General features: G+C 38.4%; 1 protein-coding gene across 1 annotated transcript; it reads left to right on the plus strand.

The window, feature by feature from the left end:
• Window positions 1-1,221: 1,221 nt before the first annotated feature.
• Window positions 1,222-63,426, plus strand: LOC149206723 (transcription regulator). Its single transcript, XM_089395537.1, has 51 exons — window positions 1,222-1,576; window positions 8,005-8,305; window positions 8,478-8,706; window positions 8,877-9,216; window positions 9,319-9,432; window positions 9,584-9,712; window positions 10,059-10,250; window positions 10,357-10,554; window positions 11,124-11,261; window positions 11,447-11,572; window positions 11,657-11,910; window positions 12,381-12,484; window positions 18,768-18,862; window positions 18,962-19,201; window positions 19,325-19,483; window positions 32,344-32,446; window positions 32,677-32,762; window positions 32,985-33,130; window positions 33,373-33,481; window positions 33,570-33,716; window positions 34,092-34,139; window positions 34,220-34,348; window positions 34,460-34,699; window positions 34,795-34,935; window positions 35,049-35,134; window positions 35,273-35,378; window positions 35,533-35,628; window positions 35,780-35,932; window positions 36,141-36,323; window positions 36,429-36,676; window positions 36,770-36,902; window positions 36,992-37,117; window positions 37,850-37,894; window positions 38,009-38,086; window positions 38,169-38,285; window positions 41,591-41,717; window positions 41,797-41,900; window positions 42,009-42,146; window positions 42,242-42,334; window positions 54,597-54,743; window positions 54,885-55,022; window positions 55,178-55,225; window positions 55,308-55,454; window positions 55,541-55,602; window positions 55,800-55,953; window positions 56,223-56,414; window positions 56,507-56,611; window positions 62,264-62,398; window positions 62,495-62,722; window positions 62,831-62,932; window positions 63,024-63,426. Exons 1-51 carry the CDS (start codon window positions 1,469-1,471, stop codon window positions 63,177-63,179), a joined length of 7,323 nt encoding a protein of 2,440 aa, XP_089251663.1. The 5' UTR covers window positions 1,222-1,468; the 3' UTR covers window positions 63,180-63,426.
• The last annotated feature ends 80,753 nt before the right edge of the window (window positions 63,427-144,179 follow it).

Below are 144,179 nucleotides of genomic sequence, written 5' to 3' on the forward strand. Positions count from 1 at the left end.
TGTATATATTTATGATCTGAAGTATATAAAAGGCCCTGCGTGGCAAATAGGTACATAAAACAGAAAATACTTGTTCTTGAACATCCTGCATGATGATTCTGGTAAATATGTTGACATATTTTTGACCGCTTGCTAAGCCCTCAGGCTGACAGACTTACAGCATATGCATTCGTGCATCTACAATATGTAATTTTTCAAAGTATAATGAAAGATTACGATTTTCCCAGAGGAAAAAAGACATATATTTAAAAATATATTAATAAATAAAAACCGTTTTGACTTGTGTGATAAAATGTCATGTACATGTGATGTAAAATATTTTAATGTAAATTAAGTATATATTATATATTATTCTAAAAAAGTTATGTATATATCATAAAAAAAGCAAGTTTTTATGGTTAAAATGTTTATTTGGTTCTATGTATACTCATTTAGCATTTAAAATACAATTTAAAAAATGAAAATAACACATTGTATTTTACACTCTAAAAAAATTTGCACATGAAGAAATTTGATTTTCTCCACTCATGTTACATGCATACTTAAAATAGCCGTAATCTAACGAGATTGCTTTTTTGCCTTCAAAATCATGGAAAGCCACATTTTGATAAAATTTGGCAAGAATTTTTCTAAATCATGTTACATGCATACTTAAAATAGCCGTAATCTAAAGAGATTGCTTTTTTGCCTTCAAAATCATGGAAGACCACATTTTGATAAAATTTGGCAAGAATTTTTCTAAATCCAAGTTATAGGTGTCGAGCTTCAATATTTTGGGTGTTTAAGAGGTTGTTGATGGTGTTGAATCCATTTCCACCGTCAAAAACATGATTCAAACACTGCTACGCAAGACTTTTTTGATTTTTTTTTTACTCAGATTCCAACTACTTTTGGGTGTTTAAGAGGTTGTTGATGGTGCTGAATCTATTTTTGGGTGTTTAAGAGGTTGTTGATGGCGCTGAATCCATTTCCACCATCGAAACATGATTCAAACACTGCTACGCAAGACTTTTTTTGAATTTTTTTTACCCAAACTCCAACTACTTTTGACCCAACAATTCTTCCACCTCCATAAACGACTCCCTTAAAATAAATCCATACTCATCTTATCATACTCCCTTGTTAAATTAAAATAAATCTATGCTCGTCCTCGAAGGGTCCCCGTTGATCTACACACCCGAGCCCTTATATAATTTTTTCAATGCATGAAGCATTCTTGCTCCTAGTCCCACACATCTATATAACGAGGGTGAATGTGAAAGTGTCCAAATGATGTATGTTCGTGATTTGCTATCTCAAGTCTGCTGGCTTAAATAAATTATTCAGCTCCATGCACTGAAGGCCGGAGAAGAGAATCGATCTGGTTTCGTATTAGAAGGACCACAGAGGTGTGATCGCTCTCTTCGTAAAGCAAGAGAGAAGGTTAGGGTCTGCAGGAAGGAAGGAAGGGTTTCCATTTAGATCTGTGATGACGACCACGATGACGATACTTCCGTCTCTGGCCAGCCAAATTGGCTTCTTGCTCAACAGCTTGAACGAGGCCAACTATCTCTCTGTCGCATACGAGCTTACCCACGTATGTGTCTAATTCTGCCCTATACTCTTCTCCAATTTAATTTCCTTTATTTCCATTGAATTCGACAGAGGGTTTTCACAAATTGGTTCAGCCTCCTACACCATAGCCCTGATCTACCTTCACAAGGCTGCCTTGCTTCCGTTGCCATTCTACATTGCAACTGACTGTTTTTTTGTTTTGGCTTGTTCTATTTATTGCGAGTTTGTCTTGATTTGCATTCAATTTAAAATATGGAGTATTTGGGGTCGATACTTATTCTCTGTCCCCATTGCTGGGGATGCATTATAAGAATGAAGAACTTGTGAAGGGATATGGCAAAATTTTTAAAACTGGTTGTGAATAAAAATCATTCTTAAAAGAACTACAATCTGAAAAGATGCTTGCCTTAAAGAAGATTTCCCAGCATCCGCAGTTCCATTTAATATGAAATTTAGCTCTTCCAAAATAGCCACATTCTAGAACTAGAATCCGGTTCATTTTTTTCTATATAACAGAAACGAAAGTTTGCATTACTTTCAATGCGGGATGGGACCCGAAGCTCATTAAGTGAATAGAAAATAATCCTAACAGTACAATTTTTCTGAGGACCACAGAGGTGTAATCACTTTTTTTAGGGTTAGAAAGAAACTTCTGTTTAGATCTACTACGACGACCACGATGACAACTTCCAAGCCAAATGGGCTTCAATATCTTGAATGAGGATAACTATCTATCCTTTGCCTACGAGCTTACTCACGTATGTGTATAATTCTGCCCTATTACTTCTCCAATTTAATTCTTTAATTCCATTGATTTCGACATAGGAATTTCACAAATTGGTTCAGCCCTTTACACCATAGCCCTGATCTACTATCCCATGGCTGCCTCGCTTCCATTATCATTCGACATTGCATCTGACTGAATTTTTTGCTTTGTTCTATTGGTTGCGGGTTTGATTTGATTTGCATTCAATTTAGTCGCGGTCTCGTGGAGGATTTAGGGTGGATACTTATGCTCTGCCCATATTGCTGAGGATGCGTTATAAGATAATAAAGAACTTAGTGAAGGAATATGCAAATATGTTGAAACTGGTTGTGATAAACCATTCTCAATAGAACCACAATCTGAAAAGCTTCTGCTTTAAAAGAAAATTTCCAAGCAGCTATTTGTAGTTCCATTTAGTCTGAAAAGTAGCTTTTCCAAACTAACCACATTCTAAAATTAGAATTCAGTTCATTATTTTTAATAACAGAAGCAACAGATAATATTATTTTTAAATCCGATAGCAGACCAGCCATATCTGTAGACTGCACTACAATTACATAGTGCCAAGTTGTCAACAGAGCCATATCTCATAATTCATCAGCAAAATCCATACATCAATATCAGCACGGTGACATGAGACATATCAGACAAAGAGACAAACTGACCATCCCGAGAATTGGCCACTTTTAGAGTTTTTTTTTTTCTCAGTAAATGCTAAATCTATTAAAGGTAACAGTAAAATTACAAGGAGGACTGAGCCTCGACAGAGAGGACCTGCATGCTTTCAAAACTGACAGAACTATCCCATATTTGGGGAGACCATTTACAGTGAACATACATCCAAGTTGGAGTAAGATCTTCCAACTTCCAGACCATAAGTACATAAACAAAACCAGAGTGAAAAACTCCTGACCGCGCTGACAACACCATATAATCGTTGGACCCAAAAACAAACAAAAAGAGTGCTAAGAAGGCAAACAGGAGTCATCATATGAGCTTATCTTGGTCCAGCTGCACTTCCTCCACCAGACATTCGTTGCCATACCATATATCTTCACCGTGCTTCGCCTCGCCCTCCCCGCTGCCACCTGGGGGATTCAGAGCCTGAGGAGAGCTGCTTGAACTTCCGTCATCTTCCAACGATGCCGACGCGCCATGGATGCTACCGCCTGGCTGCATATCCAGAGGATCACTGCTCGAACTGCCTTATCCGCTTCCTGCAATCCACCTTGCTTGCTTGTCTGACCAATATTGCCCTGCTGTTGCTCTGCGCCATGGCCACCCACGATTCTGAGACCTTCCTAAGAAGATTCCGCCATGTCGCTTGCAGAGATGGGGATAGAAGACTGGAAATGTTAGCAGAAATGATTGGCCGATTTAAACTGCTCTGGAACCTGAAATGGAAGTTCTGAAAAGCATGATACGGGAGTGGTCTGCGGGAGGGACTGGACGGGGGCGTCATGGCTTGAGGGGCGGGCTGAGAAGTCTGAGATCGCCTGCGACCTCCTCCTCGGCTCCCACCACGATGACTCAGCAATCTCTGCCGGACCATGACTATTCTGCAGAACCAGAGAATATTGGACCAGGTAGGAACACCGGGATAAAACAAACAGCAGAGAATAGAGCTCGCATGCCCAGAGCAGGGCCAGCCGGATGGGGAATAGCAATGGAAGTCAGGCACCTGAATATGCTTGAGCTTATCACTAATAGCAGAGGTGTATCCTCGGCGAGGATGCTTCAGAAGGGATGGACCACAGCAAAAAGCCGGATAGCAAACCGTAAATGGAGGGGCTGCGAACTGCCTGATTAGAACCATCTGGACTATGTAACTATCAAGGAGGAGCATTAAATCAACCTGCATGATGATTTGAATACACATAATGTGAACCTGCTTGGGCCTTGCGCTAACCTGGAGATGAGCGCTCCACTTCAGACTGCAGGACACTATGCCGGCGTTCATAAATGAACTCATTAACTATGAAATGAATCACCCGCATCCGGGTTGGCCACTTTTAGAGTTATTCCTTCTTATATGGTTGTATTTGCTCTCTTTCCATTCTTTTTTTTTTCCTTCTGCTTGTAACCTTTTTGAAATCTGGCATATCTGTATCCTCCAAACAAGTCTGTTCAGTATTGCTTTTCCTGATTGTGAGAAGGTCATCCTTAATCTATGCCATTGTGCCAGCATTCTTTTGCCTTGGGATTTGACTCATTTTCCAACCTTTGCATTATGACTGGAATCTCCTTGTGTAGCCTATTACCATCAATCACTGCCCCATCCACAAGGCGTTCTTGCAAATCACTTGGCAAACAAGAGATGAAATCCACAGCCTCCTCAGACCCTAAGGGAGGCTTAACCTCGAGCTTTATGAACTTGGTATGATTGGAGGAAGCTTATTACCATCAATCACTGCGCCATCCACAAGGCGTTCTTGCAAATCGCTTGGCAAACAAGAGATGAAATCCACAGCCTCCTCAGACCCTAAGGGAGGCTTAACCTCGAGCTTTATGAACTTGGTACAATTGGAGGAGCTTCATAAACATCCAACATGCAATAAGCCTGTTGCACACCAATACTGCCCACTTCAGGCGTTGCAAAATCATAAGATTCTTAAAGGGTAAATCCTGGCAATGATATCCTGTTTCTGGCAAAATTAGGCATTTGAATGTAATCTTCATATAGTCCAAATGTTGTCTCTGCTTTTTTCCCAACAACTGTAGTAAAATGGTTCTTATATCTACTAATGCAACGTTATGTATAATGAGCAGTTTCAGAAAAAGAGCAGGTTGCAGAAGTGGCCACCACCATGGGGGCCAAAAAGAGGAATAAATAATTGTCCCCTCAAAAATACAAAAACTCAAAACTGACTAGGGACACTAAACATGCAAAATCCCATCAAAATCTATCCATTACAATAATCATTGGCATATGGCCATGTCTTGAGTTTTTGAGTCCCATTAGGTTTGTTGAATTTCATAGCCGAACCTCAAGTTGAATTTGAACTTGGTGGTTGAACCGGAAGTCAAATTGGCATATGGTCATGTCTTGAGTTTTTTAGTCCCATTAGGTTTGTTGAAGCTCATAGCCGAACCTCAAGTTGAATTTGAACTTGGTGGTTGAACTGGAAGTCAAATTTGAACCTCAAGGCAAACCTGAAGGCAAATTTGGGGGGTTGTTTTGTTAATTTTTATGAATTTAAAAAAAATATATGCTAGCCCATGAGCTGTTGACTTAGAATCCCCTCTGCACTATTTTGTTCACTTCTTACTGAGCTGACTTGCCTCAATTTCTCACATTGTTGATCTTCTATGCATTGTTTCTGATTCTTGGCATTGCTAAATGGAACCTTTGGTCCTGTGAGCGCTCGACACTAACCATAGCCCTGACTCTTTGCTCAGTGCGAAATTGACCCTCCACCACTGCTAGACGAGCTGTATACCTGCTGGGTTGATGGACCACGACCCATGAAGATTTCTTTTGTTTGAGCCTTTTAGCCTGCCACCATTTTTGTGGCCAGCCTCCAGGGGATTTTCCACAGTCCATAGCTCAAGCTGCAGCCTATAGCCTATGCCATAACCCACAACTCAAGTTGTAGACTATAGACTGTGACACAGTCCACAGGATCTGTATCCACTGAGTAGTCATGACTGTAATCTGACTCTGTGTATGAACTCATCATGTCACATGCAATATTTGAACCCCGGTGGGGATGATAACAACATTTCTCCCATCCACCTGAGCTAAACTGAATTGACAGATAATAATAATAATAATCTAATTTTAAGGTCATAGCCAAGCCAGACACGAAATTGGTGTAAGAGAACCCCTTGTTTGTGGGACAAGGGACCTGCCTTTGCACAGCGATTTGACTGCTAAAGTCTACAGAGGTGTACATACTCTGCCCCCCTCTGGATTTGAACCTGTGACTTTGTATGAGGAAACACATGTTCTTAGTCATTGGGTCCACGCAATTGGGTGTATATGGTCCACTCAATTGGATATATATATATATATATATATATGAACCTCATGGTGAACCTTATCCATACCTCATTGTATATTGAAAATGTATATAGATGAACCTCATGGTGAACCTTATCCATACCTCATTGTATATTGAAAATGTATATAGATGAACCTCATGGTGAACCTTATCCATACCTCATTGTATATGAAAAATGTATATAGATGAACCTCATAGTGAACCTTATCCATACCTCATTGTATATGAAAAATGTATATAGATGAACCACATGGTGAACCTTGTCCAAACCGCATCAAAAAATTTGAATTTGATTTGAACCTAGTTGTTACCGAATCTGAACCATGTGACTTTCAATCATGAGTAAATATGATTAGAACTAGACTTGTGCCCTGCCCTATGTACAAGCTAGAGACTAGGGGTACACTTTTATTTTCTCCTGGGAAAAAAGGCTGCATTTTTATTTACAAGATAAACAAAATTAGAATCTATATATGCCCTGTGGCATTCCGACGGCTATTTAGCCGCTGCAAACAATTATGGAAAGAATGGCACAAATAATGCTTTTTTCTGATAACGTTTATGGGATGTATGGGATAACAGTATACCATACGAGCTCAACATCAATGAAGTTGTTTAGACTTCCAGAAGCACTAGCAGCAACTGTGAGAAGGAATTGCTCACAAATGGTAGATACTAGACAATTGCTGAGAATTGCAGCTTCTCTTCCTTTTGGTGTGGACAAGTTTGGGATTATTTTAGGGGTCACTCCTATTGTGTAGAGGTTTGAGGTTTGTTCTCCTTGGAGGTCCAGTACTGCTACAAGTAAACATGATCTTTGGAGTCTGGACCTAGAAAGAATACTATGCATTCCAGTAGGTAAACGCCAAACCTTGTTTGACCTTCTGATAACTGGTTGATTGAACTCCAATATAGAATGAAAGATTATTATTAGTGTCTACAGGTAGTCAACAGCATCTAATAAGGCTGAAAGCACATCATAATATTTAATTCACATGGGCACTGAAGGGACAGTACCTTCTGCCCAATCCAAAGGTTTGAATCCCTTTAATACTATGAGAAACCTGCAATCAAGTAATCATTCCCACAGGACTCTCAAACACAAGTGCCTTGTGTAAAGAATCAGGCAAACGATCGGGAGACAAACTGCATAGAAGGCAAAGAAAAGTGAAAAGACTGAAGGCCCTAAGTGAGTGTAGTGAAAAGTCACATTGGTGTTGAAGAGTGCATGAATTGTACATATTGAGAACATCCTGTCCTCCACACAGAGCTTCCACGAGGGGCCATTAGCCACCTCTGATGCCAAAGACATAGCTGTAAGCTAATCTTTATCCATTTATGGACTAGAAGCTTTCAATATTTTGAAGATCTTCATTCGTGTATCTTCCCTTGTTGCAGTGAAACTTCCAGCACATTTGGCCTTTATTTCTCTCTATTATTGTTCATGGATAGGATGATTTCTAGTTAGAGGGCAGATAATGAGAATCTTTATGGAGGAGAAGTGCTTTCATCTTATATGCTCAGTGTTAATGCTAGATCTCATCAATTAACAGATAAATGGTCTCCATCTGTGTTTGCCTTTTTTATTGCATCTTTGAAGTTTGAACTGGACATCTGAGTGTACAGATTGTTATCAAACGAAAATGAATTTGTTAATTCCATCAATGTTCTTGTGAGCAGCTTACAGGATATGGATTGGATAGTAGCATTGTGTTGCTCCAGAGCTGCTTGGATCAGGTGAATTTGTGCGAAGGAGATGTGCAGACCATGCAGTTGAAGTTAGAACTTCTTTCTATTGTAGTGAAATATCTGCTGCGTCAACCGAATTTCGGTACAGTATTTTGTGAAGCTGTGAAGAATACTCATACGGGTGAAAGTATCCTTGGGGATTTGTCAAAGACCTTGCATTTGTCATTACCTGAACAGATTGGATTGGGACTGGCCCTGGCATACTCAGATGATACAAGTCAAAGCCAAGAAGGTAGGCATAGTTGTGTCTGTTTATTTAATATTACGAACATCTCACTAATCGTTCTTTGAAACAGGAGGTTCTGAAAAGTATACTTGTCATCTTTTTCCTTTAGTCTTCCTTACAGTTCTAAACTTTTCCTTTTGTGAGATGGAACAACTTACACAGGTATTTCTGTTTTTAGGTCAAAATTTTTGCGAGTCTAAAATAATGGAACTGTACCAGAACCCAACAGTCAGTGTTTCTGAAGATCTCATTGAGCAGATTTCATTATTTCTTCATCAGAGTGAAGGATTATCAAAGCATGTGCCTGCTTTCCTTGAGGCATTGTCTTTGTTGCAACCCAAAGCGCAAAACTCACTGTTACTGACTCCGTTATTTACAAATGAAGTAAATGTTGTTAATTCCTTGAGGTATGCAGTTTCTTTAAATAGTTGATCATCTGGTGCTGTGTTAATAGTTATGACTTAGTAATTTATCAGAAAGGTAGGATCATGGCCTCGACAGGAACAAAAGCACCTTCTTTGTTTTTATCAGCATTGTATGCATGTTTCTTCATTTCCATGCAAATTTCTTGCTGCAGGATTTTTGAATCTCACTGTACAAGCACTGGGCAAGTCTCAGATGATATTTTGACCCAGTTAGAAGAGGCAACTGATGTTGCAAGCGTAATGGAGGAGCTTGGATATGGATGTACAATTGATGTTTCACACTGCAAAGATATTTTGTCATTGTTTTCTCCACTGAAGGAGGAGACTGTGTCCAAGATAATAAGCATGGTTGTGCGCACTCATACAGGCCTTGAGGATGCCCATGGCACACATGCAACATTTTATACATCAATTTTTAACAGTTCCATAACTGATTCTTCATGGTTATCCTCTTGGAATATTGATGTTCTTTTGGATTCTATCAAACAACTGGTGAGAGTTCTGCCATTCACCTGATCTTAAGTTAGTTGCATCAGTTGAAATCTGAAGTTAATTTCTAGTGTGAAATGCTTAATAGTGTTGGTTGCTAAGCAGGCTCCAGAAATCAATTGGGTGTCTGTGATGGAGTCTCTGGATCAGGAAGGCTTTTATTTGCCAGATCAAAAAGCCTTCTCTATTTTGATGTCAATTTATGAAAAAACTTGCCAGGTAGACAGAGTTCTAAAGCAATTGTTGCTATCTGTTGGATTTTTGACATGATGAATTGCATATGTTTTGACTTTTTTCTTTACATGGAAATTGGTTTTATCTTGCCACAAATGGCCATAATATATCATTTGTTGGTACTATTTGTTTGTAGGATCCTTTTCCCATTCAAACAGTATGTGGGAGTGTCTGGAATAATGATGAAGGTCAACTGTCCTTCTTGAGATTTGTTGTATCTGCCTCTCCTGAAGTTTTCACATTTGCACATTCAAGGAGGCAACTGGTGATGATGATGTGACTTATCAGTTTGTCTCTGTTTTTGTTTTCTGGAGAAATGTAGTCTTTTGCTTGTGTATTAAGTTCTAAGTGAGGATGCTGGTACCTTGCTTTACCCCAGTGAATTTCCCCCATCTTCCCCGGATTTTCGGATGGAGGATTGTAGTAACCACCAACTGAAATACAAGCTGGTAACCCGAAGGTACTCAATGGGATTTAATCTTGAGACCTTTATGATCTCACACAAGAGAATCTACCAATAGGTCTAACCTCTGGGTGATCAGTTTGTCTCTCTTTTCTATTAGTATATCTCTCCATTTCTTTTTGTAACCAAAGATTTCCTCTTTTTGCAGGCACCCCTCGAAGGTCCACACGGAAGTTTATTTCCATGTGGTTCTGCTAATCAGGCATGGCTGTCAGTTGATCTGGTAGAGGTATTGTGCCATTTGGCAGAGATTGGGCATGAGAGTGCTGTGCATGCATTACTTGATTATCCTATAAAGCACTGTCCAGAGATTTTGTTAATTGTAGTCGCCCAAGTCAAGGTAAAATGCATGGTCTTGACTTCTTTTCTCTTCAAAGTTTGTTTTATGTTTGTTGAGCACTTTATTGCTTTGTGGTCACTGAAACTGGTGTAACGCTGTTGTCCAGACTCCATTCAATCAGCTTCAGCATGAAATCTTCACTGCCCTTTTCCCGTCATATCTTGGTACCAATCCTAATTGTAGCATTCTCTTACATCAGCTATGGCATGTCAATCCTGATATAGTTCTTTGGGGTATGATGGATATCCATGCAAAGGATCCTAGCTCTATCTCAAAGATTTTAGATGCATGCCAAGAGATAAAGGTAAGAGCTTGTAGTTGTACTCAATATAGGAAAAAGATAGAAGATCTAAATGTGGCATAAATAGCATCCAACTTGTGTATCTTTTTGAACAGTATTTAGAAAAATTTTGTATTGATTATAAATATTTTGTATTTAGAAATATTTTGTATTGACTACAAATAATTTGTCTGCTGTTCATTTTTAAGTAGAAATTGTAATTTAAAATCGCACTGTCAAAATTTATGATATTGGGAAACCAATAGAAGTTAAAGGCGAGTCAAGTCAATGTTTTTAACCTACCACATTAGGATTTGAAACTACTCTAGTGTATTAGATTTAGGCCTTTCAAAAAAGCTTGTGTTGTAAGATTGTATTCTTGATTTCTAATGTTATTTAGGATGTTTGTGCCTTAAATTTAAGATTATAGTCAGTGAAAATTTCAAGCTGGAAGAGTTTTTGCTTGCTTTGAGAACTTCATATCCAATATTTTTTTGGGCAGGGACAACTCTGCCTTAAAGTGTCTTTTCAAGAAGAATATATCTTTTCTGTGGATAGCTTGTAATTCTGATGACAAAAACTTTTATCTGCAGGCCTTAACTATGGTATTGGACCTGACTCCATTTTCCTTTGCAATTGAACTTGCTGCTCTTGCATCAAAAAGAGAGTTTTTGAATTTGGAGAAGTGGCTAAATGATAATCTTAGCAGTCAACGGGATACTTTATTCGAGGTAAGCTGCTCTATGCCTATTATTTCATGCAATCAGTCTTGATTACTGAATGTTGCATACTTGGGTACTTGGTGGATTCCCAATTCAATTTGAGGTAAATTGGAAGGCTGCTTTATTGGTTATCTTTTTACTGAAGTTGTTGATGACTGAATTTTGTATCTTTTCATTAGTGGACACTTTTGTAGGCATGTCTAAAATTTATGAGGGAAAGAACTTTATTTGAAGCATCAAATGACTCATTAGGAAATCCAGTCCAACGTTCTGGACCTATTGTCAATCTTTCTTTGGAGACAACTGCAATATTCTTCAAAGTGAGTTATTTTTTGTGATTTATGGACTTGTTTCAGCATGAATTATGGTATCTTGTTTCACTATATAACTATCGGGTTATTCAGGTTCTTCAAGCTAATGTGGGCCAATTAGCATCACAAGATCTTGCAGAGGAAATGAAACGATTACATTCTGCAACTGTCCATGTTAATCCCCGCTTATTGAGTGTTGGTGCTTCAGAACAGTCATCATCTGAGGTCTTTGCAGCTGATATCGAGGAAGAGGCAAACTCTTATTTTCAACAGACATATATTGGACAGTTGACAATTGATGATGTAATGCAAAAGCTTGCACATTTCAAGGAGTCATCTGAGAAGAGGTATCTTGCTTTCTAACCAGTAAGTTAAGCTAATAATGTTCTCGGCTATAAAAGCATATATTGAATAATTTGTCTCTGGACATTGGAGGTTTTCTAGTGTGAGCTGTTTCTATTTGATCCCTTTCTAACAGTGACTGCCACATCCTTGACAATTCAATAAACATGCAGGCTGCACTTGAGCAAAATTTTTATTCTGTCATTGATACCGAGCGAAGCAAGGTCTCAGAAAAATAACACTGGAGTTCAATAATATTAGCTTAGTTTATTATCATTTCCAATTTTAACTGCTTGAAAACAAGTCCATTTCTGGTTTGATTTGTTCTCCGGTCATAAACCCTGTTTCTCTGTTCATTTCCTACTTCTAAGTCTTGTCTACTAGAACTGTCTTGTATCTGGTTGATTTATGGCCTATTTGAACGTGTGTATCTACTTGAAGACTAATATTGGGTTTGGCTTGGTTAATTTTACAGGGAAAAAGAAATCTTTGCTTGCATGATACAAAGCCTATTTGATGAATACCGTTTTTTCCCAAGGTATCCAGAGAGAGAATTGGAGATTACTGCGATTCTCTTTGGTAAGTATTGTTTGTTAAGCATTTTCATACCTCACTTTCTAGCTTTTGGACTTATGTTTTATATAAATATTATCTGCATAAATATTTATTTTTTGAGTAAAATGCTTTACTGTATATTAATATGTACAATAAACATTACATGCATTCTATGCCAAAAAGTGTCATACAGATATCCCACTGCATGCATAGAGCTGATACTGAGTCCGGTCATGAATTCAATAATGAAGTCACTCAGTGCCAAGAAGTAAATATGCCTAAGGCTGAACAAGCTAACAATTCAAAGAACATAAAATGAAATCGTGACATTATTTGAATAGCAATCATTTATTCAAATATCCCTCTGTACTTCCCATGCGATATTGCAAGCACATTTTATTACGCAGGTCTATAACAATTGGTCTTTGAACATTTTGAGAATGTTGTTTCTCTTTCTCCCCACTCCCTATGGCTAAGTTCCAGCATGTAGAATGCAGAGTGTGAATATCAGTCATTTCTTTTCATGGTCGAGTTCTCGCATTCCTACTTCTTATTCAGTGCGGAGCGTGGAGTTGAGAGTTGTTTTTCCCTTATTTGCATCCCCACATTTTTGCATTCCCTTCCCTTATTTACATTTCCACATTTTTATATTCCAGATGTGGAATGTATCCTATTGCTCCCTTTTCTTGTTGCTCTTTCTCTTTCTTTGCATCATCGCACCATGGTCAAAATTGTTGTTTGCTCCCCTAACATTGGATATTATGCGGGTAATTGGTCTTAGAGCTTCATGTGAGTGATATTGCTTTATTTAGTTGTGTACAAGAAACTTAGTTCTTCACCCATCCAAGATGAATCATTGTGCTTCTGTAATCAAGGAGGCGGGTTGCAAACAAGCAATGGAATGAATTACCAAGGATGAGAAGGATGATAGTATGCCAACATGCCACTCTTATGAACTTTGTTGAGTCCCCATGTACCCAAGCGAATGTTTAATTTTTTAAATGATGTTTTAAGGCCATCTTCTTGACATCATAAAATAAAAAAATTGACATGATGAAATTTGATGGACAAGATACTTCAAATTTTACCCGACATAAAATGATTAAAAGATTGAAATAACATCAATTCATAAGGACTTGCATACAGTTAGTTCACTTGGTGGACAACCCAGATGACTCATATACGCCTAGGTTGGGACACGTTCTGTTGGCTTTAATAGCCAATCATTGAAGCAAGAAACACATGGAATTTACACAAGAAAATTCAAAAGAGGCAATTATATCAAAACAACAATCTCGTGTGTGTTTGTATTGTACAAAATAGTCACTATATATAATGATGGCGACCATAACAAATACATTATATTTGATAAATTTGTTCAAACCACCTTTATTGGCAATATCATTTGTAGCAGAATTGTTCATTCTCAAGTTTTAACACATGAAAGAAACTAATATTAGAGAAGGCTAGTTGAAGAGTCTTGATTCGATCAATAATGTTTTGCAACTTGCAATCCTTAGGCAAAGATCCATGAACAAGGTGACGGATAACCAACTGCGAATTTCCCAACACCACCAAACCTTCGATGCTTGTGTCTTTGGCTAGAAGATCAAGACAACTAGTAAGAATTTTGATGAAGGTTGTGTAGTTTGGATATAGAACAATAAACTACAAAAGTGAAAAAAGGATATTCCTAGGCTTCCACTAGTAGTGTTGAAAATAATTTTACGATGTCCCTAAAATATTAAGGTCTTTATATATCCTATCCAAGGCCAGTTATGGTTATAGATGACCAAGAGATCACAGGGACATGGTAGTTTCCTAAAGTATTTATGCAAATACCGAATTTTAAACTCTGAATGAGACTTAATGTTTTACAACTTGGTGGAAAGCAGTCGCTGGACATATAGTCCTAGGTGTCAAAATGGTTGATGCAATGAGGTACATGCACCATAAATCTTCGAAAGCAATTTGTGAAATTTATATTGGAAGGGTAAACATGAAACTAGATGGATTTGAACCCCTTTACTAATGAAACATCTAGTGCATGATAGGAGAAGAAGAATCATTGCAAAGGAACATTGCATTTTCCTCCCGTACCAGACAAAAGCCGTGCTCGGTAAACCAATTGTAGCTGCTGACCAACAATATTAAATGAGTAGACCAAATCTCTTTGAGAAAATTATCTTTAGCAACTTGGGAGGAATTCTAGATTCACTTGATTATCTCTCTCTCTCTCTCTCACACACACACACATATATAGTAATAAATATTTAAATAGTGAATAACAAATAATCACACTATTCTAAATCATGTGCTATTGTAAATCATCACACTATTCAAATATCAATTATTTACTCAAATATATCTCTATACATCATGTGCAAATGAGTTTCGTAGTTCATAATAGGTTTCATATGCAAACAATCCATGTGAATTTAAGAAGTGTATTTTCCTTCTACAGAGTGAGGAAAGAGTCATCAACAAAGTGGTCGTTAATTTGTTGATCACCATTAGGGCTTGGTAAGAGGATGCCTTTGATACCATCTCTTAGGCTATTCTATTCTAAAGAAGATATGCCGACATAGTTGTGGCTTTCTCACATAAAGAATATGTGCCAAGGGGTAACCTTGTCTAATCAACCTTAAGAGGCCAATTCCTTTAGATTTTGCTTGGTTAATAAAGAAACACATCACAAACTTGACTAACATAATTTCAACAACTTTGATAAAGAAGGGCCAAAACGAAGGGCTTTCAACCTAGCAATGATGAATGACTACAACACTTTGTCACATGCCTTAAATATATTTTGCTAAAATTGTTTTAGGTTTGATAATCTTTGAGAGAATATGTTTTAGTTGCAACATTAGGGTTTTGGTCAAGTTCTTGTATGGAACAGTAAGTAGTGTGATTGGTTGACTGCTAGTAATAAGCTTAAGGCCTCTAGGTTACAGAATGAACTTAACAAACCCCTTGTTAATGCAACTCCCTCGTCATTTGTTTGTAAGTTCTTCCTATACACCTGAAGCAAGTTAGACTTTATGAAATCCCAAGTGGTCTTGTAAAATTCACAAGTAACTCCTAGACTTGGGGACTTGTTGTAAACTAGATCCTCCAAGGATGTTGCCAATTGGTGCAATATCAACTCTTTATCAAAAGCTTTTTGGTGTTCTGGTGACAAACAATGTGAGACTACATGGTCCTCATTCTACAATTTCTTCTTGATCTATCACATGTCCCTCGTGTTTTGGGAAATTTCATTTGTTTTGTTGACTTTTTGGTCACCAAGGCTTTGAAGAAGCCCGTAGTTAGCTTATCATTCAACATAACCAGTGTAATGTGGTTCAAGTTTCCACCCCCTAGCCTTTGTTTGTTTATTCGACCTTTAGGAAATATCTCAGCGTGGTTGCTTTGGGTTGGGTTTGCTTGTTAGAAGTGTTACCTTGTAGTTGTCTAGATAGTTGCTCGGATTCTAAAATGGCATCCCTATGCTTCATTTTTCTTGAAGGTGGTGAATTCTTACTTGTAGCTCCACAAGAGGTAGTGACTTGACCAATAACACCATCCCACGAAGATATCCATACCTTAAAACCCTTCGGTTTATTCCTTCAAGTTCCAAATGCACTTGATAACTTCATTACAAATTGGTTGCTTGAGATGATAAAGGTTAAGCATAAAAGTAGATGATTAGATTGGGTAGGTTCTCCAACAACTAGAACATGCCTTTTCCATTGTAGTTAAAGAATAAGGTTCCAAATGCACTTGATAACTTCATTACAAATTGGTTGCGTCAGATGATTAGATAGTGTAAGCTTTCCAACAACTAGAACATGCCTTCTTCCATTGTAGTCGAAGAAAAAGGTGCTATCAAGCAGCCTCAATGCTCTTATATTGCTTTTTTTGTACCCTTGATGACATTTGGGCAGGTGACAATCCCTCCATGTTATAAATGATCTCCAGACAACCACCTTGTGGCTTTTTGGATCTCATTGCCCAACTAATCCCACATGAATGCTTTCACATTTGTGTCATTGTAATCATATATATTGCCTTGCCCTAAGGCTTGGCCATCTAAATGATTTGATGTCCAAACTAGGTGTTATTTGGAACTAGTGCCATAACCAATGACAACAATGGCTAACTTAATGGAGACCAACATCATGGCTTATCTACCTTCCATATGGTTGGAAAGAAAACAACATTCGATCAAATAACTGGAAGGGTTGTTTACAACATTAAACCAATTATTTCAATTTCTTGCAAACACAAAATATAGTTTAGAGACAAGTTCACGTACTCTTTGCACTATGGATCTATGGTAGTGGTCCGTTAGACCTTGAAATTTCCATGATACTACATTCATTGGGAACTTTAAACATGAAAATCCATTGCCCCATCATCCTAGGTCCTCAAGGGAGTCAAATGCATTTTGAAAGTTCACACTATTCATTTGGGTGGGAACCAATCATTTAGGGTTTTTATTGTTAGTTTCTTTTGAGAATATTCCATATTAGGAGCCTGCCTGATTGAGAGTTATTATTCTCTTTGCCCATAGTAGCAAGGTTCTTTGTAATGAGGTTAGGGTTAGGCTTCGAGGATGCTTGAGCTTCTTGGATTTGTGAAGCTTTTCCCTTTTCTACAACCTTTACCCGCACTTCATTGGCGGTGGAGGGTGAGGGCCATGGAGTCTGCGTTGTACATTCTAAGTGGCGTGAGCTTCTACGTTTTCCACCTTGTTCTCTAGAAGGTTCTGCTTAATTCTGTGATCTGGGCTTGACCCCTAAAGCAAGGGTTTGCGGGGTTGATATACTACATTATTTGATGAATAAATTTGCCCCCTTGGATTTACACAAATTCCTTTAGGTCTTCAGATATGTTCATTATGAGACAAACTCTCTTTTGGTATTTCAGATTAATAAATCTCATGTCTTGTGGCATATAAATTTCCAATTTGTGCAAAAATGCGTTATAGGAAATTTGAGAATTGCATGGGTAACCTTGGGAATTCTACCCATATTGGGCAGTATGGTTAGGTGGCTTTGTCCAGTGAAATTTTTTCATGCCAATCAACAATGACAACTAGGGTCTCATGATAATCTATGGGCCATGAGTAACCACTTGATGGCAATGACTTTCTTACACTGTGTGCATGGTTATGCATATTCAGCCATTGATTTTCTAGGCTTCCTTAATCTATGTCATAATCATGGACTTGGGCATGGTACAACTAACAAAATAACTGAAAAGGGTACATTGTGCATGGTTATGCATATGCAGCCATGGGTTTCCTAGGCTTCCTTAATCTATGTCTTATTCATGGACTTGGGCATGATACAACTAATAAAATAGCTGAACAGGGTACTTTGTTTTAAATTATCATAGAAATAACATATTTATAATCTGCAATGTTACATCATGCATAGCTATTTCTTGAGTGATAATTGAAATGACAACATTAGATGGTGGGGTGTTCATTATAATGCTCCCTTTTGCTCCTCATGGTTGGCTCGGAGTGCCACTATTTCTACAACTGTGACACTGTCCAAAACCAGTAAATGTGAAGAGACAACTAGTAATTTTGTCTTTAACGGGAGTCAGGCTGCATTGAAACATTATGACATCAGAAATACAAACCCTTAGCAAAGCCAGACTTACATTAAGATACATCTTTTGGACATAAACAAACTATGCGAGATATAAATTTTGTTGCAAGGCAAACAATTGCATTGCTATCAGTGTATTTCCTCATTGGGTTGAGAATCCATGTTTGACTGTAAATGTATTTTGTTGTGAATTTAATTTGCTGGGCTGGCATACATCTCAGCTCCATGAGACCTCAGTTCTGGACTTGTCCCACAGATAGTACTACTACTTCCTTTTTGTGTTCCATTACCATATTCTTTCTGATGATCTTGAGTGTCCATCTATAATGCTGATATTGAGCTGGGGCCTTGCTGTTATATCTAGTACCTGTTTTTTTTTCTTTCTTCTCACATTATGCAAGGATGCTTTTTCATGTATTACTCATGTATCTGTCAGTTTAGCATACTGTATGCTTTGATGGTAACCTGAGGTGCTTCTGGAGATGCTTATTGTTGATTTACCTTTTCTCTTCCATCCTATTTGATCTACCATTTTGGTCATTTGTTGGACATAAATACATTCATCTCATTTTACCTAGCATTAGGTGCAAACAATGTGCTCTTTTGCTGTTTTATTATGGTGCTGAATTATTTGTCACTTATCATGTGAAATATAATTCTATCATATTATATTGAAGCATTAACATTTTGATCATGTGTTTTAGGTTCACTGATAAAGCACCAGCTTGTCTCTTCTCTCACCCTTGGTATGGCACTACGAGTTGTCCTTGATGCTCTACGTAAACCATTGGATTCTAAGGTTGGCCCTTATATTTGTTATACCATTTTTTAACGTTTTTCAGTGTCAATCAATCTTAGCTTAGAGTATTGATGATTGGCTATTTACTTCTGTTTGCAGATGTTCTCCTTTGGCTTGACAGCTCTTGAACAATTTAGGGATCGACTAGTAGAATGGCCACAATACTGCAATCATATCATGCAGATATCGCATGTGCGGGATGCTCATCCAGATTTAGTTGAGTTTATTGATAGGGCCCTTGCCCGTGTTTCATCTAGCCAGCCGGAACAAAGTGGAGGGAATCCTGCCTCTACAGATCAAAACCAGAATTCCATGTCTTTGCCTTCTGATACCAATGAGGTAAGTAAATGTGCATAAGAGAGTATAGCTGTTTTTATTGACATATTTAGTAGACATGGGCATTAGAATCTTGCCCAAATCAGTTTCACAGCCTTTTGGATCATATCTTGTTCTTGCTTTTAGAGTTCTGAGGCATCATGGCAGTCAATTGTGGGTCCCACAACTACACAGTCTGTATTGGCACAGAGACAGCAAGCAGTTAGTGCAGCAAATTTTGGGAAGCAGTCTTCGCTTCCTCCATCAGGGCAGTCAATATCAGTTGATTCCAATTCTGGGCTGAAGGTATTATGATATGTGCTTTTCCCGCCCCGTTCTTTGCCCTTTTTCTTAATTTTGTTTAGTCACGAGTTATATTTGTTCATGTTGTAGTGCATATTTTTAAAACAGTCCTTGGTCTGAATAATTAGATAATTTATGCTACTTCTTACTTAAGTTCAAGCTCTAATAATAAATCCTAATGCTACTAACCCTTGATATTAGTGATGCCTCTCTACTGCTTAGCATTTGTAAGTGTTGCAGAAGTTGCTGATTAATTGCTGAGGTTTGCCTGAAACACTTAATTTGATTTTTTGCCATCTTTTACAATTTTTTGTCGAGTTTTCTCTGAGTCAATGATTTTGAATCCTTACCAAATTTATTTTCAACTCTGAGATCTGTGGCACTACTATTTGCAATGGTGACATTGTTTAAATGTGTCCTTAAATCTATAAAGGGGTTGTTTCTGTTTATGGAGGTCAGTCTTATAATTTCCAAAGCTTCAAAGATGGATCAGTTGTACTGCCACCAACTTCCAATTGTTATTGATCACAGCCTTCCTGTTAAAATAGTGTTTGTAGTCTGTGTTCTCTTCAAAAGGTAGAGGATGAGAAGCATTTCATTTAGGTGCTGCATTTTTTTGGAGCAGGAAAGTAGGGTTAACAAGGACTGTTAGAAGCCCTAACCAGGCTGGGTCCTACAGCAGTACACACAAGCCCAGAACTGAGTAAAAAACTTATATACAGGAGGGAAGTCTGTTAGGAGCTGTCATAAGTAGCCCAAGTTCAGTTCTTGTGAAGGACTACAAGACTGATAGGAGAGGCAGAATTATTTGAGCCCTAAGTACAGCCTCTTGTGAAGGACTACAAGACTGTTAGTGGGCAAGTGTTGGTGAGTTCTCTAAGTAGCCAGAGTGACACACGCTGGAGTAGGATTGAGAGAGCTAGATAGACGTGATGGTGTGGCAAATTTTGGTGTTTGGAAAGTCCGGATAATGTTCTTGTTCGTCAAGTTTGGGCTGAAGGATTTCGCTGAGAAGGGTGTTGCAGAACCTTTAGATCCAGACGAGTTAAGACTTTTCCAAAGGCCAATGGCCAAGACCAAGAGGATGATCCTAGATGTACTTTGGGATCATGTAGTCCCTCGTGTTGCAGGTAAAGATATAGCTAAGGAGATGTAGGATGCCTTAGTCAAGCTCTATCAAGACCCTTCCAAGAACTGAAAGATGATTCTCAAAGAGAAGTTGAAGACAATCAAGATGTTGAAGGGTGAGACTATAACTTCCTATCTCACCATCATTCAATGAGCCTGAGATGAGCTAACAACTGTAAGAGAGAAGCTGGTGGATGGAGAGCTAGTACGAGTTGCTATAAATGGGTTTACCAAGTAGTGGGTTACTTTAGTTCAAGGGATTACTAGACGAGATAAGTTTCCGGATTGGGAGCGCCTGTGGAGTGACTTCACTCGAGAGGAGCTAAGGCTCAGTGTAGTTGAGCCTTCTAGTAGCGGTGGCAAGGGTGCCAAGGATGAGAAGGACAAGGAGAACGTTGCCTTGGCAGACAAGAGTAGCAAGGCCAAGGGCAAGCAAGGCCAAGAAGAAGCCAGGTCCAGTTAGAAGGGCAAGAAGAAGGATCTAAGCAAGATCAAGTGCTTCCATTGTCATGAGTTTGGACACTATGCTAGTAAGTGTCCCAATCAGAAGGAGTCCAGTAAGAATCATGTTGTTGCATCAATGAAGGTAGATGCATTTTTTGCCCAGTTCGAGAAATATTTCTCATTGATTGCCTGCATGGCAAGCTCAACAGATAGTAATATATGGTATATTGATTAAGGAACATCCTTCCACATAAACAGGAACAAGAAGAGTTTCAGCCACCTGAAGGAAAAGGACATGCAGTTTCAGATTGAGCTGATGATGGTCAATATGCAGCTAGAGGAGTTGGTACTATCAACTTTCAAAGGGAGTCAGGTAATCCTCTTCATCTCAAAGATGTTCTCTATGTTCTAGGGTTGAGGCAAAATCTTGTTTCGGTAGCTACCCTTGAGGACAAGGGATATGATATCATCTTCAATAGAGGTAAGGCGTACCTCCAACACTTAGCTTCTGGATGTAAGAAGCAGATAACTGCGAGGGTGAAGAATCTCTACAAGTTGCAGGTAGAGATAGGTGCAACCTTGAGGTAGGGAGTGCACAAAGTAGTGAAGTGGTGGGTTGAGGGAGAAAGTAGTGAAGTGGTGGCTGAGCGAGAGCAGGATAGAGCTCTCAAGATGGAGTCTCAGTCAGTGTCTCAGTTTCAGGTTAAGCTAGTTGGCAGTTGGGTTGACTAGCGGGATGATGATGATAATCATAGCCCAAGGCGAGTGGAGGCAGCAAGACTTCCAGTATAAGGAAAGTTCGAGCCAAGTGGGCAGAGGATTTGGTTAAGAGAGATAAAAGAGAGTTGGGTCTATCAGCATCAAGAAGCAACCACATAGGTATACAGGGTACATGGTACTTATGATTAAATAAGTGGACTCGCAGAGAATGGTGGGAAAGAACAATTCAAAGCAGGGTCTGCAGAAGAAAGCAGGGAAGTCTTCTAGTTTAGAAGGAGCAGCTACAATAGCGGCGAACTTGGTAGTGTTGAGGACAAATCCAGGTGGACAAGGTTCTTCTAGGAATCCCATCCTCGCTAAGAGGTAGTGTTGAAAATAGTAGTGAGAAATTGGTTCCTTGATTTGTGCCTTTCAAGGAATCAAATTCAAGTTCCTTCTTGTGCATGCTCGAGTTCCTAAAATCTAGGAGTGTCTCTAAAACTTAGAACGCGTTAGGATGTAGTTCACTGATGTGATGAAATTGAAAGACGAGTTATTGATTTTTAGTGTGAGTTGATTGAGGAAAAACACAAGTGATTGAGGTTGGAGTGGTTGACTTGAAATAGGACGAGTTGCATGAGCAGTTAACTCATGCTAACTTATTCAATCACAAAATCATTCCTTAATTAGAAATTCACTAATTTTAGCCATCCAAATTGCTATAAAGAAGGAGTGAAGACACAATTGTATTCATTCTTGTATGCACCAGTTTTGTGCGTAAGCTTGTGAGCGTGACAAGGAGGCTTGTGCGAATTGGTAGAAGGCAGTTTTCCCTTGGATCATGCGCTAGAATTTAGGAGCTAAACATCAACTCTTGTGCAAGGAATTAGGGACTTGGTTCCTTGGGTTTGTGCTAGGAATTCAGAGCAGAAGAGGAGCAAGTGAAGAGGGCAGCTTGATCTACATTCTTGGGTTTCATGCGTAGAATAAGTAGGGAGAAGGCTTATTCTCCAAGTGAAACAGTTGTATTTGTAAGAAGCTAAGTTGCACGAAACGGGGAAACGGAAACGAGTTTCCGAAACGGGAAGCGAAACGAAACGCGACCTCCCCAAATTTTGGAAACGGTGAAACGCGATATATATATATATATATATATATATATATATATATATATATATAAAAATATTTAAAAATTATTATTATATATATGTGCAATCATAAAGCATGAATGATGTGATGAGAGAATGAGCCAAGCTGCTCTTTTATAACTTTAGAATAGGTTTCTAGAACTACCTGGAAACCCTAAAAAAATTTAAAAACAAATTAAAAAAAAAAAATTTAAAAAACAAGTGTTTTTTTTGGGGAAACGTGGCACGTACGGCCTGGAAACGCGTTTCCGGCCGTACGGCCAGGTTTCCGTTTCGGGAAACGTGGCCGTACGGCCGGAAACGCGTTTCCAGGCCGTACGGTACGGGGAAACGAGTTTCATTTCGTTTCCCCTGGGGAAACGGACCCCCTGCCCACGTTTCCTGCAACTTAGGTAAGAAGTCAATTGCCCAGTTTCTATCGATAAACAAGTAGAGAGTTTTCCCAATTGGGTTTCCTATAAAAATTATGTGTATTCAATTGTGTTTATTTCTGTTCCTATTCCTCTGCTAATTTGAACTAGAGAAATTCTGTTTTTTAATGAAAAGAAACTAGTTTTCCATTTTTAGATTGTTCACTATAGCAGATCAGAATTTCGTGGATATTCTACAGTATCCCTCTTGACCATCTTTTGATATCCTAATTGGAAATTGTTTCTTTGTTTCTTAGAGAGTGTTGTTCTTTCATGATGGATTTTATGTTGCTTTAAACTTGCTAGATTGATCATGTCCTTTCCATCCCTTTCAGATACTGGAATATAAAGCATTTGGCTAACATCAGGAGTTTTGAAATGGACGAATATAGATTTGTTGGACAATGACCCCTTTCTCAGTCTGGCCTAAGGATGTTTTTTCATGCTAATTCTAGCTCTCGGTGTAGAAAAGTAGTGACTCTCATTTCTGATTTGAATGTTGTCGAGAAGAGCATATTACCAAACTGCACCCCCCGTGTGGAGGTTCATAAATTTTGTTAAGCTTAGGATAACTTCTAAGCTTATCTCTCAGTTGATGTTTAGGATAGCCTTGCCAACTTCTCTTAGGACATTTCTCCAAGATTCTAAAGCCATTTTTAATTTCATTATTGGCAACTGCACAAGGATAGATGGATCTACAATGTCCTTGTTCAAAGACTAAGGACAGTGCATGCTATTTGATTTCCGTTAGTGATATGGTATAAAATAATAAATTGAATTGCCAAATGGTTATGCTGATTTAATTCACATATCTTTTATAACAAAATTCTATGGTAATAAGTTTATATTGATATAAAAAATATATGTAATAAATCTTATATTATATATAGTTATATAGAAGTTTATGTTCATGTAGATAATTTAGGTCATAAATTTTACATTTACATAATATGGTATAGATGTAATTATTACCAAAGACGACTGTTTAACGTACCTATTAACAAAATAAGGATGGCCACTTGGTGGTTTAGTTAAGTGGCTTGGTGTTTGGGTAGTAGGTTGTTGAGCAGGCTCCATGAAAAGCTAGTTCCTTAAATGAGAATTTGAGATTAGCTAATTTGTAGATGCTTTGGACCCCACGAGACAAGAATCATTGTAGAGACCTCACAAAACAATCTTATAGACGGCTTGGCTAACCTATCTTCCATCTGATCACTGCAATGATACTCCTATATGTAGGATGGGTCACGAAGGCACATTTGATGACCACCTCTGCAATGATACTCATATATGCAGGATGGGTAAAGAAGGCACATTTGATGACTTCAGGAAGGCCTGAGGTCGAATCTGAGCCAAACCATAGCTGGGCATGACTGTGTCATTAAACATAGGACATTGTGTTAATACCAATGTTGATAATATCGGTATCGGGAAAATATCGGTGAGGGTCCAGAAAATATCTTATTGGCAATATCGGCGAAAATATCGGCAAATATCGGCAAGCATAAAAAATGCATAATATATTCATTTTTTTTCTTCAGATTTCTAAACATATAAAGCAATAACAACATGAACTAAACACATTGGCACATAAATATGAAGAAGGCATTGATCTATATGATGTCAAATAGAAATGATACATCAAACTTCCCTGATAATTGTCCAATCAAGGACTCAAACAAAATAACATCACATATCCTGCTGATCCCTGATAGTGATAATTGTCCAATCAAGGACTCAAACAAAATAACATCACATATCCTGCTGATCCCTGATAGTGATAATTGTCCAATCAAGGACTCAAACAAAACATCATCACATATATAAAACTTTAAAAGTATTTCATCATCATGAGTTATAAACTTATATGTAGCAAAAGTTGCAAAACAAATAAAACTAGCAGCTATCTATCTAAGACCATTGGCCTCTCACTAGCAGCTTTCTTTCTGTCTTGTTCAACAATTGCTTCACGAGCTTTTTGTATAACCTCTACACTAGAAACCATACAAGGCATCACATCTGCATCATATGCAGAGAGTTTAGCCAAATGGTATTTCAATCGTGTAATCCCTCCTGACATCTTTGTTCCACACAAGTTGCATGATATATATCCCTGATTGGCCCCACCAACAGCCTCCCCATACTCCCAAAATAGGTCCAAGGCTTTTGGCATATTTGACATTTGTAGTGAACTAATTCAAACCTAGGGCACAAAAAAAAACAAAAAATTGGCATTAAACCCCCCAACACAAAATGAAAAAATAATAAGTGATAACAACCTCATTAAAAAAAAATTACTACATTATTTGCATTTTGCAATGTGAATGAAAAATGGCAATAAGAGGGTGCATAAGAAAGTTGAAAAAAAATGAAGCTTGCTGTCCAAATATGGAGAAAACCCTTGCATTGGTTCATGGGCATGAAAATCATAGCAAATGGAAAAAAACAAAGAAACAAAATGTTGGTAGGCGAAGAGGCAAGCAAGCATAACCCTAAATCTATGAAAGAATCATTAACATAGGGGTTTTTAAGAACATACCTGTTAATGGAAGAAATGAAGTTTGTAACTTTGTCTCACTATTCTTCAATCTTTGATCCACAAAAAAATCTTAATTGGTGGTGATAATCGTTGTTTGATCTTCAAACCCTCCTTGACAAACACCACAAAACTCTTTCCCTTCCTTCTCCAACACTCAGAAATAGAAATGAAGAAAAAAAACCAATTTTCCTTTTTTGTAGCCGCGGAAAAACACGCTCGGTGATTTTGCCGAAGATTTTCTAAACAATGTTATGGATCACAGAAGTCTAAACTCCTTGATATTTTATATCGTCGCGCGATATTTTCGGAAATATCGCCGATATTTCGGAAATATCGCCGATATTTCGGAAATATCGCGATATTTTTAGGAGCCTCGCGATATTTTCTCGGCGATATTTCGGCTCGCCGAAAATATCGCGATATTTCTGATATTTGGCGATATATCGTCGATATTATCAACACTGGTTAATACAACCTTGATCACCATGCTGGTTGCTACTAGACCACACTCCCGTGTGTGACATTATGCGTTTATTTACATTATATCTTCTCTTGGGAGGAGATGCCTTAACTCCTTATTCCACTATTTTTGTTTGTTGAATTTTAGAGTCACATCAACCTATTTTGGTCATTCATTGAAGTTCATAAATGTTAGATTTCTTTTTGTTATATATAAAAGGGCCACACTATTTTTATTTGTTGAATTTTAGAGCCCCATCAACCAATTTTTGTGATTTGTGGAGATTCATAAATTTTTGCTCTCTTTATTTGTCTATAAAAATGAAATTTCTTTAAATGAAAATCACAATCATGATTGTGAAATCTCAATGCTTCAAATTTGAATCTTCCATTTTTGTTGATCAACTTTCATGTGCTTCATTTGGTTTTCAAGTGCCTACCCATCTATCTATTGAGTTTTTTGCTTCATTTCTTAATGACATGCTATTAGTCTTGTAATATGATGCATAGTTGCGAAGAGCACCACTGTTCAAAAGCCAAGATAGTATAAGCCCAACAAATTTAAAGCAATGTTTGATGGTGCTTTGAAACAAAATGACCAGCCAAAAAGAGTCTTAAGCATCTATCTCATCCCTTATGTACACATAACTACTTGGTAAAGAGCATTGTGAGTTTGATAAGTGTCGTTGGGGATAGGTGGAGAGAAAAAACTCGTTTAGACATCCATAGGTTTTAGTGGATGAATGTAGGGAGGTCCTTACATTGAATTCCTTTGTCGACTAGTGGTATTGAAAGTGAGCAATCACACATCTCGTGCTAGATCACCTAACCCCCAAGTCACATGACACTAGGACACAAAAATATGAGTATCTAACATGTGATAGGATGATCCCCTTGAACATGACATGGAGGACATGTTATATAATATATATTAAAAAATATAATATTTATTAAAAGTATAATATATAAAAAATATAATAAATTAGTGAATCACACATACAATATTAAATATATAAAACATTTACATGATGATGATACAAACTCAATCATACAACTAATGCATATAACCAAAATAACACTGAGCGCAATCCATCTCTGAGCCAAAAATACATCAACAAAGAGGCAAATGGCTACTAGAGTTCCAAAAAAATCATGCTACAACAAATAACTAGTACTACATATCATCAAAACCATTTCCTATATTTGGAGCCTCATCATCAATATCACCCTCTAAGCATTAAAATAAGATAGAAGAAGCATAACGTGTCAAATCAAGATTCTGATTGAGTGATGGGTACAATTTTACTAGGGTCATGATAGAGGAGTTATAAAGGAGTTCAACAATCAATGCCATGAACATTGAGGTACATAGAGGGCTTGATCCTCTTATTTAAATGCTAGCTCCATACCCTCATATGTGACAAAATCAATGGAAATGTTGCAATCCCCGCAATTTAGAAATCTTGAAAACAATTTGTTGGATTGAGTGGGATCTAAAATTATGCTTTCTCGATATGAAATTTGATAAGGTCGGAACCATTCTTATACATCTTGAGTCGATTAATGGTTATGTTAAAAATTCAATTAAAAGGATGAAAATGAAAGATAAAGGAGAATTTAACATTACCATTAATTGCGTAACATTAGTAGGGCTTGGATAAATCCACTTCCCAACACTTGGAATCCCTTGTAACAATGCTTAATCGCCTTGAGCTGCATTCCAAAACCTTTGAGAGCTCCAAACTCATGATTGAATTGTGTGAGAATGAGGCAATAAATAAATTCGAAGATGCTTTTTTCATTGGACACGTGTCCAAATTTTGGGACACTAGTAGGGTTTGTGTTTGGCATCAGTCAAACTTGTATTGTGTGAACATTCGTGTCGAACACGTGTTACGTGAAATAAGTGACATGGGGGGGTGGAGGATGTGTCATGTTACTTATCTAAACCCCTATTATCCATCCATATGCATTGATTTGTGCTTTCTAGTTCGGCCCCATTAAGAAAGCTTGTTACATGAGATTGTGTGTTATAATGCATGGGTTGTGAGATTAGCATATGATGCAAGGGGCTACCAGTTAAATGGCCTTATAAGAGATCACTCTTTGTTGAGATCTAAATAAGTGTGTAGGAGGGTGCTTGCTATGAACAAAAGGCTCTCTTGGATGTGTGCCCTACATTGTCGCAAGGGTCTCATGGGTGGAGGTCGGGGCCCTCCTTCAAATCTCACAGATATGGTAATTTATGTGGTGGAATTTCTCTCCGCCTATTTCTTGGTGCTTTTGTGTGTGAGCACCAAGAACGAGGTGGTCATCCTTGGTAGTGTTTGGTGAAGTGGGTGGTTTGAGCATTAGACAATTGAGACTTGAAAGACTTTCTCATGTATAATGCCAAACATTGTTGGTCAAGGTGTTTGACGAAGATGGAGAGGGAGTTCTGGGTCTCTCTGAAAGAGAAGTGTAATCGTCCTTGCACCTCATAATATATGGGGCGACGAAAAATGAAGTGTTGCACGGTCTTGGTCTCTTATAGGCTGTAGAGGCAAAAAACCTTATTTGCTTGTGAAGTGTGGTGATCAAATTGCATCGAAAGTCAATGAGAACCATCTCATATTTTGTTAAGAGGAATCCCAAGGCTGTGCAACTAGTGGTGAAGTGTATAGGTTGGTTTGATAACGAGGCAATCTTCCTTTCCATGAATTGCTCTGCGTAAAAGGTCATCTTGGTCTCAAGTTCGTGGTGTGGATCTGCCTAGGTGACCTAGATATGTTGTTTGTAGATGCCTCTCTAAATGATTTTGTTAAAATCCTACTTGTTTGGTAGGAGATGGCTAGGGGCATCCAAGGAATATCTAATTGGGGAATGTCCATTGAGATGCCTACTAGCTGTAGTAGTCATGTTGCCTCAACAAACCAATACTGGACTTGTCGAGACAACTTGGTAGAGGCAATGGCCATAGTCTTTGAGGAGTGGCATTTAAGGTAAGGATAATATCCTCTACCAATGGTTGAATCGAAGAAGCCTTGTAGTTGGTGAAGTAGGAAAACCTGTGAAAGATGGCCTAAATCTGGAAAAAGGGTGGGATGCAAACTTGTCTTGGAGAGAATTTGCAGGTTGTGTCACGTGCCAAAGATTGATCCAAAGACTTTTCATCCTTTAGGAGGTTTCATTGCTTCTATGGAGACATAGGGCCTCCCTCACATTTTTTTTAACATCATCTAGAGTCTAGACTAGAGATGCCTAGATCCTTTTAAGAGGTATTTGTCAAGACACCTGAAATAACTCTTATCAAGACCTCCATAGGCAAGGCCCATTAGGTGGATTACTTCTTTCATGCCCTCTATGGGCTTTGCTGGTGTCAACAAGTGGTGGGCAGAGACTGAACACACTTCTAACACTCGATTAGTGGGACCATGAACCTCCTCTTGACCTTCGACCAGTTGACACACTCACAACTCCGTTGAGGGGTTCTCATTCATGTTTTCAGCATAATTGCTCTCCCTCACACACGGCCTTCAGTAGACCATTATATCATCGTTAGGTTCTTTTCGGTAGCCTTGAGTGTTAGGACAATGTATGTTGATCATTTTTGACTCCCTCCCATGGTTTTATGGGCATGTCCTGTAAGCCTCCACTGAGGAGATTGTTAGACGGTGTCATGGTTTCTTTAGTGTGTTTGATGCTACAACAGGGATGTATTTTCCACCTTGTTTGCTTCCATCATTAATTTTGATGTGGTTGTTGGGGCTTCCTTTCCCCCTCTCTTTTTGCACATACCTTTTATGATGTGTAGCTGTTTAAACAAGATTTATGTAGACTTAATCTTTTGGCTACTTTTCTTGTTTGGTGTTATTTTCTCTTTACCTTAGAGCTTCTAAGAGTTACCCTTGCATTCACATAGTTTGTAACTATTGGATTGCACTTTTCTGCTAAAAAATGTTTCATATTTCTGTTAATGTATATATGCATATATTTTATGAAAAAAGGGCTGTAAAACAGCCATCAAATCTATCCTATCAAAATCGGCCATGGAGGGCCATCAAATTCAGAGAGCTTTAAATTTTAAAGTGCTGCAATGCAAGGAGAGAATAAACACAATAACAAGTCCATACAACTAGAGAGAGAGAGTTAATTGATCAACATATTGTAAAGATAAAATCATGTTAGGAAGGACTTTGGCAATGGGAGGAGGCCCTCATCCTTTGATGGTGGGTTTATGATCTGCCACGATGGGCTTCCATCTGACGTTGCCTTGCTTGGGTTCTGTTGGACACACTACCTCAAAAATGGTGAGAGGAATAGTAGGGAACTTGTCAAACTGTGTGGCCTCTAGGGTCTTGCGGGGGGCCAACTACTTTGCCTCTCTCGACATTTTCTTACAACTTGGCTTTCTCCATGCCAGTTTCATCGGTCACTTGGTTTTTCTCCATCTTGATTTTTATCAGCTGGCCAAGGATACCCATGACTCCTGCAAAATCCCTTGAGCTATTAATTAAACAACACATCTGCTCAAGATCTTTGGGAGAACTGTTCCACAGTTGCCGTAGATTAATTGACATCTTGCAGGAAGCAAACAGCTGGCCTTATCATACACATTTTTTCTTTTCTTTTTATATATATGATTACATTGTGCATTCAGTCCCCAAATATTCCTCGAAATAATTTTCATTTTACTTTATGTTGGGAGTTTCGGAGAAAGGCCTTCTTAAGAGACTGGGTTTTACCTAAGTAGTTACAGATGTGATCCTCCTATTAGCTTTCCTCTAGCTGATTTGCACCCTTTTTTATTATTATTTTTTTTTTTTCCAAAGGGAAAAACCTGTAATTTCATTGTGGTAATGGTAAAATTACATTCTGCAGATGCATGCTCTGGGTGCATTCATAATAAGGATAGCTGATTTGGGACTAGTAGCCCACTTAAAAGAACGAACAAAAAATCTTCCCTTTTTATTGTTATTTGAATCTGATTTTGAGGTTTTTTGAGGGGGTTTTCTTTGATACTCAAGGCTTCGAGGGGATTTGTGTAGTTTTGTGGAGCACTGTTTCTCTATCCTCTTCTTGTGATCATATTACTGGTCCTTTTTTGCAATCATAAACTGAAGAGAGGAATTCCATATCAACATCTTTCATTTCCTTTTCCCTCCTGAGTTCTGAGCCTGTTTCATCTTCCATACTACTTTTGGTTCTCTGTCATCTTCTCCCTTTATCCACCGGCCCCTTTGAGTTATGATTTTACTCTCCTTTGTTCTCAGCATTACTTCTATTCTTGTGTTCCTGCTTTTCCCAGTATTTGTTTGATTGGTTTGAACTTTAAATTGCTGCAAGCATTCAAGATCAATTTTTCCCTGCAGAATAGGTTTCTGATTCATTGGGAATTCCTTCCACAGATTCCCATGCTTATGGCATGTCTTGCACCAAAAGGGTATCTGCTAATAATTTATGCTTATATCCACTAACATTTCATTGCTTCAGAATTCCTGTGGAAGTGAGCACAATTGAATCTGCACTTCTTCCTGTGTTGTCGGTAACCCTAGTTCTCACCCTGTTTGCTTTATAGAAAATTGTACCATCTAAAACAGTATTACTCAATCTCCATTTTTATTTTGATATGGTTTCCACCGGACTCCAGCCCATCAATTTGATATTATTATGTTGAAACTTCTTCTGCTACTGAACCATTTCATATAACATTTCATGAGAAAATCTTATAAAGTGGTTTTGTTTTCACCTTGTTTTCTCATCACCTGTCAATTTATTTCATGATTGTTGGTCAAGGATACAGAAGTTATACCGAGGATTTTTCTAGTCAAGCCTGCTTTTTCTCCACATCTCTGTGCTTTTATGTGAACATATTTGTCATAACATCTGATATCTCTGTATCTGCAATTATAATAACTAGCATTTAAGGATAAATATACATGATATTACTGCATTAATTTGACAATAATGTCGTTGAATAATGATAATAATATTGCATATACTGTAAAATTATTGATTTTGTTGCTGATTTGCCTGTTTAATATTGAGCATGCACAGACTTCTCAAGCAGCACCTTCTCAGCAATCTGGCATTGTGACAACAACATCTATGACACCAAGCCAGGGATTTTTGTGCAGTTCTCGTGGTTCAACTGTCCCAGGTATATTTGTCAAACACTTCATGTCCCTTCTAAATTTAGACAATGTGATGTATTGGCTACACGAGAATAGCTGCTAATGCAGATGAGAATGATAGCTCAAGGACGTGTTTATTAATCAAATCTATTAACTGATGATCGATAAGATTTGAAGGGGTTGTATCCTGTTAAGGCTTGCCAGAATGCTTTTTTTCTTCGTTGTTATGTCTCAAAAATGTGTTTGTGTGTAACAGGTGCAAGAACTATGAACAGCTTTGGACATGCTCTCAATATTGAAACGTTAGTTGCTGCAGCTGAAAGACGGGATACTCCAATTGAGGTGTGTCATGTACCCAAACCATTAAGAAGGGTTTCATGTGGAAATAAGAGATCCTAACCTTGGGTGCTTGCATTCTCCAAATGACAATTCAATAGCTGAAGAAAATAACTTGAGATAATTTAATATGTTTTCATTTTTGGTTTTTTCCATTGTGAGATTTATGATAGTGTTGATGTGATTGGTACTGACAGTGAACTATTGTCTGTACATGTGGAAATGCAGGCACCTAACTCAGATGTTCAGGATAAGACAGCTTTCTTGATCAATAACATTTCAACCTCCAATCTGGAGGCTAAATCCAAAGAGTTTTTAGAGGTTTTGAAAGAGCCACACTATGCATGGTTTTCTCAGTATATGGTGATGAAAAGGTCAATATGATGTTATGTATTTGACTATTATTGGTCAAATATTTTTAGTTTGAAGCTGTGCTTGATAAAAGAGATGAAAGAGCCTTGGCACTTCTTGGCCATTGATATTTCCTTTTGAAACTGTGTGCTTGATAAAAGAGATGAAAGAGCCTTGGCGCTTTTTGGTCATTTATACTTCCTTTTGAAACTGTGCTTAATTGCTGATGTCTTTTCTCTTTTACTAATCCACATTTATTCTGCAGGGCTAGCATTGAACCCAATTTCCATGATTTGTACTTGAAGTTCTTAGACAAAATTAATTCAAAAGCATTGCACAAGGAGGTCATCAAAGCTACCTATGAGAACTGCAAGGTTGTAGTTTAGCTTGTTTGTGTCATTGACTGTTTGGTGTTTTGGCAAATTGGTTTACTTTTCATACTAATCTATATCTTATTGGCAGGTTCTCTTAAGGTCAGAGCTCATTAAATCTAGTTCAGAAGAACGATCTCTACTGAAAAATTTGGGGAGTTGGCTTGGGAAACTTACCATTGGTAGAAATCAAGCATTAAGAGCTCGAGAAATTGATCCAAAATTGTTAATTATTGAGGTTGTTTTGACTTGCTCTTGGTGTTTTTTAATTCCCTAGAAACTAAGGAGGTACTTTGAAAGTTCTTATTTCATGAGAGTTCTATGGTCTTCCTCTTTACTGGGCAATTTGTTGGAGTTGTATGTTCCTGCTTTTCTTGGCAAAAAATAAGGCAGTGAGTTGTCAGCCATCATTTGGAATCACTCAAATATGCTGTAGTTGTTTATTAGCATGGTTGATTTGTATTGACCATTCAGGATTTATTCCCCAGAATGTATTATTTTATATTTGAAAATGGAGAAACATTCAATTGCACTTTTTTGCGATCTCTAGAATATCGGTTGTATTTGTTACTTTATTATGGTTACTAATTCTTGCTATGTACATTTGGAGCAGGCTTATGAAAAGGGCCTGATGATTGCTGTAATTCCATTTACTTCAAAGGTATGTTAAGTTTTCCCACTATTCATTGAGTCTTATATGCCAATTTTAAAGGATGTTTAATTCATTTTCTACTTCTGCAGATTTTGGAACCCTGTCAATCAAGTCTTGCTTATCAACCTCCCAATCCTTGGACAATGGGCATCCTTAGTTTACTATCTGAGATCTATGCATTGCCAAATTTGAAGATGAATCTGAGGTTTGATATTGAGGTAAACAAGTCCCTTGGTATCCTAAAATATTTTGGATAAGGTATGACTCAGATTTTTCTAGTTTTCTTTTACTTCATATAGTGGCCAAGCTTATGCAGTTTATTTTTTTAGGTATTATTTAAAAATCTGGGTGTCGATACAAAAGATGTGAAGCGTACTCAACTTCTCAAGGGTCGTGCTAGAGAGGTTGAAGGAAACCCTGATTTTTCCAATAAAGATTTAGGAACTGCTCAACAGCAAGTCATAACTGAGCATACCACTGGAGCGATAGTTCCAATTAGCCAGGTGGAACTGCAGCCTGAAGTGTCTACTTCTCATGCCAGTACTCCTCATCCACCTGTATTAAATCAGGTTTGTTGAAGATTGTTTCCTGTCTTTTTTTTCCATTTTCCTTGCTTTTAAGTATATATTCATTAACCTTGGACATGGTAAATTGGTTGTTTCAGTTTACAGGTGCCCTGCATCTTTCATCAAGTACAATAGGAGAGGAAGAAAAAGTTAGCACGTTGGCCATGCCTGAGCGTGTGCCAACTGGTATGGGATTGCCGCATGCTACTCCAAATCAATCTGGGTTCTCTATTAGTCAGGTTGGGTCCAGCAATCAATACTCTTTTGTCGATGGAGTTATTTTGAATCCAGATCAGGTTGGCCTCTATATTGATCTTTTGACTCAATGGAACTCTTTCTGTTGGTTTTGCAGATTTCCATGTCATTCCCTAACATTGGTTCCTATGTTGTTGTTAATCCAAAGCTTACTGCTCTTGGCCAACAATTACCATTCCAAAGGTATGGAAACAAACCTCTATTAGTGAGTCATGCCATGATCTCTCATTGCTCATTACAAAGTACAAAATCAAAGCATTATCATTGACATATTTAACGATTTCTGATATTGGTAACTTATATTGAGAGTTGTTGTTCCAGAATTGTTCATATGGGCATGGACAGAGCTATTCGAGAGATCATAACTCCTGTCGTAGAACGTAGTGTAAGCATTGCATGCATGACAACTCGTGAACTTGTAACAAAGGTAATTTTTTGTTTTTTTTGGCCCACAAATTTTATTTGACTTGCACATATTTCATGCTAGGTTTTGTTTAGAGAGTTGCAGAACTGGAAAGTGTTTACGGGGTTACACAATTGGAGAGACCTTTCTTGCATCTAATGTAATTTTTCAAATACAGGACTATGCTATGGAGTCTGAAGAAAGCCGTATACGCCATTCTTCAAATTTAATGGTAGCAAGCCTTGCTGGGAGTTTGGCACATGTAACTTGCAAGGTGATTTTCACATTCTACTTCTGTCAGGAAATGTTATTTATTTTAAATAATTTTAGTTCAATTTTAGTATTGGGTTCTCGAGTCAGTTAACTTGGTTAACTTTCTTTTAAGTTTGTGTTTTCCTTAACATATGATGACTGTTGGTGTGTAGGAACCTCTTCGTGTTGCAATGGTCACTCACTTGAAAACTTTGCTCCAAGCCTTCAGTGTTACCGGCGATGTTCTTGATCAAACTGTTTCGGTTATGACAAATGACAATCTAGATCTGGGGTGTGCAGTAATAGAGCAAGCTGCAACAGAAAAAGTATGGTGTTCCTTTCTGTCTATTATGTCATACTCTTTTTTGCTGAAGTGTGCATTAAACCTTGTGGTAACGTAATAATATTCATTTTGTGCTATTTTATTGGTTTAATAAATTTTATTTGCATGTGCAACAGAGCTAACAGCATAACTCCTTATTTTTTGATGTCTATTATATGCTTTTTGATGTATGGTTCTGTTTCTCATGTCAGGCACTACGTGCCCTTGAAGATGTAATTGGACCACCCCTTGCAATGCGTAGAAAGCAAAGGGAAACAATTGGACCTGCATATTATGATGCTACGGTGTATGCTCAAGGCAACCTAGCTCGCTTGCCAGAGGCACTTAGGCCAAAGCCTGGTCGACTCTCTCCAGCACAGCAGCGGGTTTATGAGGTATTTGTGTTTATTGATCTTGCATTTTTGAACATGCTTAGTGCAATCACCAATGTCATAAAGTAATTTGATTTTATTGAATGCTTAATTCCTGTGGTATTGTAGGATTTTGCTAGACTTCCATGGCAGAACCAATCTACGCAGAATATTCCTGTGGCACCAGTTGTTCCATCAAGCTCTAGTGCTGGTTCAATTGGTTCTGGTTTCTCTCGTGTTGTTTATGGTTCTGGTTCAGCACAGACAAGCTCAAGTGGCTATAGTGCAACACAAGCTACAACGGGGCTGAGTGGCATTGCACAATCACTGGAACAGTCTGTGGAAGAAATGGATTCTCGTTCTACATCACCTCATAGGTTGTTCCAGATTGAATATCATTTAGTCTTCCTGTTTATTGATTAGAGATGTGGAATACTGATTTCATTCCAACTCAATTTTATATGTTACAGTGCATCTGCTAGTCAAGGTGCCATGGGAGATGTAGGCATGCGCCATGTTGCAGATGCCTTATCAATGACACCTTCCTTTGCTACAAGTGCTATTGTTGAAGGACATGTTCCAGATGGTTCTAATTCTATCAAGGTGAGCCATTTTGTTGAGAGTAATATACTGTAGTCTGTGGCAAGTATGTTGTTTTCTGCAATAAAGTTTGCATTTTGTGGCTCATGAAGGAATCTGCATCAATGGGACGACCTTCAACCCCTTCCTCAACTATAGAGCGACTTAGTTCTAGTGGATTGGAGCCCTCTCTAAACACAGGGGAAGCATTGGACAAGTATCAGGTTGTGTCTCAAAAGGTAATTTGATTGGATGAGGATGATTGTTTTGCTTAAAAGGAATTTTGATCAACTGTTCTTTTCTTTCTTATGCTAGAAAAAAGAGGGTAAAATTACAATATAGATGTCTGTTTCTAATTTTCTTGTGAGTGTAAATTATTTAAAAATAGACATAATATGTTAGATGCACAAGTTGATTGGTATATCTGTGGATGTGATGGAAAATTGTTGTTGATTTTTACTTAGTGGTTTTCACATCAACGAAATAATGGCAATGCATGTGTTGGTAAATCTTTCGATGGTCTCAAGGCAGATCTGCCCATAGGTTGATGAATGCAGAAGGTCATTTTTAAATGTGATATTAATGCCTTCACAAAATTGTTTGAACAGATATGCAAAAGCTCTATTCTGTAGTAGGTTTAAGAGTGAAAACTCAGATGGTTAGGTTAATTACTTTAATCAATTACAACAGTTGTGGTCTTTGATGCAACTCCTGGGTATGTCTGCTCTGTATGAGGCTACTCTTGAATTTTGTCACTTCGTTTGGTCCATGTGATGTCCATTTGTTTCTCAATGATGAAGGCCGATTAAATCCTATTATAAAGAGGTGACTAAAGTTTGTATTAGTCTCCCATAGATGGAATTATGGAGTTTACTGTCACCAGCTGAAATTTGATGTTTATTATATTATTTTCTTCGGTAGAATGTTTGTTTTGTCATGTTCTGTCTAAGCAAATGGTTAATTTCTTGCAGTTGGAGGCTGCAATCTCGAAGGGTGCTAGCGATCATGAAATTCAGGCACGGTTCCTTTCATTGAAATAATTATTATTATTGTTGTCAAATTTTCATTATATCAGTTAATTTTAACTTCTAATTGAGCAATGCCATTTAACAAAAAATGGCGTTTTTCAGGGACTTGTCTCAGAGATTCCAGAGATTATTTTGCAATGTGTTAGTAGAGATGAGGCAGCTCTGGCAATAGCACAAAAGGTTTGACAATTATTTTAGAAACCACTACGTCTCTGTCAGATATATTAGTATATCTGATATCTGTTCAAATTTGTGAATGCAGGTTTTTAAGAGATTGTATGAGAATCCATCAAGCAGCTTACATGTTTCAACCCATATTGCTGTATTGGTGACCATCCGTGATGTTTGCAAACGGGTTTTGAAGGAACTGACAAGCTGGGTATGGTTTTGTTATGATTTATCTGCTATCAAATCTTTGTTCTTAGGAGCCTATAAATGAGAGTTTTCTTGGAGGGAACCATGCTACTAGAACTAAATAAATATATCATAAAATGAATGCTAACATGAAGTCTGAAAAATAAATGTCATAACATGATACAATCCAAATAACATATCATGATAATAAGCCTCTCTCCTGTGAACATCTTTGGGATATGCTATATGAAATTCAATCCCTGATGCATAACTTAAATCTGGTATGATTATATTAGGTTACATTGGAACTTCCTAGTGGCTGCCTAGACAATGCTGCATTGATTGGTTTTTAATCAATGCCAGATGATAACTACATTCCTGTTTTATCAGAGTTGAGGCTGTCAACCATATTAAAGCTTTTCAGTAGCTCTTCTGCAAACTTAGTCTAGGGCAGAGAGATGCTGCCATCCATTTGTCTTGCTACCCGCTCTTATATAATAATGAATTCTGTCATTTCAAAAGTTTTATGCGAATCAGTATTTGGTTCCAGAATCATCTTCCTATTTTTGCTATAATCACGAGCCCATTAAATTTTGCTCTCCTTTGATTTATGTACAGATTTGGAATTGACCCTAAACAATGATGTAGGCTACCTCTGTTGGTTAAAGTTCTTTGCAACTCAACTTTTAGTTTTTGAATCATCTGTGTTGCTGGCAATAATAAAGATATCATCAACATGTAATACTGTGATCACAATATCATGATGATGTTGATTATATGGACAGTTTTGGATTTGATGGGGTTCTTTCAAATACATTCCCTTAAAAGCTATGTTACCAGATCCTTGGGGTCATGGGGCTGTATCTCTGTGATCCCCAGATCAGAGTTGGATTCAACTCCAGGTCTGCTGGGATACACCTAGGTTATGCTCTGTTGCACAGTACTCTGGTGCATTTGAATTTAAATGTCAGCACCAATTATTAAATTCCCACTGTTTCATAAATGCTAAAACTTGTTAAATTCCAATGGTTTATGTTATTAACTGTGGTACTTGTGAATTTAATGCCAGTGCCGATTATTAAATTCCTGTTGTTTATTAACTGTTAAATGGTATTAAATTAACTGTTGTTTATTGTTTTTTTCCATGTAACCAAGCACCCTACCCTCCAGCCCATAGGCAAGGGTAAGGTATTCTTCCGGGCAGAAGGCTGCTCAACAACAAGGCTTGAAATCTATTTTTCGAGATGAAATCAGAGTATAAATTTAACTGCCCTCCGAGGCCTAAAAAGAGACAGTCCTGTGACTAACTAGTAAATATCAGCCTCTGTTTATTCATATATCAACATAATACAGACAGAATAAATTCTCCTTATAGACAGCCTCCAAAAGGACAATCACACCTTGCAGTAATAAGGCTTAGACAACACATAGCAATAAGACCAGGAAAAAGACAACATCAGGTAAATATAACCCATTTTCAAAATACGTACATTTCTGCAGCCACAAACTGTGTTCTCTGATTTCACAGTCAGACAGGAGCTTCATCTACAGCAACACAACATCTTTGCAACCACAAACTGGGTTCTCTGATTTCACACTCAGACATGATCTTCTTCTGCAGCAACATAACATCTTTGGATAACATATTGGCTACTTTGTTGGATTTTCTATAAACATGTGAAAAAGACATATCATCAAAGCTTCCCTTCAGCTCCATTACTTGTTTCATAAGTGGTTCTAGCACCAGATTTTCTATGCTGCAGCTGTTGTTTGCCCAATCCTCCATAATTTTGAGTCTCCATATATTTGTAGAGTTCGCAGCGTGTCTTGTAGTCGACAAAACTCCAGCCCAGGGGCATCTAAGCCATCAAAATCACCTGGGGATCACATCTGGCGTGGGCCACACCAACCCCTTACATGGCCGGATATTTTTGGTGGAACCTTGGCTGCCTTATAGAACAAAAACCTTGAAATCCAATCATGCTAGTGAGGTTTGACCATGAACAATACATGTTGGCATGAACTGAAATTCTGCTTAATAAACTCATAAATCGTAAATTTTAGTTGAAAATATTGTCCAAGGAAACCCTTATTTAAAACACCCATTTTAAATTTTTAAACACAAGTTAACAAGAGGGGCTCAAGTGTACATCCAGTATCAGTAGCCAAAGATGGAATCCGTAGGCATCCACATTTCCTTTAGAAATGACCAAAATAATACAGAAATGACCTTAGTTTAGTGTCTGCATTGAAGCAGTGGTATTCATTAATCACCTTAGTATGAAATGCCCAATAATGAGATAATGTCTTTGTGGAATGGCTTGGAGCAAAGGGAGTTTGCTATGTACAGGAGGGGACAAAAGCCCCCTATCCTGAGAATTTGTGATTAGTTTGCGGCATTGTAGCCCAAGTGAGCAGGGATTGTTTGATTGGTCTATTATCGTCTATGTCAGCATCCCCAGGATCCCGAGTTGCTTAACATTTCCACTGTCTGAGATGGGTACAAAGAAGGATGGAATTAGCCTGGTGGATTTGGAAGAGGTAGGGATTGCTACCGAAAGGTATTCATCACTTGGAGGAGCAGAGCGATGCATCTCTGGTCAGTCTATTGAGGAAAGATGACAACTCTTGGCCAACTCTCTACAGAGAATAAAATCTATTTTGGATAACACAGTAGAAGGGTCACCAGAAGATCAAGTGGCCCCCATTATCAATGTCCTGAGAACAGAGCCAACAGATCCCATGAGATAGGGTGGTATAACACTATACAAATCTGGTAAGAGCATGCTCTCCAATTGGTATAGAGGAAACTTAGGACCATGAAGCCAATGCAGTTATAAAATTATAAATGACCTGGCCCATAATAAGGTCATTTACAGGACAATGTTTTTTCTCTTTTTCTTTTCAAATTTGTCAACCAAAGATATTACAGTTAGATCTTTAGCCAAAAGTAGATCAACCGGCAATAGACAAGCGATATTTCAAAAGATCTCTCATCATAATCTGACACTTAATTTTAGCAAACCTAGGAGTAGGAACACATCTAAAATAAGTATCACATTTTCTAACATCTTGGTTGCAATTGCAGTTGTCTCACTGTAGTAGCTGACTGCATTTTTGTTTTTCAATCAGTAAATTAAATTTCTATTTTAGCCAAAGTATATACAATTATAGCTTGTTTAAATTGATGTGCGTTTTAATTTCCTTGTTTAGTGAGGGCCCTTTAGGAGACTCCCTGGCAAGTATTATTTCTATGGTCATATCTTATTGAGTTGAGAATCCATTATAGGATTCATAAGGTGTTCTAATGATGATTTTTTGGTTTCACAGGTTGTTTATTCAGATGAGGAACGCAAATTCAACAAGGATATAACTGTTGCACTTATTCGTTCTGAACTAATTAACCTTACAGAATATAACATGCATCTTGCTAAACTTGTGGATGGAGGACGTAATGGTATGTGTTGTAACTTATATTTTCCTTCCCTAAAGAGAAGAGTTTACAGGTTTCTTACCTTCATTTGGGCTTGATACAGCTGCGGCAACCGAATTTGCTATCTTTCTTGTTCAAACCTGTGTTATTCAAGAACCGGGGGTTAGTGCATCTGAGCTCTACAATCTTATTGAAGCTCTCGGAAAGGTAATTTACTATGCACATTGGATAACGAAGGCAAATAATAAATCTAAAAAGATGCTATTGATTATTGTCTCATAATGAATGTCTTGATATAATGTTTTGATTGTACAGGTGGCACAAAGGCCAGGCTCTCCTGAGTCCTTGCAACAATTAATTGAAGATGTAAGGAATGTTTCTTCAAATGCAGCTGGTCAAAATGCATCTTCAATTGGGAAAGAGGAGAAGGCTAGACAATCTAGAGATAAAAAGGTTGTTATAAACGTGTGATTCAATTGTAATTCGCTACTTACATTCAGTGAGTTTAATTCTTCTAATATGGTAGCTGACAGATGTTTTCAACACAGGCTATTCCTGGTCGACTTGGGGCAAATAGGGACGACAACAAACTAACGAGCCGAGATGGTGGATCAGCTGATCCTGCTGGTTTTCGTGAACAGGTTGGGTCATTTGGACTTACTTTTGTCTAATAGTGCTGAAAGGTACTTTTGTTGCATAGGTTGGAAAAATATAAAAATGAAAAGAAAAGACTTAAAAAGAAAATTATATGAAGTTGGTTCTCTATATACATGTGTGTGTATATATCTACGTACACAAACACGTGAAAACAATGATGTGATTGAAATGGAATAAGACCAATACAGATCCATCTTAACTACAAATCTACCAAGGGCTGAAGGGCATGAAATCCTGTGTAAACATTTTTTCAAAATTTTCACTCTAAATAAGGGTTTGGACTTCCCAATATTTGATCACTCTTAGTGCTTCATAGGATTTTGTAACATCTAGGGCCTTTTTATATTTGTTGTGCATTTCCTTCCAATTAACTCGAGAAGGATTATTTTACCCAAAATCATTCTCTACAAGGGTCTTATATTTTGAACTGTTTTGTTTTATCGAGTTCTATCTAAACTACAAATCTACCTTTTTGCTGCAAAATATGACAGGCCTTGGAGAGGGAAACCCTACAAGGCATAAACTAGACCAAGAACAACAATGGGGTAGTGGCCCATTGTCACCACAGTGAAAAACCCCTGCTCTTTAGGGATTTTCATTGATGGGAGGAGTCTTAGTTGTTGAAATTTGGTACCGGAGGACAGGTGGTTCCCTAAGGCTTTGATCTTTGGCTGAGGGAAAAGTGTCCAAAAAGAATTTAATTTTTCTCCTAAAGTGATTTTATAATTTTTATAAAGTCAAATCTAATTTAAGAGTGACTTTAAGTGATAAAGTTACTAAAGTCTAATTTTAAAGTGACTTTATTAAAGTCAATGAAAAATTAGAAAGGAAAAGTGACTTTGGAAATTGTTGGACACCTAATCCTAAAGGGTTAGTGTGGAATTCGAATGGACAAAAGCAGTCCAAGAGACCTTGGGATCTGAATCCCAAGAGTCACATATGTGTACTATAAATGTGTATCTTATGTTAATAAAAAATGAACTCACTGATTTATCTTTCCTATTGTTTTCCTATCCATGTGTGTTTAACATGGTATCAGAGCCACTTGTTTTTCTGTGGCCTGTTATGTGCATGTCAGTCCTGGCCCTCTGCCATATTCTTTTCCAGCGCTCCTGACATGCTGCCACTGCCTCTGCCATATAACGCATCTGTCCAAGCCGTTATGAGACCTGCGTTCTCTGTCCATATAAGCACCATTTAAAAGCGCTGCACCACCTGGGATTTATCATTATTCCTTGACAAAACTGTGTTTAATGATGCGCTGCTCATTTCTGCCATATGACTGCATTTGTTAGAACTGTGTTTAATGCGTTTTTATGTCGGTTTCATATTCTTCTCTGACGCCCCAAAATTTGTAACGCTTGTCCGTTGATGGTATATACGTTACCTCGGTCCCTCGGTCTTGAGTAACAACTTTACTGCCATAATATGCTCTTCCTCTGACAATTCTCTGCGCATCCGTTTTTGGTATAATCTGCCAACCGTTACACCTCCGACGTGACTCCATACGCGGCTGAATTGGTGAACGCTCCCTGACAAAGAATTGTTGCGGTGTTTTATGTCTGCCACGGGTTGCCATGAAAACAAAATTTAATCCATTCTGCTGAGTATTGTTGCGGATTTCTAGTCTCCTGGTGCAACCTTCTTGGATTCTCCTTGCAGTTTACCAGACAGCGCTGACCATGTTGTCGTTGCGCCAACTTCTTTCCTGCTCTGCGCTTGTTCCCATCAAAATTATTGACGTTCAATGACTTTTGGCTGGTCCTTTCTGATAATTTCTCACCAGAAGTTAAATTAGTTCGGTTCTTTAAAGCAAACGTTAAGATAGAAGACTTCTGTGTAAAGTTGTCCTGTCCATGACTTTTATAGAGCAGCATACAATTATATAATGCCACTCTTGTACCCGAGGTCACCAAGGTTTAACTGAGCTGCTGAAAAGTACTTCTTTGATTATCTTGTAGAGGGTTCAAATCTCATGGAGAACATGCTAACCTAAGCATCCAGGTTAGTTTCTGCAATGAAAATTGGCTGCTATAGTAACTATTCGGCATATATCTAGCGTAAATCAGTCAATGAGTCAGTGGACAGCACCGAAAACTTCATGGGCGCTACAAGCATGCAAGTTATGCAACAAAAAAAGTGAACAAGGCCATAGAACACATACTCCTGCTGTTCCCTGTACAAGCTTGCAGCTTACTTTCAACAAATAATATCAGCAGATAAAAAAAAAAAACAGTGTTCGCTGATTAGAAGCAGAGTTTATTATGTGGATCTGGTGAAGCAGAGTCAAAACGTATGCTGCAGTACGAAGCATTCCCATGGTAACTACAGCTGTGCCAAAAAGGCCGCCTGTTGGAGTTCCATCGAGCTCAACTAGACCTGTAGTCCGCCCAAGTCAGAAAGCAGAAATAGTTGTCCCAGTGATCGCAAGAATTGGAAGAGCAGTTGATTCAAACTCCACCGTGGACGCGTATGTATACAATGGATACATACAGGCTGTGTAGGTAAGTCCAGTAATTATATGTTTATTTAAAGGATTCATGGGAGCGCCAATAATAAAGAATTGCCGCGGAGGTGTGTAAATTAGATATATAGATGTGTTGTGCGCATAGGCTCTAATGGAGTATCGATTTAGAAGGTTTGAGGAGCAGAGATCTATATGTCCAATCCCGGTGCGCTCACATATATACGCCTGCAAGCCATAGTAAAATTGTGTAGCAGCTGCATAGTCGTGTGACGAGCTTTTCAATTTCCGAGGCGTGGAATTTATAGGTGACTGCTTCTTCTCCAACTGACTAGTCAGTGATCTGCGTGTCAACAACTTTCTTCCAAGGTTGCTGTCATTGATTCAATATATATATATGTTGGTAATTGAGACAAGATGCGGCCACAATTCCTCTAATGGTTTAGGCATCACGGATATGGTGATTCCTGTGCACAAAGCCCTTTCCGTTTGACTTGTAGAGGCGCAACGAATCAATCCCGCAGCGGAGAAAGACCTCTTATAGCCGAGGGAATGTGATTGAGAAAATGTGATGTGGATTTGTTAAAATCGTGACATGGTATATGCTCACTGTCGCTGTGATATACACGAAACAAAACGCTGTGTTGTGTGTTTTGCATCTCGGACTATTGCTTCGCATGTTTCATCAACAATTCAGTCGGCTTTCAGTGTTGTTTGATATTTACATAACAGATCAGTGAAGAGGATTTTTTTTCTGTAAAGCAAATCCAAATGTTTATCATAATGATTTGCGAGTTTTTTTATCTCTTCGGTGCAGCATTCTGGATTCTTTGATATTGAAGTGTCCTATAGTCTTCCTGGGAAATCGTAATTGTGGCTATATTCTTTTGCACTGTTCTGGTGTATTACATTGGTGTATTACAGTGTCTTCAATATCACTGCATCATACACTTCATGCTCAGCGATTGAACTTCTTGTTCTATTTTTATAAAGTCTACCTTCTCAGCTCTCAGTGGGAATTTATTTGTCAAACGTTTTTCACTGTATACGGAAAACATCTCTTTCTTTCTTGTAATAAACTGTTGGACTTTATGCATTGTTGCTCACTGTGAGACTGTGCATAAGCTGGTCTGTGCGTTGATCTCCGTGCAGAAGACCGAATGACTTTGACTCTGTAAACCGACTCTGCTACAGGTTGAGCTCACTAAATTTCCAGCCATTCCAGCCAATAGATTGGACCAGCGAGAAGCAGAAATCTGGTATCTCCAATGCTGAAGCAAACTAGTGGCAAGATCAGAGAATATTAATTGGTACCCCTGTCAAAGCATATGAGTATTCAAGTCCTGTCCATGACAGTGTTATAATTATTGGAGTTTTGTTAACCATCATTTCTGAAGGAGTACTTGAAGGTTCCAAGCAAGTTTGCAATTGCTGCTGCCCCAGTTGTGAAACTGTATTTAAAACTCATTATAGTTTCTGTTCCTTGATTCATTTGCTGCACATTTACAAAGGATTTTTCTGTGAATGGTGTTACTTTTACTCATTGAGTCATAATATTTTGACAATGAAGAATATGCCTCGAATCACTGAAATATTAGAGTTCTTAAAAACTCTCATACATTCCTCAGATCATGATACAGTGAGAATAAGCAAAGCTTCTCTGGTTGATATTAGAACCTGTTTGTATAATGTACAAGAGAATATTGATTTTTTGCAGCTTGAAACACAGCTACAGCAAGAAGAATTAAAAATAAGGAGTCATTCTGAACCTGTTTCTGTTCAGAACAATGAAGCAGACTCCCATAAACAGCAAGTCAATATTGTTCAAGTTCATTCAGATCCAGTACCCGATAAAGCAGCAGTTGAACATGCAGATGCAGAAACTCAATCTGCACTTCCCAAGCCCATCATCAGACCTTGGGAACAGCTTGTCCACAACAAGCACAGAACCGGTCTTGGTTATGACAAGGACTTGTCCTTTCATATTCCAGACTACTCAAAGCCCATTCAGTTTCAGAGTGCTGGATTCATTGATGACAGTTCACCTGCTTCTCATGACAGTTCAGCTTCGGCTGTTCCAGAATCTGCCCCTCTTCCACAACAACAGCAACAACAACAGATCGTGAAATGCCAACACTGTGACCGAGTTGGCCATCTGAAAGATCACTGTTTTGATCTTCATCCATGTAAGCACTGTCATAAAACCACTCATTCTTCAAACAGATGCTTCAAAAACAAACGTCCTGCAAGAACAAAGATTCATCTTGGATGGATCGCTTCTTGGCAATGGGCATCAACAGCCAAGAAAATATTCCAAACACATGTCAGAACTTGTTCCAGAATATTGAACAGTCTTGCAGTTGAGTTTTCTCCATCTTCTCACCTTGTACCTGACAGGGGGGGAAATGATGATCATCTACAAGCTTCAAAGTCACATCAAGCGAGCCTGAGCCACAACCTGCCACACCAGTTTCAGAGTTGTAGCCAGAGACAAAGATGCCCGTGAACAGATTGAGAACACTTCCTCTAGCAGAAGACACCAGCTTCTTGCCAGTTTTGGAAGAGTTCAGGAATTGCATTAAGCATTCCAGAGTTGTTGGTTATCCTTAAACCATCACAGGTTGAGACTTCCCTTTTCAGGTTGAAGTTTTACCTTTTATGCGGGGTGAGACCTCCCTTTTATGGTTGAAGGTTTCCCTCTTTAAAACAATAGGATCACTTCCTCTAGCAGAAAACTTCAGTTTCTTGCCAGTTTTGGAAGAGTTCCGGGAACTGCACTAAGCGTTCTAGTGTTGGTGGTCATCCTTAAACCACCGCCCTTTTTACCAACATTTCATAGAGCACATTCAGCCTAGTGCTGCCATGCATTTTTTGCCCATGTTGTATTACAGCTCTCTTCTTGGACTCATACATAACCCTTCGGATTAAGGGGGGGAATGTTGGACACCTAATCCTAAAGGGTTAGTGTGGAATTCGAATGGACAAAAGCAGTCCAAGAGACCTTGGGATCTGAATTCCAAGAGTCACATATGTGTACTATAAATGTGTATCTTATGTTAATAAAAAATGAACTCACTGATTTATCTTTCCTATTGTTTTCCTATCCATGTGTGTTTAACAGAAATAAATGACTAAGTGGGTCTTTATTAAAGTGGGGTGAATTAAAAAATAGAAAGTGAGATTTAAATGAGCATTTAATCTCAACCCTAGATCTCAATCTATTTCAGCCATTGGATTTAGGGATCACCCAAAAGTCACTTAGGGTTGGATTAAGGGAGGAAAAGGAGGAAAAGGTCATTCATTCTTTCATGAGCAGATTGAGAGAAGGAGAGCAAGAGAGCAAGGGAGATTTCTGGACAGGGAGGAGAAGGAGACAACAGCTTGGCACACATTCCAAGGCAAAAGTTTAGCAAATCCGTACAATTGAGTTAGCACACAGTGAAAGGCAGATTTTGGCACAATTTTCTAGAAATCCGTACAGTTGTTTGCACAGAAATCGAGAAGTTTGCACAGAAATCAAGGAGTAGTTTGTTGGCACATTTTCCAAGGAAATCCGTATAGCGTATTGCTGTTTTCGGCACGCAAATTGAGGTCCGTACAGCGTATTTATTGTAGGTCGTACAACAACATTTAACGCTAAAAGTGGGCACGAAAATCAAGGAGGCTGTACAACATTTATTGCTGTCTGTTTTGCTGTTTGCTAGTATTTTCCAGTTGGCTGTGAGGCACGGAAAACTAGATAAGTTGTAAAATTTGTTCGCTGATTTTTGTTGAATATTTCTCACTGTAAAATCATTTTTCAGAAATAAGAAAGAGCTCTTGAACTGGTTTTCCCCAAGAGTTGTAGGGGGTTTTTCCAGGGTCACTTTGACAAAAAATCACTGTGTTTCAATGTGTTAAATGGCTGTTTGTGCCTGTTGATTTTTTATTTCTGCATTTTCCAGCATTCTGTAAAATTTCCAGAATTTGTGTTTTCAGCAAAATTTATTTTCCAGTTGTTGAATGTATGGATATGGGAAAGGGCATTTAACTATTTTGGAGAAATAAGGTGAAACTGAAAACCGGGGTGGGAAATGAGAAATTTTTACACTAGTGGGTGAGACGCCACTTATGACAGACATTCTAGGATTAATTTATAAGATGACCTTACTAGGAGCTCTCTAAGAAAGACACACTTGGGGTTCAAGGCTCCACAAAGTGACAATTCACTTTCTACGATGAGACCTAGAAAAGAAGGCACAAGACCTAGGGTTCGATAAATTTGACGAGTGTTGGAGTATCGACTATGCCAAGGCTCATGAAACCTTCAATTTGACGAGTGTTGGAGTATCGAATGGTCAAGGCAAAGAGAAAAGGTTTCTTACAATGTATATCGACTATGCCAAGGCTCATGAAACCTTCAAGAAATACCTTATGTTGAAGCAAGGAAAACTCGGGTTTCCCTAAGGCAAGAAAGTTTATGGATAAAATTGCGGCGGATGCCCACTAAAAGGATAAATTTTGTGGCAAATACTGTCATCTTAATGTTTAGGCTCTGCAACCAATAAAACTCTACTTTCCTAGGGATTCACACGAGGCCCTAGTTCCCTAACATCGCCTTGAAAGGGCCGAATTGGGAGAAATAAAATATGAATAAAAGTAGAATGTGATCACCAACTAACCAGACCAATCCCTTGTCCCTTGGGAATATGGAGTTTAGGATGAGATAGATTAGCCAAAAATGTTTCCAAGGAGGCCAAAATTTGATGCCCTAGCAACAAATATTTCAAACATTTACCTTTTAATGGAAAAATGGATATTCATGGGAGAGCTACTAGGAGTTCACCACTAGGGCAATTCAACACATGTTATGTATGAGTAATGCTTGCGACATTCATCTAGATAGCATTTAGTTTATCTTGAACAAGTTAGGGCACAATTTAGCATAAGCTAGATTTAATTATTCCATACATTAGACAAATATAAACAAATATTCAACAATTAGGTGCACCTACAAGATAACATGCAAGATTTCCATCCATTAGACCAAAGAATAGCTACAAAGAATATCCAATATTAGCTCCAAATATTAGAATGCATCCAAGACCTCTAATTTATCCACAAGAGAACATGTTCGAATTCCTCTAATGAGGCTGAAAATCTGAGAAGTGACAATTGTTCTAATTTATTTAGCCTATAAGCCCCTTTAGCAATTAAAATGATGTGCAAATATTAGTCTAGGTGACAAGTTGACCTAGTAGCCTTTGTGAAATAGCTAGCGAATGCCTCCTTAGGGCTTGTGTTAAGGATCTTGAGTCTCTTGACTTGTGTAGAGGCCTCTAAATTCACCTTCTAGGGGTTGGCCCCTAGATCTTTGTCATAATCATCTTGTGGAGCCTAGTTTTGGCTTTTGGGGCACAAAATGGCTCTCATGTGTCTCCAAGTGGTGTGAATCCTTGATTCTACTCCAGCATTGAGGACTCTAAAGATGATACTAGCCCTCCCATGTTACCTCCCTATGTAGGAGTGGCTAATAGATGACCCTATTAGGTTTTTCCAGCTCTTAAGGGGAAATATATGTCCTTGGTCCACCCTTTAATCAATAGGTTCCATGTGAATGATGATGGAATAGAGGGGAGAAGACTTCGTGGCCAAGTCATGTCCCAACCCATGGTGGGAGATGGGGATGAACTGCCCCACCACTAAGGGGGTAATAACTTTTATACAGCGTACAAAGCATGCTCTCATTCCTTAGAGTTTTGAGCAGTAATACAAAGAAAAATCAACAAAAAACAAGGCAATTAGAGGGGTGGAAAAACGAAGGTCGGGGTAACTTATGCATCCACGATTGCACCCTCCTCACATCTACACACCTAGGATGTGGTGCTTCCTCCATGCTGGTCCCTCAACTTGATGAAAGAAAGGGGTCCCTAAAAATGTCTTTCAACCAAGCTTATGCTTATAGGTAAATTAAGGTAAGATGCAACTATACTAAAATGCCCAATATGATATGCAAGGAAGTTTTCCAAATAGAGATTTGCAATGCTTTCAATATAATAGAAATAGTGATCAAAGTAAATTGCAAAATGTGAACTCAATTGGAAAAGGAAATTAGCTTGCACATGAATTAAATAAGATTATTAAATGCTTTGCTTTAAGTAAATGGAAATATGCCCAAAGAAAGATAACTTGGATATTGCTCAAGATAATGTAAGATACATAAGCTTCATGAACATATAAGACTTGTAAGTTGCTTAAAATAATTGCTTTGACAAATGATAAACCAATAATCATCTAAAGCAATGAAGCTTATAATTTATATACTTGCAAAAGGAGCAAATAACATAAAATAAATGAGCATGTAAACAATGACCCTATTGTGAGGCCAACATGAAGCAAATGGTTAAACTAACCAAACTAACTTTGCTACTTGAAATGAGATACCCATCATAAAATAAATTGATCCCAAAAGTAAGATTTAGAATTGTACTCGAAAGCTATACTTGGAATGGCAAAATATGAAAATAAGTAGCAAAAGCAAATTCAGAAAATTAGCTTGTGAAAGTGATGTTGTGTTAATTTTAAGACATGCAAGAGGAAAAACTAAGAACACTAGCTCAAAATCATACCACCCACATGTTCTTCCTTTTGCAAAAGGGGAAAATGATGCCTTGGGTGAAAACCCAAGCTCCCACAAAAAAAACTAAACTTTTATTAGATGTTACAAAATGAGGAACCTTTAAGAGGTCTCTAAGTAAATCTTCAAGAGGAGTCTAGATCTCTTTCTTGAAAGTCAAGTTCATCAAATGAAGTAAGTACAATGAGAAAGGCTTTCAAGATTGAAGAAGTTAAATGTCCCTTGATGCGTCAAGGCTTGGCCTTTAAAGGTAAATAAATGTTGCCCAAAACAAGGAGCCAATCCTCTTCAAATGGCCACGGCCTCCCCAAAAAATCAACCTTGGAAAGAGTTGAGAGGTCCTACAAGGAAAAGTGTTAGAATTTGTGTGATCATTCCTTGATGCTCTTATCACCAACACTCTACCTATGGGACGCAAGATCAATAAACAAATTAGTATAGAGAGAATATGAAAACGATTAAATAAAATACAAATGATATACAAAAAACCAAATTAAGTGATGAGAGTGAATCCCATCACTTGGTTTAGTTAAGAAAAGCTCTCAAATAGTTAATATGAATCAATGAAACACTATTTCAAAGATTTAATTTTTTAAAATAATTGCTTGTATACAAGCTATACGCAAACGAATATGTGCAAGAGACTTTTTGTAAGATAAATTAAGTGAATCCAAATGTCTAATGAAAGTTCCTTTGAAGGTGCTACAAAAGTAGGTTGGTCTCCCAAAGACTTCCCCTCACGCTTAATCCAACAAAAAATCTTCTACAATACTCAAATCAAGCATTAGTTCATATAGATTTAGATAAACAAACAATGAATTGATTTTTTAGAAAATTATTTGAAAATAAACTAGAACTTTCAAACTCTAGAACTTACTTTCAAATCAAATGCTAATGCAAGATAGTTTTGCACTAGCAAGTTTACAAGAATATATGGAAAATGAAATAATTCAAAGCATAGAAAGATTATACCAATAGCTTACATTGCACCATGCTCCAAAGGAAGTACACCCATGAATGGACCCCCAAAGTCTTTTTATTGCTATTCTTGAAAAATGTACAAAGTAGCAGTGCTTTTGTAAGCACAATAGCTAGTAAACAATGGATCTAAGAATGAGAGCACAAAACTCTTATTATATAAAAGTTTGGGAGACAATCCCAAGGCAAACGGTGGCAATCCCAAAGCAAATGAGTGACAATCCCAAAACACCGTCATGCAAATTCGAATTTCTCAAGTGGCATCAATATGATGAAATGACAAGTGTATATGGGTGGGAACCAATGTGGAGACAATTTCTCAAAAAAGTCTTTGCCAAATATTCTCTCAAATCCTGCCAAATGTGCGTTAGCTCCACAAATTCGAATTTCATATTCAAAAGTTGCTGCATTTATGTCAAGAAATTCGATTTCCTTGAGTGGGCCATGCATTTATGATGCAAGGTGCCAAATCATCCTCCAACTTGTCCTTTGACTCACTCCTTCGACTTGAGATAATTTCCAAATCATCTCCATGTCATTTTGTCACATGGATCAATTTATTTCTCTCCATTTAATTTATTTTTGGTTTAATTTATTGCCAAATTTCCCACTAAATTTAGGAAAAGTGGGTTTTGAGGGTCTAGAACACATTTTTAACCACTCAAAGTGTGTCATAGTAGAAAGTTGAGGGTTACTCATACCCCATACAACTTCTCTAGACATTACTTATTACATTTAATGTACAAATTTTATTCCAATTTCCGCACTGCGGGAAATTTTAAAAGTTAAAAAATGACCCCTTATACCTAATCAAATTCCACAAATTTTTTTGTGTGATCTAGTGTGGTCATATACAATGACCCTAGACACTAGGACCCACCCAAGACCTTGCCATCAAGCTGTACTCCGGCTTTGGGGGTATGCTTGGAGGAAAAAGCTCAATTAATTATTAAGTACTTGTAAGGAGATGATAATTAACCAATTGAAAAAAACCTCCCAGAGTAATACTCACTTGATGACAAGGTCCTAGGACACCCATCCCTGTTACATGACTCAAATCCTCATACTAGCATCACTTTTTACATTGTCCCTGTAGGGATTGTGGAATTTGAGTACCACAAAAAATGATAAGAAGAAGTAGAGTTGAAAAACTCTGGTAATATGATGATCTCTAATGGTACAAGCAGCATTTGGTACATCCTTGGGCATGGAGTCTTCGAAAAATATTTAGGTGCCACTTCAGTGGTCAACAAGGCCATTAGGGGAGGTCCCATTGGACTAGGGTTGAAAATTAACCCCCCATTTAAGGTGAGGGAACAAGACTACGGTCAAAACTGTTCCTTCTTCTGGTTACCCCATAAATAGAGTACCTTTTGGGTTGGATGTTCACCTTTGAACATGTCCTCTTGGAAAATGGGCGGGAAACATATGACTGATGCATGTGGCGGAGATATGAATTGTGCGTCACATCAGCTCCTTGGTGGCTATTAGGGGCTGCTGGCTGCCTACTGGAAGAGATGAACAAGAGAATTTCTCCTAGGGGTAAGCCACTTTTGGTGGGTAACACTACCAAGGACCAAGAGTTATCAAATCCTATGAAAACCATTCTTTAAAATTTTGCACCCTCATAACGGGTTTACATTTGCAGATATTTTATCCATTTGGGTGATTCATAGGCTATTTTGGCATCTAGGATTGACTTTTGTATTATTTTGTTCATTTTCTTGCAATTAACTTGAGAAGGATTATTGTACCCAAAATTATTCTGCATAAATTTTATAGTTTTTAAAATTTCTTTGTTTTCAGTTAACGTAGATTGCTTTCTGTAAGACCAATGCAAACCTGTAACCTGGTTTTTCTCTTTGATATGAAATTATGGTTGGTATGTACTATAAGCCATTTTTCAGTAGAAGTTTTGAAACAGAAATGATCCAAGTAAGGATCTTTTAGTGTGTATATTGTTATATACCCCATCTATATTCTCTATTTTGATTGGTACATCCAAATTGAGTTTCTGTTTCACATGCTGCTTTAATCAAGACAGTAATGAAATTATTTGTTCAAACTTTCTTGGATCTTGGAGGGTACACACTCTCACTTTCAGCACTGGTAAAAAGAAGAACAAACAGTTTGTTTTAGATTGTTTTGTATTTCTGCACTCTTGTGTCCTAACTGTAACCATGTGCAGGTTGGAAGTCTTTTTGAAGACTGGGCTCGTATTTGTGATTCTCCTGGAGTGAATGATAAAGCATATGCGGTTTACATATCACAGTTACAGCAATCTGGGATGTTAAAAGGAGATGATATTTCTGACCGGTTCTTCCGTGTCTTAACGGTAATTAGTCTTCAGATTGAGTGTATGATTTGGCATGTTTTTTCCTACTAGAAGGAAGATAGTTGGATACATTTGATCTCTACCTGTAGAGGAAGATTTGACCTTCAATATCAGTTGCTGACTTTATTGGTTTTATTGAAGGAACTGTCTGTCCAACACTGTTTAGCCTCTGAAATCTCAGTGCCGGTTTCTCTTCCACTCCCATCCCAACAAATGACACAAGGCCTTTCCTTTACATTAATTGATATGTATTCGAAACTCGTGGTTTTGTTGGTTAAGGTGATTCTCTTACAGTTATCTGCATTTATGCTTTTATAGTTAAAGCACTTGCAATCTCATAATTGTCAATAATCAAATAAGCAATTATTTTTTTGTTAAATTAAATAATAATCTAATATTGGAAGGATAATTGATTGGTATCATGGGTTTTGCAGTATTGTGCAGTGGACCCAGGAATGAGTAAAGTCAATCTCTTAAACAAGGTTGGTATCACTATTTTCCTTTTTGATGTCGTATTTGTATTAATTTATATTTGAGCCTTTCTCATAATATGATAGTATGCAGGTGCTTGCAGTAACTGTGCGTGTCATTCAAAGGGATGCAGAAGACAAAAAAAGTGCATTCCATCCTAGGCCTTATTTCAGGCTATTTGTGAACTGGCTCATGGATTTTAACTCCCCTGATCCTGCTCTTGATGCCAGCAATTTTCAAGTATGTTTCGGTTTCATATATTTGACCATATGCAGTCGTTGTATCTGAACCATGTTTACATTAAATCACTTTTCAATTTTTTTCAGGTACTCACTGCATTTGCAAATGCTTTCCATTCTTTACAACCTTTGAGAGTACCTGGTTGGAGGTGAGTGATTAACTGAGTCTATATACATGCATTTATTTGTCTGTATCATAATCCATGTTCTCCATGAAGTTAAATACTGCAGACAAGGTTTCGGAGTCGATATTAGTTACTGTGAGCATATGGTTTCTGCTTTTTAATTACAATGCATATTCTCCATGGAGGAAAGTGACGACAGACAATATTTCTTGGGTTTGTAGTTTTGCTTGGCTGGAATTGATAAGTCATCGCAGTTTCATGCCCAAGTTACTTCTGAGTAACAACCAAAAGGGTTGGCCACTGGTTCAGCGTCTTCTTGTGGATTTATTCAAGTTTATGGAGCCTTACTTGAGAAATGCTGAACTCAGTGATCCGGTTCGTTAAATATATACTCCAATATACCCCTCCTTTATTTTTATTCGTGTTGAATATTAAATTTGTTCACATCAGTTTTGGAGATTTTCACACCTTAATCTGACAGAAGAATTTACTGTATCTTAAAATAGCATTTTGAATTCTCTCCAGTATTATTCTATATACTGTACATGCTGGCAAATAAAAACTTTTATGCTTCTGTTTCAGTGGTTGTCTTTAGTTTGATAAGATTAACTTTTGTTTTTGACTGTGGCTTTCTGTGCTTACAGGTTCGGTTGTTATACAAAGGCACACTTCGGGTGTTGTTGGTTCTGCTTCATGATTTTCCAGAGTTTCTATGTGATTACCATTTCAGCTTTTGTGATGTTATTCCTCCTAGCTGCATACAGATGCGAAATCTCATCCTCAGTGCCTTTCCGCGGAACATGAGGCTCCCAGACCCATTCACCCCCAACTTAAAAGTAAGAGAGATTTGAGTACACTCATAAGTATAAAAGGTATAGAAGTTAATTGTCTTGTCTGGAATCTCAATAATTTTATTCATTCCTTTCAGGTTGACCTTCTTCCTGAAATCAGCCAGTCACCAAGAATATTATCCGAGGTAGATGCAGCGTTGAAGACTAAACAGCTAAAATCAGAGGTTGATGAATATCTGAAGGTATACTGTTAACTAGATGATCTTTGCTTTTTGGTCTTTTCATTTGCTTGTGATTCTGTGGATGTTTCACATGGTTGAAAAAGTGGACTCATGTCCCCCCATGTAGGAATCAACATAGCAATATATGAGCTCTCGATTCTGTTAAAGGTCTCTTCAATGCACAATTGCAATCCTAATGATACATATTTAGGAGGAAAATAACAATCTTTATTGTATTTCTAGCCACGACCTATATATACTCAGGAGTTCAGTTCTCAGGGCCTGGGTTCAGGTTGAGGCATCCTTTTGTGCCCTTGATTCCCGACTTAACAAGGTATATAGTTACCTTGTGCCACTCAAGGGATGGTGCTTTCAGCTCCCCTTACAGGATAGACATGGGTATCCCCACTCCCAATCTAGACGACTAGGATGACATGGTACCTATTGTTCTATGGGCATACTAGACTGCTTACAAGAGCTCGATTAGCCAAAGACCATGTTATATGGGGAATAAGCTATAGTCCCATGGCATTTCAGAGACAATGTAGAAATAATGGCTTCTGTATTTAATATCACTTAACTAAAGCCAAAGAATATTGACTATGTCAATTAAATAAGCTTGAGAAAGAATACACGACTGCACTCTTCATCAGGAAGTTCATAAACGACATAAAAAGAGATAAATATTGGTGACTTTGTACTTTTCTATGACATTAGAGTCAAAGGATAACCAATAAAATTGGAGACAACTTGGCTGGGCCCATACATAGTGGAGGATATAAGGTTGACTAGAGTAGTACCCTTCATATTGTAAAACCAAAGGAAAAAGAAAAGCCCAATGGTGAAATTGATTCGGACCACCAGTGGGCAAGAATCTGTATGAAAACTAGTTAGGAGGTATCTAAATTTTTGAAATAAATAATAAAGAAGTCTAATAGTGAAAACTGTTATGGGCACCATTATACGAGAGTTTACTTGAGAATCATATAGTCTGGGAGGTGACCCCTGAAAAAAATCCCATTAAAATGGTTAGTTAGGACAGATTCTGGTTAAAAAATTGTCTAAGGATGAGGATTTATACCATGGTTGAAGCCATCCAAAACAGATGTACGTCCTAGTGAAGCGTTGGCATTTTTGGGAAAGGCGGAGAAACATTAATTCCTCGATTGTTAGAAAGCTGAAGGAGAAAGGATTGACAGAGTTAGACAACGTGAACTTGGTTGCGGATGCATCTCATTGAGATTAAGTTTTCCTTGTTAGGAGGCTCATTGAGCCGGGGGGGGGGGGGCAGAAATGAGGGTGGGGTTGACATCTATCATATTTGCTACCATCTTGATATCAAGCTCAAGGGGCAATTCCAAAGTAGAAGGGATGGAAGGAGCAGGGGAAATCACAATTGAGAGCTTGTGTCCTAAGAAATAGGAGATCACAAGTGTGCAAATATTTACGAGATTATGTGTGCGCAGATTTGAAGAAACTTGTGTCCTAAGATATAGGAGACCACGAGTGTGCAAGAGCATAGGAGGATTTGCGCCAGGATTTAGGAATCTTCTAGTGCGCATAGATCAAGGAGCAGGGATAAGGGGTTGCCAGGGCAAGTCAAGGTATTCAGCAGGGGAACAATTGCGTGCAAGAGGGCTGAGATCAAGCAGTGATATAGGCAGGCCGAGATCAATTGTATCCGCTGAGATTAGTGAGAAGCAGAGTGCTTTCAGAGAGACAGATTGCTTTGTAATAGATCCAATTGTTCGAGAAAAATCAATAAAATACTACAACAAAGATAGTAGGTTTTCCCTTTTGGGTTTCTTGGGTAAACAAGCGTGTGAATTGTGGTTTTATCTCTCGATTGTTTTACACTGCTTATAGTTTGTTAAGAAACTCTGTATCTTGGTGAAAGTAAATCTGGTTTCAGTTTTCAATTGCTTGGTTTTCAGTTATTCATCTAAGTAGTTACAGAGTTTCAAGGAAAATTAACATTGAGAGCCCTTAACAAATTTGGAGATGAAATACATTGCTAAATGCCTTGGTATGTGGCTGGCAACAGGCAATTTACTTGCTAATCACTAATCAAAAGATGCCCCCGAGAAACCTTTGGAAGAATATTCACAATGTCTCAATAATGAGGAAAGCTGTAGTATTAACTAACCCATTGATTGGGGGTTTTTTTGTATAGGATGTAGGTCTTGGGAAAAGAATCAGAGTGGAAGAGAATCCATGGAGATGATTATGGGATTCATGTATGGTGGTGCAGGAAGTCGTGGAAATATAGATGTCCCTCAAAGGCTAATATTTTCATGTGTTCGCTGCTTAATAACAATATTTTAATATGCGACATTCTCCAGAAAAGAAATACTCATGGTCCTTGGGGTTGTTCTTTGTCTTGTACCAATGAAGAAACAAATATTCATCTTATTATGACCTTTCCATATACTAAACAGGTGAAGCATAACAGTCTTAGACATGTCTAGAGTGAAGGTTCTCTTGATGAAGGATTAAGGTTTGGTGTGAAAATTTGACTTGGGATAGCTACAGAGTTTTATCTATGATCCTAGTTTGGGGATTATGGGTTAGCTAGGAATGCTAAATTCTTCAAGAACAATCTTGTCCCTCCGTTTCAGTGTGCTACTCGATCAAAACTCTCAATTTTTATTTTTATTTTATAAATTTATATTAAATATTTGTAACAAAAAACAATAGTAATACTGTCTCTGTTTTTTTTCCAAGAAAAAATGTATTTTATTTGAGATAAACATCCATAATGTATTTTATTTGAAATAAACATCCAAAAATGATTATCTGGAGAGTTATCTCCTCAGAATCTTCCACTATAATAGTATATTCAAAAAGAACTGCAGCCTTCATAATATCAAGTATACTATCAATCAAGTAATTGAAAACAAACAGTAGACTCGACAGTCCCATGTACTAGCATATTACAAGTTCAAAAATAGTTCAGAAATCATTAAATAAAAACTGTTATAACAGCATTGTATGGTTACCTTATACTTATTCCTTCCAAGGAACCATAAAGCTGAGGTAGTTGTGGTCCTTCAGAGCTGCAAACTTCTTGTGCTTTATATCAATGTGTATAGTTCGCCTGAAGAAACTTATTAGATATTTCCTATACATGCTGTGTTAGTGGAAGGAGATAATTATTTTGTATTCTCCTTGGATATTTGTTGCTCTTAGTATATTACTTTTGACCTGAAATATGTGTGTCTGAAAAATATAGAATGAAGCCAATCCCACTGATAGAATCTCGGCCTTGACAAGCCCCATTGAAATATCCCCAAGCAACATATTTGTCAACTGACATCTCTAATAAAATTCTCTGTGGTTTAATCTTCTGAGTAACTTTATAGTATGCAATTAAAATTTAAAACATAAACCTGCAAAACTACCTGAAAAGTGGTCATCATCTTCTCTTCAAACACAATAGAGTATCTATCTATTCATATTCGCCACAATAGCAGAAATGGGATTGCCCCAAAATACTTTAGCTCTTGCTATGGGTTCCATGGATTCACATTTCTAAGGGTTTTGGATACCCAAAAGACCCCCAACCTCAACCCATATTTTGGGGCCTTGAGAAGCCCCATTGAAATACCCTCATGCAACATACTTGTCAACCGGCATCTCTAATAGAATTCTCTATGGTTCTTACCTTTTGAGTAACTTTATAATTTGCAATTAAAACATAAACCTGCAAAACTACCTGAAAAGTGGGCATCATCTTCTCTTCAAATACAATAGAGTATCTAGCTATTTATATTCGCCACAAGACCAGAAATGGGATTGCCCCGAAATACTTTAGCTTTTGCTATGGATTCCATGGATTCACATTTCTAAGGGTTTTGGATACCCAAAAGACCCCCAACTTCAACCCAGATTTTGAGAAAAATTACTTGGCTCTGTCTTTCTTTTTTGAAGGGCTTCCCATCTAAATTTTTTATTGCTTAATATAAGCCACATAAACAGTTTGCACTGGGGAGGGGCTTTAACTTTCCAAATCTTCTTTCACCGACATCATTTGCCATCAGTTGGCCCTGGTCTAAAAAGATCCAAGTATTAAGTGTGCATCTGCCAATTACTTGTAGGCGTTGTATGCTTTTGTGATCCATCTCCCACTCCCTATGCCAGATAACGGCTTATGCATGGGGAGACAAGTGTCATTGCCTTGCAGTATTTGGGTGTATTTACCAAACTCTTCTTTTCCTATTCAATCCAGTCAAAGAGAGTTCCTGGAGCAATGCATTTCTGTATAAGAATGCTTTTCCATGGGCTCTCCTTTGTGATGACATTCCATACTGGTCTTGCTTCTAGAGCTTTGCCAAACAAATGTATGTTTTTCGTCCTCCATCCCTCCAGAGATTTTGGAGCTGCAATCCTCTGCCACATAACCGGGTGATTCCCTCTGCATTCCCTGCTCCCTTTCTACAGAAAATGAAAACAATTTGTAAATTTTCTCAAGAATACCTTGGGGTATAGGCTCTGTGTTAATATACCGGAATAACTTCCAACACCGAGTTTAACTGAACCAATCTACCTCCCCCTGATGGCCACCTATTGCACCAAAAAGAGATTTTTCAATTTCATACAGCGGCCAGGGCCCAGTACCAATCTGCCTTCCCATATCAATTAGGGTTAAAGAGAAAAGCCCATGTATTTAACTCCTTTTGACATGTCTAAGTGTTTAAAAAGAATCAATCCTCTAACACCCAAGTCCTGGCTACCTTTCAAACCGATCTCTCTATATATGAAACAGAGAGATTTGATATGCATACCAAATACAAAACCTGCTGTATATACTATAGACAGCTAAAAAGAGAGAAACCAGATTTTGACATAAAAAGAAATACTATAGATACAATATCTACTTAGAGAAATGTTACAATGCAAATGTATATATCTTTACAATAATCAACACTGTTTTTACATATTCATATCTGCCTAAATTTTGACTTTTGAGTTCCACTGAGTTGATTGAGAGTACAACCAGCTCAGATCTATCTAAAATGATTACAAAATTTACTTTTCAAATGATTTGATTCCTTTCTGTGCTTTAATAATAATAATTTAATTTTAAGGGCATGACCAAACTAGACACCAATATAGTGTATGAGACCCCCTTGTTTGTGGGACAAGGGACCTGCGTTCGTGCAGCAATTTGACTGTTAAAGTCTATGGAGGGGTACCTATGAACTCTGGCTTTGTAAATATGACCTCTTACTAGGTAGCACATGTTCTTTGTCATTAAGCCTATTCAAGTTATATCATAGATCTATGCTGGTGTAATACATGGAATTTTGTTTTATCCAAATTTGATGCATCTGGATTTCTGAAACTGTTTCTCTTCATGAATTCCCAGCAGTTGCCTTTTTTGTGGTTGAATATTCATTGACTTGATAATTTCTTGTTCAATTCTATCATTACTTAGCATGACATATAAAAAGCTAGCAGGATATGCTATTATAAAATAGCATAGTAGTTGACTGAAATTTGATGTTTTTGCCAATTAGCTCTTAAGGTTTGATCTGGAAACTAGGTTCATGTTTTATTTGATGATAATTTTAAAATTAGACTGAAAAGTACATTTATCAAGCAAATATGTTATGACAGCTGACATTTCCAGTTTTGCTAATGGTTTGCTGTGTATTTGTTCTTTTTAAACAGACACGACAGCCAATGTCTATATTTATAATTGATTTGAAGCAGAGGGTATTGCTTCCTCCACATGAATCTGTATCTGCTGGAACCCGATATAATGTTCCTTTAATTAATTCTCTGGTGCTTTATGTAGGAATGCAGGTACTGAACTTCACGGATTATGGCATTCATTCTGATTTATTTTGTATTACAGTGAGTAGATAAGTTTTAATGCTTATTTCTTTGTAACATTTTCAGGCAATACAACAGTTGCAGAGCAAAACCACACCTCAACAGCTTGCAGTCCCAACAGCACCTATAACTCATAGTGCCCCGATGGACATATTCCAGAGACTGATATTAGATCTGGACACAGAAGGCCGATACTTGTTTCTTAACGCGGTTGCCAATCAATTGCGTTATCCAAATAACCATACCCATTACTTTTCGTGTGTGTTGCTGTATCTTTTTGCAGAAGCAAATCAGGTATTCTCATATTTTGAAGTGTGTCATGTATAAGGTGTACTATAATGCTGATGCTTTTTCAGGATTATTTGTTCAAATTTGTTAAGCTACAATGGTTTTTTTTTGCAGGAGATTATCCAAGAACAGATAACAAGAGTACTGTTAGAACGCTTGATAGTAAATAGACCTCATCCATGGGGACTACTCATTACTTTCATTGAACTTATAAAGGTTTGTGCATAAATGTGGTATTTTTTCTTGCCAATATTCTATGACTTTTCAATGCCCATTAATCTTGCTACGTTTATTTTGATCTTGACAGAATCCACGCTATAATTTCTGGAATCGTGGATTCACGCACTGTGCTCCTGAGATAGAGAAATTATTTGAGTCAGTTGCTCGCTCTTGTATGGGACAATCAATGAAGCCTGTGGAAGATGACATTGCCTCTAGTATATCGACAGAAAGCAACCATTGATAATCACAATGATTTGTATCGTATAACTGTGCAGTTTTTGCTATCCAATTTCTCTGATTGGCAACGTGAATCATTTCTTCTTATATTCTGCCAAGTATTATTTGTGATTTATGAGTTCTGTATTATTACAGCACTGAATCTGATGGCAGAAAAGGAGCTGAATACAAATAGGTGATAATTTTGATGTATAAATCCTTTGGGTAGCATATTTAAATCTGAATGAAAGTGATGTATATGTTCCTTTTCATCTGGTTGTTTGGTACAAGTTTATGAATTCCAGGTCCTGATTAAAATTTAGAATTTGTTGAAATGCATTCATGTATTATTTTAGATCGAAAGTGTTGTATTGATTTCTACGCTACATATTCTTTTGTCCCATGCTCTTCCAACTATCGTTGTAGATTTTGAAACTGTTATTCAGGGGTTTGGCGTTGCTCTTGGACAGCCTTTTTGGTTGACCATGGCTATGACTTGATGATGAATCATTTTGGCAATGGAACATCGTAACTCAATAACTTCCCACGTAGTGACGTTGGCGAGGACAAGGCAATCCAGTTTTTGTTGGACGCTCCAATTCATTCTTATCTTGTCTAATGAATGCCCTAAATGATGATCTAGTGGTAATGGTGGGGCTGCATATTCATTTTTGGTTCCAGCCCTGACTGCCCTCTGGCTGCCGTTTGGAACCCTGGGATAAAGCCCTAGCGAATTCAGGTTCACATGGAGCCTTTTTCTTTTGTGTCTCTCATTCTCTTAAGCCTGGTCAATTCTCCCAATAGAATTTCTTTCCCAACCCAACACCTTGTCCCTGCTTGGATCTTCTTGTTGTGACAAGTGTGGTTGGGGAACACATGGGAGTAGTTTTCAGTATAGCTAGTCTTCTCGTTTGACCTCCTTGGATAGCTCTCTTGCCCTCTAGTTTTATTATGTTTGCAGACATTTATCTTGGGTCAACATTGATGGATCATTGAGACCTGCTTGAACTTTGCCCTTTTTATAGACTCTAGAAGCTAGCTTTGAGTCATCAACCTCTTTTTGATCAAGGATTTCTATGGAAAATAGGAAATTAGCTCCAATTTCAAGCATGAAATCACAATAAGAAATTTAATGTGGCACAAGAAGAGGCTAGATGTGCTGGAGGCCGCAGACTCGAAATTATCGCGATGACGAGGCTTAGCTACAACATGACAACATGACAACGAGGAGAATGACTCATAGCTTCATGCGAACCAGGAATGGGAGTAGGAATAGGCTTCAATTACAATTCGTCTCCTTTTTTCACAACAGAGAATAGGAATAGAACCTTCCTGGTTCACCTGGCATAAAAAAGAAGCGCGATTGAGGTACATCAACACTGGACGCAACATCACCCACAAAATTGTAATGTATTGTTTAATTAATGAGCCTGGTAGGATTTGGTTGATCTCAGTTCACTCCCTGGATACAATATCTATTTTTTATGTCTTGGCCAATGGCAATATCTGAGAATCATAAGGGGCCCCTTGAATCTCCTTAATATGCCGGGCATCCTTTTGTACTATTTTTCAGCCTCGATTTATGCATTATTTTTTCTATCTAATATATAGTTTTCCAGTGTTTGTGAGAAAAAAATATTTCAAGAGATAATTAATAGGGTGAATCTTAAAAAAGCTCAATTGAGGTATGTTTGTGTTGGATCCAACATCACTCAAAATTATAATGTTTTGCATAGTTCATGAATATTGTAGCAGCCATCTTTGGTCCCGCTTTCAGTTCACTTACTTTTGGGGCACAATATCTATTTTTGTATTTCCTAGCCAATGCCACTATTTGAGAATCAAAACGGGCCCCTTGAACATCCTTTATGGTAGGGAGCCTCTTTGTACTGTTCTCTGTAAGCATCTGGCCTATGCATTTTTTCAATCTAATATAATTTTCCAGCGTTTCTGAAAAAAAGTATATTAAGAGATGACTAATAGGGTGAATCAAAAAATTATTACAAAAAATCCAGTACGAGTTGTTTACAAAGCCTATTGCGTTAGTGATTTTAGTAGAAAACAGTACTTGGAAGACGTCAATATGATAAATGATTAAGTGTGGTGGTTTACAAAGCCTATTGTGTTAATGATTTTAGTGGAAAGCAATACTCGCAAGGGGTTATGAGAAATGATTTACTGTTCAAGTGGTTTACAAAGCCTATTGTGTTAATGATTTTATTAGAAAGCAATACTTGCAAAGGGTCAATATGAGAAATGATTCAGTGTTGCATTAAAAACAATACACCACTCATTTAAAGTTGGATTTTGTATGGTACAAGCATTTATGTTAAATATATCAAATTGTGTTGAAGAGCCCAATTTTAAATAGACATGTAGTCTTTAGGCTACTTGCAAATCAATTATTGCTTTAGTTCAGATATATGTGATTACTGTGCAAATCATTGTTTCATACTCAAGGTTATGTTAATATGCAAGAATTACTAGTAGCTTACAGAGTTCGGTCATTAAAAGACGCGGATAAACAGAAAAAACAGAAAAAAAACAGAAAAGATTGTTTGTTAGTTTGGGCATTAGCACTATATGCACATTGCTTTGGTATCCTTGGTTCTGAAGTAGTTTCCAATATTTGTTCCAAGGAATTAAATTATTCAAGTCAAGTATTCATCTTTATGAATATTTGATAGTGCAGGTTGCTTCCTAGTTTGGTTTTGAAGGCCATTTATTCTTTTGGTTTCTGGATAGCAATTTATGGCATCTTAGCACAGATAGAAGCAACATATATTGGGTTAGGGTGTTTCCTTCAACAAACTTTGTAGGAATTTGAACTTGACAAGTAGTTGGTGCACATGCTTGAAAAGGGAAAATTTCAACCAAACATTTGTGATTCCTCCAATTATTTAGGTCTCACACTAGGTTGAACATTCATGAAGGAAGATTTTCCATTGATAATACAATTTTAGAGGAAATTCTTGTACAAAAGAGGTATCTTATTTCCAAAATTTATACAGCCACCAATCAAGAGAAGAAATATCCCTCATAAAGATTTAATCTAGCCTTATACAACGTCTAGTCCACATGTATTTTGTAAATGCTTAGAAATCATCTATCAAAACCAAATTCATGCTGTCGGATTGTGTTGTTTTCCACAAAAAAATATTTCCATTATAAATCTATGTTGGTAGGCACACCATTACATTTAAAAGACAATTTTGTTAGTACAAGCTTATCCGTTTGCCATCCTCCTCCCATATGATATGTAAAGCTAAATTGAAGAGTGTATATATATTCCTAGTGGCAGAAAAGATTTACATTCCATACGAATTAGATTTAGATTTTACAATATTCTTTCTTGGGCTAGGACACTGGATCTTGGGAGGGTTTGTAATAATTCCTAGGGGAAATATTAAGTGATAACAACCATGAAATTTTACACATGCAACCAAAAATTTAAACACATGCAGAAATATTAACACATCAGAGATTCACACTATGAACCACTCAACCATATTATTAATCTGTTCAAATGGAGTACAACGAGTTGGAACAGGTAAACTTGGGCTTGCTACAACAAGCTAGACAAGTCCCAAGTGACAAGAGTGTTGCCCAAGTGCTAGTAAAATGACTCCAAGCCCTTGCAGTGGCCCAGTAAATTCTGCTACTTCTGGCTGCAATGGAACTCATGTTTGACCCCTTGGGTGTAGAGAAAATTTTGCAATTTCGGCTATAGACTCTTCACAATAGACCCACAAAAACCAGAAAGGGTTTGAGCTCACTCCAACCACCTTCGGGACCCCTCTTCTAGATTGAATTCTCTCTCAATCAGGGAATTTGCACTCCCTGGAAATTTTCCCTGATAGGGTGCCAAAACCTCAAGAAATTCTTCCCTAAATTTCCCTTGATGACTCCTTGCAAAATTAACTGAGTTTTCTCGCCCCCTTCACGACTTCTAATAAGCTCTCCTGATTGCCTGTGTAGGCCTTACCAGATAGCTTCTGCGCACTAGCCAGAAATGTAAATTTCGACCTATGTTATACCTTCAAGCTCTGCCTTGCAAACCACTGAAAATATTCAACGATAACATGTAGAATGATGCGCCAAAAGCCCGAAACTTGAATTGCTCTATCGCTGCTCCTCCAAGCAATGTGAATTTCTCCCTCTGCACCTAGTCTGCTCAGAAAACCAATTCGAACCACCTCGGAAATGCTCCGGACAACTCGAAATTGGAAATGAATCTCTTCCTAGGGTGACACTCTAGGTTCATCGAAGGTAGAGCTGGAAATCTCCGCCTGGAAACTCCCTAGTGCTAGCAATACCTTTGTTGACTTGGCTCAATAGCTCAAGCAAACAGTGATATAATTTTCAGATTCACAAAAAGCCCCAAAATGAGGTAGCTCTCTCCTATTTATCTTGGCTGCCTCCTTTCCCTTGTGGGCCCCATCAATTCAACCCCTTTTGCCTTCTTTCTCCCTCCAATTTGACTTGCCTCCAAGGGAGTTTAAATTTCTCTCTCTAGGGGTGGCCCCCACACTCCACTAATTTCTAAATTTTCTCCCATCCTCTAATGTTTGCTCAAAATTTGCCTAGCTCTCAAATTGCAAAATTGTGTGGCTGCCTTGATAAAATTTAATTGGAGGGAACATTACAGGGTTACATTATGTTCAACTCAGGTTTGTATCTAGAAGTCGTCCACAAAATTATCAAAATCTTTAGATGATTGAGCAGTTGAATCCCTCCCTTGTTGGGATTCTTCAACTTGTAAGATTGGAGGTTATCTGATTATGCCTGAGTTGTAGTTATAGAAGATCTCCTTGTGTGGATTGAAATTTCTGCTCCATCTTGTCAATGTATGCTTGCTTGAACATTGTCTTCTTGAAAAATTAAGATAAACCAAGGATGCCCACAAACCAGATAGCTGTACCTCTATCAAAATTAGGTTCCACACAAATTAGAGTTTCTCTTGTTGTGTGATAAGAACTCCCTTGTAGCTATTTCTCACCCTATTCCCTTATTTGCCATAAGCTATTACTACTACCCCACATTACTAGCTTATAATTCTACGCACATCCAAAAAAATCACTTATTTATTAGCATTACAAAACATAAGGGTTCTAAATTTTCCTTTTGCAATGTGTAAATCAATTGCAATGTGGGTCTATCTCTCCAAGTCTCCTTGGATGTCTTTCTCCTACGCTTGGTCATTATTTCAACGGACCTCCATATATTTTCACAATATAAAGAATATAGAAGTTCATGGTACCTCCATATATTTTCACAATATAAAAATTTAGAAGTTCATGGTGGCTATCAATTTGTCACAAGGGATATAAATTTCTGTAAAGTCACCAACATAATTCTTGTGCTTTGTCCTACATCTTCATCATGAGAAAGGTCAAACATGCAAAATCAATGTAACCAATTTGGAACAGGTGAAAATTCACTATGTGCCAGTCTACTAGCCCCTCATTGATGGAAAAAGCTATCAAATTCATCCCTATCCCCTGTACTCTCATATAATCTCTTGCATAGGAAACCCTCCACCAATGCAATTGATGAAGAAGAGGCTAGATGCATTGCATGAGATTGTGATGTGGCTTATCATGGCTAAAGCCTTGATGAATCCCTCATTTTTCCTGATATCTATAAACATCTGGTTGTTTAAGCACATGGAAAACCAACGAAAACAATATCAATTTGGAGAGGGAGTAAATCCTTTTGAAAATATTCCCAAGTTTGAGATCTGATGGAAAAGTGTCTAAAAGAAGATGACATATAATTACTTTTGAGTCTCCAATAATTATTAATTTATGCATATTAAGGGCAGAGGCTTGAATCATTCCTTGAAGGAGGGCATATGCCTCATTTTGGTTGTTCAAAATTTGGCAAAAACCCAAAAAATATGAATGTTCAACTTATCCTTGGGGGTGAATAATCACACCATACTCTTACTACCCCTGGGAATGTGTTGTTTTTACAAACATAATCATGATTTATGCCCTTTTATTATTATTTGTTTTTTAATTTTATTTGTCCCTAATTTCTTGAACTCGTTCAAAAAAGTGCTTCGTCTAACTATTATCCTAATCAATATGTACTGAATGGATAGTTTTACAAAAGAAAGTTATTGTGTAGCAACAACCACAAACTAAGATAGGTTGGCGAAAAAATCCCCTAAATCCAAAGCATCAAAAAGTATATTATTTAACAAAAAGCTATTTGCAAACACAATAAAGAAAACATCATTCTTAGAAAGCCACATGGTGAAAACAAAGATAAAAACAACATTTATTGTACAAAAGTTAGTGTTCACATATTTGCATGAGAAAACACTTTAGCAACTATTGAGATTAACTTTCATTTAGAGGTGGATCATCATTGTCCTTGGGGTGGGTTTCTAACCATCATTAACAAGCTTATATTGTAGCATTTTAGGTCTCAATCATCAATATCTAGTTCTTCATCTTCAAGCAACTTCTTCTCCAAGATAAGGGTGAGCATAAGAATATTATCATTGGGGGCCTTGTAGGAGGGTTGCATGACTAGATGTCGCTATGATTTTATGTTTCTTGAGCAACCTTGATGAACATGATGCCTTGGCCTTGGAGCATCGACATTCTCTATATTGAGTGAACTTTCAACTAAAGTCCGCTTGCTATAACTCCATCTACACATGGATTACAATTTGCACATAGAGATTAAAACAAATTGAATTTGTTACACCTAATTAATCCTTTTCTTGCAAGTAAAAATTTAAGATTTCAACTTTGAAGAGTTTCCAATCTACCTGAAAGTTGATGGCATAAGGTTGCTTGGAAACAAACAATGGTGACCTTCCATATGATGGGAGTGAGGGGTTGGCCACAATTTGGAGCACTATATCTAGCATTTGATGATGGAACCAATGAAAAAATATTCCTTGGCTTCGATGAATGGCTTCCATATATTGCAAAGTCATAGGAGTCAAACTTATCTATTTAGGTTTGAACCTTGAAATTTTGTTTAGCTAAACATCCAACACATGTTAAGGGTCTAACCACTTGTAGGCAATCAAGTTGGATTATACTTCTCAAAGGCCTTGTACTTGTTCTAGTTTAATATTTTTGCTATGGTGTTTGGGATGTCAGGGCTAGCTTCATGAGAAGTGTATCAAGGATAACCTCTGTGATTTTGTCTAGGCAATTATGTGTGGTTTGTCGAGTCTTGTCAGGAGGTCATTTTAAAATTCTTAAGGCAGGAAAATTTCATAGAGGGCAGGAGAGATACATCCAGGGTCAGTGGTAGGCTAGATACGCAGTTCAGAGAGAGATCCAGGGGGTGTGAAAATGTGCCTACGCAAAAGGTGACATAGGGCAATTCACAAAGGGGTTTTTGAGGCCAGTTTCAGTCTCGAATTGCTCGTGGGGTGAGGAAAATTTCCTCACAGTGTTTTTGCCAATATTTCTCTTAGATTGGATAACTAGTTGGGCATCCAAAATTATTGCACTCTGAATTTCACTGCTGCAAAATAATAAAACCCTCATCTAATGCACTAGTTTTTCCACATTGGGTTTTTCCGGGGACAATTTTCCAAAAATAATGGTGTCATATTTTATCTGTGTGCTAGTATTTTCTTAGTTTTCAACATTTTTATTTCTGAAGCATAATTTTATTTGTGAACAAAATTGTAGTGTGAATAATTCATTATTTTGTTGTGAATTATTTCCAGTTGCTGCATTTCAAGGAATTTGCACATGGTATCAAATCATAGTTGATAGACACGATCTCAAAGGTGGAAGAGAGAAAATTTCACTGTTTAGAGGGAGCAACGAGCCGAAATTTTCTGGGTTGCACAGTGCCTAGCCATGCAGTGTGAATTGTTGGATAGGGTTCGATTTTCCAGTCGCAGAAGGCAAGAAAGTTTGATTTGTTCGAGGAAGCGATTTCAACAAAAAGAGGGAGCAACAAATCAATGCTTCACACAACATATATCTTGTTTGCGCAAAAGGGATTGCAGCGATTTGCTAGAGAACAAGCAGTGCTGGGTGGAAGAGCAAGTGGATACACAGGGATTTCTCTCAAAGGGTTTCTAGCTTCAGAAATCTGAATTTCCAGTTACAGCTGGTAGTAGGAACATATAATTTTTCTCACTCCAGAAGGGAGTGTGAATAACAGAGATAGCAACCAAGCAGGAGAAAGAGGGACATTTCCGTCCCAGTTCGAGTTTTTGTAGAGATGGACACAATTGGGCTTAGAGATCAGGACAAGTTGGAGGAAGCTTCCAACTATATCATTTAGAAGGCCAAAATGTCCTTCCTGCTAGATGAGCATGGTCTGAAGACCCATGTGGACAACATTGTGGCAAAACCTACTTATGAAAATCAGCTAAACGAATTCAAGAAGGAGATGGCCAAGGTGAAGCGAATGATTCTCGATGGAGTCTGAAACCATATTGTCTCACATATATCGACCAAGAACATGACTAAGGAGATGTGGGATGCTCTCCCAAGGCTATATCAGAATCCTTCCGAGCAACGTAAGGTGTTCTTGAAGGAAAAGCTGCGGAATGCTAGGATGTAGAAGGGTGAAGGAATTGATCCCTTTCTCACCAGAGTTCAAGATATTAGGGACGAGCTTGCGGCTGTAGGAGAGACGCCTCCACCTACAAAGATGGTAAAGTTAGCACTCAACATTGTCAACAAGGATTGGGAGAATTTCGTCTAAGGCATTATGGGCCGAGATATGTTGCCTGGGTGGGACCAAATGTGGGTTGATCTCTCATAGGAGGAGATGAGGCAAGCTCTAGTAAATATTTCCATCAATGGCAATAGAAACAAGAGATCGAAAGGTGTGAAGGAGGAAGACAATGTGGCCCTTGCATCAAAAGGGAATGCAAAAGGCCCTATTCAGGGACAAGGCTTGCAGGGAGAGAAGAAGATCAAGTGCTTCAAGTGTGGTTGGTTTGACCACTATAGTACTCAATGTTCTCAAAGGAAGGACAAGAAGGAGAAGTAGGATCATGTGACAACATCCGTAGAGATTGATAAACTTTCCTCTAGACTAGAGGAAGATTTCACTATGTTTGCAGCTATACCTCCAGGAGTGAGGTAGAGCGATGTGGAGCTTTAGTGCCAGAGTTGCACAAATATTTGAGCAGTGTCCATTGAGGTGAGCATTGAATGACATTTCCTCATGGATCATTACCTTTGCTACAGGGGCCCATAATATTCAGTAGCAGGAGGATTATTGTCAGTTGACACAATAAGATTCCAGAGTGACAATTGTAGACTAGTGGCAGAAAAATGTCGAGGAGTGCAAATAACTAGTGATAGCAGAGTAGGAAACTTAGTAGTAGAGTAAAAAATAGTGCAAATTTATCAGTGGACAATGTAGAGGCTAGTAGCAATTAGAGACTTAGGAGATAGTTGCAACTCAAAGACACAATTGGTTTAGTGTTTTGGATGCTTCTCAGTTGCAGTAGTAGCAACAACAATTGAAATGAAGGGTTAGTTAGTTTGTAGTGCAGATGCAAAGTTGGCAACAATATAGGTTGTATAATGCAGTGTTAGTAGAAACACAAATGAAACATGGTCATGTTAGGAATTTTGAGGTCTAAAATGGGCCTCCTAAGGAAATTGTAAAATAATAGTGGAAATAATAAAATAAGATTAGATTACATCATCAAATTTTAGAGGGAAAAAAGAAAAACTACTTTTTCAACTTGTATTTTCTACTTATCTCCCTACGGGTTTACTCAAATTTCGAGCGGGAATACTCATTTTTCTCATTTTTTGTGTAGGAGGGTCCATTGAAAGTATGAAACATGGGTACTCTTTGGGCGAGGAAATAAATTTTGCATCCAACGAGTACTCTTGCTTGAAATTTGAGTAAAACACTAGGGAGTTAAGTTGAAAATACGAGTTGAAAAAGTAGTTTTTATTATTTTATTATTATTTTTAATCTTTTTACTTATTTACTCCAAAAATGGTGAATAATCCCCCATGGTTGACATCATCATATTGAATCATATTGGTTCTTTTAAAGTTTATTTTGGTTGTACATTTTTCTTAGGAGGCCCATTTTAGACCTCAAAATTTCTCTAATGTCAGCTACAATGCATGGCAGATGAATTAGAGTTAGCGCAGTGGTTGGTGGTAGACAACTACAGTTGTCAGGCATCAACAATGTGTATGGTAGGATGATGCAGAGATAGGGCATTGTGGCAATTGTGCAACACTATAGAGAACACCATCCTTGCTAAGAGGGAGTGTTATTTTTTCTAGCATCAAATGGTGTTCTAGTCTCAAAACTTTGAGGAGAGGATAAAACACACGAGTTCTCCAAAACCCAGAAATTGTTTATGGAAATTCCACCTAAAGACAAATCAATTAAATTAATTGACCATCATTTAATTTTTTCCTAAGTTTAACTTAGGAAAATTGGTTAATTAATAGTAATTAATTGAGAAAGGTGAGAATTCTCTTGAAACTCACATAAATCAACTTGGAGATGATCTCAACTATCGATTAAGTTTTAATCTTGTCCATTGAAGTCCCAACTGGAGATTATAAGAAGAGGTCAATTGGTAGATGGAGAACATACCAGTGCATATACTTAGTTGCCCTAGGTAGTTCGAATTTTGAGTAGTAGGAGTGATTCAATAGTGGAGAACGAGCCAACAGGTGAGTTGCAGGTAGCAAAAGAGGTCATCAGTATCTGGAGGAAGGATTTCTAGTTATGGAGAATCACTTGCAAGGTGGAAGATATAACCATAGAGAGGCTGCGCAGTAGCCTCTAAGAGGTAGTTCAATTTGCAAATCCAAGAGGTCGTTTTAGAATTTCGGAGGCAGGAAAAATCCACAGACACTGAGAGAGACACTTCTAGAGTTAGTGGTAGGCTGGATAGGGAGTTCATAAAAAGATTCAGGCAGTGTGAAATTGTGCTTGCATAGAGAGTGACGCAAGGCAATTCACAGAGGTGTTTCTGAGGCCAATTTCAGTCCCGAATTGCTCATGGGGTGAGGAGAATTTCCTCACAATATTTTTGCTAGTATTTCTCTTAGATTGGATAGCCTATTGGGCATCCAAAATTATTGTATTCATAATTTCATTGCTGCATAATAATAAAACCCTTAGCTGTTGTACCATTTTTCCCACATTGGTTTTTTCTGGGAATAATTGTCCAAAAATAATGGTGTCATATTTTATGTGTGTGCTAACATTATCTTAGTTTCCAACATTTTTATTTCCATAGCAAAATTTTATTTGTGAAGAAATTGTAGTGTCAATAATTCGTTATTTTTCTGTAAACAAAATAAATTGCATAATTAATTTATCAATTAGAAGAATAATTTCTAGTTGCTTCGTTTCAAGGAATTTTCACAAATCTCTCTCTGGTCATAAGTTTAGGGTCCACATGATTAGGTGCTCAGTGTTTAAAAGTTCTCAGAATGACTTGAAACCTGAACGACCATGTCTGTCTCAGAAAAACGATCCTTAGACAACTTGTTTCGACGAAAATCAAGTTCGTATGAGAAAGTTATTGTGTTCTGATCGCTTTGCTAAAAGGCGAAATTTGTAAAAAAATGCCCAGTCACTGCACAATCAACATTTCGTACTACTGATGTGGCAGGTGACTAGGCATGGTCAACATTGGTCAATGATGAATCAGGGATGGACAAGTGGCATTGTTTGGTTGGGTTGTACAATGGTGTGTTGGCACGTTTCTATTCGTTTTATTTAGGACCAACGGAAGAATACCACGTGGCAAGCCCGAAGGCCGCCATGTGGCACCTCCCAAAGGTCGGGTTGGAGGTATATGCAGTGGAGCAAAATATATTGGCGGAAGTCGGGGTTGAACCCATGACCTCTCGCACACAATCCTTACGCCTTAACCGCTTGCTCTACAAGATGGTTCTTACCATATACGTTCGCGGTTTATATTTGAAATGTAACAAAAATGGGGTTGGCGGTTAGGGGAGGGCCAGCTTGCAGGCCATCCCTCCCCCCATGTGAACGCAATGTCATAAACCGCAACGGTTACAGGTTGTTTCGACGGCTATCCACCAAACACCAAATGGTTACCATGTGAATGCTATCACCGCAACAATTTTGTTAACCCCGATGGCTCCGACATACATTACTCCGTGACGGTTTGTGTTCGCATGTGAAAACGATGGATGTAACCTCAACGGTCAACTTCGACGGCTCTGCTCCAATGGTTAATGTGACGTTGACATCGCATGTGACAACCCATTAAAAAACCGCCAGACATAATGGTTGCAATTAGCACTAATCACGAGATTATGCGCTAATCCAGGTTTTAATATTAATTAAGCATAGTTAACAAAAAATTAACCCTCCATTTAATCTGGCGGCGGATTTGGAAGTTCCCCCAAATTCGGGGCTGCCACCAAATTTAGCGCGCTAACTAGAGTCATTCCAGATTTAGCGGAGCTTTTCAAGGAAAAAAATTGACTAAGCCATTAAGAAGTCAATTTTCGACCAAATTGAGCTAAGAAAGAGGTGTTCTTGACTAATTTGGACATTCTGAACACATTGGTGCAGGTATCAAGAGCCATAGAGCTTTGTAAAATAGAATTTTGCCACATTGAGTTAATACAGAGGCCTAAGCCATGGAAGCTGGACCAAGGAGATGTAGCTTAGGAGGGTTGAACTCCATCAAAACACTGTGTTAAAGTGTCTATTTGATGGTTTGCTATACTTTGAATGTCTGCTGTTCATTATTCGTGTTTGAAGCTATTTTGCTCATGAATGCCATTTTAAACTCAAGGAAATTTCCCTGTTTACATGCACAAACAACTAAGGAAACCTCAACACAAGAAGCAATAAGCAAGCATGTGTTTATAAATATGTAATTGTTATTAGCACAACAAAACTAATCATACAAAAATAGATCACCACAACTTGGGGATAAATTAGGTAATTAGTTTGTTTATATTTCTCTCTAATGAATGATTTCTATCATCGTTTTTACACTCTTGTGATAAGCATGACTTGATGAAATCCCATGTTGTCATACCAAAATTGATGCAAAAAACTTATTAATCCACATTATTTATCCTTGGCCATCTCTATTGAGGAAACTATTGGCTCATGTAAGGTTAGTGATTGATCTCATAACTTTATCCTATTGGAAATTGAAGGGTTTTGTACACTAATTTAGATTTCCTTGATAATTACTTGTGATAATTGTTGGCATTATTACTATTATGCTTTCTTTCTTCATCAAGCAATTACCATAAAACATGAAGATCACAAAAGACAATAGAACACAAGATATAGGCTCCAAGCCAAGGAGAAACCCCTCCAAGAAGAAAACCCAAAAAATATCTTCTTATATAATAAGATCAAATGAGAAATCCAAGACCCTAAGACCAAAAGAAGTATCCCATCCGAGCACTAGGTCTACCCTCCAATCTGTCCACTAGTTGTCACAAAACCACAATCTCCTCTTTTCCAGAAATTCACATCATCCTATAGAATAATATCTTTAAGAAGGTTCACATATCTTTCCATGGAGACTTCACATTCTCTATTATGCTACCTTGCATACCTGTCGTGCAATTTCGCACAACTGCCTTAGATGATCAACAAAAAATTGTTTTACAAATGGAGGAACACGTTGGGATATTTATAGTGATTCGTGTGTCCAATAGGTCACGTCCTTTGGGCAAGAAAACATGATCATATTGGAGGGATGACCTGGTCTTGGGGATAAATTTATTTCTTTTAATACAAATAAAATCATTTTTCTTCTGTCTTTTACAATAGGTCCAAAAATTGGACTTTGACTCTTTGATTCAAAACCTAGAAGCATGAAGAACATGCTTGTCTGGAAAAATAATAATAATTCTTTTTCTTTTCCTTTTACATCAAATACATAAGGGTACAGATTGTGAAGACTGAAACTAGTTACATTCTCCAACACTCCCTCTTAACTAGGGAGGTGTTCATAATTGTACACTAGATACAAGGATACTCTTAAACTAAAATATTCTCATAAGAAGAGTTAAATTCATAAGCCATGTTTAAGCATCAACATCATGACCAACATTGTCAACATAGTAAGGCCTTAAATTGATAAGATCGTTCTTATACAAGACCATAATGCTGGGAGGATTTATGTGAGATACCACACTACCTCTTCAAGGCACATACCCTATCTAGATTTTCACAAGGTATGTCCTTTCATAACTATTCTTATCTTGGATTATAATCCTCAAAGAATATCGATCCTCTTCGTCCACTCTTGTCTTGGATACTTGTATAATCCTCAAAGAGTGTCAGTCCATTTCTTATCTTGAATTTTTCTATCCTCAAGGAAATTGTAGATGCTTATCCAATCCTCCATTCTCCATTCTCCCACCATGGAATTCACTTAGACTTACAACTGTTAGTCTTGTTCAAGTGCATGGCATGAATACGAGAATACAAATGTGATGTCTATCATCACTCTTTTCGACCAAAGAGGATATACCTATTTCCTCTTGTTTAGGAAATAGATCCTTACTCCTTAAGAATTTAAGGTGACTTCTTTACTCCCTCTCAAATATAAAGGAGATTCTTGACTTAGTAGCTAGACTTTCCTTTCAATTAGGAAGTCTAGCTTGTTTCCATAAATGTATCAACTACTAGTTCTTGATGGAGATAATTGCATGGCTCCCTCTTTCCTTTGCATCTCATCATATCAAACTTCCTTCCTTCCTGGGGATTTTGGAGCTATCCTCTTCCTTCAATCTCGTGACAAGGTTCAGGCCATCAAATTTTCACATCACTTTTCTTTTGTCATCATCAATTAATGAATTATATTGAGCCTTCCAAAATAGAGTTAGCCATAACTTATTTTCATGATCATCAGGTTATCATCTTATGCTGCTACCTTCCAATCCCAAGGTGATGATGTGAACACCTTGACTACATAATTGCCAAAACCATATACTCAATCCATATGTTCTTTGAATTGAGTTCAACACCCACAGTTGGATTTTCCTCAACTTTCATCATGCAAATTTCCTGCAATATCCTTCCATGTAGAAAAACAATATATTAACCACATAACCAATATCAAAATATGAATATCAGTCTTACCTTATCATGATGGCCTTATCATCAACTTACTTGTGTTCTTCGGGATCAAAATCCTCTTGTATGATTCATCTCCACATGAATCTTTCTTCATGCATTTATTTTAATTAGGGTTCCCATGGATCGAACTTGATTACCAAGCTACAATATCTTCCTTGGAGTTGTTATTGTTAACTCCCTTTCTTCCTTCCAGAGACTATACTTGATGTTGATCATTAAATGAACTCTCCTTCCAGCCTCTTCACATGTTTTTCAAGGAGCCAAGTCATATCCTAAGAGAATCATTGATATCAAAGGTACCAAATGATAATAACCCTTTTAGTTAGGGAATCATGTCAAATTCGATTATTAGCTCCCTCTAAAACCAACATTCCTATGCATGTTATGCCTCCATTTAATAAGTTTTTTCTTCATCAATTTGTTCTGGATTGAACTCATCATCTGGAAGCTTCAACATAATGTCCACGAGGGTCCTTACTATTCCCTCCTTCCATCATACTCATCATTTTCAAGGAGTTGTCAATAAGCATGAATGCTTCTTTCCTTTTCCATCATTCTTATCTTGCTTCTTTTATTATGTACCTGCAATTATCACTGACAAGCACAACCAAAAAAAATATACAAAATCAAGGGCATGGTGTCAATTTTTTCAATCTAGGGTTTCCATGGATTCTCAGAGAGTGAACTTCTAGGCTTAAATATAAACCCTGTATTTATTTTTCTAACCCTTATTTGGGTTTTAATAGAAACATCAACCTTAGGGATTTCATTTCAAATCCTAAGTTTTACCCAACTCAACCCTTGCAAGGGTTTTATCATATACCCTAGATCATTTTCATAAGATACAAACCCTAGATGTCAAGAGCTAGGGTTTCTTTGGAGGGAACAACTAATTGGGGTTAGGGTTTTTACTCATAGGGTTATTTCAATCAACTAGGGTTTAGTAACCCTAAGTATGATTAGTCTTCAAGGCTACACATATCTTCAAACCCTAGAAACTTTATCAAAACCTACCATAAAGGAATTGGGGAACCCTAACTGTGAAACCTTAATTCCCTTATAGATCCTTTCTAATGATTATAATCATAATCTTGACTCACAACATAAAAATACACAATTTTTTTTTGTACATACCTCTTACCATGCCGCCTTCTTTGCAAGGATTCGATCCTTCAATTGTCAATCCTTCAGGGATGCTCCATGATTTACAGGATCATAGTTTTGGTTCCTTTCTTGTGTCACAATAGGGTGAATCAACTTCTTCAAAATCTTTCAGAGATGATCTTTAAGCATCACTTGACTATTATATAAATACCAATTCCACATCCTGTTACTGTGATATATAGGTTGTGAAGGTCATCTTTTTACGTCACTATCGAGGTCACTATAGATCGTTGTTATGCACCTAGTCTACTAACATAAGTATGTTATCACTCAGAAAAAGAGAGTAATGCCACATAACTATTTTTTAGACCACTCGATGCTGCCACTACCCAATACGATCCCATAAAGACACAACGACAAATCTAATTTGGAGCCTTATGAATCAAATCCTATCACATATAGGTCAACTTAGTTACTATATATGTTTATTATGAACATTAGTTACTATATATGTTTATTATGAACATTACTGCCAATACATCACTTGTCAAAGTCTTCACGGTTAATGTTTATGCATCAGGGCAACATGACCACTGTTAAGGTTCCAAACACGAGGCCACATAATGCAATTTTCTGTATGCGAGATCCACATAAATGCCAATCGCAGAGTGAGCCAATTTAGAATCACCAAGCTATTGCGTACCACAGTCACATTGATTCATTTTTTTCATAAATCAAAAGCGATCCATTGTTTTATGGGAGCCATCGTCATTAGTCAAGATAGATCCGAGCCATTTACCATAAGCAATCCACAAATTTAAGATCCATAAATTTAAATCTTATGAGAGCGAGCCAAAGTGTCGCTGTAAAATGCGAGTTCATAGAGTCATAGGTACATAACCATTGTAATGATTATGATAGTGCATCACAAATATATATAACATGTCCATGTTATAGTGAGTTTATGCCACATGAAAACAAATGATCCAAACTATAATACAACCATTGGTGTATAGAGTCACGATCTTAGTGAAGTATAAGATTGATATAGGTCACTGTTTACTCAGAAGAATAATCAGTTCACAGAAGTAAACCTTCGTATAAAACATATAATAGGATCTACATTTATATGCCCAGAATTTTGATTAAACCAGGAAATTCATCAATACTTAGCCACAAAAATACATATATAGAAAAGACTTCGATTGAAAGCCAACAAAGTATGATCTTCAGGCCTCCAACTTCAGGCTACCTTATCTCTGATGCCATGTTGGAAATAAGGAGGTTTTGTACATTAATTTAGATTTCCTTCTTGATAATTACTTGTGATAGTTGTTGGCATTATTATTATTATGTTTTCTTTCTTCATAAAACAATTACCATAATTTAGTAGTGTTTTTGTAGCAATGGGGTACCAAAAGACACCTTCTTAGCAGTTGGTTGTTCCCTGCAAAGAAATCACAGATAGAATTGGTTTTTGTTAGTGGACAAACCTGAGTAAACAAACCATTGTAAATGGTTAATACAATGCATATAAAATGGAAACTAATAACGAAGAAACAAACATATAAGTAATGCTTGATGAAGAAAACAAGTCAACAAAGTAATGGAAAAGGGCTCCCTTTATTTACTACTGAAAGTAGAAGATGAATACAATAGATGAATGGTAAACACTTGGAGAGAATTCTTTGAGCAATGGTGCTCAAATAATTCAACAAGGAGGTTCCTTTCCTCTCTCTCTTTGCAAGCTTCTCCTCTCCCTCGAAGAAGTATCAAGGCTCTCTTAATGGTGAAATACTCTCCATACTAGAATGCTGGATTGTTGACAAACAATTTGGACAACATAACAATTCTCTACTTCTTCTTCAACAATGGAATGCGGGATTGCTTCGGAACAATTTTGCGAGCATAACATTTCCTTGTATTTGGTCTTCCAATGGCTTGTTTATACAAAATTTTGAATCCCTCTTCCAACTCTTGGTCCATTAATGAGAAAATAACCCATGAGTAGGACAAGAGGATCCCTTGGGGGATGCACATCTCCAGGGTGACTCGAATCTGACTATCCTTGATTGGAACATGTCAGGGAATCTCATCTTCCAAGTGTGTGAAGTGGTCTTGAATTGGTGAGTCAAAATTTTCTTTGACCATGCAACTATCGAAGGAAAAGGCGTGCTGTCATCAATTTTGACCTTTGGATAGGCCGCACAATTCAATTTTATACTTGAGACCTTTGGAAAGCTTTGAATTTTATTTTATATGATGTCTTCAACTGGAAAGTCTTCACCTACATGTTTTGCTAAATGACTTTGGGTGCCATCTGGATTGGAAAAATATGTGTACAATTTTTCCATGTTAACAGTTGCCCCCTGATGTATGTGGTTAGGAGAAAAATGTAACCTAAATACATCAAGTTTTTTTTGTGTTCATTGAGTCTTATCAAATTCTTGAGAGAGAAAATAACTTAATGGGGAGATGAGTAGGGAAAAACCTTGACTAAAGATACAAGATAACCATGCTCTGAAGGAATGATTGGAAAAAAACACCTATAAGAGGTAGACATGTCCCATGCTAGTTATGATGATTAGTGACTAAGTATTACAATCATACATGAAATATTCCAGTCAAGTTAGTGTTGTAGCGGCTGACATGTTGATGGATGATGATAATAACTGCTTACGCCCTCGGGGGTGCTTATGGAAAATTGATTGAATTAGGTGCCCCCATGCATAAAAATGGTGAAGCAATGCTAAGTGAGATGCTCATGGATGCATGGGTCTTCGACTCTAGGTACCTCCCATGAATCAAAATGGAAACATTACTAAATGAGGTACTAAGCGATGCATGGGTCTTTGATCAAATGAGAGAACTGTAACAATCACAACATATGATACTACCTTGACATGAAAAGATGATGTTGGTGTTGAATGTCAGGGAGACCAATGACATAAATGGGCGATAGTGGTTCCCATTGTGCCACCCAAGGATGTCCCATAAGGTGGGGGGGAGCACCCAAGGTATTGCTTTGATCCTAGAAGATGGGTGTTGAAGTAGACATGAAAAAAACATCAACTGCTTGAAATGCTGATTCAGGGAATCATGATGGATAAAGATGATTGTAATATGGTGGGTCAATAAGGCATGATAATTAAAGTGGAAAATATGAATGGATATGACCAACTGCCCGAGGTTGGATTTGTAATGCGAGTGGCGACAATCAAACAATTATTCTGGGGGGAAAGTCCCTGGAGTCGGTAGGACATCCAAGGTAGGTGTGAGCATGTTTTCACTGGCGTGGTGAATGATCAATGGATGGGGTGGTGATCAACGAGCTCCAACTAGGGGCAACTAGGGACTGTCATGGGTATGAGACATGAAAATATGGGTGGGAACCCTTTTCCTAAAAAATATTTGTACACTTGCCAAAAGAATGTAAAGGTGGTTTGGGATGTACATACACAGAGATGGGTGCCCCATGAAAATGATGACCTACATGATGATGGAGGTAAGGTGTTTTGTGTGGAGGGCAGGGGCCCCATTGGTTGGTCTTAGTGTGGGGTTGATGAGGTGGATGAAGTGATACAAATGAGCTATGCCATATGGAGGGATGATATGCCAAATTTAAAATGCATAAGTGCATTCGACTTGATCCGTCACAAATAAATGAGGTGGCCTGGGAGTAGGGTTGGTAAGAAATAAGTGAATAAGAGAAGAATGAGGCTAATCTTCAAGGCATGCAAGTGAAATGGCTCCCGGGCCAGAATAGATGGTCATGGATCCCAATAGTATGTGGGGGTATATAACATGGGGTGATCCATGAATGGAAAGGTTCTATCGATCGACATGGATGTTTACCATGTGTAAGGGGAGGTGGTGGTAAACATGGTTGATATGATGGACCCTATGGTGCATTTCATAGAAGCGGTGTCAGGATATGCAAATATTTATAGGAATCCTATCATGTTGGGGGAGAATGATACCTTCACTGTCGATGACCACTGAGGTACTCATTCTGGCAGGAAGCTACTGATGTATGTGCAACCTCGACAACCAACACCCCAAGTGAAAACATATATAAGTTGAGATCTGCTGAATAAGATGAATAGAAGAACATGAGAAGATGCACCTTAAGGGGTACTCTGAGCGTGAGGTAGGCCCAAAAAATGAGTTTGGGGTTGAAATGGAACAAAGGGTACCATGATGAAGATGACGTGGTCCTGATCCTTATGTGTTTGATGGTTTTGAGAAAAGAGGTCGAAAGCTCCTGTATTGGGCTCTGGAAGATGACAAAGATGGCGATATATAGGAAAAATGGTCCATATGCCACCTTATTTGTACTTGTTGTCCTGGAGTGCAGAGTGGTTCTAGGAGATGTTTTTATTTGTTACGGTCAGCCTGTGCACCCGAGAAGCATGCGAGGATACATAGGTAAGAGATCATAACTAGACCTTTGTGATTTTGGTAGGTTAGGGTAGGTAGGCCGTACAGGGTTACCTGTACGGACATATTTTTAGGGTAGAAAGGAAGATCATGCGACTGAGGAATAGGCACAAATCTCTGTGGGTATAGGGAATATAGCCACACAGAGTGCATGACTGCGGGCAAAACAACTGCGGGGCCTTTGGTTTGATGACCCCGCGACATGTCGGGTTATAGATGCGCAACTTGCACGACTGTCAATGGAACAACCGCGCGTTCTGCGTGTCTGTGCACATGACATATGTGTGGTCATGGGATTGGCGTCCTCATGAATTACGAGCTAACAAACACATTGACTGAACATCTAGGGAGCACCATTCAACGGTGTGCCACATGTCTGTTATGGAAACAAGTGCATGAGCTTGTAAAAAGAGATATTTTTTGAGCCTAAGAGGTTGAATTTTGGGCTTTTGGCATCCTTGTTGGGAGGATGGGGATGACATGGGGAGAGCACGACTGGGAGCCTCTCCGTATTGCGATTGCTGGTGAATCTCAAGTGAGTGCCACTTTAGCAGGGTGGGGGTTATTGATGTAGAAATAAATGTGTAGATTCAATACTGCTCATGAAATTTATTAAATCACAAGACTTGAAGCTACTCTACTAATATGCAGAAGTTAATTCACCATCTAAAATAAGAATCGTAGACAAGCAAAAGGAAACATTACACATGTGCAAAGGTTTATCTAGGGGAAAGCAACTGCTCAAAACCCCTTACTATCTGTATTACATTAATCAGAGAATAGAGAAGAAATACAATGCTTGCTCAAGCCTGAGCACACCTTGCAAGTGTATAGTCTATCCCTCTGCTTGACTGACTAGACTTGGACCAATAATTAGACAATTTCAAGCCTTCCCAAGCTCCTATTTCCTTGCGCTATTACCTTGGGAAATTTCCCCTATTTTTTAGGAATTTCACACCAAGGAATTGCACTATAGCCTTAGGTCAATCTCTGACTGCATGCACACCCTGTACACATGGGAATATGCTACAACTAATAATACATTTCCTTGGAATCTCCATCTCAACTAGGTAACTCAAATTCTCTGCATGCAACAATTATTTTGGGCCGAATGATCAATTAACTGGTTGATTACTGAGTGTGGTTGAATTTCCACTTCCACAAATTGACCTCCACTAGTTCTTTTGACAATTAGAACTAGTTAAACTGACAATAACTCAAATTGACTGAAATAGATTGCTACAGATTAGCAATCAATCATGTAGAACTAAATTCAACATTCCTAACTCGAATTTACTGAGTTAATCGAGTGACAAGAGCCATGTCACTTCAGTTAACTACCTCCAATTATTTTGCTGAAATAGAAATTCAAATTTTAATCTAGTTTGACCAAGGCAAAGTCAAAACTAGATTTTCTTGCTGCATTTTCAACACTCCCTCTAGTAAGAAAGGGATTATTAGAGAACCCAATCCTACCTCTATGGAACTTGAATTTTCCTCTTGATAGAGCCTTTTTCAAATTATCTGCATCTTATTCCTCTGTTGGAATTTACTGCAACAACATAAACCACCTTTGCATACAATCCCATAAATGGTGATACCAAATATCAATATGCTTGGATTGATTGTGTAAAACATGATTCTCAAAGAGTTTGATACAACTTTGATTATCACTGTAAATCATAGTAAGATCCATCATCTGACCAAACAGGCCAACAAGTATGTTCCTCATCCAGATCGTCTCACATGCTGCTTGACTTGCAACCATGTATTCTTCTTCTACTGAGCTGAGTGCAACTAGTCTCTACTTTCTACTGTACCAAGAAACCGCCGCTGACCCAACATTGAAAATTACTCATGATGTGCTCTTCTTTTCAGATGGATTCCCTGCCCAATTTGCATCTGTCAAGCCTTGTAGCTTCACTCCCTCTGTCTATCTATACCAAAGACCAAATTGAGTAGTGCCTCTGAGGTATATCAACACATGCTTTGCTGCCTTCCAATATAGGTTGGTTGGATTAACCATTGCTTGAATAAGCTGGTTAACTACATAACACATGTCTGGTTGTGTTTTCTCCAAATAAATAAGTGAACCCACAAGCTACCTATAAATGGTAGACTCCACTACTTCACCTGAAATGACATCCTCTTTCCTCTAGTTTCCTGCTAGAGGAGTCTCCACGAGTTTTCTCTTCTCCATGTGGAACTTCTTCAGTATCTAATTGACATACTTGCCTTGAGAGACAAATAGTTCCCCATCTCCTTGATCTAGGTGGATATTGGTGGCCACCCATCTATTCCACTTGGACCCCCACCATTTTTTCTTTCAGTTTCCTTAATTGTAGCATAATTTACTATTTTTGGCAGTTTTTCGGGTCCTGGACTTCTGGAGCCATTTTGAGGCCCTAAATGATGTTTTTTTGGGAAAACCAACAAGCATATGAGATGAGTTTTCAAATCAATATTCACTCTCAGTAGATGTAATCCTTGGATAGATATTTCTAACGAGGTACTGTGTGCGTCAAATGAAGATCGTATGCCAAAGTTACGACCCCGCGAAGTTGATGTACCAACTTACCCCAACGGGACCCATAGTTTGGTGTTTCATCTCGTAGGGTTAGGTTTTTAGATGTTTAGGGTTTTCCATTGTTTCTCAATAATAAATAGGCCTTCAAGCCTCATTGTAACACAGTTCAGAGGCATGTAGCCGCCACATCTTTTCTTAGAGATAAGCTACCATCGCTCGAGCTAGTCTTCTTTCCATTTGGTTTGTAAGCATATTTCAGTATTTGATATTAATGAAATGAAGTGTTATTTCTACAACATCTCGGTATTTATGGTTATACTATAATTTGTTGTGTTGCTAATTAAATCCGAATCAGTGGTATTAGAGTAGTTTACTCTTGCTCTAAATTTCTTTGCATGTCCCCAACGAGGTCAGGGTATAAGGAGTTGGGGCTCAATTTGGTTTAACCCTTGCAAGGTCAACCTCGCAAACCCCAATGATCGCCCATTGAGGAAGAAAATAAAGATGAGGGAGCAAGAGATCTTATCAAAATATTGCTCAAGGAGGCCCTTGAGAAACAAAGGAACGCGATGATGGATAAAGTTGCTCAGATCCTTCAACGATTTCCCATTGGCAACGCATCCACATCCAGCAGCCACTCTGGAGGCGCCACTCCTTTTAAGGTACAAGTAAAATTTGACATTCCCATATTTGAGGGCCAAATAGATGCAGACGTCGTAGATAAATGGTTAAATCTACTAGAAGGATATTTTTCTATTCATGATTTTTCCAGCCGGGAAAATATTATTTTTTCTCTTCTCAAAGCCACCCCCCACGTCAAGGACTGGTGGGAAACCTACTATGAGCAGAAGGATGAAAGTGCGCCCTCACTGTTTTCAACCACACCCACTTGGAATTTGTTCTGGGACGCCATCAAGGAGCAGTACTACCCTTTTGGGAGCTATGAGGATAAACATATAAATTGGATCACGTTGAGACAGGGAAGGGACCAAGACATGCCGAAGTTTACCAATGTTTTTCATACCCTTTGTACGAAGTTGGGTATCAAGGATTCTGAGAAACATTTGGTACTCAAGTACCTTGACTGCCTACACAGGTACATCCAGATGAGATGGAGTTCTTGGACATCTCCTTGCTCGGCGCAATGTACCGGTATGCTGTCAAGATCGAGCAGAAGCTTAAACAGAAAAAGTGTGACTTTGGAGCTGCAAATCCAAAGCAAGGGAAAGGTGCCACCAAACCACAGAACAAAGGACAAAGCCAAGGTGGGGTGGCCTAGGACAACCTGCCAAAGCTGCAAGCAAATAATAACACCGCGAAGTTGAAGAAGGACATGTGAAAGTGGTGTGAGTTCCATAAGAGCTTTGCTCACAACACAAGTGAGTGCCGAGCCAAGTAGTCATTGGTTGCCGAGCTGAAGGTTTCTGATCCAGATGCATGTTTCGACTCTGAGTCAGAACCCGACAAGGGGAATGAAAAAGGGAAGAATATTATTGATAAGGAGCCCAATGCCATTGTTTACACCATGAAGATCTAGAAGGAGGAACCTGAAGATCCAAAGGAGGAGGAGCACCTCTTCCACTCCCATATGTGGGTAAAGGGTTCCCCGTTACAGTTCATTGTCGATAGTGAGAGCTAAAATAACCTCATTTTAGTAGAAGTCGTGAAGCAACTGGGCTTACCGACCACAACACACCCACAACCATACACCATCAAGTGGCTTCACCAAGGATGGGATCTTCGCGTCAGCCAACAATGTCGCCTTCCATACAACATCAAGCCCTTCACGGATGATGTATTATGTGACGTTGCTCCTCTTGATGTTTGTGACGTATTATTAGGCCAATCATACTTGTGGAAGAGACATGTTGTGTATGAGTTAAGACCTCACGCTGTTATTAATACATTGGGAAACACATTCTATAGGATACCGGAGGTAGCACCGCCTACCGCCATCTCTTTGGTTACTGTAAAAAATGCAGTAACCTCATTTCCAAAACCAGGAAATTTGTTTTCTTGATGATACACCCTTAGGGAAAGAAGAAGACAGTGGCCATGACCTCTAGACAGGGCCCCTCCGCATGGCAACAACAGATGGACAAGGTCATGGAGGAGTACGAGGACATCTTCACCTCTGCCGTAGGGGTGCCTCTACACTATCAGGTCAAACACTCCATCGATCTGACCACAAGTCCGCCGTTTCCCAATGGACCCATCTATCGACGCTCTGTTATGGAGAATGAAGAAATCAAGAGGCAGATTCAGGGGCTGTTGCAGAAAGGTCACATCTGGCTGAGCTCATCGTCCTGTGGGAGCCCGATCGTGTTGGTACAGAAGAATGATGGGACATGGAGACTTTGTATTGACTATCAGGCGCTGAACAAGATCATTGTTTGGAATAGGTACTCGATCCAACAGATTGATGACCTTTTGGACCAACTTAAGGGGGAGAAATATTTCAACAAGATCGACTTGAAGTCTGCATATCACTAGGTACCAATCGAACCCCCCGATGTGTGGAAGACTGCCTTCAAAGCCAAGGAGGGCCTTTTTTGGTGGCTGGTTATGCCTTTCGGGTTGACAAATGCTCCTGCAACCTTCATGAGGATGATGGATGACATCTTGCAGCCATTCACCAACTCATTTGTAGTGGTATACTTGGATGACATCCTGATCTTCAGCCAGAGTTGGGAAGAGCACCTCCACCAAATCCGACAGGTTCTCCAAACACTGCGGCAACACAAGCTGTGTGCCAATTCGGAGAAATGAACTTTTGGCATGACCTAGGTTCAGTATCTAGGATACGTTATTGATGAACGGGGGTGCATTTGGATCCAACCAAGATCCAAGTCATTCCGGATTGGCCATCCCCAAACACTTTGATAGAGCTCTGCATCTTTCTGGGTCTTGCCAATTTTTAACGTAGGTTCGTGTTGGGGTTCTCTCATATCACTTTACCCTTGAGTCAAGTCACTAAAGGAGGAGCAAAAGAAAAATTATTTTGGTATGAATCTCAACAGAAGGCATTCACCGAGTTGAAACATTGCCTCTGCTTTGCACCAGTGCTCACATTACCATACTTTCAACAACCATTTGAGATAGAGACAGATGCCTCTCACTATGCTATTTGGGCATTCCTTACTCAATAGGGGCATCCAGTGGCATATCATAGTGAAACACTTTCAGACTCAGTCCGGAAATATCCCACTTTCAAAGAGATGTATTCCATTGTGTAGGCTTGCCGACAATGGAAGCATTACATTTTAGGGAAGGAAAAAATCATCCACGCAGACCACTAACCCCTTTAGTTCATACAAACGCAAGGGAAGTTGCAAAATGATCGCCATAAGAAGTGGTCCACATACCTACAATAGCTCCATTTGAATATCAAGTACAAGAAGGGAAACACCAATATTGTTGTAGATTGCCTCAGCCAACCCCCGATCATGGTGTTAACCACCGTGCTCAACTCTTGTGGGCATGAGACTTCTGATTGGCCACTTCTCTACAAAAGTGACCAAAATTTGGCCACATATACCAGATACTCTTGGAGGGTCAGCAAGTGCCATATTTTCACCTCTAGGATGCACTATTATGCCACTTGGGACACCTTTGTGTTCCTTCAAGCAAGCGTGACAAGATGATTTGGGAATCACACTATAGTCAGGCCGTTGGACATTTCAGGGTTGATAAGACAGTGGCAGTACTGCAGAAGTATTTCTACTGGCCGAATCTTCGACAGGATGTTAGGAAGTACATCAGATCCTGAACTGCCTGCGCCATTTCGAAACCGACCATCAAGAAGCAAGGTCTCTATACTCCGTTGCCTACCCCTAGTCGACCTTGGGATCCATCTCCATGGATTACATGTCAGGCCTTCCTTCTACTAAGCATGGAAATGACTGTGTTTTTGTGGTCGTCGACATATTCTTGAAGATGGCCATTATAGCGGCCTGCAAGAAGAATATCAAAGCAGAAGCCACTGCTAAACTCTTCTTTGAACGAGTGTGGGTACACTTTGGGATCCCACAGTCTATCATCTCAAATCGGGACAACTGGTTCTTTAGTACATTTTGGTCCAGTATTTGGTCTATGCTAGACACCAAGCTCACTAAGTCCACAACTTTCCATCCGAAATTGATGACAAAACATAGGTAGTCAACATGATGATTGTACACATTCTGCGCATGTACAACTCAAAGCATCCATGCACATGGGATGAGAGCCTCCCCTATGTCTAGCATAACTATAACCAGGCTATCCACAACTCTACTGGCCACAAGCCTTTTCCAGTGGGCATGGGATTCCAGCCACTATGTCCCCTTGATGTGGCCATATCATTTGCAGTTACTCAGGCAGATTCAACTCATGTCCAGTCCGAAGCCGATAAGGAAAACATCTTCATTGAGCACATTCAACACATTCACCAACAGGTCAATGACATCTTGGATAGAACCAATGATAAGTACAAGCAGTGACATGATCAACATCGGGTGCCACACAAGTTCCAAGTGGGCGAAAAAGTTTGGCTACGTTTGCAGAAGGAGCGCTTCGTTGGGCCCCACCACAAGCTTTGCCCACTTCGATATGGGCCATACACCATCACCAAGGCAGTAGGGGACAATACCTTCGAGCTCAATATTCCACCATTCCTTGGTTTGCACCTAGTTTTCAATGTCGATCACCTTCAACCCTACTACCACATCTCTTCTCAGAGATAAGCTACCATCGCCCGAGCTAGTCTTATTTCCAAACCTTTGTAATCATATTTCGGTATTTGATATTAATGAAATGAAGTGTTAGTTCTGCTGCATCTCGGTATTTATGGTTATATATGTAATTTGATGCATTCCTGTTTAAATCCAGATCACTCCTTGCCATACTTCCAAACCAAGAAAGTAATGCACGAGTCCCATGTTCTTCATCTTGAATTCTCTTGCAAAATTCTCTTTGCAAGAATTGATGAACTTCTCATTGCCGGTTAAAATTAAATCATCGACATACAACACGATAATTAATAATTTACCTTCAACCACAATGTGATAAAGGTTTGCATCTACTTCACTTTTGGTGAAGTCCAAACCGGTGAGATAACTGTCGATCCTGGTGTACCAAGCAAGGGGTTCTTGCTTGAGTCCATACAAAGCTCACTTGAGTCTACACACATTCTGTAAAAGGTCTCAAACCCCTTTGGATGATCAATATACACCTCCTACTCAATAAATCCATTGAGGAATGCTATCTTCACATCCATCTGGTGGATCTTCCACCCCATCTACGTTGACAGTGCTATAATTGACCTAATGCATGGGTACCTTCCTACTAGAGAGAAGGTATCCTCATAGTCAACTCCCTCAGCTTGAGAGAACCCACTGGCACAAATATGACCTTCTGTTTCTCTATGATTCCATATGTTGTATGCTCTACCTTGTAAAGCCATATCGAACCAACCACTGATTTATCTGCTGGTGTTGGGAACCCTTCCCAAACACTAATTATGATAATGGAATCATATACCTCTACCATAGCATTAAACCATACTAGTTTCCATACAACTTCCTCAAATGAGAATGGCTCAGTCTCTACAAGATCACTCAATAGAGCCATGTAGCCAATGTATCGATCAGGTTACCTTCTCTGCCTGCACTGTGATGTGGGTGCTTCCACATTCTCTCTAGCATCATGCAATAATCTCTCAAATTCCCTGGTTCGCTTCCTTCCTTCTCTGGATGTATCTTCTTGAGTGGATGTCTCCACTCTCTGCTCCTCTTGTTTTGGCTACTCCACAACTTCCTGAGGTTCTTCCTTTGGAGCCAAAAGCTCTTAATCAGGCTGCAAATAAATCTTCCTCTCAAGAGAACACCTCATTGCCTTCTCCTCATCAAATTTCACATCCCTTCTGATCATTATCATCCCAAGGGATGAAAAGTACACACGATATTTGTGAGGTGTTTTTGTGTACCCCACAAATATGTCTAACTCTGTTGTTGGCTCTAGATTTTTCCTTACTTCCTTGGAAACATGATAATAAAATGATGATCCAAAGATCCTGAAGTGTGACACATCTGGTTTCTTCCTTGAAAAAACTTCCTCTGGTGTACTCATGCCAAGAATCCTATGAGGACTCCTGTTATGCAAATAAACCGATGTGTTTCATGCTTCAGCCCACAAGTGCAATGGTAGGGCTTAGTGATGCAACATCACCCTTGTTGCTCCCACAATACTTCTGTTCTTCCTCTCAGACACCCCATTTTGTTGTGGTTTATGGGGCACTGTCAACTCCCATTGAATGCCTTCTTTTGCACATAAATTTTAAACTAATTCGACAAGTACTCGCCTCCATTATCGCTCCTGAGAGACTTCACTTTCTTTCTAGTTTCTTTCTCAATAAGTGCTTTAAATTCAACAAATTGGGATAATTTATGGTCTTTCTTCTTCATGAAGTAGATCTAGCACTTCTGTGAGAAATCATCTACAAATACAAAATAATACTTGTTCTTGGCAGTGGAGGTTGTTAAGAAAGGTCCATGGACATCAGAATGGATCCTTTCAAGGACCACATGCGCCTTTATTTCACAATCATTGATAGTGGATTTTGTGTACTTCCCCAATGTACACCCTTTGCATGTATCCCACCGCTCTAGTGCTCCTTTAGGGAGGCTTGTAGAAATCTGCTGCATGATCTTCAAAGCACCATGATGAAAATGGCAAAGTCTTCTATGCCATAATTCACCAACATCTCAGATCTACAAATTATCTACTTTTGTGCTCAATGCTGCACAATATTCCACATGTAAGTTGTATAGGTTCTTCCCTCGAACCCCGATCTGCTTCACTTTCCCCATGGTGATGTGTCTCAAGAAAGCCTTCCCTTTGTTGAATATAACATCATAGCCATGATCTTCCAACACATCTACAGAAAGTAGATTCTTCTTTAGACCTGGTACAAACATCACATCCTTGAGCTTGAGAGGGGAGCCAGACTCCCTCTAAAAAGTAACTGTACCAATTCTAGTCGTGCTATACCTTCCATCATCTCCCATCTCGATGTGCATCTGGAGATCCTTCTCCTCCAAGTCACTAAAAAATTATTTGTTCCCCGTCATGTGGAATGAGACACCACTATCCAGATACCACACACTACCCATCTCTGTGTTTTCCATGCATGCAGTGAGGGCGCAATCTAACTTGAATTATGAAGCCAAAGCTTGACCTACTGCTCCTCCTGAGGGCTTCTTTCCCGCCTTCTTGTGTGGACACTTTGTGGCATAGTGTCTCAGTTCATGATAGTGAAAGCACTTGATTTTGGACAAGACTTTCTTCGTGTCCCCTTGAATCGAATCTGCTTTGGATTGGGATTTCTTCCCTTTCCCTTTATTTTCTTTTCAAGCCAAGTCACAATTATCCTCATCCTCACCCTTGGATGAGGTCATGCCTCTGGTGTTCCACGTTATCTCTTCCTGTACAAAATCAGACCACAAGCATTCCCAATTTGGTAGTTTCTCCCTCCTGTTCACCGAATCTTGGTAGCTGTGCCGACTCTTGGGAAGGCATAGAAGGGAGGGTCTCACCAAATAATCCTCTACTACAATAACACCAACTTGACTAAGTTCATCACGACATTGTGTGAGCTTGCTTAGGTACTGTGGAATGGTCTCATTCCTCTGCATCTTGATATTTTGAAGCTTGTCCTTGAGTGCAAATTTTCTATGGTCACTACTATTCTGGGACAAATCTGTTGGCACTTTCCACATTGTATAAAGAGTCTCTTTCCCATGGATATTAGAGACAATATGGTCTCATACTCCCTCCAATATGATCCTCCTTTCCTTAGCAACACACTTCTTCCATTTTGCTACATCCCTTGCATCAGATGTTGTTGGTTTCAGAATACCATTATCAATGAATTCCTTCAACCCATTATCCTCGAGTACTGCCTCCATGCAGTCCTTCCATGGAACATAATTCGAGCTTCCCTTAAGGGCATACTTGAGCCTTGGTCCACTGAAATCCATCTCCTCAGTCCTGAAGAAAACATGTAACAACCTCGAACCTCCTGCAATGAAAACTTCAAAATCTCTTTTCTACAGTGATTCTTGCTTTGATACCATGCATAAATAAATGTGTAAATTTAATACTGCTCATGAAATTTACTAAATCGCAAGACTTGAAGATAATCTACTAACCCTTGGAAGTTAATTCACCATCTAAAATAAGAATCATAGACATGCAAAAGGAAACATCACACATGCAAAAAAATTTATCTATGGGAAAGCACCTGCTCAAAATCCCTTACTATCTATATTACATTAATCATAGAATAGAGAAGAACTACAATACTTGCTCAAGCCTGAGCACACCCTACAAGTGTATAGTCTATCCCTCTGCTTGACTGACTGAACCTAGCCCAACACTTAGCCAATTTCAAGCCTTCCCAAGATCCTATTTCCTTGCATTGTTCCATTGGTAAATTGCCCCTATTTTTTAGGAATTTCACACCAAGGAATCATGCAATAGTCTTAGGTTAATCTCTGATTGCATTCACCACCTGTACACATGGGAATATGCTACAACTGATAGTGCACTGCCTTGGATCTCCATCTCAACTGGGTAACTCAAATTATCTACATTCAACAATTATTTTGGGCTAATTTATCAGTTAATTGGTTGATCACTGAGTGTGGTTGAAGTTAACAACTTCCACAACTTGACCTCCACTAGTTATTTTGACAGTAAAAACTAGTTAAAATGACAATAACTCAAATTGACTGAAATAGATTGTTACAAATTAGCAATCAATCATATAGAACTGAACTCAATCTTCCAAACTCGAATTTACTTAGTTAACTGAGTGACAAGAGCCATGTCACTTCAGTTAACTACCTCACAGTATTATGCTAAAATAAACATTCAAATTTTAATCTAGTTTGACCAAGGCAAAGTCAACACTAGATTTTCTTGCTGCATTTTCAACAAGTGAAGTTTGCTTAGAACCCCTTGCTAAGGTCGCAGGATGAGTTCTTGCATTTCTTGATACAACGTTGGGACTCAGATCAAAAGGTGTTATGGATCAGGGGTAGATATTTTCCCTTTGCCGCTGTAGAGGACATTTATTTTTTCATATGGTTGGTTCCTCGTGGAGAGGTATTACAGATGTCACTTCCGAATGGGCAGGTCAACCTTCAGTCATGGGTGAGGGATCATTGTGGGCCCAATGCTATCGATCATGGATGTATCTAGATAAAGACCATTGTGGATTTAGGTGAGCGGGTTACTTTTGCGATGATTGTGCCCTTGCTGGGTTAGCTTCCCCTCATCGAGTGTCTAAGACACAGACTTTCATTCTTGAGAGATTTCGGGCACATCGTTTCCTTGACTGGGCAGGTTTTGTGCACAGAGGGATGACATTACATCTTAAGTATGTGCACAGGGGTCAGTCCCAAAGATTTTTCTACGCGAGTATCCTTTGTAGCATCCTCTACGAGAGGGTTGTGATGCTACATACTATAGTAGCAGTGCCACCAAGGCCTGCGAGAGACCCTCATATACGATGGTGGGCTCCAGTGATGCCTCGAGCAGGTGGGGGTGAGGTGGGGCACTACTGGAACCCCATAGTGGAGGGTTGGTTTAGGTCCATCCGTCAGAGGATTCTAGAGTTCCCCCATGTTGGTGTAGACTTCAGGGGTGATCCAAACATGGGACTTCCTCCGGGTGATACCTGGGGGCCGACAAGTTTGTGGTTTGTGTTTTCTACATTTGTGCTTACTTTCATGTAGTTATGATTTATATTTATGATGATGTTCATACCATGAATGTTTTCTTGTAGATGTGGGGCACCATGGATAATCGTTGGCCTATCTGGTGGGGAACGATCCCCAACGATTGGGCATAGTTGGTGCAACAGATGTGTCGTAATGATAGAGAGATGACAAGGTTCAGGAGGACCTTGAGAGACTAGCTCAACATTGGTGTATGGAAATAGGTTGTCCCTTTGGAGAGGGAGGTAGCTTCTTTGCCCCATTTGAGACGAAGAGATTATAGGAGTGCGTAGAGGCTCGAGTGGATGTGGCAGAGGCGTAGCTGAGGGAGGAAGAGGATTCTTGGGGTCGAGTGGCCACCATGCTAATGGGGATGCCCAAGGAGGGTTGGGTGAGGCTGGGGGAGGAGACAGTGGGGATGGTCATGGTTTGAGATAGAGCGCGATATCCAGTCCTTTGTTGTCTTGCAATAACGGTGGTGAATGCTCATTCGATCCTAGCACCAGATGAGGTTAGGGCACCTCAGGCAGGGAGCGCTAGGGGTGGTGGGCCTCAACCCTAAATGTTTTTTGGATGTATGTACCATAGAAAGCACCCATTATGAGGATGATCTCTTGTTTGATGACATTTTTTTTGGCTCATGCCAACATATATATATATATATATATATATATATATATATATATATATATATAAGATGAGTATTTTTTGCGGATCTCATGATGTGCTATGATGTGTATGGATCTATACATGTGATGTATTTCTTCATTTATTTGATGAATATGATGTCTATGATTTATGTATCTCAATGATGATATATATGTGATGCATGACAGTCTAAGATTTGATTAGCTATGTGGTCAATTATATGATTTTGATCTCTTGGTATATGTGAAAATGTAATATGATTAGAACCACAGACTAACCTTTGTGCATGCAGCTATTTCCGAAAAAGGCAAGGATCACGTACTTTGAAGGCTTTGTTCAACTACGAGACAACAAGATGGGAATTAAGGAACACATATAGGTGACTGATACCTAGATGGGAGGCATTAGCTAAAAGGCCTATGACAACATCGTATTCAACTTGATTAATGGTGGTTGTCCCGATACATAGCCCATTGTGTTGAAAGCGTGTCAATTCAGGAGAGTATATGGCCCACGCTGCTATGACAAGGTGTTACGACCATTAAGAAGCACCATCAGAGAATCTGTGATGATAGGCTAGTAGGTGATCCATCTAGGACACATGATGAGAGAGGGATTTTAGTGTACATCCATGGTAAGGTGGTCATAATAAAAAATAAGTCATGGTGCATACATGTTTAGGGATATAATTTTTTGAGGTAGATCCCATTGACATTATTTTTGAGGCAAGCCCCATCCGACTCTACTAAGATGTATACCAAATTGAGGAGACAATGTTTAATAATGCATGGGCCCTTCCACAATATATCAAACTTCCTTGGTCCTAAAGATTATTTGGAAACATCGTAGGGAAGGACTAACTCCCCTTCAATGAATGATTGAGGGGTGACAATGCATTTGAAAGAGGATTTGGTCCATTTTTTATGTGCTTCATTATGTTGGAGGGACTCTTGCCGAATTTCATCGACGTGTTCCAGCTACACCAAACTTTGCTCTAAAGGTGTGGTGTCAGAGAGAAGTTCGATAACCGAGTGTAAGGTAGGGATCTCACACTCGATGATGAGAACAACTTCAAACTTGTAGATTAATTGGAAGGGCGTGAATCTCATGGATGCTTTAACTGTGGTGCGGTACACCCATAAGGCTAAGAACACCATGTGGTGCCAATTGGTTTTAATGTTGTTCACCATATGTTACAATATTGTTTTGAGGACTTTGTTGACAACTTGTACCTAGCCATTGGATTGAGGGTAGTATGGAGAAGCAAAATCATGAGAGAAACCAAGGTGTTGGGATAACTCCTAAAATATCTCATTATCGTAGTGTTTTCCATGATACGAGACCAAATCCTTGGGAACACCGAACCATGTTATGACATGGTTAAAGAAAAACTATGCAGCAGTGTCGACGATGTTAATAATGGCCTCTGTCCATTTGGTGAAGTAGTCGATAAAGAACATAATGTACTTATGGTCACCTGAAGATGGAGAGTTGCAAGTCATGAAGTATATGCCCTATTTACAAAATGGGCCTGCGACGATGATTGAGTGAATGGGAGCCATTGGAGCTCGCGCCTTATGAGCATATTTTTGGCACCACTCACATCTCTTGAGTGCTTGAATACAACCACATAATAGGGCGAGACATAAATAATTGGCATGAAGGATTTTATGAGCGGTCACCATGGCCTGATAGATGGCCGCTGAAAGATCCACTATGGAAATCATTTAAGACCTGCTCAGTTTGTTTAAGAGTAAGGCATTGACGAAGGATGGTGTTGATGCCTCAACGATAAAGGATGTCACCAATAAGGAGGTAACAGGGGGCTTGATGGTGAATGCACCTATGATCATTGCGAGTGAGCTGAGTTCTGAACTTTTAAGTCCATAAAAAGAGGAGGATGTCGCCGTACCAGGGGTCATATGTTGATACAAATAACATGTGTTTGTCAGGGAAGGCATCATTAACAAGGGTCCCTTGGGTATCTATAGCGAGATATGTGATGAACTCGAAGAGGATAAGAACCTTCTTGCTCTTGGGGGAAGCAAATTATGGGTCAAATTATTGTAGAATAATTACCCATCGAGCCTATTTGTGGTTCATCAAACGACAAGTGAGAAAACATCTCATGGGATTGATATTTTCTATTATGGTTGTGGTCTGTAAGATGATGTAATCTCGAACCTTCTGTATGGAGTGTACTAAGGCTAAGGCAATAATTTTGGCTAACTCATACTTCAAGGAAGGCCCAAATATGTTCCTACTAATGTAATAGATTACTTGATCTCTATTATTAGATCCTTCTTGAACTAATACCTCAACAATTGCGATGTCAGATTTTGATAGGTAAAGAGTGTAGTCCTTATTGTGGTGAGGGGGGCTAATCAATGGAGCTTGAGATAATGCATATTTTAGGGCTTCAAATGATCTTTGTGCCTGATAATCCCAGTGGGAGGGAATATAATGATGAAGGAGGCATAAGAAAGCATGCGCACAAGTGGCGTAAGAAGTTGGCCTTACCCTGCATGCTTTGTAATTGCTCTAATTTTTTTGGAGGGGGAACTTCCTGGATGGAATGGACCTTGAGAGGGTGGACTATAATACCTTACTGAGAAATAATGAATCCTAGTAGTCTTCCCACATTGACGTAGAATATACACTTGAGAGGATTCAAGTTTAGGTTTTATTGATGACATCTTTGAAAGACTAGGTGTATGTCCACCAAATGATCAACACGCTTTTTGGATCGTATGGTAAGGTCGTCCAAAAAGGAAAGGATGAGATAAGCCAGATCGTGGAATATATAGTTCATGGCTCGCTGGAAGGTGGAGCCAACATTTTTAAGACCAAAGGGCATGGCTCGGTAAGCGAATGTTCCCCAGGGGGTTGTGAAGGATGTTGTATACTGATTTGTATGGTGAATCTGAATTTGATTATACCCAGAGAATGTGTCCATGAAGGATATGACTTCATGAATAACACAAGCATCGATAACTTGGTCAATGAATGGTGTAGTGTAATTGTCCTTAGGACATGCTTTGTTCAGATCTTGAAAATCAGTACAAATGGAAATGGTGCCTTGTTTTTTCATGACGGGTATAGGGTTCGAAACTTAATAAGTGTAAGTGATAGGATAGATGAAACCAAATTTGTGGAGTTTATCAATTTCATGCTTGGTCGCTTCAGATTTAGAAGGTTGGAGTTGACGTCGTTTTTTCAGAACGGGGTGAGCATCAGACCATGTGTTAATATGGTGCTCCATGATGGTGGGGCTAATGCTTGGAATCTCAGAGTAATTCCATGTGAAGATATCCCTATATTATTGAAATAGGGCTTTGTATGAGGTTACCTCTTCTAGGGAGCATGTTCCCCCCAACGAGATCTCTTTCAAAATGTTGGTTTTGTTTGAAATATTGACCTTAATGGTAGGTAAGATATTTGTTATGAAACCAGCTCACAAAAAGATAGTAAAGATAGATCAACGCCTTAGAATTTAGCCTCTTCAAGGGGGAAACCTCCTTTACATTACACAAATGAACAATTCTTGGATGATAAAATGACATGACCTCCTTTCTACATATAGGGGTCTAAGGGGTCATAATATAATTAGAGTCAACATAACTATAATAATGTAAGGGCACAATAATAACAATAGTGAGCTTCTATGGGGAACAATAATAACAATATGGGGACTACATGGGCACAAAAATATAATAATGGGATTTTACTAATAACAATAAGGGGTTACAATAGTATTATAGGGACCTAACATGCCCCTCTCCTTCAAAAAGTGTTGTCCTCAACGCTTGAGTAGTTCTTGATGCTTCTGTATAAAATTATTGTCCTACCATGTGGAATCTTCAGTGGGTAAGTTCTTCCACTTGATGAGATACTCTGAAATTGATCGATTTCATAGCTGTCGAGTTCTTGTTTCTGTGACTGCTCCAAGTTCCAATATGATTTTTCCTTCCTCATCAAGTTCTGGAAATATTGTTTGAATTGGGATCTTCTGCAACTTTTGAATGAGTGGCCACACTTCTTCGTCCTTCTTCCATTCATCCCTTGCTTCGTTTATCCAATCTGGTTGGATAATAGAAATAAAAAAAAACAATGCTTCCACATCCTTATTCTTTCTTGAGAGTGCATCTGCAACAACATTTTGCTTCCCTTTTTTGTAAATGATTTCAAAGTAATAACCCAACATATTTTTGACCCAATTTTTCTGTTATTCTAAAGACAATATTTGTTATAAAAAGTATTTAAGACTATCATTATCCATTTTTACCTTGAACTGTCTTCCCATTAGGTAAGGTTGCCATTTCTTAAGTGCATGTAGTATTGCCAACATTTCCTTCTCATAAATAACTTGCTTGATATGTAGCCGTAAAAATACCCAATCGCCTACATCAAAACTTGTTTCACTGTGATCTTGATTTTCCCGTTGTTTCATTCGATTATGCACCAAAGTGGCATTATCCTTTAAAATTTGGAGAACTTGTTGTTGATGCTCGATGTGATCTTTCACTACTTGAATCTTTTTCTTCTTGATATGTCCTTCTATCTTGAGAGTTTGAGGAGTGGTAATTTCTTCCAATGCATTACAATATATGCTCAGATTCATTTCTTGATGCTCGATGTGATCTTTCACTTCTTGAACATGTTTCTTCTTGATATGTCCTTCTATCTTGATAGTTTGAGGAGTGGTAATTTCGGCCAATGCATTACAATATATGGTCGGATTCATTTCTTCTTTCTCGATGTGATCTTTCACTTCTTGAACCTTTTTCTTCTTGATATGTCTTTCTATCTTGAGAGTTTCAGGAGTGGTAATTCTAGCCAATTCTTTACAAGATATGGTCAGATTCATTTCTTCTTTCTCTGGGGTTGGTTCCTAGTATATATCCTCTTCTTTTGATGTTTCTTGATCCTTTTCTTCCTCCTCTTCATAATCTATGTAAAATAATTTCTTCTCAACACACTTATGACCTTTAGTGTATTTGCTATCACAATTGTAACAAAGCCCTTTTTCTCTTTTTTCTTCCAATTGTTGTGGTGTAAACCTTGTAGGTTGTGGAAGGCTAGGAGAATAAACATTTCCATAATTATAGTCATGAGTGGTGGGATTCCTTGTTTCCATAATTTCACTTTCAATTTTTCTTGCCAACCTGAATGCCTTTTCCAATGAATTAGGTTCCCAAAGATGAACCTCATGTTGAATGTTATCCTTTAAAGTCCCTATGAAGACATCAATCCTTTGCTTATCTAGAATATCATTTACCCTTTTATTCAATTTTTGAAAGTCCTCAATGTGATCTGCCATTGAACCCTTTTGTTTGAGATTTATCAATTGGCTAAAGAAGGTGTTTCTCTTTGTATCCTCATAATGTGCTATCATTTCCTCTGTAAAAATTGACCACGTAACAAGTGGTTTACGAGAACAAAGCCCTTTATACGATAAAAATTGACCCGGTTCTAAATATGAAGATGCAATACATACCTTTTGTAAGAGTTTCACCTCATGTAGATCAAAATATTACTCCATCTGTAATATCCAATTTACTGGATCCTTGCCATCAAACTTCCTCATATCGCCTTTTATTGATTTTAGGAGCTCGATCTTGAAATGATTGTAACTTTGTAATTTCAGATCTCCAAGTTCTAAAATTGCGTCTTGCAGTAACCCTATGAGTCCTCTTTAACACCACAAGTCTGATCAAGTTTGGATTCTTCAAGGAAGAGTTATGCTGAATCTCCTAAGATGACCTGATTATATAATTTTTTAGTAGAGTGAATGTGTACGACATACCACGTGTCACTGTTTTGATCTTCGGATTTGAAAAATATACACAGAAAACTACAGTCCGTCCTCTTTCTGTAACTTCTTACGAAATTTCAATCTGATGCTCAGAGAGAAAGTTATGACGATTTTCCCAAGGTCACCTGTTTAGAATGTAATTCGGGAGTCGGAAAAAACCCTAACTTCATCAGATTATTTCTCCAAAAATATAGCGAGAAAAGATCTGAAATTCAGACCCGCGCTTCACCAAGATTATGGCTCAAATTGGTTGTAATTTCAGAGTCCAAACCTTCGTAGAAAAACAATTATAGCGAAAATTCCATGATGAGTTGTTTGAGATGAAATTCTGGAGCTTGCAAAAACCCTAACTTCCTCAGATCATATCTCAGAAAATATAGTGAGACAAGATATGAAATTCGGACCCGAGGTCAACGAGATTTTGTCTCAAATAGGTTTTTTTTTAGCTTATGAAATGTCGCATAAATTTTTTTATAGTGAAAATGCCACGATGACCTGTTTGGAGCAGCGAAACCCTAGAATCCAAAGCTCTGATACCAAATGTTAAACGAGCTCACAAAAAGATAGAAAAGATAGATCAATGCCTTAGAATTTAGCCTCTTCAAGGGGGAAGCCTCCTTTGCATTACACAAATGAACAATTCTTGGATGATACAAATGACTGACCTACTTTCTATATATAGGAGTCTAAGGGGTCATAATATAATCATAGCCGACATAACAATAATAATGTAAGGGCACAATAATAACAATAGTGGGCTTCTATGGGGCACAATAATAACAATATGGGGTCTACATGGGCACAAGAATATAATAAGGGGATTGTACTAATAACAATAAGGGGTTACACTAATATTATAGGGACCTAACAATATTTGACATGTTCCCTTCCTTGAATGCATATGGTGTTGGGATGGGATTTTTAAACCAATCTACATGTCCTGGTGATAGGAAATCCTTTGAATCTATGATGTAAATATCGTGGCTTGGCGCATCAATAGGCACAGAGGATTTTTCAGGTAGGAATAAAGAGTGGGGATGCATGGCACCCCACACACACTCGGGTTCTGTCATGGCCTTAAGAATATTTTCGTCTGAGTGAAAATAATAATCTAATGTTGAACTGGGTTGCATGAGGTCATGAGGGAGTAGTTTAGGCTTAGATTTGATGGAATATGAGCAAGAAATTGATTTGATGGTTGATTATGTAGAATAGAGCAAAGTTGATAATGTGAAAATGGGATGGGTTTGCATAGTTGCTGATGTTACCATTGTTGTGGTGGGTTTAGCAATCTCGACACCAAAAAATGATGAGCAGACAACATGAATCATGGTTCTTATGGAAGAGGAAATGAATTGTATGTGATGTTGCGCATCGTCAGCATTAGATGTTGGTAAAATATCCATAATGGCAGATTGATGGTGAGTGGGAGTAGGTCCTCTTCATAACGTCGATGTCCTAGAAGCCAATGTATCTTCTTGCATGAGAAGCGGGTGTTTAGGGATATGGTGAACTTGGGGATGTCAAATTCTAAGCTGTCCAAATGTTCGTAACAAAGGAAATGTCTCTGAACTATGAGAGTCGTTGGTACAAACAATGCACAAAGTGCTGGTGCTAACATAAGAAATGGTATAGTGGATGTCAACATTTTCCACAACGCGAGATGATGACACATGGTTGGTGTCATGAGGTGGGGCATTATTGGGTTCCGAACGCCTCAAAATTTTAGTATTGGCATGTTGTGTGTCCCCAACGTTAGTTTGCCTCAATGTTGCTCTTGATGCTAAAAAACATGGAAGGTATTGGCAATTCTGCGTATGATGTGCTTGAGAGCAGATGTGACACTAATGGCGTGAGCGTCTAGTGTAGTTTGCATGAGTAGTTCACGGAATATGGACCAACAAGTGAAAGACAGTTCTAACCTTGCTCAATTCCTGGCATTGATTTACCAGATGGTTGGGCCTATCACATAAGGCACAAGTGTGGGGTGATTTTGATAATACTGCCTGAGGCTGTTTTTTCTTCCTTCTAGGTCTTGACCGGTGGTGGGGGAGGTAACATGTTGATGGGTGCCTAGCTATATTGAAAACGATGGTTTTTCCTCCAATATGCATAAGATGGTCTTGGATCCATCGTCCCCCACTATTGTGGTGTTATCCAGGGATTGGGTATCTATTTGGACTAACGCCGAGTTCTGATAAATGAATCAACGTATAAAATCCAATGTTTCATGAAATTGGGGAAGGTGTGGGCAACACCGAGTATGATGGTTTCATGCAAAGATGTGGCAACTATGACGTCTAAGCCTAGGTCTATTTCTAGGGATAATGTGAAGGGAAGGGAAATACCTCCTAACTTCCCGTAACTCAGGACATTGCTTAATAAGATGGTTTGGTTCATCGCATCAAGCACATAAGGAGGCAGGTTGAGGTGTCACTGATTTTGGTTGCCTCCTTGTATGGTGAGAGGTTGGGTGACTATGGGAGTGAGAGGAATATGAGCATGAAACTTCTTCCACAAAAACATAAAAGATGGTTTTGGATCCATCATCCACCTTTGCAATGGTGAGAATTGATGGAGCCATAGTATTAGCTTGGACGAGGGAATTTAATGCATCTCGATATCGAGGGATTTTGGGGCAATGATGAGTGTAATTCCCATACTCCGCGCATATAACGCATGCATGGTTGGTGGAGAATGCCTTATTACGTGTTGGTGTGGCATTTTCTCTAGTAGGTGGAGGTGGGTTCACTAGCATTTTTGGGGCATGCAAAAGAGCTTTTGAATTGTCTAACTCGGGGCACATATTGGTATGGTGCCCAACTACTTCACACAAAGCACACGGTGGAGGTACCTTGGAGGAGGAAGTGTTTGAAGCTTCCAGCTTGCCATTTTTCTTATCCCTTTTGTTGGCATTAGCTGGTGTCAACACATGCATTGCTTATTGAGGGGTTGTATCCTGATGAGGGGCTACAAGAATGATGCATGTCAAGATGATACCTGAGTTTTCCAACATGGCCTGAGGGGCTAGATACCAGACTTGTTTCGCGAGAGTCATATTTGTCAACATGATGTTGCCATGCAACTAGGTGGAGGGTATAAGAAGGGTGTTTGGGTGATAACATATGGTAGGAATGTAGAATCAACAATTGAAACATTGTTGGTATCTGGAATTGGTTCATGATATTGAGGGGTGTCACGATGAATTCATCATGCACAATGTTATCACCAAAAAATTGATCATCTAGCCTAATTTACTAGATGGATTGAAGTACACTATGTAAAACCAATTTTACCATAGTAAAATTGCTTTCACTGTGAGAAATTACTTAATAAACCACCTTTGTTAAGTAATTTATAATTAAACCCACGAAGAATAATTAAATAAATCACTATTTATTTGATTTTCTTCTAGGAATAATTAATTAATCCATTGTTCAATTATTATTCCTTGTCACATTTGACCTAATTATGAAAAATAAACTGATAAATCATTAATTATCTTATTTTTCTCTAAGAATAATTAATTAATCACTAATTAATTATTATTCTTTGTCAAATTTGACTAAATCCCTTAGGAATAATTAAATAAATCCTTATTTATTTATTATTCCTTACCCAATTCCTTGAGATGATAAATAAATCATTTATTTATTTATTAGTTCTAAATAAAAGTTTAAATACTTTTTCCCTCCTAACCAAATATAATAAAATATTCCAAGTGGTTATTCCAAGAATGGGGTTAATAATATTTTCTTATTACTCATTATTTGAGGATAACTCAATATTTTGTTATAAATAGAATGATTTTCCATTCATTATTCACTTTTGATTATTTTCATTGTTGCACTCACTGTTGTAACTCTGATTATTTTCATTGTCGCACACCATATTTTTGCTGGGTTTACACATTATAGAGGAGAGAGACTCTACAAAAGCTAAAGACATTTGAGGATAGCCAATAACCCATCCCATAAAGGGGGACTGGTAATATTTATTTGTTCCCTTCACAGGTGTTATAATAAAAACTATTCTTTGTATATTTGGTTTCCATTGGATGATTGGAGTTATTACTATTTCTTTTTGATGTTTAATTGTGATTGTGGCATAGATCAGAATTTTGGCAGGTTTTGTTTCTATCAGTTGCTACAGATCTACAATGTTCAACAGCCATTTATATTGTTGAGATTTTTTGTCATCCACAATCTTAAGTGGATTCTTTTCGTACATCTTTGAAAAGAAAACACTACAACAAAATTGGCGACTCCACTGGTTTTATACTTCAGATCCATAAACCTGGGTGACCTTCAGTTTTCAACTTAGGGTTTCTTCTGTTTTTAGTCTCTTAATGTTTCCTAGCATTTTAACTCTATATCTGTTAAATTTCGGACTTCCGCAAGTTTTCTGGTCTTTTCCACAGGTCACAGGAACTAGTCGCGATAGAGACAACAATTTTTTCCAACCAAGAATCAAGGAGCATAAATTGCAGTTTTTAGCCAAAACAGTGCGATATGGAGTCCAGAACGCACCTTTCAACCCAAAAATGCGATCCCACCTGAAAACAGGTTAGTACCTGCGATTTTAGGGTTTACAGGTTTTTATCAAATCTGTTTTTGGGTTTTGCGGAGAACTGTCTACTGGGTTGTTTGACCTTTGTCTTATCCCATTTAGGCCTTGATCTACTATGATTTACTCATCGAAGTGGAATTTGGCCCCCTAAGGCTTCTAGCACACTTCCACCTTTATAAGAGGAGTTTAGTTGAGTAAGTAGTTTGGGTTTATGCAACACTTTCAGCCATATTTTCCAAATATGTACCCTTCTATTTCAGATCTATAAAGATAGGTTGTCACCATCCATATTTTCATATTAAAACTTGTTTGTTCATTGGCCTTAGGGTCCCATCGGTTTCCCTAGGTGTTACACCCATCTCCCTATCTTTTTGCAGCGATATTCCTTGTCTGTTTTTTTTTTGTTTTTGTTTTTTGTTTTTTCCTGTTGTTGCACCACTTTCTAGCAGCCTAGTGTCACTTGATCCCAATCACACCAACAATTATGTCTCTTGACCTTTTCAGTGTGTTTTCCATCGATTTAGCCACCAACTAGCATAGTTCTTGCAAACCTAGTTTGGGTGGGGTTTAGTTAATTGTTTTGTTGTTCATTTTCTGTTGTTAATTTCAATTTATTTTCAGCAAGATTTTTTCTTTTTTACAAACACGATCTGGGCTTAATCAATAAATAAAATTGCACACACAAGGACACCTTAAGCAAAGGGTGCTTGGTTTACACTGCCAAGCCAAGAATTAACATAATAAATTTATCTTCCCTCATCGAGACAAAGGCATATTGTTGATCTCCCTTCACCATTTCCGTGTCACGTGTGTCTTTCCACCATTGCGCCACTAAGGAATTTTTCACGGAGATTATTAAGCCATCACCCCCAATTTCCACTTGGGAATATTACCCCTTCCCATTGGGTTCGAGCTCATAGCCCTCTGAGTCCCCATATCGACTCTTCTCCTCGTTCATCCGATTCCTTATATGATTCCGAGCCTCCTTCACTGCATATCGTCACCATGTCTGGACCCACAACTGGTTCAGGAACCCAACCTGGTGTTGGCTCTGGTTCTATCCCATTGGTCACATCAAGTGGAATAGTCTCAGTAACCATTTCGATAGCCCCCATGCTCCCCTTTATGGCTAGGTTAAGTCTATCATATTTTAGCCAATTGATAAATGACCCCGTACACCACGATGTTGGTTGGCCTTCTATGTCGATGAAGCTTCCCTCAGACATCCAAAAGTTAGAGGGTAATGATGGAGAGGATCCTACCAACCATGTCTGATCCTTCCACATGTGATGTTCGTCCAAATCCATTACCGATGACTCCATTCGTCTTCGACTATTTCAACGCTTGCTTATTGGAGATGCTGTAAAATGGTATGTAGACCACCGTTCCGCATATCATTCCATTTTCGGGACGCTTGCTAAAGAGTTCCTCTCGTATTTCCAATTACCTCTCCGGTACGACACTGGTACGAAGCTATTGACCTCATTCCATCAATCCTCCGCCACTTCCTTTCTAACCACGTTCAAGAGTGGCGTCGAAGGAGGAGCACATGCCATGCCTCGCCCTTCGAAGACTGTGTCTATATAGATTGGTTTCTTAGGAGCCTTTTAGTAGCCATTAGAAAAGATGTTGTGTCCCATTTTCCTCAGACCAAGGAAGAATCTCTCCAAACCGCTCTAAGATATGACTTGATTTATGCGCAATCTGGTTATGTCTATATCGTCATTCCATATCTCCCTCGTCCAGGAAGTGCCAATGCACCGGGGGCATCCGCCGGTATCATTGGAACCCTTTCACACCCTTTGTCATATACTCAGAAAAGTTATGGGTATCCGTAGGGGGGCACCATTTCCTCTAACACTCATGCCCCTCCTACTAGAAACATGTTTTTAGGGCCCCAACCTATCTACCAAACTCTTGCTCCTCCTTATGTACAACTGAGTGCTCCAGTCCCTCAAGCATTAGCGACACAACCTCCCATGCATCCTCAGCCCCAACAGCCACCACCCCCTCAGGGTCAAGTGTTTGCACAACAGAGTGTGACCAATCCCCAGAATTGGAAGAAAAAGAATAAGGGGAAAGGAAACAAGGGTGACCAGGGTAATCGACCTAGTGAACCCCAGGGGAACCAGCCTAACACCAACAACCAGCAATAGGGCAGTCAGCCCAAGCAAAACAAGGCTATTCGTATAAACAAGCCTTATGCATGTTGTGGTGTACATGGCCATTATACACATTAGTGTCCTCCCTTACCCCAGATGCACCAAATGTGGGAAGATCAAGTAGCTTGCAGAGGTCAACAATCGCCTCAGAATCCTTCGCCATCTCAACGAAAATGCTTACAAATCCTTTCCCTCAGCAAGGATTTGTTGCTGCTCAACCTCATCCAGGTTAAGCAGCCCATCCCCCCTAAAAGTCTGGTCCCAGTGACTACCAGATCCTTATGATGAATTCCGATGAGGTTAATTTCTCTGATATCAACCTGCAAACTCAGTCACGTCAATATGACAAGCCATCGACTTCGTCTGACATTGAGTCCAAAACCAAAGCATTTGCTGAGCATCTTACGACACCAAATGGTCCATTACAGATCCCTCAACCTAAAGTCGAGTCCATTCCCAAGATCCCAAAGGGACCATTACGTTATAACGTGACTTCTAATCGAGCTTCCCATACATATAATATAGTAGACAACTTGGAGAAATCACCTACCACTATGCCGATGCTGGAAGTACTCCAGTCATGCCCATCTCAAAAGAAAGCTCTACTGATTTCCTTGGGTGCAGTAGATCCTTATGATGATCGTTTGATTGTCTTCCCTGTTGATACATTAGAACATCCCCCATTGCCTTCATTTGTTGCTTTCCAGATACTAGTTGAGTCCGTAATGCTATCATCTCCCGATGCATTATTGACGAAGGTGAATCCACCTGTGTGATGTCTAGTGCCATTTGGAAACAACTTAAGTCAACTGAGTTGTCCCCCTCCACCATCACTTTGTGTGCTTGGGACAGACACTCCTCCTAGCCTCTTGGCATGTACCGCAACTGTCTAGTAACCCTTGTGGGCAAGACTATTCATGCCGACATTGAGGTTATTGATTCCCCTTTGGATTATAACATTCTCTTAGGTCGTAGTTACATATATTCCATGTCAGCTGTCGTATCTACAATTTTCTGCAAGATGTGATTCCCCTATGAAGGAAATATTGTTACCATCGATCATTTGTTTTATTACGATACAACATCCTTGACCTCCCCTGAGTCCATTATCTCGTCAATGTCAGATAAACAGTCTTCTATGAGTGTTTGCACGGGATGCTCTCAAGTAGTCTAGTACATCTGATCAATAGCCAGCTTCTCAACACCCTGTTGTTGCCATCCTAGCTAAACCCTTTGGATCCATCCCCCTAGGACCTCCTCCGTTTGTGGGTGCCTCTCCTATGTTTCCACCAGGAACTGTTCCTCCAGGTCTCAACCATCCAGGAGCTATTCCGTCGGGACATTACCCTGCAGGCCAGATACCTTTCTTATTCCCCCCTCCAGGAGTATTTTCTGTCCCTATCATGGCTTCGCTGGTCCTTCCTAACATGACTTTGGGGATCCCAGTATGGTACATCGATCCCCCTGCAAGCATTCCGCTTGGTCAGCTAAGACCTTATCATGCTTTGACCCTGGTTCAACCGATCCCTACAACCCTTGCCATTGCTTCAGTTCCATCACAACCCAATCAGGAACCCAATCCTATTGCAAAATCATCTAGACAGGGGGGAAAAGCTAAGAGGAAAGAACCTAAGGAAAAGGCTCTCGAAGCTCCTCCAACCCCTAAGGCATCAAATCCGTCACCTCCATGCACTTTGTGTAAATTTATTGGCCATACCACCAATGATTGTCCCGAACTTCCTCAACTCAAACCTTTGGTTCATGAAATGTTCCCTGAGTCAAATATCCTTGAAGTCCATGTTAACTTACTGGGCCCACCCAAGAAACTCATAACGTTATGCAAAAATCACCCTTGTGCCTTGTGTGATCATCATGGTCACTATTCCCATTATTTCCCTCGTCTCAATGAATTTCGCGATTTCCTTGAAGCGCTTCATGAATACGAGGCCACTCGTAGTGGAACCCCTACTCCTCTACCCATGGATTCTGGTACCCCTAGTCAACCAAAACAAGGGGACTCTGGTCCCACCATTGTGATCCCTCCCCTCAATGTCGAGATGACAGACACCACATGCCATATCCTTTACCTATCGTCATCCTTGAGTTCCTCGTAGGCAAACCTTTCTGAGGTTTCTGCGTGTGCTTCTATCGAACCTCTTTCGACAGAATCCCAGGTCTCAACATCCATAGATCCTCCATCTACCAGCTCGTCGTCTACCATTCCAGATGATGCATATGTGAACCTTCTCTCTCAGGTTGATGCACCAAGTATCGCCGCCGTATCATGTAGTCAATCTTCCTCCCATCCGCCCATCTTCCATTCTGATGAGGACATCATGGAAGCTATGTCTACCCCTGATTACCCTTGCACTTAGGCAAGGGGGCATATTTTTGGAGGATTCTGAAGGCCACTTCCTTCCTAATTCTCCCAGTGCACTCTACCTCAAGAAATGTCACTCATAGCATATCGCTTTGATTTATGTGTCTTTATTTCTACCATGAAGTTCGGTAGGTTGCACCATCTCATCAGTTGTCTTTTGCACCTTTCAGATCGATCCATCATCCACACCATATATCGGTCATGCCAACAGAGCGAGTCGCTTCTCCAGGAATCTAGCCTCGATAGCCTGGGCCATATTTACCCCCTTGAATACGTTAGTCCTTTCAAACGACATGTGCATTGGATCTCCCACCAATAACCAGGTCGAATATGATGCAATGATAGGTTAGTTAGTCGATGCCCTCGCTCATCGCATCCTTCATCTTCATTTTTGTTTAGATTCCTTTCTACTTGTCATGCAATTGAATGGTGTGTATCATGTGCATAACCAAGTCCTATTTAGAAAATATCCGAGTTAAGCTGTTGGTACATGAATTTGAAATCATTAATTTCAATCATGTTCCTAGAGCCCAAAATAACTATGTAGATACCATTGCAAATAACATTCTAGATTGGAATTTATCACATGTATATCACAGAAGACAGCCATAAACACAACACACGACAAGCTATCATCGTCATCTAAAAATGCATAATCATATTATGTATCACATAAAACATATAAGTGTTTTGATCCCTTAGCTCTAAATACATCCAATATGCCCATAACATATTGGGGGGCAAATAGGCCCCTACATCTCCTTATCATCCTTCGAAGGATCTCGTGCCAAGTTGGGTCAAGATGTTTGAATCCTTTTTTGAGCACTCGGAACACAATGGCGCTCCAAAAACTCCTCCTGCTAGGGGGCATCATTCCCACCTTTGCATACCAGATCAGTCCCCTCCATCACATATGTTTGCGGGTAGTATCCCATGCTTGGGGGCATGATGGTTTTCCCCTGGCCATATTCTCAATTGATTAACATAAGTCTCGGCCTAGATCCCACTGGATCTAGGTATGGTCGATTATCCTCCCATTCCTTGGATAGTTTGTCCTACCGGCCTCTCCGGTGAGCCATATGCACATCACATATCGTAGACGTTTGATACCATATCTTCAAATATTCTACTCTATGTCCACATAGTCCCCATGTTTGACTTAGTGGGTGAGAATGATTCTAGACCTCCTCTAGTAGTTCATTCTCGTTTTCCTCTTCCCTTAATTCTTCACTAGGAACCATCATTCCAAGAAGCATTAAGGCCATCTTTAGACAAGTAAGGCCACTTGCCTGAAAGTCGTAGATCCTGATTTTGATGGTTGATTTTTCTGCTATGATATCCATAAGATTTAGGGCCTTTTCCTCCTCTCTAAATTCACCACAACTCAATTAGCAAATGAATTCAAATTGGAGGGAAAGCGTCCTTTTATAGAAAAACACAGTTTTTCTGTTGCCCATTGTGATCAAACGTAGATTAGTTTGAAGAACCGTTGGAAATATCTCATCGAGTTTTATAATGGGTCTTTCTCAATTTTTGATGATTTGATACTTCACCAGGAAGTTATTTTTCCAAGAAGGTTCACTTCGCTGCCTCTCAAAATCGAATTTCTTCATAAAGCAACACTTGTACTTTGAGGTCCACCTACTCTTTATACTTGTCGTCTCATGTGTCAACTTTCTTCATGAGTTACCATCATTTACTCATGATTTCATGGTCCCAACCGAACCTATTCTGTGTGGCAACGTCATCAAGTCACCCTTGTTCAGAGCATGCATGATGAGTCACCCTTGCATCCATGGATTCTGTTTCATGTCCCATTCTATCATGTGACAATATTCCATCCATATTTTCATACCATTCATCCAGTGTTGCTTATTTTGGCCTCCAGTCACATTGTCCCCATCCCCTCCGAAGTTGAGTCAGTTGCTTCCAGGTCAGCCATGCACTTTATGCTCTAAAAATGGAAGTTGTCTGTTTGCCCCTCAGTACCACTTTTCCCATTGTCCTTGGTGTCATTCCATCAGTCACATTACTATTTTCCCTCACGCATTGGTTAAGGATCCTTATTTCCTCATCTATCATGGGCCCTATTATGTCAACATCAGCTTATTTATTCTAGAAGAATGATTTAGAGGGAGGTATATCTTGATTCCGAATTCCATTCTTGTTCAGTACCCCAGTTCAATCAAAGGGACTCATCATTTCCCTTTGACTTGGTCGTTTCACATTTATGATCCATACACTTGATGGTCCAGTGATGTAGCAAATTGTACCAATGATTCCTGGGTGTGTGTGAGAAGTTTCAGACCTCATGAGGGGGTGGACCTTAAGGTAGCCCCCAACATGCCCAGATGCATTCCTATTATGCTACAACATCAGATGCAGTTCCACAGAGTTGATGGGGTCAGTTCCTACCGATCATAGTGTCCATAGCATCCACGTCTCCTTCAGATACTCAATTCAGTTTTGCAGAGCCATTCCCTATTCAACATGGCTTCTCCGGTTGTTCTACCCTCCCTCCCACCCATTTTTTAAGGGAAGGGTCCTTATATCTCATGTACTAAGATATTATTATATTTAGTTATCAATCATGTTTTTCCAGGTGCATTATGTATATGGGATACATTGTATTATTTTCTGGCTCTGTTATGCCAGCATGTCATGTACCATTCAACATGTACTTCATTGCTCAGTTTTATGTTTCTGGGCACACCATTATTTTTGTACTAAGTTATCTCGGCGGGTATGGGTATGCCTCCCCCGCCTCATTGAGGTCTGATACCACAACATAAAATGAGACTTGCATTAGTCTCGCCCCCTCTGTCCCTATCCTCTTTCACTTCAGATTTAATGGTCTCTCTCTCTCTCTCTCTCTCTCTCTCTCTGAATCCACTGTGTTTAGTAATTGTGTCTTTACAACATACTTTGGTCATACGTTTTTCTCCTAACACTTGTATGTTAGGGGAAATCTGTTATCACCAAAAAATTTATCATCTAGCCTAATTTACTAGATGGATCGAAGTACACCATGTAAAGCCAATTTTACCATAGTAAAATTGCTTTCACTATGAGAAATTACTTAATAAACCACCTTTGTTAGGTAATTTATAATTAAAACCATGAAGAATAATTAAATAAATCACTATTTGTTTGATTTTCTTCTAGGAATAATTACTTAAATCATTGTTCAATTATTATTCCTTGTCATATTTGACACAATTATGAAAAATAAATAGATAATAATTAATTATCTTATTTTTCTATAAGAATAATTAATTAATTATTATTCTTTGTCAAATTTGACTAAATCCCTTAGGAACAATTAAATAAGTCCTTATTTATTTATTATTCCTTAACCAATTCCTTGAGATGATAGATAAACAGTTTATTTATTTATTAGTTCTAAATAAAAGTTTAAATACTTTTTCTCTCCTAACCAAATATAATAATATTCCAAGCGGTTATTCCAAGAATAGGGTTAATAATATTTTATTATTACTCATTATTGGAGGATAACTCAATATTTCGTTATAAGTAGAAGGGTTTTCCATTCATTATTCACTTTTTATTATTTTCATTGTCGCACACCATATTTTTGCTGGGTTTACACATTATAGAAGAGAGAGACTCTACACAAGTGGAAGACGTTTGAGGATAGCCAAGAACCCATCCCATAGAGGGGGTCTGGTAACATTTATTTGTTCCATTCACATGTGTTATAATAAAAACTATTCTTTGTATATCTGGTTTCCATTGGATGATTGGAGTTATTACTATTTCTTTTTGCTGTTAAACTATGATTGTGGCATAGATCAAAATTTTGGTAGGTTTTGTTTCTATCAGTGTTGCAGATCTACAATTTTTAGCAGCCGTTTATATTGTTGTGATTGTTTTTCATCCAAAATATTAAGTGGATTCTTTTCATACATCTGTGAGAAGAAAACACTACAACACACACTGGGGCTCTTGTAGCTGTAGGACTGTCCTCCAACAAATGTGGGTCTCTAGGGTTTGTACCGAGTAGAATTGATGGTTTAAAATATCCAGGTATGGATTTAGTATAGGTTGTGATTAACTAAGGGGAATATCCGATAAAAGGTAGCACACCATTAGGGGAAGTTAATGTCTTCTTCTCATAGTATGTGAGTTGGTTAACTGTAACAACTTGCTCATCATGAGAGAACATAATTATCCTGAATACGGAAAATTCCACTCAGCCATTGCATACATCTAAATTCTGCCAAGAAGGATATTTAATCCAACTGTGCATCCAAGACTTTTATGTCAATGAGCACCGTTTTACTGGAAAGTTGTATTAGAACATCTTGGTATAGGCCTACGGGAACAAAAGGGTGCCCGTCATATGCTTTGAGAGTGATGTCATATGGTTTGATTTTGGGAGATCCAAGTTTTTTCCGAATGGTTTTGGACAGAATACATGTGGATTCTCCCTCACAAACTATGCAACAGTGGATGGTGATATTATGGATTGAGACCGAAGTTTGGAAGGTGACGATTGATGGAAGACGTGGGGTAGATTTATCTAATTCAAAATCCATTAAATGAGAATTGGTAGGGTTGATTGCTCCTAATGCGGAAAGTAAGTCTTTCCATTAGGTTGGGCATGTTTACAACAATTTCGATACTGACATAAATGAAGGAGATTAAGCTAAGTCATCAACTATGCTGTAGTTGCGAGAAACCTTTGAGTTATGTCTAGTTTTCCATAAAGGTCCTTTGATCATCTTTGGGATGGGTTTTATGGGGTGTCGAGGGATTATCAATGGTGCTAAAGGTGCTGCAGTGGTTTAGATGGAAAGGTTGGTTTCTGTTAGAGTTCCGTAATCTCAGTTTTGCGTTTGTAGGATAACCTCTTCCCATGCCATATAAATGTTGCGACTTGAGGTATTATGGGAAATTCCTCCAAGAGGATTATGATAATGTTGTTGGGAGGGTTCCTACTAAGTATTTACCAACCCTTGAAGGGGAAAGGATTCTTAATTACTACAGTTTGTTGGTTTTGTCCCCCTTGGCCCCCAAGTGTCTTTCATCCTCTTCAACTCAAGGAGTTGAGGGAAATGATGGGTGTAATAATTGTATTCCCTGCAGATGACACACACATGATTAGTCGGTAGAATAGGGTTCTTATTTTGCATTTATGGGTTATTATTGGTTTGTCCCTAGTTTGAGTTTCGGTTGGGGCTTCCCCGAGCTGGTGCCCACAAGGGTTGTTGCTAATTGTTTCCCCCCTATCCAAGCTATACCTTTAGCTTGTTCTTTCCTTTTTTCTTACAAATATTGGGTGGATTAACCGTGTTTAGATATTCAAATGATTGCTACTGTTGAGGGAGAGAAGGTTGCACAAAATTAACCCCTGCATTATTTTGTGCTAGTGGGTTATTCTATTGAGGTGGTGGAAAAGGGAAATATTGGTTCCCTTGTCCTTGGTTAGCATATGTGCTTTGGGAAGTGGAAACTTCTTCCGTGGTCCTAAGGGGATATGTATTTCCCTGTGCGGGAGGATATTTGATACCCTGTGTGGGGGGCTATTGGCTACCCTGTGTGGGAGGGTATGGGCCAATCTGCATATCAGGGTTTTCTAAAGGGGTGGGTTGACTAGGTTAATATCCTATGTTTTGTGATGGAGTTGATGCAAGCATGGCACCAAATGTTTGGCCACTATATGTATTTCTGAAGTACTAGAAGGTGTTTCCAGGTTGATTTTGGGCTATGGTCCCAATCAACCGTCTGCAACAATAGATGTGCTAGGTAACTCAGGTTTAAAAGTTTGCAGGTGGGGTGTATCTGGGAGGACATGGTAGAGGTATCCATATTATGTGTATATGAAATCTAATTGTTGAGCTTTGGAAATAACCTCTTCCTATTTTTTGTGGGGAGGAATTTGTCACATATTTTGAGGTTTTTGATGAGAGATATTAAAAATAGGTGGAGGAGGAGTTTGGCCTCCAAATGAGATTTTCACAATCTACAACGTTTTCACCACTCATGGATGTGGTCTGATATGTGTGTAGTAGATGCTCATTTGAAATGGGCTAGGAGTTCCAGTCGTGAGTCTTGGCGAACTGGGAGTTGAAAGAACGAAAGGAATGTTGTGGCTAGGGAACCAATGTTCCCATGTGACCTAGAGGGTTGGTCTATGTACCATTTTACTGTAGGCCTTGTGAGGGTGCGTTGAAATAGTCGCAAGTGAATAGTATATTTTGTGATATTGTTGGATGAACACCAAAGGTGAAAGGTCATAACATGGTTTCATAAATCTTCTCCTTGTTTCACTTCGAATTATGGAACATACGAAGGTAGCTTGGTTGGCATGGGTGGCCAATTCTGTCCGTGTGCAATAGGGTCATTGGTTAAATGGATTAAATCAAGGATATTTAAGGAAGATACGAATGGGACTTGAAAGTTGTTCGCCATCAAAAAAGGGTTTTGAACAACTATATGTAAAGGGGTTCCCTGATGAGGATGGTTACTCTGGTGAGCACCACGTGGACTCCCAGAGGGGATTTGTGTGGGATCCCTTGAGGGATAGCATGAGGGGTAACGTGTGGAGTCCCTTGAGGGGTAGTGAAAGGAGTGCTTTGATGAGGAGGGGTCCCACTCAAAGTTGCACTGATAAAGGAATATCCTATAATCGTGGTTGTGTGGTGTATTCTACACCTAAATGATGAGAGACTTGACACACCTCTCAGTAATGGGGGGAGGGTTTGGAAATTTCTAGAGCGATGGGGAGCTGTGGGGTCCCCTATGGTGTCAAGTAGAGCGTGTTTCACTTTGTGTGATGATGGAAGGAGATAAGTATCAAAGCAAGAAAATCACATACATAAAACCAAGCGAAAAATAAAATGATTACTTTCCATTTCACTTATGCTATGTGATTAATCAAACAAAAAATGGTTTTCACAAGTTTTTGCATATGATAAAATATCCTATGATGAACTATTCATCCTTGCCACTCTCAAAGTATCTGGGCCTTGCAGAGATATCCTCTGATAGGTACTGGGGAAATGTCCTGAGAGAACAAGCGACACTTTCCAACAACTGAAGAATCAACCAAGCTAACGGATGAGGCTTTAGTTCTGCCCACACCTCCACCTATAGGGAAAGGATGCTCTAATTTTGTCCACTAAGATATATTCTTCCCACGGAAGCAGTCGAGTCTTTAGCTTCTTGGTAGTTAGTTACCAGTACTAAGCACTAGACGGGTCAGGTAGCACCAAATAGTACCACATTGTGAACCCCCTTTGAATCAGGTCTCTGACGTGCTTGAGTAGTCTTTTCCGTGGGATGATGAAGGATTTTAAGAACCCTAAAATTCAACTTCTATGTTTCAAAGATGTAACATGACCATGACGTCTTATGGGATTCCTATCCCCGATGGCGCTAACTTGAACTATAAATTATTTTGTGGCCCCTTGTTATAGACATTTTTGGTCACTGCAACCCCAATAAAACATGTCCATAAAACAAGGGCTCCTAAGTTCCTAAAAGCGTTGTTTCATACCCTAAAGGAACAAGGTCAGCTGATTACATCATCTCCCAGAAGTTCTCCACAGGAAACTGCTCAGAACTGGTCAAAACTGGACCATCTCACCTGCTCCATGGTCAAAGTGCGATGCATCCCACCTAATGCACATGGGAGGTGCGATGCATATTGAAAAGCCGTTCTATGGGGTGTGATGAGCGAGAGTGGACAAATGGCAGAGACAGTTTGCGAGGTGGATTATCATGGAATCTTCCAGAAACTTCTCCTGTGACACTTGCCTCTCTGAATTCGCTTAGGGATGAGTAATAGATCATCAATCTCCAAGTGGAATCAAGAAATATCAGAGAGAGGACACTAATCAAAATCCCAGAAGCTGACTCACCCCCCTGCAATCATCTATATATGGATCCCTCATCCCAGAGATCCAGAGGCTGGAATTTTGTATCTTGTAAGGAAGTGCTGTTGGTTTCTTGGTGGAATATCATAGTGTTGGGTGATCTAAGCTTTTCATGAGGTGAAAGAAGGGCTTTCATGCAGGAGTATGACACTGGGTCAGAACAATTGGTTGTAATCCTCTTTTCTATTCTTGATATTAATAAAGCTGTTCAAGTTTTCCTTCACATTCTTGTATGTTTGATGATATATGCATTTGTGTGGTCAATATACATCTGGTCTTATATTGTTTATGATTTTAGATCTCTGTTCTTCGATAGTATTATGCTGCTTTGTTTCCACAGGTGATCTTTGAAGCTAGGGTAGACGAAAGAGAAGCGGTAAGGATTTGTCAGAAGGGAGAGGAATCGAGCAAGGAACCAAGTGCGAGACTGAGGTTGGTGTCCTTCATTCCACTCTTATCTACTTCTCATAAAGGAAAACGAAAGTAGTTTTAGTTTGTTTGTTTCTAATATAGCTACCAGTCTTAGTCGGACTAGCAGCTCCGAGTGGACACTAGATTTCCCGATAACAAAATGGTGACTCCGCTGGGGAGTGAATAGATTGTTTGTTTGTCTATATTTATTTGTTTTATGAACTTACAGACGGAGCCTGAAGTCAAGCCAGCTAGCCTTCAAACTGCATTTTCTATGCAAGTGCAAAGTAGATCAATGCTGCTTCAGTCTATCTCCGGGTTTTGTTTATAAACTGAACAATCGATTTGAAAAATTTCTAATTTCCCTAGTGGTGGCTCTAGTAACCTCATTAGATCAGCCCCTGTGATTTCTATTTACTGTACATCACTTGCCCTGACCGAAATTACTGAACTAAGTTACAAACTGTGACCCGGAACCCAATTGAAGTCTCGTCCCTGGACCATCTCACCTTTTACTCTTGGGAATATGGATGCATCGAACTTCCCATGTGCAGTAGGTCCACTGCATCGCACTTTCCCTGTGTTACAGGTACGCTGATTAGACAATACCTCTTATGCTCTTAGATTTTGGTTTCTGTGTTCACTCTCTTCAGTTCTATTCAGGAGTTTTGATGTCTGTGATCAGTATATCACTGTGGAAACCCCCTTCCTTTCCATCATTCCGCCTCCATTGTGCAAAGAACTGTGAATTTTTTTATGTATTTTCTGCCATTTTCAGTTCTCTTTTACAAAGTAGTAGCATAGTCGAACTGTCGTCTTTTGATTTGAAAGTGTCGCAAGTGTTGTTTTCAGTCAAAGAAAAGAATTCTATTGTTCTTGATGGTCTATTATATAGTTACCCTTGTATTTGATTTGAATTAGTAGTTTTTCAAGTGTGGAAAGCAGTTTTCAATTCAAAATAGTAAAGTGTCGTCATTATCTTCCTTTCGTTTTTGAAGAGAAATTTGTTAGTATTGTTGCTTTGAAAAGATAATTCAGATTTGTACTTAGCATTCTTCTTGTCATTCACACATTAAGAAAGCTGAAAACAAATACATGCATGTGAATTTGCATTTAGACTGCTTGTTGGTTTGATTTAGGATAGTGCATCTAGTGTGTGCTCTCTGCTCTATGTTGAAATAATATCATCTCTCTTTCTTTAGTAGCTAGGGTTTTCATTGCAAAAATAAGATTAAACGATTGTTTATCATCTTAGATTGCATTTTAGGAATTATACATCTACATCACGCGGTGAACCTGAAAGGCACATTTCTTAAGAAAGATCAATTGTAAAATAAATTTAATGAACCTAAAAACACTTTGGAACCTAACGCACAACATCTAGAAGTCTAGGCTAGAGACGTATTCCAGCGTTGTAAAGCCTGGTAACTGTTGCTTTCACTGTTGGTTGGGTGATTCCTCCTCTTTGAGACGACAAGTGTCAGTACGGACTTGTGCTCCCACGTATCATCGAGTATATATTGGGAGACCACAATAGGCTATATCCTTTATCCATAGGAAGCTGTGTCTGCCGCCCTATAGATCGCAATGCATTGAACACAACATTCGGGAAGATTGACTGCCGTATCGTAAAAAGTATTCTGCAGTTTTGCGATTGGTTTGGTAAGCCCTCTGCCTAGATTTCCAGAGTAGTCGCTTTCGTTCCTTTTTAGACTCCTTAAAGGAAAAGGTCCATCTGAGCACTTGTCACTTCAGGCTCATTAAAAATCAAAGGCGACTAGAGTCATCTTTTGTTGTTTCTCGACTCTTAAAAATTGAAAAAACAAGTTGTGTCAAAGTGTCTAAAATTTATTTTAATCGGAATAATATCACCATTCCCACGTTGATCTTAGGTTGAGGAAAATGGAGTCCACCAACCAAGGAGTTACCATTGGAGGGAGGAAATCCTAGTCCTTTCTCCTCTTGGGGAGATGTTGGTGCACCTCATATGGCCACATTGTCACTTCCAGGATTGACGATTAGCTTGCCAATATGGATCTTCTCAACCTCCGTCGTTCAGAACACCGTGATTCCTGGACAATCAAGTCAACAACTGGATGATACTAAAGTTACCCCCCAACCCTCTACTTCATCTGATTCTCCCTCTCCTCCTTCCTCTTCGCTTGATAAAGTCAGTAATGCCCAAAATCAAGTAACTAAGAAGAAGAAGGAGAAGAAGAAGAAAGAGAAGAAGAAGAAAGAGAAGAAGAAGAAGGAGCCAAAGATGAAAAGGGGAAACCATGCATCATCTAGCGAAAATCCACACACTACACCATTCGGGCCTAAATCTTCAAGTGTCATTTGCAAAGGAGACCACTATCATCGAGATTGTCCTTGCATCCCTCGGATCTTAAGGGTCTGGTCTCCTCGTTTGCACAACCAGGTGTCATCAACCTCTGAAGACCATGTTGAAAATACACCATCAACTAGTGAAAGTGAAGCATTTGGACAAAAAAGGAAATGAAAATTTCCTTGTAAACTGTGTGAAGGTGATCATGCCGTCCACCGTTGTCCCTTCCTAGATGAAGCTAAAAGAGTTTTGGATGACCGTCCGGCTGCACCGTTACGGCTTCCTCCTAGATATAAGAAACTCTCGCCAAGTCTATCATTGGTTGAAAATCCGACTGACACACCAATGTGGTCGGTCGAAGCATCTTTCATTGAAGATAAACCCGCTGAACCCATACCAGATGAAAGTCAAAAGGTTGAGGCGGTAGTCAACTCGGTCTTGTCTTCGGAATGTCCATCTTCAGATGACACAATCACCGAAGAGAATGAGAACGACACCGTCCAAATTCTTTTCGTAAACACAGACTCCGATGAACATGGGGGCAGTCTACCCATTCCTTTACCGTAGGAAGGAAGTTCGTCAGAGTCATATCCGGGTGTCTATTCGGTCCCACCTTCAAGCAACCTAGTTGTTTCTTTCGATTGGAATATACTAGGCAGACCCAGGGTACCGACCAATGTACCATTCCGAATCATTGTACAAGATTACAAAATGATCATGGTCGGTACCATCATAGATGAAGGGGCTTCTGTGAGTATCCTTTCCTCAATTGCTTGGGAAGCGCTTGGTTCGCCATCGCTTCTGCCTGAGATGAGAAATCTTACAGGCTTCGACAAAGGAACCAGTCGACTGTTAGGGATCCTTCCCAATGTGCCCATAACGTTGAAAAGGAAAACCGTTTACATGAACGTAATGGTAGTCCGAGGACCTCTAGATTATAATCTACTCCTTGGACACGACTATATTTATAGCATGGGAGCCATTGTCTCCTCACTCTTTAGAGTAATGTGTTTTCTGAATGAAGGCAGAGTGGTCAAGCTCGTAGACCAGCTATTGTTTCCTGGCTCACACATAGCTAATAGTCAAATACCATCCATAAATGGTATTTTCATGCAAGGAATGTCTCATCAATCTCTAGTCCGTCCACCTAAAGAGCGCGAGTGATTCAGGAGGACATGACTGAAACCCAGGGGGCATGCACCCTGGTCTGTTTCAACAGGAAAACCTTGGGTATAGGGTAGGTTTCCGCGGAGGATATATGACTAGTCTGACACACCCGTCCATTTAGGAAAATGGGATTAGACTGGAATAAGATTCCCTCGTCAAAGTTATGTGAGTGGAGGCGACCGCGCCACTCAACTTTGTCTATTTCGATAGACATCGCCAAGGAAGCATTTTGTATGCAACGTCGATGGAGAGCTTTCATATGGTAGCCTGGAAACTTTTCGCTATACCTGGGGGCATGCAAACCTTTTTGCATGCAAGCAAAGAGCGACCATTTATTTTCATAGTTTGTAGTTTCTCAACCCTTTAAACTCGTAGGATTGGTCGTTCCTAACTTGCATAAAGAAAGGATCCAGGGCAAAGCTTTGAAAGGTGCAAGCTCCATTAAAAATTAAACATAAGCAATGAGAAAACGTTCCCCCAGAGTTTAAGCTCATTAAAAAATGAACCAATTTCCGGTAAACAACCATTGTGAATGCATTATCATCAACTTTTGAGCCCTGGTCGTGTTCTCATCATCACCTCCACTCTGTTTTAGCCGATCATTCACCTCCATTTGATTGTTTACCCCTTTTGAGGAACAACTGCGAAGAGTGATCTTGTTAGCCATCCTTGTGACACTGTCATGATTGAAAAATTCCAAACCTTACCTGGAATCAGCTGCTACCCGAAATTATCACTCGTTCCTCAAAAACGAGTCTCCTTTAAGCTCTTTTCACCTAACTCGTAAAACATGAAAATATTTCCGAGCGATTGGCCTATCCAGCTCGTTAAAGCGACCGGAAGTGCTATCCCTCCTCTAGATTTTAATATTTTTGGACCTGAGGGATTATTACACAAAAAGATCGAGCGCTTGTTTTGTTCGGCTCGTAGACTCTCTAAAATTGAAAAGGATCGAGTTATCTTTGTCGTTAAACTCGTTAAAACCAGATAGCGACAAACTTGTCCATACAGACAAGAACGAGTTTCACTGTCGCTAGGCTCGTTAAAATATAGCGACGGGTTTGCCCGAAGGGAAAATTATAGAACAAGCATATGTTATCCTCCTCAAGCTTGAAAAAAATAAAGAGGTACTGGTCAGCAATGACTGGGGAAAAATTGGGAAGAAAACTTGAAGAAAATTTATTGGTAGCAAGTTTCTCTTGAACATGACACTTTCACTCCGCATCCGAGTCAGGTTGGGTTTTTCCGTTCACTGGTCATATCACCATTGGTCCATCACACCATCCATATTTGGGGTTAACTCTACCAATCCATGTCAGTGTCGCCGGTATGTTCAAGAGAAGTCACTCAGAGAATTCACCTGTGTCTCATCCGTTGCAATACATTCATGCTCCATTCTTTCATGACCGCCACCTTGAACCCTGTATCATCAGATCGTTTTCACCTCCAAAATCATTTACTCCGTTCCATGTCGTAGATGTGGGATTCATTAAGGCCCTCCTACGGCAGGTCGCTTCTTGTCGACATTAGCTCATTATCCAAGAAGTCGACTAAGGAACAACCCTTTCAGTACTTTGAAGCTTGCATGCCTCAATCGCAAGTTTCTCACTTCCGGCGATAGGTTTACATCAATGGCCTTCGACCGAAATATTTTGTGCAGTGTTCGACGCCAAGTCCCTTATTCACACCACGCGAATTGTACTGTAGTACCTTGAGGGTCATCATCATTATCGGTGATTCCTCTCGTGCCTATTAACAACTTACATCATTGGCTAGTAATCAGGCGATGTCTTTCCATGTTCGACTCTAGAACATCTTTCACATGGATAGACTTGTACTCCGAGTTAAGATTGAACGAGTTTTGAAGACCCCGGATCTAGTTTCATCCATCCGGTCTGCGATATATTCAGGAAAATAAAGACATCAAATGTACATTGTTGCTGCACAGATGATCATCCGAATCAAAGGATGATGATTCTATTAGAATCATCAGTCTCCCGCACAGACGGTTGTCTGTCTTATGTACATGAAAATGAATTTATAAATCTGAGCATGGGAATGCCCACCTCAGCTAGATAATGAAAAATATTATGAAGATAATGTATTGTATTGTATCTTATTATAGGTCACCTTCCAGCTCGGAAAAACTTCGGATCCTCATGATAAAGCATTTCACTCGACATCAAAAGATTAACGACCTCATGCTTTAGGGGGCAACTGTTATAGACATTTTTGGGCATTGAAACCCCAATCAAACATGTCCATAAACCAAGGGCTCCTAAGTCCCTAAAAGTGTTGTTTCATACCCTAAAGGAACAAGGTCAGTTGATTACATCATCTCCCAGAAGTTCTCCACAAGAAACTGCTCAGAACTGGTCAAAACTGGACCATCTCACCTGCTCCATGGTCAAAGTGCGATGCATCCCACCTAATGCACACGGGAGGTGCGATGCATACTGAAAATCCCTTTTATGGGGTGCGATGGGCAAGAGTGGACAAATGGCAGAGACAGTTTGCGAGGTGGATGATCTTGGAATCTTCCAGAGACTTCTCCTGTGACACTTGCCTTTCTGAATTCGCCCAGGGATGAGTAAGAGATCATCAATCTCCAAGTGGAATCAAGAACTATCAGAGAGAGGACACTAATCAAAATCCCAGAAGCTGACTCACCCCCCTGCAATCATCTATATATGGATCCCTCATCCCAGAGATCCAGAGGTTGGAATTTTGTATCTTGTAAGGAAGTGTTGTTGGTTTCTTGGTGGAATATCATAGTGTTGGGTGATCTAAGCTTTTCATGAGGTGAAAGAAGGGCTTTCATGCTGGAGGATGACGCTGGGTCAGAACAATTGGTTGTAATACTCTTTGCTATTCTTGATATTAATAAAGCTATTCAAGTTTTCCTCCACATTCTTGTATGTTTGATGATATATGCATTTGTGTGGTCAATATACATCTGGTCCTATATTGTTTATGATTTTAGATCTCTGTTCTTCGATAGTATTATGCTGCTTTGATTCCACAGGTGCTCTTTGAAGCTGGGGTAGACGAAAGAGAAGTGACAAGGATCTGTCAGAAGAGAGAGGAATCAAGCAAGGAACCAAGCACGAGACTGACGTTGGTGTCCTTCATTCCACTCTTATCTACTTCTCATAAAGGAAAACAAAAGTAGTTTTAGTTTGTTTGTTTCTAAAATATCTACCAGTCTTAGTGGGACTAGCAGCTCCGAGTGGACACTAGATTTCCCGATAACACCCCTATGGAGAAATTTAGTTGGTTCAAGTTATGGTTGATTTTAGGAGTCTTTCTTCACTTAGGGTGTGAGAATATAAGCAAAAATAAACTAAGGACAAAAATATCTGGAAACTAGATGCCCTCTTGTACAAAGCTTATAGCAACTTAGTGTGTGACGTGTAATGTGTACAAGTGGAAACATGAACATACAAAGTGTGATAAGATGTGGATATTCAGTGATCCTTTACAATACCCTCTAATTACACTATGTTTGGATTGTTCCTTGCATGAAAAAGAAATAATGTGTGGATAATGGGCCACTTACTCTTTTCCTATTACACTATGTGTGCCTAAAGGGAGATGGAAAACTCAAGTTCCTTAAGAAATATTTCATAGGCAATGCTAGGTTCACCTAAAAGACACAAGGGAAGTAGATATTACTTACTTCTGCAGTAACACTTGGTCCTAGTTCCAAAAAATAATGAAATAAAAATGCTTTGGTTAGTAACAAGATTTTTGGATAATGGTCCACTTAATCCTTTACTAATTAAGTTATGTGAGTTGTGAAAAATAGAAAAATAAGTTGAAAAAGATATGTGGAATGTGGCCACTTACTTTTCCCCTAATTAAGCTATGTGAAAAATGAAAATAAAAATAAAAGATAATATAATTACTCTATTAATAGTGATTAGTAAAGCAACTATGCAATCTGAACTAACTAGAAAAAAATTTCAGAGGTGAAGGCAATTTATTAAAGGCTGCCAATCACCCAGGAAAGGAAAATTACAATTATTTTTTGTGCTCTTTTTAAACCGCACGGACGACAAAAAAGATTGAACAATCAAGCCTTTCAGCCAAGAATAGGTCTAGAAGGTCTTGCAAAAAATTCTAGAGAGATGATGAACTCACGAAGTAGTGATAATGCAAAGAGGAGGTCTTGAAAAAACAATTGCTAGAGTTAAAAAAAGACCAGTGGAGTTGCCAAATATGTAGTAGCGTTTTTGTAGCAATGGGGTACCAAAATACACCTTCTTAGTAGTTGGTTGTTCCTTGCAAATAAATCACATATATAATTAGTTTTTGTTAGTGGACAAACATGAGTAAACAAAGCATTGTAAATGGTTAATACAATGTACATACAATGAAACTAAAAACTAAGAAACAAATACATAAGTAATGCTTGATGAAGCAAACAAGTCAACAAAGTAATGGAAAAGGGCTCCCTTTATTGATTGCTGAAAGTAGAGATGAATACAATAGATGAATGGTAAATACTTGGAGGGAATTATTTGAGCAATGGTGCTCAAAATACTCAACAAGGAAGTTCCTTTCCTCACTCTCTTTGCAATCTTCTCCTCTCTCTCAAAGAAGTATCAAGGCTCTATCAATGGTGAAATTCTCTCCACACTAGAATGCTGGATCGTTGACAAACAATTTGGCTAGCATAACAATTCTCTACTTCTTCTTAGACAATGGAATGCAGGATTGCTTGGGAACAATTTTGCGAGCATAACATTTCCTTGTTTTTGGTCTTCCAATGGTGTGTTTATACAGAATTTTGAATCCCTCTTCCCTCTCTTGGTCCATTAATGAGAAAATGACCCATGAGTAGGACTAGAGGATCCCTTGGGGTTTGGACATCTCCAAGGTGACTTGAATTCATCTGTCCTTCATTGGAACATGTCATGGAATCTCATCTTCCAAATGTGTGAAGTTGTCCCGAATTTCCGAGTCAAACTTTTCTTTGACCATGTGGTTATCGAAGGAAAAGTTGCACGATCTTCATTTTGACCTTTGGATAAGCCATGTGGTTCAATTTTATACTTGAGACCTTTAAAAAACTTTAATTTTATTTTTTATGATGTCTTCAACTGGAAATTCTTCACTTGTACGCTCTGCTAGATGACTTTGGGTGCCATATGGATTGTACAAATATGTCATATGATTTTTTCGTGTTAACACATAAAACATGAAGATCACAAAAGAAAATATAACACAAGATATAGGCTGCAAGCTAGGGAAAAACCCCTCCAAGTGTAAACCCAAAAAATACCTTCTTATATGATGAGATCAAATGAGAAATCCAAGACCCCAAGACCAAAAGCAATATCCATCACAAGCACCGGGTTTACCCTCCAATTTGTTCACTAGCTGTCACGATTTGTATCACATAACCACAATCTCCTCTTTTCTATAAATTCACATCATCCTACAAAATAGTAGCTTCAATAAGGTTCCTATATATTTCCTTGGATACTTCGCATCCTCTATTCTGATACCTTGCATATATGCCCTGCAACTATGCACAACTGCCTCAAATGATCCACAAAAACTTGTTTTACAAATGGAGGAACACGTTGGAATATTTATAGTGATTCGTGTGTTTGAAAGGTCACATCCTTTGGGCAGGCCGAATTGATCATCTTGGAGGGCTGACCGCATCTTGGGGATACATTTATTTGTTTTAATACAAATGAAATCCTTTTTCTTCATTCTTTTACAATAGGTCCAAAAATAGGACTTTTGACTCTTTGACTCAAATCCTAGAAGCATGAAGAACATGCTTGTCTCGAAAAATAATAATAATTATTTTTATTTTCTTTTTACATCAAATGCATAAAGGTACAAATTATGAAGTCCGAAAATAGTTACATTCTCCAACATATCCAAGGTTGAAAAGGCCCATGCTGAACCACATTAAGATAAGATCACATAGCCAACCTAGATTCCTCGACAATGCCACAAGATTGGAAAATTATTCTATTGTGGGAGACACATTTTTTAATATAATAATGTTTGGTGAGAATCTCCTATTGGGAGTTTTCAATATAATGACCTTCTTAGCAACTTCATCAAAGATGAACTTTAGAAATTCCTTCATTGGCTACTCATCAATTTAGAGCTAGTAGAACTAGTTTTCAACTGAGATAAAAAGACTTAGAAATGTCCATTGACTTCAAGGTATTCAAGTATAATAATCTTAACATGTAAAATTTCATCAAATGGGATAAATTGAAGTTATTGGTAAACATAATACAACTCTCCCTTGAAAATTTTATGCTACTTATGTGGCATTGCATCAATTTGTTTTGTCTATCTTGTTATAAAATCATGTTATAGCTACAACATCCTTTGACAATTAGTAAGCCCTACGATGGATTTCTATGAATGGTTAAAATTGACATGTCTACAAGGAAATTATGAGAAATGAAAGTGATGAATTGCATTAAAGCACATAAATAATTAAATATAATACATACAACACAATATTTTTAGTAATAAACAAGAAATATTGTTTTTGATAAATTTATAATTTATTAAGTGCAAGAATCATTAGGATGAAGTTTGGAAATTATAACATAAATCAAAACTATGGATAAGAGGATTGTGTACCATCAAGGGATCAATAGCCCATTGAAATTTAGCGAGTTATTAAATTAAAATAAACATATATACATACATACACACACACAGACACACACATATATATTTTTTTTCACTGGAAAGAACTTTATGTTCAAAAAGTTTGAATATACATATTTCTAACTTGGCACACCATTACTATTGAATTCCCCCCCCCCCATCCTACCTATTTCCTTTAACATTTATTCTCTTTCTAATAAGAAATATAAGAAATATCTATTTATATTACTATTCAAGACATGAAAAACATCAACAATCATCATTTCAAGTTTACAAAAACATCAACAATCATCATATGAAGTTGACAAAAACCCTGTTAAAGCAGAAAATCAAAAGTGAAAGTCCATGTGTGTTCAACCTCTTCATCATCAATAAAGTTTGAAATGACCATTGTTCTTGATGACATTTTCAATGTTTCCTTGGAAAGAGTGTCTACTATGGAATCTATTTCTCTGAGAATGTGAGTGAAATACAACCATTTTAAATATGTCAAAGCCTCTTGGAAGTCTTGCACAATACGTTGAAGGAAAATGTTTTCAATAAAAATCTTGTTTTCCCAATATATTACCATTTTTGAATCTCCCAATACATGTAGCTTAGAAACTTTTTAAGTGAAGTAATGGAAATAAGAGTTGACAAGGCAATAAACTCTGCTTAATTGTTTGATCCAAAGCCTGGAGCATATCTAATTTGTAAATAGCATGATGAATTTAAATATAAGATTATAACCACTCCACATCTAGCCAGATGAACCTATGGAGATCCATAAAAAAACCCCATGGAATAGATAGGTCTAGTGATGCCATCACAATAAATCCAATATTTCTTGTTTTTGGATCAATTTGATATTCCTTGCATGATTTTGTTATTAGACCCACAATAATATTTCCCATAATTTTCACAAAGGAGAAAATGCTGTTATTCCTTGACCACCATATATTGTTTATGAGAGAATGTATTGGAAAGCTTCAAAATGTGGAATTGTTAGTGTCCTCACGCCATATTTTGAAGCATCCTAAGAGATAAACCTAGACCCCAAAAGAATGGAATCCCAGTTCAATAGAATCCTTGTCAATAACCTACACTATATAGGTATAAAAAATGAAAATATGATTAATAGATTCATTGCAAATATGCATAGAGTGAATTTTCTTAGCCCTTCCTAGCCCCTTTTTGTAAGGTTTTCCCATGTAGGAAGTTTATTGTTCAATGCTAACTAGATGAAAATTTACATTTAAGAGGGAAATGAAGTTTTCAAAGAGTTTCCCACCACCATAATTTTTGGTTACGAATTGTGAGTATTTAAAAATGTTATCAAATTTTTGTAGTGAAAGCTCCATTTCAAGAATTTTTTGACCAAATGAGGTCGTCCTCAATATCATCTTTGATTTTGATATAATTAAAAGTTATAAGACCAATGTAGCCATATTAATGATGAAGAATACCTCTAATAAACTCTAACCTTGGCCTAGGGAGAATGAGTTTTAGTATTAAGGAAAAAAAAATATCCAACCTGGTGAATATGTTCGATGAGCAAGGGAAGAAGGGAAAAGAAACAAATCATTCCCCCACACCAACCACAGGTCCATAACAACTTTGATATGTTTTCCATTGCCAATTATCTATGATATCCATTCACTATGAATGTTACAACTAACACGAGTGATTTCCACATGATTTGACACCTTAGAGGATTACTAGGGCTACTTGATATAGTCCACAAAAGAGAGAAAATGAATATATTTGGATTCAAGTATACTTCCCTAGATAAAGGAATTATGAATAAGACTTTAGAGATTAAAAGAAACCAAGTATTTGTAGGTTTTAACCCTGTACAAAAATTATCTGCAAACGAATTCTTAAAAGCAGAAAATATACAATGGCGAGAAACACAAAACAAATACACAGAGATTTTCCCTGGATCCCAAAACTGGGACTACTAGATTGATTTTTCATTATGTTCCTTTCAATATTAAAATGCATATATATACATGCTGAAGCATTCATAAACCCCAATCCATTAACCTTGGATTAGAACATAAACATAGTTTCCTTGATCGGATCTACAAAATACCATGGGCCCAAAACCATGATGCAAAAAATCATATGTGAAACCCATGCACAAAACCATAGGTAGGTCTGCCCACCTAATATAGGGTCCAAAAAGTTTTTCCTGGGGTGTTGCCTCGGACCCCATATAGGGGGCCTACCATGCACTTGAAACCCCCCCGAAAGGGGGGGGGGGGGTTGCGCCCCCTCTATGACCCCCCTACTTCGGCAGACACAATGAACAAATGGTGATATCACCTCCTCTGTGACCCCCCAATGCATACAACTAGTCGTGGAAAGAATATAACACACCCAAAATTCTCCCACTTGTTTTTTTTTTTTCCACACAGGGGGTCATAAGAGAGCTTAGTCATTGGTCCAACCCTAAAATACCCATTGTTTCTATACACCAAGAAAACTTCTTAGTGCTCACAGACTTTGTCAATGCATCTACAACATTCTTCAAAGTGTCCACCTTTACCAGCAACACCTTTTTGTCCTCAACCATATCCCTCACAAAGTGATACTGAACATCAATTTGCTTTATATTTGAATGATAAGCACGGTTTTTTGCGAAGAAAATTTCACTTTGGCTATGACAGTCTATCCTTATATCTTGTTGTACTAACCCCATACTTGAACAAAATCTCTGCAGCCAAACTGCTTCCTTACTTGCATGAGTGGCTACCATGTATTCTGCCTCTGTAGTTGAAAGTGACCCTATAGATTGTCTCTTACTCATCCAATTGACTGCACCTCCAAATAGGTTAAACACATACTCACTTGTATATCTTCTCTGATCTAGATCTCCAACCCAATCTGCATCAACAAATCCATGGATGTCTAAAACTCTATCCAATCCCAGTCTTCCTTGGTAGTACAAACCATAATCACTAGTGCCACGCAAATACCTGAAAACCCACTTCACTGCTTTCCAATACTCCCTCCCATTGCATGTGCAATGTCTATTCTATTAAAAACCATTTCATACATCAGGCTACTAACTACACTTACGTATGGAACACGGGATATGTCCTCTTCCTCTTGTTATGTCTTGGGACACTATTTAGCAGATAACTTTACACCTACAGGAATATGAACCTTCACCGGTTTACTATCCTGCATATTAAACCTTTGCAGGATTGTCACGACATACTTCCTCTAGTTTAACCAAAGCTTCCTCCTTTCTTGATATCATTTAATTTCCATGCCCAAAATATAGTTTGCAGCACCAAGATCCTTCATGTCAAATTTTGAAGACAATTGGGTCTTCAAATCCTGGATAATTTCTTTGTCATTTCCAATTCGCAAGATATCATCCACATACAAGACTAGATAAATAACATTTAAAATACACACAATGATCCTCTTTGCTTCTGGTGAAGCCAAGTCCTGGTATAAATGTATCAAATTTATGATACAACATCCTTGGTGACTGTTTTAACACATACATAGAATTTTTTAACCTGCATACCAGTTCTTTTTTCCCCTTCACCATAAATACTTTAGGTCGATTCATGTAGATCTCTTCTTCCAAATCCCCATGAAGAAATGATGTCTTCACATCCATCTGTTCAACCTCAAAATCAAAATCAGCAACAACAGATAAAAGTAATCTAATAGAAGCTACCTTGGCAAAAGGAGAAAAAATATCACCAAAATCAATTCCCAGCACCTGGGAATAACCTTTTTCTACCAACCAAGATTTATATTTCTCCACCTTGCCTTATGCATTCATATTCTTCTTAAACACCCATTTGTTTCCAATGGGTTTCCTTCCAGCCGTCAACTCCACCAGATCCCTAAAATAATTTTTGTCCAAAGATACCATTTCATTAATCATGGCCTTTTTCTAGAGTTTTCCATCCTCTAAATATATTTCCTCCCTGATAGTTCTGGGATCATCATTCGTAACAGATAAAGCCAAATTTGAACAAAATGTAGATGGAATATACCTTTCTAGCTACCTTCTTTCTCAAACTTATCTTCTCATAGCTAGAGTTTGTGGTTCTCAATCTTCTGATTCGTGTTCTACTATAAAGTCTGATTCTTCCTCCTTTAGATCAAACTCTATCTTCTCAGGTTCCTTTGGTAGTACTTCATGTTTAATAACATATTTCACCTCTCTAGACACCACATCTCAACTGTACATAACCTTTATTGTTTCTAGGTTGCGAAGTTTATAACCTTTTAAACCATCCTTATACCCAATAAAGATGCACCTTTCAGATTTACTATCCAACTTGGTTCTTTTCTCCTTTAGAACATGTACATATGCATCATGACGAAATACCCTTAGATGTGAAAGAGAGGGTTTCCTCCAATGCTGACGAAGGTGATTTGTTGGCTAGGTAACATGCAGTCTCCACCACCTCTGCCCATATTTCCTTTCCTAACCTGGCACCACTGAGCATGCTTCTTTCCTTTTCCATCAACGTCCTATTCATTCTTTTCAAAACTCCATTTTGCTGAGGTGTTTATGGAGTAGTATTCCGCCGTGCTATACCACACTTCTTAGAAAACTCTTCAAATTCCTTCTTGCAGAACTCTCCACCATTATCTGTCCTCAACACATTTATCTTTTTCTCTGTTTGTTTTTCCACCAAAGCCTTAAATTCTTTAAACCTATCAAAGAATTCAAATTTGTTCTTTAGGAAATATATCCATGTATTCCTTGTCAATAAGTCATCTATAAATGATACATAGTACAAATCTTACCCAGTGATGGAACCGACACAAGTCCAAGCACATCACTGTACACAAGCTCTAATATCCCTTTCGCCCTCTTAACACCAAAGGGGAAACTCACTCGATTATGCTTCCCATATACACAATGTTCACATAAATTGAACTCCAGAGAGAAATTAGACATACCTTCTACCATACCATTAACATGAAATATTCGAAGGCCCTTCTCTCAAATATGTCCATAGCATGGTATTTTCTCCAGAGACCCCAAGATTTTTTGCTCAACTTTCAGGAACCACAAAATTGTTGCACCCATCAATAAAAATAATACCCAAAAGCTTGTACAAAGTTCCAATATGAAATCCCCACATCAATACCTGTGCTCCCCGAACTATCTTGCAGGTGTATTTCTCGAACACTATTTTTACACCTGCACCATCCATCTTGCTTACAGAAATAAGATTCTGGCCAATGCAGGAATATGCAGAACACTTGGAAGTGTTCTAATCCTTCCACCTTGCCTTCCTGTCATCCCCTAAGAATACACAACCACCATCATATTTCTCATACTCGCAGAACCACTCCCTATGGGGAGTGAAGTGAAAGGATGCACCTGAGTCAATCAACCATGCCTTGTGATCTACATGTGTACTTGAAAAAGAAGTCAAGTACACATCCCCACCTTCATCTGAGGTGGTTTTTTCCTCTGAGAAAGGAGCATCATAAGATCCCTTTCCTTTCTCAGGAGCTTTAGATCTACAATTCTTTTTGAAGTGCTCTTTCTTTCCACATTTCCATCACACCTTTACAGGTTTTCATGGAGATTGATATCTCCCTCTAGATTTAGATCTCCCACTTGAGGACTTATTTTAGTTTCTATTATGGGACTGTCCTCGTACAGACAGGGCTTCTCCATTCTGGCTCTCCATATTTTTCTTTCTCATCTCCTCCAACAATAAGGATGAGACTATTTCATCAAACTTTAAGGTAGTTGTATTGCTACCTATAGAAACAACTAGACTATCACACGAATCTGGTAGAGAACAAAACAACTGATGCACTTATATTCATTCAATTTTTTTATATCAACAAATAAAAAATGGTTTACCACAATATTAAATGCATTCAGATGCTCTGTCACTGAGTCTCCATCCTTAATCCTCAGGTTATACAACTTTTTTTGTGGGAACACTTTGTTCACCAGAGACTTAGATTGGTACAAAGTCCCTAACTTGACCCATAATTCCTTCACTATAGCTTCCCCTGATACATTCAACAATACTGAATCTGATATACACAACCGTATTATGCCCTTTGTCTTTTGATCCAACTTTGCCCAGTCTTTTGATGAAATTTCCATTGGTTTATTGCTCGGATCTACTGCGATCCATTGATCTTTATCCACTAGCATATCCTCCATCTTATTTTTCCACAACTCAAAACTATGACCATTAACTTTCTTGATATTTATCTTTCCAATGCTCACCATATTCTTTCACCGCAAGAATCAATCTCGCATATCTCCCACTGAACATGGTCTACCATAGGCCCGAGCAAAACCCCTCAGCAGCAAAGGCGTCCCCTTGAAGCCAAAACACCTCCAATACAACATGTAGGTTTTAACCCTGTACAAAAATTACCTGTAAATGAATTCTTAAAAACAAAAAATATACAATGATGATAAACACAAAACAAATACACAGATATTTTCCCCGAGATCCCAAAAACGAAACTACCAAATTGATTTTTCATTGTGTTGCTTTCAATGTTATAATACATATACATACATGCGTAAGCATTCATAAACCCCAATCTATTAGTTCTATATTAGAATATAACCATATTTTCCTTGATCGGATCTAAAAAATACCATGGGTAGAAAACTATCATGCCCAAAACCATGGGTAGGTCCACCCACCTAATATAGGGTCCAATTTTTTTTCTCAAGGCGTTGCCCGATCCCACACAAGGGGGCTACCGCCTCCTTGAAACCCCCCGAAAAAGGGAGTTTCACCCTCTCTACTACAACTAGCGCAACGAATAGGGGGAATTATCAACCCCCCTGTGATGCCCCTCGCACGTGCGACTAGTTGTGGAAATAATATTTCTCTACTTTTTATTTGCCATTCAAATTCTTCATTTTTTAGGAATGTTTGTCTTTCCTATTCCTTGCAATGATAGAGATCCTATATACTCTATAGAGAATATTCCATTGGAATTTAATTCATAAATATATTTGATAAGATGTTTGATCTCCTTGCTACTTTTTTATGGAAATGGAAAGAACAAGGTTTAACAATTTCCTTGAGCGGGGAAATGTTCTTTGTGAATTGTCCCATATAAGGGATAGGATTAGGATCAAATAGATGAACCTAATTATCCAAAACAATAATTTTAAATTCTTCTTCTTGAATCTAGGAGTGATTAAAGCAAAAAGGAAACAAAGGTCTGCTCTTATCATGGAACTTTTTGATAATAATGGGAATATGCTCAGAGAGGCCTCCAAGGATACCCAAGATTGAGTAAGGTACTATGAAGAAAAGAGGTCTACTAAAATTAGAATTCTATCTAGTCATTTTGATACAACTCCATCATCAACCATGGACTTATGCCAAGTCAGAGAGAGTTTAAGTGGCTTAGGGTCCATAAGTTGAAAACACTCAAAGAAGCGAGTGAAAAAACCACTAACGAGGTTTGGTATTAGATTTGGGCCCCAAATATTATCATCTCCTATGATAATATTTAGATATAATAAAGATACTAAGGAGGAAAATTTTTCCAAAAAAGGAACCTTATCTGCATATGATCCATATATATTGAGGACTAAATTTTCGTGCCCATCCCTTTGGCCTCTAGACAAATAGAAATGGTAGGATTATGAATTGAGGAGGATATTTCCCTTAGGTCCCAAAATAATCCTATGAGTAGACCACTATAATTACCCACCACCTTTGAGGTAGAAATAGATCAGTCTTTTAGCCAATAAAGCGAGCTCGATACCCTTCAACCACTATTTCCTAAGAAAGTAAAATATTTGGTTTATGCGAAATAATAAGTTGTTTGAGCGCAATATTTTTTCAGGTTCTTGCTATCCCTTTGGGTGTTGAAAGAGAGAATAATAATGATTTGGTATTTTAAAGGGATGACCCTACTCTAAGATCCTTTGAAATAGTAGTTTGTTTCTTTTGATTATGTCCAAAGTGGCCTTTTGTTGAGCCAAGTTCAAAAGGTGAGATTTGCATCCACTTGGGTTATTTAGGATAGGTCCAAATATAGGCATCCTCAAGAGGGTATTTCCTCCTTGGGTATTTTTTGAGTATGGAGGTCATAAGGCTCATGAGGTGGGAAATCCAAATTGGGGAAATTAGGAGGGGAAGATGAGGCGAGCCCATTCCCAATATCCAAATTTGGGGGAGGGGAACTACAAGGATCAAAAGGATTTGGTAAAGATGGAGATGGGAAAGAAGAAGAGGGTAGATGGGAGGGTGAGGCAATAGATAGGGATGGGATGTTGTTCCAAGAAAGGGGAAAGGAGATTGGGGGGTTTGTTGGGTTCAAGAATTAGGTTTTATATCACATTTTTTCTTATCTTTTTTTGCTTATTTTGTCCTCAATAGTTGCATCCTTTCTACCTAATATCCCATATTTTGAATAAGGTATACTAAATATCTATATCACTCTAATATGTTAAGTTCTTCTTTAATTTGAAAGGAAAAAATATATTTTGGGTGTTTTACAAACAACATGTTGTGGAAAATGTCTAAATGATGCCCCAACTGACCCACGATGCCGTTACTCTAGGATTTCAATATGCTGTTACTCTAGGATTTCAAGATGCTGTTACTCTAGAATTATATTACGTTGTTACTTTAGGATTCCACTTTGCTGTTACTCAAACATACCTAGATGCCGTTATTCTTCCACACTGTTATTGGCAAAGTCTCGATTATGTTTTAGGTTACAGTTATGTACGCTGTTACTCAAAACAATTAATGTGGTTTGTTGTGAAAATAAGGATTTGATTATCCTAAATGACATGGAATATTTTGCCACAATGGTTATGACTCCTATATTTTTTGTCATTTTCTAATCAAGGAAGTTATTATGGAAAACAAATTATTTGAATACAATCAATTGTAATTTATTATTAAGAACCCTCTGTTAACTTTATTTGAACATCTTGAGAATGTAAACACTCTTCATGTTTTGATTTATTGCCAATATTGGATGTAAGGGAAAACCTATAAGGGGGATCTCCCTGCCCTGGGAAGAGGATTGACAATATTAATTTTTCTCAGATTGTGCTTCTGTAACTTTATTTTACCATAAATGCAACACTCAACAAGTTTGTGGATCATTTTATGAAGTATTGTGTAACCCATAGGTAGTGAGATTTGCTCTGGCTCCCTGCTAAGGAGGAAGGGACCTCCTCTTTAGCAGGGATTGCTATGACTATATAGGTAGCGTGACAATTTCATTTAATTAGCTGTGGGTTGTGATTATATTTTTGGAATTGAAGTTTATTATTGTTACTAATTTACTATGTGATTAGCACATTGCTGTTACTATAATGATTTTTAATATTATAGGGTGTTGATTGGATTTATATTACAGATTGATGATTGTTGCTTTCTATTACTCGATTAATGTTATTAATTATTGTTACAAGTTACTATTACACAGTTCTGCTACATATAGTTGATACAATTTAATAATGTTATCCTTTATTTTTTTCAACTCAATATTACCAATGTAGTTACAATAGTAACATTTCATTTTCTGATTTGTTATTTTATTTGACATTTGTGATTGGTTTCTAATTAGTTGTGGTGCTAAGTGATTTCATTTATGAAAGTGAGGATTTGGTTGTGCTGAGTGTTATTTTCTCTCTGTAAGAGTTTTTGAGTGTTGTTTCCTTCTAGTAAACAATGATTTACATTTCTATAAATGCATGTAATGTTTTTCTTTCCATGCAAGTGTGGTTTTTCAACAATGAGGTTTCATTCTAGAATTGAGTGAAGAGTGATTTCAATTCCTACAAGTGTGGAATAAACCATAAACACTAGGCTTTGATTGAGGGCTGTGTTTTTGTTGAGGAAGCATAATAGAAGGAAGTAGTTAATGATTGCTTCCTATGGATACTGTGCACAAAAACATTGAAATAAATGAAATTACCCTGGTTGATAATTTATGTTAGAGTGGATGCATTGTTTTTAATGAGAATACAAATCCTCAACATTTTGGTGTCATTTCCGTGGAGGTTATTGAAGGCACAAAAATAGGCTAACATTATTTTTATAAGATATGTAGGATGCATGAATAAAGAAGAAAAGAAACATTGCGCTCCCAAAAATACTAACTGTTCAAGAATAAGGGGATGTGGAGGAAGGATAAATCATGACTTAATATGAGTGACATTTATCTAGGAAATAATTTCGTGTTAGAAAATTATATATTATAGAACAACAGAACACATAAAATATATTGCAGAAATACAAACACAGAAAACACATAAAACAAGAGAGACACAGATATACGTGGTTCACCTAATTTTGGCTACGTCCATGGAGAAACAACCAATCCTTCCTTTTATAGTATCCAACAAACTGAAGAGATACAACCTACAACAGATCCGATGTACTTCCCTCTTCACTCTCACACAATCTCCTCTCTCTTTCTCACTCAGAATACAGATCTACTTAGATGCAATACAATTTCCTCAGATATAGCAAGGGGTTTCCTTCTACGGAAAAAAACCCTAAATTAAACATAACTTCTACTGTCAGATCTCCGCCTAATGAACGGCCCAGATTGACTACAAAATTACAACATTTTACAACACAATTTTACATCTATTTTTAGCTTCGAGGGCACTGCCCCCGATCCCCTTGCCAGGGGGGGCTCCCAAAGGTCATAGTCAGCCCCCCTGGACCCCCCTGGAGCATATATTTTACGGGCGGTGTTGCCGCCACATTACGAAATGGGGTCCAATGTGGCGATACCTCTAAATAAAGGATATAATTAGGCTCCACACCCAACAATCTCCCACTTGGAGACTAATTATAGCAACTCCACCGTTGCTTCATATGTTGGACAATGACTACACTTTGGACCTGACTGTTTCTTATCTTCTTCATCATACTTGAAGACCAATTGAAACTGAGCAAATTCTCAGTTTCTCCTTGGTTACAACTTTTGTTAACATATCTACAGGATTCTGGCTAGTGTGTATCTTTTCTAGCTTCAACTGTCCATATTCCAATGCTGACTGTATGAAATGGTACTTGAGTTGCATATCTTTAGTCTTGGAGTGAAATGCAGAGTTCTTTGCAAGATGTATGGCACTCTGGATGTCACTGTATAACCTGCGCAACTCTTGCTTCTTACCCAATTCATCCAGAAACCTTTGTAACCAAATCATTTCTTTACTAGCCTCTGTAGCAGCAACATACTCTACTTTTGTTGTTGAGAGTGCAACAACACTTTTTAGTTTTGAGACCCAACTGATAGCTGTTCCACCTACAGTAAACACATACCCTGTTGTGCTCCTCCTGTTATCTCTATCACCTGCCATATTTGCATCAACATATCGCTGTAGAGAAATGTTTGAACCACAAAGCATAATGCTTGATTTGTGGTACCTCTCAAATACCTGAGAATCCACTTCACTGCCATCCAATGTTCTTTCCCTGGATTGTTCATGTACCTGATTACAACTCCCAATGCATGTGCAATATCAAGCCTTGTGCAAAACATTGCATACATTAAGCTTCCAACTGTTGATGCATATGGAACTTTAGACATATGAGCCATTTCTTCCTGAGTCTTGGGACACTCCTCCTTAATTTGAAATGGTTAGCCAAAGGTATACTAACTGGTTTTGTATTCTACATATTAAACCTTTTCAACACATTTTCTATGTACTCACTTTGAGACAATGTTAATTTTCGATTCTTCCAGTCTCTAGTTATTCTCATACCAAGGATTTGTTTTGCAGCACCCAAATCCTTCATTACAAATGAGTTCGCCAATTTTGTTTTGAGCACATTTATTTATTGCATGTTAGAACCTGCAACAAGCATGCCATCTACATACAATAACAATATAATATAGCTGCCATCATTTTTCTTTTTGAGATAAACATAATGATAAGAGTGACATCTAGTATAACCTTGTTCAGACATAAACCTATCAAATTTTAGATACCACTACCTTGGAGCCTGTTTTAAGCCATACAAGCTCTTCTTTAATGTGCACACTAGTTTCTCCTTACCTTTTACCTCATATCCTTGTGGTTGCTGCATATATATCTCTTCCTCCAAATCCCCATGGAGAAAGGCTGTATTTACATCTAACTGTTCAAGATGTAAATCTTCACCTGCGACTAGACTTAAAATAGTTCTGATTGAAGTCATTTTAACAACAAGAGAAAATATCTCTTCAAAGTCTATACCCTTTTTCTGTGCAAACCCCTTCACCACAAGTCTAGCTTTATACATTTTTCTACCTCCATCTTCTTCCTTCAACTTGTAAACCCATTTATTCTGCACTATTGTTTTACCTGTAGGCAACTTGACTAAGTCCCAATTCTGGTTATGTGCTAAGGATTCCATCTCTTATTTCATGGCTTGCTCCCACTTCTTCCTGGTTTCTACCTGCACTACTTCTTCATAACATTTTGGTTCACGAAAATCAGTCAACAATACATAATATAATGAAGGAGAGTATTGTTCAGGGGGTCTACATATCTTGGTAGATCTTCTAACACCACTTTCAGGTGTTTGAGGTGCTTGTTGCTATTGTGGTAGCTTTTGATGTTATGGCTATTGATCATTATGATTTTTCAGGCACCATCACTTTTTCTGTGATCTCTTCAAGCACTGTGTATTCTCTATTTTCTTTGTCCTATTTCTTTTCTTGCAACTAATCCTTATACAAAACCTTTTCATTGAATATGATATCTATGCTCCTAATGATTTTGTGTTTTTCATAATCATAAAAGTGATAACCAAAATCATTAACACCATATCCAATAAAGGTACATTTCTTTGATTTTACCTCAAGCTTTGTTCTATTTCTTCTATTTTCTTTATTAATGTGGTCAAAGGCTTCACAACCAAAAGTCTTTAAAAAAGAGTAGTTTACCTTTTTACCTGTCCATACCTCCTCTGGAATACCACCATCCAAGGAACTTGAAGGCCCTCTGTTTATTAGATAAACAACAATATCTACAACATCTACCCAAAATTTTAAAGGAAATCCTACATGCAATCTCATGCACCTTGGACGCTCCATGATTGTCCTGTTCATCCTTTTTGACATACCATTTTCTTGTGGTGTTCCTAGAACTGTCTTCTCTCTACGAATTCCATTCTCTGAACAATACCTATCAAACTCTTTGCTGCAATATTCACCTCCATTGTCTGATCTAAGACACTTCAACCTTTTTCGTATCTCATTTTCAACCAAAGCTTTGCATTTCTTGAAAGTATCAAATACATCATATTTATTTAGAATACAATAAATCCAGGTTATTCTGGTTGCATCATCAATAAAAGTAACATAATAACGAGAGCCACCAGGAGATGATACCTGAGCAGGTCCCCATACATCTGTATGCACAAGCTCTAGTTTTTCACTCTTCTTTTCTTTCCCAACTTTGAGAAATCTGACTCTCTTTTGTTTTCCATAAACACAATTTTCATAGAATTCCAAATAAACATGCTTCAAACCTGGAAACAAATTTCTTGAGTGAAGGATTTGCATCCCCTTCTCACTCCTTTGCCCAAGCCTATGATGCCACAATGTTGTATCTACTCATGTAGAGGTTAAAGCATTAACAAAATTAGAAATACCATTGCATAAATACAATGTACCAACCTTTTCTCCTTTTGCTATTACCAGGGCTCCTTTAGTGACCTTCCAAGTTTTTTCAGTGAAAGTAGTTATGCAACCTTCACCTCCCAACTGCCCTATTAAAATCAGATTTTTCTTCAGATCTGGAACATGCCTTACCTCCTTCAATAGCTATTGATTTCCATTCTGCTATTTTATGATAACTCTACCTATTCCAATGATTTTACAGGGTTTATCATCACCCATTCGAACCTGTCCAAAATATCCTTGAACATAATGATGAAAATGTTTCCTATCAGGTGTGGCATGGAATGAGGCCCATGAATCTACCACCCAGGCATCAATAATATTTTCTAATGAAAGAATCAAAGCATCTTGCAACACATCACCTGTGACATTTGCTTCATGATTATTTTCTTGCTGCACGTCTCCTTCTTTTCCCTTTTGAGACTTGCAATCTTTCTTCAGGTGTCCTTTCTT

This window comes from Pinus tabuliformis, chromosome 1_2 (assembly GCF_031772625.1).
Source record: "Pinus tabuliformis cultivar Carrire ecotype Pingquan chromosome 1_2, CPIR1, whole genome shotgun sequence".
Taxonomy (NCBI): Eukaryota; Viridiplantae; Streptophyta; class Pinopsida; order Pinales; family Pinaceae; genus Pinus; species Pinus tabuliformis.

Coding starts and splice junctions, on each gene's coding strand:
- LOC149206723 (XM_089395537.1), top strand. CDS start 1,469: ATGACGACCACGATGACGATACTTCCGTCTCTGGCCAGCCAAATTGGC. Junction 32,447..32,676: donor TCGTGGTTCAACTGTCCCAG/GTATATTTGTCA, acceptor TGTGTGTAACAG/GTGCAAGAACTATGAACAGC. Junction 35,379..35,532: donor CTCGTGAACTTGTAACAAAG/GTAATTTTTTGT, acceptor TTTCAAATACAG/GACTATGCTATGGAGTCTGA.